The following is a 142,677-nucleotide window of genomic DNA, read 5'->3' as shown; positions in this document are numbered from 1 at the left end:
CACAGCTCCAGATAACTGAGTGTACCATGAAAAACAGGACATAAATGTTAAGTGTGTTTGTTTTTACACACGGATGCAAAAAAAAGATCAAAACATTACATGTTGATACACATGCTTGATTGGGCTGGCTAGACTTAAGTGTTTAATCTGCATGAAAAGCTTTGTACAGAAATGAGCTCCCTATTCCTAGAAGTTTATGGGCGGATCCTGTATACCAATGGGGTTTTTCCGCTGTGTTTCTTTAATCAGGTACCACAGCCAGGAACACTGAAATTGTCTCACGTTCAGGAAGGCGGGTATATTTTCCAGCTGACAGTGACAGACACTGCAGGTCAGCAGAGCTCTGACAACATCTCTGTGACCGTTCTGCCCATGGTTCATTCTGCAGCAGGTGAGAACATGACTCGAGCCATTGCCTGTGTGACACCCAGGGGGTGATATTCAGAGCAAGGGTCTTGATGGAGGCAGAAATCTTATTCTCCATTTCCAGTGTTTTATTTTGCCCTTATTCATTACATAATGACACGTCTTTCAGCTTTGAATTGCTGCTTCAAAGTGAGGAGGCAAGCGAGCATCACTTGTTTGTTAGAGCAGTAATACTTTCAGGCATTTAAATGTTCATCCTGTATTGCTAATAAGCACGCAGGGTTGGAAAAAATTAAATACTGCCGTATGTATCAGGCACATCATAATCGTTCGCTGTGTGGTCAGATGGTGCATGCAACATGACAAGGCTTGTGTTATACAGAAGACCCAGTTAAAATCAATTAGTAGTATGTGTGAAGCAGAGACTAATAATAATATTGACCTGCATCTGTGGTCTAAAAGATGGGATGATTTCTTGTTTTCATGCATTTAAGCTTTCCTGTGTAATGGTTGTTACCGAAGCCTTATGTTACTGGGGAAACTGAAACTGGAATTGACTCATCATTTTTAAACTCTGAGCTGAAGAAACATATAAGAAGCGTAAAAGGTAGAAAGTAAGTTAGATTTCAGTGGCTGTCAGTTCTGCACTCTTTAATGTAATGACTTCTAATGTGCTGCTCTGGCACAAAGTAAAAGTTAAGTAGCATTGTCGGTCCGTTCAGCTGAACCAGTGAAAACTTTGCTTTACACCAGTACAATATCTCTACGTGAGAGGGTAGTCCCTGCGGCAATAAATTGGTGTTACAAAAAAACAGTTATGAGTCTGCTTAATAATGCCTGTATTCCAGTAATGGATGATAGAGTTGTATCCATTAATGTTTAATTCAGCTAAAGCAGCCAGAGACGTTTGCTGGTTTATTTATTTGCTGCTGTGGGTATCTGTGGTATCTTTTGGATGGAGCACATAGAGGATTCGCTGTCTTTTTTCTTTTTCTAATTCCCCAAGTACACTTGCCATTCAGGTGCTACTGCTATAGTTAAACCGATGCCAGTGCCTTAAGGCATGCAAGACCTGTGCTATTGTTAGTGCTGAAGTTTAGGAGATGCATTTTCTGAGCATGATTTTAGGGGTTTTGTAGAGGCACCTGTGTTCCTGTCGTACTTTCCTTAGCATTGCGCAGCTTTTTGGTACACAGCAGGATAACAACCAAAGGCTGTGACTTCCTTATACGAATCGATTTGCTGTTACAACATTAACCAAACCCTGACTTCAATACTGCTTTAGAAAGCAATGAACTACACCACTATTGGAAAGACAAAAGCACGGATATAAACACCTGATAATTACAAAGTCAGAAAGGGTTTCAGGAGAGTTTTGAGTATGCAGAATGAAATGTCCAGGGGTGCTGTCCAGGGGAATCTCAATATTAAAGCAGGCAGCAATCACTTTTTTTCAGGTGAAGGTCACTTGTGAGACCGCCTGCTTAGTCCTGTTCTGGCATGTGCTGTACTGGGGTCAGTGGATTGCTGATGTGAATAAGTAACAAGCATTCTTTCAATATTTTAAGTAGGTTGCAGAAAACATGCCATAAAAGGCCCCACGTAGTCCATATGTGTTTATGTAAAATAACATACTGTCAGAAATACAGAATGGGCAAGTAGTAGGAATTATGTGTTGGAGAGACGCAGTTACAGCCATAGAGATTTCATTTATTTATTTTCAGGACTGCCCTTGGTCTTTTAAGCCTGGGAGGATCTCAGCTTAGGCCAGCAGAGTTTAAAGTGCTGGAGGCACGCTGCACAAGGTATAAGGTGTAACAGCCTCCAGGTTGAGTATTCCTGTAGTAAAGAGGTTGCCAGATTAGTGATGAGGGTGCCAGGAACAGCTATTACCTATCTTAGCTTCTGTGTCAATATAGCATCATATAGCTGAACCTGGCCTTTCTTCAACTTGCTGCCTTGTTTGTGGTCCTTCTTGACGTAGCGTGGTTTTGCTTTTTCCTTGGTGCTGCAGATTTTAGTCGTTGACTCAGTATTTACTGATGCTTGGATTTCTCTTTTGGTAATTTTGGAATTGCTTCTCAACAGCCTGTGTCGGGGTTTGCTCGCGCTACCAGTTTATCTGTGATGATGGCTGCTGCATTGACATCACGTTCGCTTGTGATGGTGTGAGACAGTGCCCTGATGGATCGGATGAAACTTTCTGCCAGAACTGTAAGTGCGCTGAGCCACAGTGTAGATTGTGAAAGTAACTGCAGCCTGAATGACCAAAGGGGAATGATGCCCCTTCTGTGGCCTCTCTCCCAGTGAGCAAGCAGCTTGCTCCCACCGTAGAGCCTTTCACTGGAAATAGGACATGGGAAGGTTTAATGTGCATATAACAGCTCAGAAATTAACTCCTGTTTCTTCAAAGCATATCAAAACTGTCAAATGTCCCCAAACAACAGATTTTGTGTTAAGAGTTCTCAACATTTAAAAGATCTGTTCTATACTTGCATGATGATTCTGGAAACAAGGGCCCTGGTCTTGATCTGAAAGGTTGTGTCAGAGGTACGCTTCAAAGTGCAGTTACACACCTTGCAAGAATCTGAAACGCTGGAAATGTGAGCACATAGGGGAGCCAGTTGATTCACCATCGCTCTGTTTGCTTTCATTTGTCATCCTCAATATGTGCCCACGCTCAGCTAAGTGAACACAAGTCATCAGAGGGTGAATTGGCACGATGGCTAACCACTTTCACTGATATTTCAGTTGCTGGATTTTGCTGTAGAGTTCATGAGTAGATTCTTGCTTAACAGCTGACAGCAGGCAATTGGTAACTTGCTGCATATCTGGAGCTCGCATTTCATCATATGTCTGAACATGAGGAAGTAGTTAACCTGCCTCGAGGCCCATATCAGAGCATCTTCCATCAGAACACTCCCATTCCCTTCAGTTCTGTACAAAAATTATGATTTTTGTTTCTGTTAACACAGTCAGCCCAGGTCGGAAGACGGTGACACATGCAGCTCTTGGCACTACCCAGCAAAGGACTGTAGGACTGACTGAAAACACAGAGGAGAACTTCTCTGCAGAAAACACCCTGAAAGCCACTGCCAGAAGTCAACCGCTTCTCTCAGTGGATGCAGACATGTCTAACCAATCGCTTTCTCAGGGACCAAAGAAACAAATCAGCGGATTTGTGCCAGGTAAGAATTGAAATGAATTGGTTTCAATAAATCATTCTCTTCAAAGAAAGAAAATGTCTTGGACCTTAAATTTATTTAAATTGTCTTTTGGTGCCTGGCTAAGAGTACAAATTTGCAAATGCAGAGAATACAAAAGAAGTTGTAATAATTAAGTTACAAGTAGCTGTTGCTTTATAATTGTCAAGTCTGATTCTTACCAGGTGTAGAAATAAAGTTAAAATGTAAGAAAGCTAGGAAAAGAGTACAGTCTAAGGAACAAAATGTGCAGTGAACTAAATACAAATTCTGCCACAGGTTCAGCTGTGTAAGCTTTAAATCTGTAGGGGAGTACCTTCAGGAGAACATAACAAAGTACTGTTCAACTTGGGTGAGAGTAATTGCTTTTCTCCTGGTACTAACTGGTGACTTCTTTTTTTTTTTTTTCCCGAAGTAATATCTTGATTATTATGGGCACTTTTTTCTGAAGTGTGTCTCCAGGTTCAGTCTTTGGTAACAAGCAGTCCCAGGTTCCCAGTAGTATTCTCTGTAGTGGCTGCAAGCCTGTGGTGAGTCAGTGCGTAGCGTTGTTACAGGCAGAGTTACCAACCCTTGCCTCGGTAAAGCTCCAAAAGCTGCAGTGAAATTGGTGTTTTAAGGTTCCTGCTGGTGAATTAAAATGACCTGAAATGGCAGCTGAATGAAAGCAAAACTGTGTGCACAGAGCCCAGGGTGAGTATTGAGTTGCTTTTATTTGTTCATGGTTTAGCCTGATTCTTGCTCCCCAAGATGCAGTTATTTATAAACAGCTTTATTTTCTTGTTACAACAGAGCAGTGCTCGGTACCCTCTGCTGCTGTCTCTTGTGAAGGGCACTTCCCTGCTTGGCACTTGGGTATTTCTTGAGATGCTTGTACTTTGTTTGTGGAGAACGCAAAGGGAGTGAAAACAATGTCCTTGAAGAATTTGACTGCCTCAGTGAATGTGTAGGAACTGATAGTAAAATCCTCTCTCAAATGTTTCCCCCTTTTCTGGCAGCGTAGATGACCTCGATGTTCCTTATAGGAATGACTTAAAATTCTGAAGTCTGCCCCAAACCCTTCTCGCTTGCATAGTCCTGAGTGACACCTGATACGGGGCCACCCAGACTAACCATCGAATTGCCAAAGGACATTGCAAACTCCAAGGGAGGTCTTGAAAACCATTTGGCTTGTGAATCCAGAAGTAAAACCAGAATTGAAGTCACCAACTTTGGCAACCTATAATCAGAGGTTATAATTGGAAGTGCATGTAAAAGCCTGGCACTTTTCCGTAGTCATTTTCCACAGTGACTTACTTGCACCAGTTTTGCTCTCAAGGTAGCCTTTTGCACAGCCCTAGACAATAAAAGAAAAAAATTATTACAAAACTTTAAAAATGTGATGGGGCTTCAGTGATGAGAGTACTACCAGAAGGTGTTGTAATCTTTTTTATTTTAAACAGGCAAGATTTCCAGCTGACCATGTTTGGTTTTAATTCTTGTGGTTTTAATATTGCTCTTTTGACAAGGCTCAGTCAGAATTTAATTTCAGTTCAATGGTACTTAAGGATTTCCTTGTAGAATAGAAGGGCCCTGGCCTTACTGACCCAGGAGCCCAATACTTTTAACCAAAAAAGCAGCAAACAGCTCAGCGAGTTTCTAAATCACCTACAGATCAGTTCCAAAGAGGGTGAATGTGGTGGGACACGAAGAGGCGCTAGGTTCCTGGCTCCAAAGGGCAACTGCCAAAATCGGCTCTGAGTTGCTGTCTTCTCATGCAGATGCTTAAACCCCATAGGAGTCACATGCTGTACGTTAATTATTACCAGAGGTCCGGAGAGGTTCAGGTCCTGCCCCGCTGGCAAGCACCACGGTCTTTATGGAGTTGGGGAGGCAGGCATCTAACCTATTCCTAACAATCCACCCAGATCCATTAATTAGATTTCTCTCCGTCACTGCCATCTCGAGGAGGTTACAGACCAAATCCAATAATGAGGTGCTACAAAAATGAGAGACACAGAAACACTGGAGCAGCTCCGTGAAGCCCATCTGGAAAAACGTTCAGGAGGGCAATAATTGCTAGATGCATTTTTGAGGAGAGGCAAGCAGCACTGAACAGAAATCGTAGCAGCAGCCTCAAAAGTTTAGCAATTCCACTGGCAGAAATGGTGTTTTGGGATAGACTGTCTCCTGAGACAGTGCCCGGCTCGCTGCTGGTGCCAAGGCAGAACCTGTGCCTCCGAGTCACACTGTAAAGGTCTTTGTTGGACCAAGACAACAATGTTGCTTGTTGGCCTAGAGTTGACTTGCAAGCATCCAGGCTCCCGATACACTGTTATAAATAAATTTCAAAAATAAGCTTTAGTGATTTTAATGTCAGCATGGTGAAAAGCTGTCCACTTAAGATACATATTAAGGAATACGGCTTTACCGCAGCAGCACAGGTTCGAGCTTTTCACTTGAGAGCGCTCCATTCAGGGCTACATTTGTCTTATTTCTTAGTTGACGTTTGCTGATTGTCATAGAAATACACACCAGGGAGGAAAACGTGGTGCTCTTAGATCCAGTGACTGCAAGGCAGAGCAAGAGAAGGCGTTAATTAAGGGTCATTTACCTACCAGAGACAGCATGTGGCACATTCTAGGTGGCTGCTAGACGTGTTGCTTGATACAGGAGCTTCCAGCTGACTTTTAAAGAACCGAAGTTTTTCCAAAGAAGTTGCAGGACTGAGGAGTCACTTTGTTTTCTTTTTCACATTTGTTTTTATTACAGTGGTGGTTGCAGTACCGATAAGGACAGGTCCCTTCTGCTGCTCACCTCCTCATAAGCAGCTTTCATGTCTGAGAATCCAATAAAGATGTCCAATAAAGGGACCTTCTTGTCAAGGACCACCATATTTATCTTTTCTCCATATTAAAAGGAGCTGGGCAAAGCTGTAATGTTTTGGGCCGTGGGATAGTTCCTCACAGCAGGAAGATGAGCTTTCTGCCTATAACTAATTACTAAGGGTAATTAGTCCCAGAATCCATTTTCTTCTGATAGTTTCTCTGTTCCAAATTTCCCTTAACCTGCTTGCTTTACTCCAGTAACCTCTCATGTTTGGCACTGACTTGATAAAAGGTTTTGAAGGCTTTATGCTTAAAGTATGAAAATGTGAAAATATGCAAGTCCAAGGTAAGGACTGTTTAAAACTCTGCCTGACCTAGCAGGGGATCTGGTCACAGTAAAGAGGGGAAAAAAATGGAGAAAAAAAAGTCCCAAAAGTCATTCATTGTTGACAGGTGAATCTTGTTCTGCACTCCCGCCTTTCTGGTGGGATTCCTCAACAGCAGGGTGACAACAGGAGAACACCAAGGCCAACTTAGAGATAACCTCCTCAGGCACTCAAGGCATGGAGCCTTCTGCAATAGACTCAGGGTTTACTTTTGCCCAGGCTGGACAGCCAAACATTTTCTTCTGTAGTTGGGACTGGTTGCAGGAAGAGGCATTTCATAGAATCATTTTGATTGGAAAAGACCTTTAAGATCATCAGGTGCACCCATTATCCTAACACTTACCAAGCCCACCACTAAACCGTGTCCCTAAGCACCACATCTATACGTCTTTCGAACACCTCCAGGGATGGTGAGTCCACCACCTCCCTGGGCAGCCTGTTCCAATGTCTAACCACTCCTTCAGTAAAGAAATTTTTCCTAACATCCAATCTAAATGTCAATAAAGGAGTCCTTTCCCTTTGCAGATGTATCTCCATAGCGAAGTAACCCAGATGGCATCTCCTCCAGCGGCCAGTGCGGCATTTCTGCATGGCTGCCCCTGAAGTGCTCTGGTGTCCTTTTCCAGGGACGCTTTCAAGCCCAGCTGCATATTCTGGCACTGCTGCACTTGTAAATGAATAAAGCAAAAATACAGTTGCAGGAAAGGACGCTGGAGCAAGCAACAGGCTGGTTTCTAAGCAGCAAGAGCCAGTCTAGCAAACATGGTCATGCAGACAGGTTGAATTCACAAGCAGCCTGAAGATTTGCGCTCCCCAGCGTAGCCAACTCGAGCGTATAAATCACCGTAACAGCTTTGCGTTCCCCTGGCACAGGGTCTCTGCCTCTCCCCAGGCTGCCCGCGCCAGCTGCTGCGCAGTACTGTCAGGGCTGGGATTACAACGTTTGACTGAGTGCCCAAGCCTTAGTCATGTTTTTTGCTGCGGAGGGATCGACAGCAGTAGCCATAACCTAAATCTCTAATTTCAGTAGCTGGAAAGGGCTATAAATTGCCATTTCCTAGGCATAGACTAGAAAACAAGGAGAAAGTGAAAACAAAATGAAACCCACATAACGTGCTTTATGTCAGGCTCCTAAACCTGTTTGGGGAAATCTCTCTCTGATTTCTATTTGATAAGAGATAAGATGTTGAGCAGTATTGACTCCGATAGCCCCTCCACTCCTGTAAGAACAGCCACAAGTCTTAACAAAACCCTGCAAGCTTTATTGGAAGGATTCTGTTACTCTTCTACCCTTCCAAAATTCTCCTGCTAAACTTCTCTCCATATTCAGATATATTTGCCAAATGTCTTTACAAGCAGTTGACTTAAAGACTCCTTTTACTCAAATGGCAGGAAAACAAATTTATAAAGCAGACATTCAGATCTAGCCTTGTCGTACAGGCTGGAGCAGCTCTAAGAAGAGCCAATGTCTTTTGGATATTTCCAAAATAAAGACAAATAGGCATTTAATTTAATTTAGGGAAGACAGAAGCCGAAAACAGCTGCCGGTTTTGCTCTCAGTTACATTCAGGTTATTTTGCACAGCTCTGATGCCGTACAGGTACCTCAAAGCCATTACAGTTTGCACTTAGGATTTCCCTGAGTCCCCTTTACAGGCCAGAACAACTTAAAGAGCCCGAATGAGGAGGGCGGCTGCGGCTTGTTTCTAAGGCATTTCCTAGCAGTCAAAGTCAGTGTTTGCGCCCCCCCCCAGCCATAATGGCAGGGCAATAAAGCCAGAGCCTGGGAGGCTGTGTCGTGCCTTCGAGTGGGGACATCAGCACTAACCTCATGCCAGTATCTACACAATTTTATGCCTTCATTAATGGTTGCCTGTATTTGCTGCTGCCACTGACAGGGACGTGTTCTGCAGCACGTCGGAGCTGTTGGGGGTGGGTGGGAGTTACACATGGTGCATGTTCCAAGCTAATTGACTTAAACACTTCCTTAACGCCCACCACTGTATGTAATTACAATTACAACATTTCACATTCCTGTTTTACAGATCGTGTAGCGTAGTACGTTTCCACTGGCGTTGTCACCGTTCCGGGGCTGCCGGCAAATACATCCCTGCACAAAGTGCCCTTCAATATTTATCAGTAAAAAACAAATATAGTCATTACATTTAAAAACACAGGCATATTTCTGATCTTTGCGAGAGCGCGTTTGGTGGATTAAGCTGTCGCTCATGAACAGAGTATCCCCGTAGCTATTGGTGTAGGACCTCAGTGGGAGGGCAGAAGGCAGGATGGAGTCCCCCGCTGAGTTACCCTTTGCTGTTGTGAAGCAGAACTGCAGCCGCCTGCACACCCCAGATGAACGCTTCTCGGCAGCAAACCACGCGTTGTCTCTTCTGGTGTAGTTACAATGCTCTGCTGTATCTTACGAACTACACAAAGCTGAAGTGACTCCGAGTCATCCTCTTTGAAATGTTTTCCCTACGTATTTTTATGTCTTCCGAGTACCTAAGTTCTGCATCTGTGTGTGTCAGGTAACAGGCAAAATTAAGGTAATTTGCACAGCCAACCTGTGCGTTTCCCACTTTAGAAGTTCCAAGGGTGGAGATCAACATGACTTGAAATGGTCTCATTTTCACCTATATATAACTGCTTTAGTAACATTTTAGCTCAGATTGGTCTATACATACCCCATTATGGAAGTTTGTACAAGAGAATTTATATTTGTCTTTTTTTTTCAGTGCAAAATGACCCACTTGGGTTTGGCTGAGGTGCGCTGTGGTTTGTGACACAGAATTGAACTTACATTTTAGCTTTAGTTTCACATAATTTCAAAAATTCAAGTTATACAACAGGAGTCACAAGTCTTAAACTGTTACGTTTTCTTCTAAATTTAAGCGCTTTCACAGTATTTAATTCTAGTGTCCTGTGGATAAGCCTTCCTAAGTCACTGAACTGCAATATTCATTTACCTTGCTTGGCTTTGTGCAGACAACAGTTCCTCAGGGAAAAGAACTGGTGATAAAAATGAGAACGGCATAATTGTGCCAAAGAGAGATCAGCTTGGAGGTGGTCGCCCAGTCCCAGAAACAGGTAAGACCAACCATGTGAATTCATTCTGAATTATGTTGGGTTTTCAGCCAGGTTAGATACTATACTAACTAGAGAGAGATACATAGATCCAGGTAGTATAGTCAAGAATGAAAAAATGTACTTCCATATTCTGAACGGTTCCTAGCCTGTATGACGATACAATTTAGTTTCTCAGTATGAGTTGCTCCAAATATCCTAAGCAACAGACTAGCTGTATTTTCAAAGAAAAACTTCAGGTTTTCTCTAGCAATTTCTCACTGTATTAAATAAAGTGTAATTTCTCATAACCTCGTTGCAGGTGCTGTGCTACCCTTAGCCTTAGGCTTGGCTATCACTGCTTTACTGCTGCTTATGGTTGCTTGCAGACTGCGTTTAGTGAGACAGAAGCTTAAAAAAGCTCGACCCATTACATCTGAAGAGTCCGATTACCTCATCAATGGGATGTACCTCTAAACATTGAATTTAGGTCAGTTGTTTTCTCCCCTTTCTCCTGTGTCCATGAACCTCCGCCTCTATAAAAGGACCAAAACCTTTACTAAAGTTTCAAGTGTAGAAGAAGCCTACAAGATGAGGAACATGTTCTTCCCCTTCACTGATGAAATAAAAAAGTGGGTAGATGCCCGTGCTCAGAAAATAATCATTCAGGCTCCACGAAGTAGCTCCAGTTTGCTCTCGTGCAGAAGACACTGCAAGGTGGAGACCCCCCCAAACTGGATGCAGGGTGCCCTTGCCCTCCCTGCAGCAGTTGGGGTGCCAGCCGTGGCAGAGCATGCTCCGGTGCCCTGGGCCAGCAGCCCCGGCCACGCTGGCTGGGGCGTGGAGGGGAGTCTGTGCCGCCCTGTTCTGCTCAGCGCTGCCACCGCTGCGCTCCGCTCTGGGGACCAGGATGCTCCGGACCAGCGTGTTACTTCATTGTCCAGCAGAGACTGATTTGTGTACTTTCCACCTGATGCACTGGGAGTATTTTCATTAAAGAGTTTGTCTTGCTTTGTTAATTAAAAGCAATTGCTATCTAAGCACCAGCTTTTGTAACGAAATTTGAGATTTAAGGAACGAAGCCTCTTTTCTTCATTTGTAGTTTAAAACCTCTGTGCAGCTAACAGAGAGTCATGCTTACTAAATGCTAAAATGAAAAAAAAATAAAAGTCCTCAGCAGATCAGTTTGGACGTAGCAGTGCTCAACAGCAGCCGTGTGCCATCCCAGAGCTACGTCTCTCCCCAGAGGTCAGGGCTTGTTCAGCCTTTTCCACCCCTAGCTCAACACCCTCCACGGCATGAGAGCAGCACGCAGCGGCTTTCACCAGAGACGCCAGAGTGTGGGATTCCTGCTGGTTATCCCATAGCTCCCTCCAAAGCTTGAAAGTTTCGATGACCTGCCCTCATCCCAGCAAAATTCTCATAGAATTAGAGAAAGTAATTGCTATGTGTGAGTGAACTTCAGATGTGTTAACGGTAAAATGTGTACAGTACCTGTTATATATACATATATATATATACACACACCCCCCCACTGTGCTGTCTATCATGTTTGACTGTCCAAGGATGTCTCCTTCATCATGGGTCCCAATAAAAACAGAGACAAATGAGGCATGCATCATTTTGTATGTCTTCTTTTGTACTTCAGTAACTTCAAGTCAGCAAGAATATTGCCATGGTATACAAATAGTTCTTCACGTTGCTCAGTCTTGAAAACTTTATGTAAAATAGTTCTAATAAACCTATTTTATTCTTACATTTCTTGCATTGCCTTTGTTTTCAGCTACCACCTAAATTTGGTGCTATGAGGCCATAGCATGAGAGCAGACAGAAGTACATTTCTCCTCTCTGAAACAGCCTTAAAAGAAGCTGGAATGTGTACGGTGAGGGGAGTTGTTGAGAAAGTTTGTTGTAGGAAGACTGAGAAGAACAGGGCGTCCACCTCCATGACTTCTCTCTCAAGCAGTACTTGAGCTGAGCAGGACAGCAGTCACAGAGCTGGCTGTGCCAACCTCTCAGGGAGCCCAGTTGCCAGTGCTCTTTGCTCGGAGCCCTCCTGCCACGTTAGGCAAAGTCTGGTTGCTCGTACTTCAGCGTTACATTGGGTCCAGGAGACCTTCTGCTGGTGCTGCCCATTTCTAACCTGCCTGTTCTTCCATCCCAGCCTACGGCAGGCATGGCATGCGGTGCGAGACCCAAAAGAGCACGTTTTAAATACAGCCTTCTAGGAAGGACGCACCGCCCATCTGGTTGGAGTGTTATTTCCCACCATTGAAAAATTGTTGCCTTGTTTTGTTTAGGGTTTTAATTAAACATCTAATTCTCCTTCACCATCTTACCACAGCAGCAAGCAAAGTAGTCTGTTCTCACTGTGCCCGTAGTGCTCCTATTACCGAAACCCGTTACTCTGGCATGCAGCCGGCAGGAGAACTTTTCAAAAGGTTTGGTTTTGTCCTTCGAGGCAGGACAACAGCGAGATCCCGCACAGAGCACAAGCCAGCCAGTACAGCTGTGGTGCGAGAAGCCACCCAGCCTTCCAGGCGCTTTACCTGACCGCAGGCTTTGTTGCAGCGCTGCTGCAAGCAGAATCAACCCTCGTGGATTTCATATATGACAGCCAAGAATAAACACCTCCAGCAGAGCTGCAGCGAGAGCAGCAGCCAGCAAGCGTAGCACAGGAGCCTGGCTATCGCTAGGTTAGAGTTGCAACGGTCTCCCCAGGGACTCTTTCTTTCTAGGAGAGGAGGTGGGGGCAGTTGCTGCTGTGCACAGCACCAGCCTGAGGCCTGTCACTTCTCAGGTAACTGCGAACTCCACAGCTGGACTGAAAGAACAAAAAAATGTTTGCATCTTACCGGAAAGCCTGGGCATCATCAGCTAGATGAAGAGCAAGACAAAGTCAGCAAAGTAACAGATAGGCTTGGCAGCTCCTGCAGTTAACACACAGGTCTCAATAATGGGTTTTCATTTAACAGCTTTCATGCTGTTTGACTTTAAATAAGTGATCCTGAACTACCAAGCCAGAGCCCATCTGGGCACCAGCAGACAAAGCTGTGGCAAGACACCCTTGTCAACGTGCTGGGGGTGCTGCTCTCTCCTCCCCAGGCTGCTCCCAGCTGTTGCCTCCCGCTGACACCACTCTGGTAGCCCCTTCCCAACCACCTCCAAAGCAAAGGAGCGCTCTGAGCAGGCACTGCTTGTACCCCAGCTCCATGGTTGCCTTGCTAGCTGCTTCCATGGCTTCTCAAGCAAACCTCAGGAGCTAGGGAGTTTTATACTGTGTTTATAACTGCACCAGAAGTCAGATATTCTGTGTGAAAATCATCGCTATTTGAGGTCTGTCAGATCTGGTTTTCCTGTCCTAAACGCTGACATGTGTCTGTCCACACATCTGGGAATATGCCCAGTCCACCTATTTTTACTACTGGCATGCTTCAGACAGATAAGCAGAGAGTATTGATTGCCCTGATATACCCGTGGATATTACTCCTCTGTGTATTAGAAGAGGCCATTACAATTTGTTTTGTCAGTGTATTTTAATGTTGATCAAGGTAGGTATTTCAGTCAGATTGCTTTTTATATTTTTGTTTTGCCCTTCAGACCAACTTCCGTACACTTAAGGGTACACATTATTTCAAAGTTATGAGTCAATACTTACCTGATTTTTATCTATAATTAGAAGTCAGCTTTTTTCCATAACGTGGGTTACTTGCTGCCCACTTTTGCAAGGGGTCCTAGACTGAATATCCCCGCTGCAGTCTTTCCATAGCACTGCAGGACTATAGCAGGGGCAGTTCCAAAAGCACATTTGCAAAACAAAAAGGCTGAAATAGGTCAGTGTGATGCTCCATTTGCTTTTTAAATCCTAGATAAAGCATAAGAGTTTCAATCCCAAACTCCACAGAGTGAGTCGAGTCAGCGGCATGAACCAATAGCAACACAAACACGCCACCCCAAAACAAAGAGAGCGCCTTTCTAGTAAGCCCCAACAGAATTCACAGTCATGCATCACTGAGGTCTGCACTTGCTGCTTTCATGAGCATCAGGAATTGGCATTTTTCGGTTTCTAACAGCAAAAGATGGAAGACTAAAAGGGAAAAGCTAGAAAAGATTCAGAGGCAGCTGATGGGCATAAAGACCAGGCAGAGGCAATAAACACGTAGTAACTGGTACAAAAGAAAAAAGCCCACGAAACAATTGGCATGACCCGAGTAAGAAAAGGAAAACATGCTGTAAAAAGGACAAAAAAAAAAGGGTAGAAGTACCTTTGCTATATATTTTTCAACTAATCGTTACCTAAGAGAAGTCAGAAAGTGAGAATGGAAGGCTACAAATACATTTGTAATGTAACAGAAACACTTGCTGAACATCGCATTCTGCACTGGAGCTCTGAAACACAAAGGGAAGTCTAGAAGAACTGAATCAGCACGAAAAGCCGGCTCAGAAACAAGTGTTTAAAGTGACCTGATAGAATTTTAATTTTGGCATTTGTAAGGCTCCTCGCTGACAGTTATGAGCCACTCATAAATCAACGAAAAGTGTATTTTGAGCAGGCTGAGAAACAACAGACAAGGCAGAAAGGGTCAGTGCTGTGAAGGCCTGAGAATCAGAGCTTGCAAGGATGTCCTCAGCTCTTTGGCCAACAGAAATGTTTAATCCCATGTTAAAGAGGGCAGAGCAAGACATTTCGGCATAGTTCTTCATGACTACCAGCTCCTGATGCACAAGAGGGACTCATTAAAGGTGCCTAAATTCAGAGCAAGTGACTGAATGACACAGATACAGAGGGAGCAGGAAACTTGAATGGGTGCAGGACTGGAAAGGACTTGAAAGCGGGCAGCACAATGAAAGCAGGCGTTATGGGGAAAGAATCCCTGAAGGCTGATTCTGTGCACAAGAGACGACCTTACTGAGGCTGCCTCTATAGCCAGAGGACAGCAGCTCCTCCAGAGCTCTGATCACAGCAGTAGCCTAGGCAGAGGCTCCGAATCGCTCATTTTTCTAATGGCCCAGAGGCCTTTGAGAGTGCCCTCCTAGTCCATAAGGCACCTGAAATAAACCTCACTGATTAACCTCAGATGCACCCTTCTCCATCATAGCAAAAAAAGGATTTGGCAGAACACAGCGAACAAGACACTTAACCTGTTTATAACAAAGACAAGTTCGTAAGATGCAAACATATGCCTAAATATGGCCGAAAAAAAGGACTTCAGCTTCTCAGTAGCATCAGGGAATGTTTTCAAGAGTATCTATCGGGTCAGTTCCTCAGAAGCATATGATGAAAATGGCTAGACTACAAAGAAACATTAAAATACGGAAGTGAGATCTCAGAGAAACTCCATCACCAGTCCTTATGAAAACAGTCTGTTGTTGCTAAAACAGAGTTTTGTTAAAAAGGCACAGGACAAGGTCTCTCAAGTTTTCAAGGTGTGATAAGATGCAAAGTGAGTTCTTTCCACTTCTCCTTCCTGAAGCTTTCAGGCAATTTTCAATGGGCAGCTGGATCTCCTCTGTACGTATTTCAGCAATAACTACGTCCATTCAATTCACAGTTTGAAGAAATATGATTTTAGTTCTGAGCCCATTCTGCTGAGCATCTCATTAGTACCCTGCCAAGAGCACGAGGGAACAATAACAGCTTTGCATAGGAAAATTCAGAATGCTTCAGCTGCATTACGAATTTGTGCTGCGTATAAAACTACCACTTGGAACAGAAAGCAGCGCTGTATGCCGAGGATGAAATGCGGGAGGTAAGCAGGTCAGGGAGAGGAAAGTTTATAGCACCTCTGGGTGCACAAGGCCAACTTTGAGCCCAAGCTGATTTCCTCAGACCCGGCTGAGGCACGGAAACCCAAGCCTTGCCAACGGGTGCTCTGAGCATACAAGTGCGTATCGATTACAGTAAAGGCAAAAGGGTTTATGGTACCTTAAGAGTGTCTGTGCACTTCCCACAAGTGGTCTTCAACCTTTCACAATTATAAGCAGATGGACAAAAATGCAAAGAGACCCAGCAAAGGTGAACTTTATGAAACCACAAAACCAACTTAAACCCCATGCTTGAACCAATCTGTTGGCTACCACGGCACTTAACTCTAACTCACACTTCCTGATGTGTAAAGTCTGGACATCCTGAAATGCAAAAGACCAATTTCGGACCTCATCATCTCTTGCATCCCCCTGCACATGATGCCTTTTGGGCAGCACTTCCCCTCTGTGTGTTTTTTTTGTTTCATTGCTGTTGTTTTGCTCTGCACAATGTGCTCGTACTACCTGATCATGCTAGGACTACTGCTCCTTCACTTCAGCAGAATACCTCCTCCACATTTAGGACAAACAAGGGTTCCATAAAGGTAATTAATATTATCTTCCTAACTGCATCGTAGTATGTTCAAAACCAGCAAAATGGAACGAGAGATACAAATCACGAGCTCGGTTTGCGTTACTCATCCTTTGCATCATGTCAAAATCCAGAAGAAATTGCAGTCATACCCTGCTCTGTGAGCTGCATTTAAATCAAATGCAGCACACCCTAGGGCCCATTAGGGAGTAAAAGGAAGAAAACCCTGCTGTTGTATAAATGAGTTAACACCCTTCTTCCTCACAGGGAGTTCAGAGCTTTCCTCTGGGCAGTGCAGTTTACCTCTTTGTGCTGATGGTTAATTCCACAGTCCTTCCACACTGGAAAAGCCCCGGAGCTTGCCACAAAAACACTGCACGCGCAGAGAGAACTGCTGCCAGCTGGACGCTCGGGAGGCTGCCACATAGAGCCCCCCTGCTCCAGGCGTTATTGCCTATTTCAAACTCTCTGACAACAAAGCATTTCAGGAACCATCCAGGTGGCCTCAGTCAGCAGCGCTGGTGCACACCCTCTGTGTGCTAGTTTCCCTACCAAAAAAAAAAAAAAAAATTCACGTAAACATCTCTATGCCCTCAAGTTACCTGGCTAGTTTGAATGGAAATAGTAAATAAGTAGGTAATTGTTGCTACGTAACCAGAAAGCATCCCTACAGCACACTAAACTGCTCTTCTCTGCAGAGCACCCACAATTGTTCAGGGGTTTTCAAGATACAGGTATGGGCTCTTGGTTCCTCTGCTCAAACTCTGGCGCTCTTCTACTGCCTGGTCCCTGCAAACAGCCGGACGAGCCACCACCTCTGGTTCAGCCAATCTGTTCTCCCAGGTTGCTCTGGCTTCGAGGTGATCGTAACAGTCCAGCGAAACATCACCGCACCTCTTATAAAAAGATAAACTTTAATCCTTGCAAAGTGGCAGACCACACACTCCTAGCTAGCTGGATTCAACCAGGGATGGCAGGCAGAATTCATACACTGCGCACGCAGCCTGGTCCCCAAACACACAGAACTAAAAAGAAATGAACTAAAAGCAATTCCAAACAGCCAAGCAAAACTCCACTTACATTCCATATGGTATTACCAAGCTTGGTAACTGCTGCAATACATTAATTAACTGAAAATGGACACATAGTTCTGGTCATTTAGTAAACCAGTATTTTTATACACGCTTGCTCTCTTTTTGGACATGTAAAGTCCTGTGAAGGTTAAAAAAAAAAAAAACAGCCAACCCAAAAACCCCACAAAACCAAACGGACACCTAGATACAGCTTCCTCTCAATTTGTTTTATTTGGCAAAGTAGCAATTCAGACAGTTCACACAGCATTTATTCAAGCTCTTCAAATTTTCTGCATTTCGACTTGTCCTCTTCTCCAAGAAGCTTTTACTTCAGAACCATTGCTCCATCATGGAGGGGGTTTCATCTTCCAACTCCTACATGCTACTCCTGGATACTCCTTCCTGTCTGAGCACCTTGACTATCACCAACCCCTTCGGTGGAATGGGTGCACTAATCCCAACAGCCTTGGTCCCTGAAGTCTTACACCTCCTGAAGTGGTTCTCCCCAAAAAAGTTGTTGCTGGGTCTCAGCTTTATCACCTCTTCCAAGTTAGGCTAGCTTATAACACTGTGTCCAGAGACAAGAATTTGGATACAGTTGAGCTCATATCTTTCATTTAACTGATTAAATTAGTGAGAAGATGTAAGTAAAGCTGAACTCAAATTGAATGATACAGTGACCAAAAGGTTGAACATCAGCATGCATCATTTAAGATATTTCACTTCAACACCAAGAACTAGATTCACAGTTGATTGTGGGTTAGTACAAATTTGTCAGACGCAAGTGGGTTTTTCTGAATTGTATTTTCTAGAATACATGCTATATTAATTCCTTTGTAAGATTAATCTTGTGCATGTGCTCCCAGGCTGCAGTCGGATGAGGAGGTGGTACATTAACTTTCCAACATCTAAATAAATTCGGTGATACATATCTTTTACACAGGAATAGGATGGGGCTGACCTTCAAAAGGAAGGTTATTTAAAGTGTTCCTCTCTCATATTCAGAGGCCTTTGAATTTTAACCTTTATGCTTTCAGGAAAATTGTTGCTGTTCCACCATAAAAAGCCAAATATGTTTTTGCAGTGATCACTATGGGTTGTTTTTCTGCAAGTTATTTTATTTTATAATTCTTTTTACCATAAAAAAGAAAATAACAATATCATGCTGTTTACTTAACTCCTGGTTGCTCAAATCTGAGCAAGACGACTCAATACATACTTCCCCCCTTTCTCCAAGCAGCCCACCTTACTGTACTGCTTTGCAACTTGCTGTTGATATTTTACAGTACCAAAAAAGAAAACTTGAGGCATAAAAAAAGATTTATAGCCTTCCAACTACTCTTCTATATGAGAACTGAACAACTGCATCTCTACCTGTACTCAGGAGTGCAGGAATCGTTACTCCTTCTGCATGTATCATGTTTTCCTTGTACATCAATTAAGAATTCACTCTTTCAGAATTTTTCCTGGGTGCCCACAATTAGAAAAATGAGAACGTTAATACAGCAAATGGCCTTGCCAAAAGCAACTTTCTTTTAGAACCAAACTGGATTTTTTTTTTTTTTTAATGAAGAATCTAGCAATCCACATCTCAGTAGTCTACTACATACTGATCCTCATCTTCCACACAAGCACACAACCCCCCTTTTGCTTTTAACTTTATTTGGCAAAGCATAAACTGCTCAGTGACTGGGACACACTTACACCGTAGTTACGGAGTTAAATCCACGTGCATCGCATCAGTAGTGAGCTGTAAACCAAATTTCAAGACTCCATTAATTAATTTTAGAAGAAAAGGGGAAATCACGTCTGTTATGTTCCACTTGAACAGCAATGTTTGATAAGAGTGGCCACCCACCTCTGATGTCTTGAAGTTTAATATATACAAATGCCTGGTTTTAAGGTAATAAAGCAGCTGATTGTATCTACTACATGCTAGTCTATGACACCATGTCAAAAGCTTAAAAAGGAATTTCATCTCCTTTTAGTAGCATCTAGCAGACATCGGAACACAGAAAACCTGGTATCACCTACGTAGTGTCATAAGGTGCACAGAAGCAGTTTTACCAAGGGACACAGGAGCCAAGAGAAGTGAGTGTTCAAGTACTCCCATCAAAATTAGAGTTCACAAGCTACAGGTCTTTATCTGCAGTTTTGCAGAAATTCACTTTGAACAGATGAAAGTAAAATAAAGGCATGTTAAATAAAACAGTGCCCACATAAAACTTTCCACCATTTCTTTATCAGATTTGCCTTGAGCATCTAAAAAAATAAAACAAACACCACGCTTTTCCATGCTGATAACAACAGTATAACAAAGTCCAAAACAAGCTGCAATGCTGTTGGTTTTCAAAAAGCTTTTAGAACTGGAGATGAGCAGTCCACTGTAACACTATGTTTGGGTCAAGATGATGGAGCTTTTACAATTCATCCCTGTAGAAAGAAAACACACACCGTTACGTTTATCCTCCCCTTGAAAATCATATTTTATAAGTTTTGATATTAAATCAGATTAAGTGCTCATGCACATCAGCAAAACTTCAGGAATCTCTTCAAGCATTTAAGAAAAAAAAAAAAACAAAACAAAGGATAAGGCAACAGTAATCCCGTATCATCTCATACTAGTATGTCATGTATCGTGAAATATGGGTCCCTCTATTTTACGTTTAATGAATCACTTGCTTTAATGAACATCCCCCGCACCGCACAGCTAGTTACACAGCTACCTGTCATCCAAACTGTCGGCTACATGCTGGCAAGACACTGAGCCAACTTACTAGACAGAGTACTGGCAGAACCCATGCCCTGTAGCTGCCAAGAAGGCAAGTTCAGCCTCAGCTGCAGTCTCTCAAGAAAGCTTGGAACACAATCTCACATCAGCGCCTCGCAGTTTGTCCCACCCATTTGAGTTCTCTGCAGAGGAGCTCCGTTCGCTCCTGAAGGAACTATGCTAAATCAGGACCAGGTTACGGAAACGGTGGGGCAGGGTGGGGGGCGTGTGTGCATGTTGAAAGGAGATTCAGATAGGGGAAAGGATGCATCAAGAAGTCTCTCTAAATCACTACAAGGAATCTAGAAAATGCAGGCTTCTGTTCCTGCAGGACATTTAAACCACATTGAAACAGGAAACCCATAGAACCCATATTCCAACAGTGACATTATCACCTGTTAGCAAATTGTTTAAGTATTTCTAAAGCATTAACTTTAATGCAAAATGTCAATCAAATCTGAAAGCTGTGCACTGCGCCGTTATGAATGTTGGAAAATTCAAACAGAAGTGTTTGCCTTTTTTCACACCCCCCCCCCCCCCCCCGGGCACAAGCGATCAATAAACTCACAATGAGTTCTCCGCAATTTTTCTTCTAGTAGGTGTGTCACCCTCATTAGCCAAAGCAAACACTGTCTGAATCAAGGAGAACTTCACTAATGTGATTGCTGGCTCAATACACAATAGTATTTCCAGCTATCATGCGAACTAACCCACAAAAATATAATGCTACATGCACAGAGGCAAAAGCTTTAAAGCTGAAGGCATTACCCTTCAGGAATCACATAGCATGGAATGACAGCATGCAAAACATTTTAAAAGCAACTGAAAAGGCTGTTGCAACCAGTGGTTAAATGACTAGTTTTGTAACACACCTGTTAGGGATGCAAACCTTGTCATTTGTTGGCAATAAATACTTGCATTCTTTGCACTTTGCACTGCCTTCTAATAGTGAGGTACTAATCATACAGCTTCAGAGTGTTGCAGTAATTACAGAAAGCAGAAAAAAGCAGAAGCAGGAAGAACACATCTTGGCAGGTGTAAAGAAAAATCTGTTCGTAGCCCAAGGTTTGGAAGGTCTCCATATTTGCCTGTTTCACAGAATGGGCATTTGCTTACTTTAAACAGATAAAAATAAACTAACATCTGATACTCAGTTTAAAATGCAGTGCCAGTGAATTTAGGACAAGTACTTCATTCATCCTTAATGCTTCCAGGAGCTGCATCCTCAGTTAATACGTACAACTTCAAAAAGCACACGTAAGTAACTACTACTGATATTGCTGGTTTAGTCTCATATGCCTAACTGCTGATGTGATTTTCATCCCGATTCCTATCATATAGTCTCACAGCTTTGTAAAAGCCTTGCCTTTTACTGTGACAAGTCAGTCTTAATCCTTTAAACCCAAGCAAGATCCTCAAGAAAATTTAAGCCTAAAAAAAAAAAAAATTAATCTTTACTTACTCTGAAACTATTAAACACGATAACTTTACTCAGCCTCAGATGATAGCGTTTTCTGCATACTGTTGCTAACACACTTAACATATTTGAAGCGTGGGTTGTTGGGTTTTTTTGCTTTTACAAAATGGTATTTGTACTTAGAATTCAAGTAAGCGATACTAACATGCCAATGTTTTAATTCTTGGTATTCTGCATTGCTTTAAGCTATTCCTGACCACATAATAATGTTCCCGTAAGTAAATCCTAGATGTCACTTTCAAAAATAAAGATGCTCATATTCTGTTTATCAGAACATTTACTGTATTAAGGGGATCAGCTTCCCTCAAGAGATTTTTTCACTTGCTTTTCACTACTCAATCTAACAGCATGCCAGCCCAAAACAATCCATCACGTATGTGTTAAAATTATGCAGCACTTATTTTCTACTGTTAATGAGAAGATGAGCTTATATGTGCACTAGTGGATTATTATATATGTTAGAAAGTTACAGAAAAATCTTAAATCATGAGGTAGGTAACACTTCTCAGCTTTCCACTTAATGTGAGCAGCCTGCAGGCTTAAATACCTATTGCAAGACGCCATCAGTTGATCCGAACTTCAGCTGTATGGATCAGAAGCTGCCAAGCTAAGAAGTCTACCAGGTTTCAACTACTGGTAAAAACCAGGATACTTGCCCGTCCTCCCAGTGGTAAAAGCTCTGTCCTGCTTTTACATGGCTTAAAAGCGAACTCAAGAGACAACTGCTGTTTCCTTGTTAAAATATCCTGTTGTCCTCCAGAGCCATAGGAAAGATCTACTAATTAATTTGTACTTTTGTCCCTTTTTCTGGCCAGGAGCATTTGCTGTGATTCTTATACAACTCACGTAATTTCCCTCCACCTCCATATGTGTACTCCTTCCAATCTGCTTACTAGTTCCTGCTTAGTAAGCAATGCATATATTTATAGTTTTTAAGTCATCACAATAGTCCTTCTCAGACCCTTGAAATCCTAGCAAGAGAATCACTCATCTAATATTGTCAATTGAGGCATCAAAGCAACTTTATAAACTCAAGTTAAAGCAAATTTCAGAAGCCGTTAGCTCAAAATTACCGTTCTAAAAATAAATTTAAGAAAGTTTGAAAAATTTTGGCTTACTAGAAGGGAAAACGTATACAGGAATATTCCGCACTTCCCGTTGGGAGTATCCAACAACAAACTAAGAAACATTCTCAGAAAAATCTAATCGGTAACATTCCAGATAAATGTCAGAGTTCTTTGTGGGGGAGGAAAAAAAAAAAAAAAAAAAAAATCACAAATCTTATCAACAATAGGAAATAACAGAGAAGTTTGGGATACAGGTAAGTTTTGTGATCTGTCTCTACCTCTTTGGTGGAAGACATTAAAATTAAATATTTGAACAAGCATTTACAAATTTGTCTGAAATCCGTAACTCACTTTTTGATCCACTTCAGTTTTCTTGTCATTAGGCAGCATTTGACTTTCCCTTTTTGATACATCATTCATCTATGAAAAATATGCTGTCATTACTACTAATACTGTATTTCCAATTCATATTAGGCTACACTCAACTTCAGTATCTACTCAATGTTTCAGAAGCCAATTATTTCTCCCTTTGTAACTTTAAAGGTAACTAGACAGAATATTTGGACTTGTAGCAGTTTACTCTGGAAAGGTGCTGTTATAAAGTTATTTATTATTTGTTGTGATTGATCGTCAACTCGAGAGAGCTGAAATGACAAAGAAAAATTTTCACTGCAACCTACTATATGGGTTACATCACATGCATTGTTACATAATACATACATTTAACCTAAAATATTTTGTGCAGAGATTCTTTTTGCCAAAGTAAAATAAAAACTTTAACCACAATCGCTACTCTGCATAGCCTAAGGAATTCTGGGCAAACAATTCCTGCTAATTTCAACTGAAATTAGATAACTAGCTTGTCAGGGGCATTTGAAACACTGAGTAAGAGTTTCTCAGCAGAAACATATTAAAATATTTCCCAATAAATACGTTTTCCAAAAGGGTGCTTAATCATGTTGTATGTATAGATAAGTCAAACAAAGTAACAGCCCCAGTCTCGCCACTGCATTTTTTTCAGAAAGGTTATACTGTCACTATAATTTTGTATTTTATCAGCAAATACGAATTTAGCATGACATTCGTAAGTAATTTCTACTAATGCAATATTTTCCGTTAAAAAAGTAGTTAACTTTTTAAAACAGATGCCTGTTTGGAAATAAAATCCAAGATTGCAACAGAGACACTTGCTAACTGTTCCTTACATTGTTATTCTCTTACTTCTCTTTGTATCAGAAATAGCATGACCAGCAGGAGTAGGGAAGGGATCGTGCCCCTGTACTTGGTACTGGTGAGGCTGCACCTCAAGTACTGGGTGCAGTTTTGGGCCCCTCACTACAAGAAAGACATTGAGGTGCTGGAGCGTGTCCAGAGAAGGGCAATGCAGCTGGTGAAGGGTCTGGAGAACAGGTCTTGTGAGGAGCGGCTGAGGGAACTGGGGCTGTTTAGTCTGGAGGAGAGGAGGCTGAGAGAGACCTTATCGCTCTCTACAGCTACCTGAGAGGAGGTTGTAGTGAGGTGGGTGTCAGCCTCTTCTCCCAAGTAACAAGCAACAGGACAAGAGGAAATGGCTTCAAGTTGCACCAGGGGAGGTTTAGATTGGACATGGGGAAAAAATTTCTTTACTGAAAGGGTTGTCAAGCATTGGAACAGGCTGCCCAGGGACGTGGTGACGTCACCATCCCTGGAGGTGTTCAAAAGAAGAGTTGATGTGGTGCTAGGGAACATGGTTTAGTGGTGGACTTGGCAGCGCTGGGTTAATGGTTGGACTTAATGATCTTAAAGGTCTTTTCCAATCTAAATGATTCTATGATTCTTTAAATTATCTGTCCATATAAGTAGTAAGTGAACTCTCAGAGAAGTAAACCCAGAGGTATCCTAATTCACACAAGAACTACCAATAAGGTAGCCAATAAGCTGTGTTCTCAACTGTGCAGCACAAGAGGTCTTTTCTCCTCGCTACTTATCAGTAAGAAGAAAACCCTATTAATAACTGCAAAGTTTTATGTGAAAGGATAAACATCCTTACCAGCACAACCACATAAGTGGGCAGCTACTGCTGGACCTCTGGTACACTAATGCATTTCATTTTGTACCAGAGAGAGGGTCCTGTGTATATTCTACTTCCAAATGTCCCATTGAGTCACATTTGAGAAGATTCCTACTAATATTTGGGGCTTAAAAATACTACCGCAGCTGACCCAAACTAGAAAATTATGGACTAAATTTAAAGAAATCAAATAATATTCACAAAATAAGATTCTTTATTTAGCACCACAACATCAATTTATCAAAATCCAAGGAGTATTTTCCTTCCAGCTAGTCCAGATTTTCTTTTGCTACAAGTTCCAGTTTTACATAGTGAAGAATGATGCAAAATGACTGAAGGTAGGTATGATCTCAAACACCGCTTGGAAATCTGTCGTGCTGCTCTGTACGGAGCATCTTGCACCCCTAGTATGGAACTGTGCTAACTTCTCCAACATGTGAATGGCTAAGCAAACATTCAAGTGGCTTCTTTCTTGCCAACTGGAAGGTCTGCTAGCCTAGGAAAATGCTGCTGGCCTACCGACTGTATTTCGTGAAGGAACACCAATTCTTAATGTGATGAACAGCTACCTGCATAAGAAATGAAATCGCATAACATAATATAAACTAAGAGAATGACAAGCTAAACACACAGAATTCTTGAGCTACTCAAAAAAAAAAAAAAGATTGTTGAATTAATTTTAGATTTACAATTAGAGTCTCTCACAGACTACCTCCTTACCTACAGAAAGACCTCAAGATGCTCTTTCAGAGGAGTCTCTAATTGATCTCTGCTCACAGGCCCCCAAAAATTTAGGTAAGATAAACTGAAATCTAGGACGTGCAGAAAAAAATACCTCTTTAATCTTTGATGCTAACATAGATAACAAATGCTGTTGCATAATTAGGAGTTTCCTTAGCAGCAGCTGCAAGCTATCCACTTGGGACTAACCAATAAGGAGAAACAACAAAAGAGACAGATGTGACCTACTGTAAGGTCAGCAGCGCACTGGCTGCTTGAGTTATCCTTGAGAAGGAAATAGAAATTGTCTTCAGAACTCAAAAGGGACAATTAAATAAAATACAAGCATCACAAGAAGTGGACTTCTGAGATTTCCTTTAACAGAGATTTCCAAGTCTGAACCAAACTTAACTGTACATAGCAAGAAAAAGCCTCTACGTCCCTGTAGTGATCAAGGTAACCCTTCAGGCTAAGCACTTGCCTTTTCTGATAACACCAGTGTATATACTTAACACTTAAATTAAAAAGAAATAAAAGTCAAGAAGTATTTCAGAAAAGAGCAAAAACCAGTAAGAAAAACCAGGGAAGAGAACCCCACCAAACTCATGGCCAAAGAAGGCCCAAAGACAATCTATTACTTCTTCCTGAGCTAGCAGAGAAAACAGAGTACAAAACTGCACAGGAAAGTGCAAAGACCTTAGAATTCTAATCCTTAAGACACTACACCACCTTCACTAGCAGAAGAGGACAACCACTGTCATTCCAGAAACCCTTCTTATAAACAGTGTTTATTGAACACACATTGCTCCTACGACAAAACCCCAATTGCTACTATAATCAGATCAGGTGGAAAGGCAGAAAAATGTCTAAAACCTCTCTGGAAAAAGGAAAGCTTAAGACAACTGCTTCTCTCTTCTAGAGTAAGCAGAGCACAGGCACCAAACTTGAATAAAGTCCACCACATTTGCCAGAGGAGGAAGTCGATGACAAAGCAAGACTTCCAAAGCCTTACAAGAGCCAGGAAACCCCTGAGTACCATGCTGAGGGAATATGGGCAATATTCGAGGACAAAATATTAATTTGCATAACAAATACAAAACATCTGAATAGCGAGCATGCTTCACAAGCTTTGAACTAAGTAGTAACTCATTAAAGTTGTTCTAAGAGTAATTTGTACACGTGGCTATACAGTAATCCAAGAAACACTGAAATGAGGTTTCAACAAGCGGCAGTAACGCAAACTGCTTTATTTGTACTTTTAATGGACATTTTGATAGCTTAAACTTCAAGTATTCATGCATCCAAATCACAGGCTATACTCCAGAATATCAAGGGAAAAAAAACAAAACCTCTAAATTTAGGAGATATAAAGCTCAAGAGTTGTTTTCAGAACTCAATATACATCTATGGACTTCAATTAACGCAGATAATACAATCACAAATGTTTTCTGCCAGGAAGCAAAACAGGACTGCTGCTTTGTTCATTCACATGCTAATGCCTAGCGTGGTTTAAGCTGACAGCTGTGTTATGTCTATGTTACTGGCTGTTCAATTCAGCAAATTGGAAGGTTTACTACCTCTAGAAAGGCCTTTGGAGTTTGCTGTGTTGGCGAACACAAATACATCCCCATCAGAGACTGTTGACAGACTTTTAATAACATGTCTGAGAATTTTCTGAACACTATTCAACTACTCTTACACTTTAGGGAAGAAAGGATTACCTTCTCCACTTTCTGCTACCTAGGGGCTGAGGAAAAAGTGCTCGCAAGATTCTCTGTGTTTCTCACACAGGATTTTACAAAGATTTTTCTTCATTTGTGATATTTCAGAAAAATAAAAAATGAACACCCAATTACCACTAAATTACAGGACAAAACAGTATTTATTCTTAAGTAGCATTTTACACTTTACCCTAATTACGGGGCACGCTAGTTAGAAAAAGTTCATTAGAAGGGAAGTTTAAATTTAGAAGATACTGTGTTCAAAACAACAAATAAGAAACTTCAACACACCAAGGCTAAAGAAAACATGTCCAAAACAGACAAAGTGCAACCCATGCAATATTTTCCTTCCACTTTTAAATTAATTCAAACTTAGCATAACCTCCTTTTGGTGATGTAGTAATGCAGACTGAGTCACATTTCATGGTATGGAGGAGCAGAAAGCAATGACAGCAGCAAAGGCAGGCCTTGCAGTCTATCTGCTTAAAATTCACACCCTTTCACCTTGCGTGTGTGTGGAAGAAGTAAGTGGAACAGAAAATCACTTCCACCTGGACCACTGCTTCTCTTTATCTGTTAAAGGCACATATATCACTCCCATCAGAGGCTTCATTTTGACACTGCCATCTTCTAGTTTGTCATACTGTTCAAGCATCTGGTTTCCCCCTGCAGGGCCAACTGGTAATATCAATCTTCCGCCAGGCTTTAACTGATCTATAAGCTAGAACACAACACAGAAATTAGAATGTAATCAGCCACTTCAGAGAAGCTGGAGTCAAAGTTTGTTACATGAGATTAATAGCTTTGCCACAATTTATCTATCTACTATTATGCAGTAGGTAACTGCTCCAATTAGGAAAAATAAAAAAATGCACTGAAAATGAAAAGTATCACAACAACATGGAATTACAGACATTCACAATAATTCCATACAATTAAAAAAAGGTAAATAGTAATTGGATTAACTGGGTTGGTTGCAGCTTTAGTTTCTACATAAGAGGGGAAAAGTATGTAGATCAAATTATTTTTACAGTAGGCTCAATCTTTTTAAACTCCCAGTTTTAACTGTTTGATACTTATTGTACATCAGTACAGGCCCATTGTCTAACATTCTTCGGGTAACTGATCTCCCGTTAAGCTCTCAGAATAAGATTTGAGATTTGTGACTTTTAAAAAAAAAAAAATTTATTTATCTTCCTGGAATAATTTTAAGTTGTCTACAATATACCTACTACCCAACAGCTCCTCTTCCATTCTGTGAATGGAAGAGCATTTTATGAAAGTAGTGTAAAACATATGAACAGTAAGATAAGTAACAGAGTATGCAAAAGAAATGCTTGGGTTTGGTTTTTTTTTTTTGCGTTTATAATTAAAGGCGGCAGCTAACTACCGTAGTCCCAAGGAAAATTCAGTACTTCCCAGACACCATGAAAAAAAAAACCCCTCAATCCCTGTTAACTAACAAAAGCTATAATTAAGAACTGTTTCATTCACTAATAAGCTTTAAATTACCTTTTAAATTGTCATCTGTCAAGAATTTGCTGGGAACACCCTCCAAACACACACCCCAAAGTAAAATTAAAAAAAAAAAAACAACAACCAAACAACAGCAAATGTCTGGAAATGTCTAACCTGTCTATAGCACCTCAAACCTCCAGTCCTTCACTACCCCTCAGTTAAGATTCAGATTTAAAAAAAACTTAATGGGTATCTAGCACATCAAAATCACGCTATACATTCCCATTTGCTTGATGAAAGGAAGAGCAAAAAAAAGAAATGTTATCTGCAATAACGGATTTCATGCGTGCACACTCTAAAGTCCCTAGTTACTCTTCAGCTTCTCTAGTAAGAACTGCCCTGGATCCACTCTGAAAGCTACAAACACATGTCATTGTTCATACTTCCAGCTGAGCATGTTACTTTTCCAACAGGCTCAACACCTTGGAGCCTGGGAAACAAATACTTATAATTTGTAACTCAATGTTTGATAAAACTAAATTAATTTATTAAATAAAATGCTCCAGTTCATTGTTGTAATAGAGGGTTGTGCACAAGTCATTTTAAAATATGTTTATTTAGAGAAGAGTTATTAGAACTTACAGCTTTTGCAAACCAAAAGGAAGCCCCGTTATAACAGAAACAAAAAAACCCATACCATACAGTAATACCACATTGCCCACCAAGACTCCCAGCAGTGCAAATCTATGAAGTATTTTACATATACAGGCACATAAAACATAAAGGCTTGCTTACTGCTTGGGGCACAACTGGTGCTGCAGCTCCTACATGAATCGCATCATAGGGAGCTTCTTCTGCATATCCCATTCTTCCATCGCCCACTGCAAGAAAACACTTTTTTTGTTTAAATTTTTTCAAAAGGAGTGAATTAACCAGCTGATCTGCCATATCTATAGGTAGATAAAAAGCTATGCTCAGATTTCAACTAAAATTCTGCTGAGCAGTAATAACGTGACGAAGTCAGTTTAAAAATATTAACACAGTTGTAAAATAGATGCAACAAAACACCGTCATACGTACATATACACACTTACAAGAGATACAAAATACTACTGAAGCACCTGAAATGATAAAGTGTGGCTTTACAATCAAAGTTCTTGGAAATATGTGGTCCACCTAGAAAAGATATTTAAGTACTTATGTGCCCTACCATTCCAATGCAGGTGACTTTTCCTCTCATTTACCCTCTTAGAACATATACTTTGCTTTCCCTTCACACACAACATTCCTTAAATATAATGCGAATCATAAGTCCAAAGCATTAAACCTCAGATGCACATACCAGATGACTCCAAAGGTGAAGAAAAGACAAAGCAAGTGTTCACACACCTATAACTGAACTGCCAGTTGAAATAAAAGTCCACACCTACTTTCTGCCTTCCAACAACTCACAAGGCAGGAAAAATACACGATGGCCATAGCAGGTTTCATTTTGACCTCAGTGATAGGGAGGGCCACCTGGATGGTAACACCACCCTTAAATACCCAAGAGTGCACAGGAAGATCTGGACAGCTCCTTGAAACAATCAAAACTGTGGAGTTTGTAATCTTTCATATTAGGTCCTGAAGCAAGACCTTTCAAGGACCTCCTACACCCAAAGCCTACGGACAGTAGCTGAGAAGCCGTTTATTTCCTCCTATCATCAATTCTGACCAGCGCAAGCTCCAACCAAAGGCCACAGGCAGAAGCTGCCAAACAAGACCTACCAGTGCTTCAAGAGAACTCATGCCTATCACCAACTCCACTAAGTCAGCTTTTATTACTGTTGCCAGTGATGAAAGTTACAGTATTTCCAGGGTTTAATATCTCTGACTCTGCAGAAGTCCGTTCTACTGGAACAACCACCCCAAAGCAGTTGAGTATATACTTTATATTTGCTTGTATCTTAGTAGCACTGCACACCTTCTCTGAAGAGGAAGCAGTGATGTGTTACTGTATCAAGCCACTGTTCCATCAGAGAAGGTAATGGAGAAAGACTTCTTTAGCTCAAACATACAAAGATACCGCTCTGAATGATGTTAACTACACAGTGAGACAGACCATTCCCTAAGATGTAGCAGTAGACATTAGAAGCAGTGATCTCCAGCACTGCTGGCAAAAGAAGAGATTGCTAAGTTGAAGAAACAGCTGTGAAAGAAACTGCTAAGTTGTCTTCTGAAGAAGAAAGTACGTATTCTGATACTTAAATGCACCTTGTGCACTGTATAGAGGAGTCTGAATCTGACTTCTGGACATCTCACCACTTCACCAACAGTGGTAAAAGAGACCCAAAACATCTAAACCCTTTGCTTGTAGAATCAACAGTTCAAACCAAAGCTACCATCTTCAGAATCAGCACACACGCACAAAAAAAAAATAAATCATGCTCCATGCTCCTACATAGGCATGAAGCACAGCGTGACTCTTCTCTTTTAAGATCCACAAAAATTCTCCTGGCTACAGCAGTCCGGTATATATCCATCCTCAATGGGAACACACTTTTGGATATCCAGAAGATTAAAAAAAATGTTAAGTAAAAGTTAAGTTTGCATTCATATATTCTGTGTTTTACAAATTATTATATTATTCAATGTCCAAGTGGAAACAGCAGCCCAAATTTTGAGCTTGTGCTTACATCCTGAATAACATCACCTACCCTACTCAGATGTCCAGCTACACACAGCCTGGTAGTGAAGTAATCATGGTGGCAGGTGGTGACAAGGGGAGAAGTAGCGTCAGGACTTTCTATCATAAAAGGGTTTTGTAACTTGTTTTTGAACCCAGACCTGATATGCTGATCATGGTACTTGAGCCTTCAGTGTCTTTATGCAGACCTGTTTCACACAGAGTTGCAGCATAAGCACAGAAACAGAAGAAAACTACTTCACTGTGGTTAGAATACCCTCATCCCCTCTGGCTATGTCTGCATCAGCAAATAGTGCAGTACAATAGAAGCAGATCTGTACAGCAAAATAGTTTTTGCTGAGAACTTGATGTCCATGCAACATATGCATTTCAGAATGATCGCTCTGGTCTAGTTCTAGTCTTATCGGCTTAATATCCATTAACGTATCAAACATATTTGGTTGCTTCTGAGAGCACATAATCCAGTCTAGATTCATCCAAAAGGAATCAAAGTTTATGCTTTCCAGGAGTATTCTCATGTGACCTAAACTGTGGTAAGTGGAAGCAGTTGAGAGATTCACCTCAAAGGCACTCTCCTGGTTTTAAGAAAAAACAAAGCAAGCCACACAAAAAAGGCAAAAACCACCACAAACTAATACAGACATACCCTAAACACACCTATCCAAGTTCTCAGTGCAGTTCTATTACTGAGGCAACCCAAAATAACAGATGCTTCTGAAATGCAGTTATGGCATATCCAAGGTGTGACAAAGCAACAGGGAATGTCTGAAGCAACTGACTTACCAAGTCTCAATTCATACAGTTCCCATCACCAATCAACCAGGGTTTTCAGGGGGGTTTTTGATTGTATGTTGGGGAGGGAAGTGTTTGGGGTTTTTCTGTTTTGTTTTTAAAAATAGCTCTGTCTGGATTCTAGCTCCAGATCAAAGAGCTTCCAGAAATCCAGCACAGTTGAAACATTCTTCTCCACCTAATTCACAGAAGCGCTACTTCTCCATCTGTACTTTTAAAAAATGTACCTCACAACAAAACTGTTCAGAAGTCTCTTGGTCATCCTGCTACACAGTCAAACATAACATAGATGATGATGTTTACTTAGAATTCCAGACTCCCAAGAGCATCGGAGTTTGTTTCAGGTGTAACCAGAAGCATAACTCCAAATGGCTCTTGTACAGCAACAATGGAATTATCCCTCCATTCCCCCTCTCCAGGCCCAACAGTCTTTTCCAAGAAAGTTTAAGGCATAAGTGTTCTCAGTGAGGGATACTGCATTTTATATACAAACACACGTGTTGATTGGCTTATTTAAAAGATTTAGAAGAGTCCCTCATTTACAAAAAAGAGATCAAGAATCAAAATGGTAATTAAGGCAAGAGCCAAACATCACATAATCATTTTCCCAAGTGATTTTGTAAGAAGACTCAAAATAATCCAGACCTTCAACTTCTTTTTATAAACTTAATAAACAGAATGATAACGAAGAGAACGCTTTCTTCCTGACAGCTTTCCATCATCTTTAAAAAAATAAAAGCAACTTTTTCTTTTTAGTAAAAAAAAATAAAATTAAACACTTCACTGTCCCTATATAATTTTAGCATTATTTCCTCTCAGTATCTCTGAATGAATTAGTTTGGTGTCAATTAATCACTTCCCTAAAACAAGTGAAAAACTTCAGTGATGCATACTGACAATCTAGTACTTTTTTCACTCAACTCTGAGTGCAGCCTTCTCAATTACTGTATCACAAGTATGAAGGCTTAGTTAAAACACTCAAATTTAGATGACAGGACATTTATTCAAGGAAAGTTGTGAATTCAACCCAATTTTAAATTACAAATTTAACATGACAGATCTTCAGCATGTACAGAATTTTCACCGGAAAACACTTCCCTGCTAAGCTTCTCTAACAGAAGGATTACATATTCTTTAAGAGTACCAGAAGCCATATTCTCAAAATTGTGTGAAGATGATATTTTTCAAAGGCCTAAAGACAACTTTAAAATTTTCATTTGGTTCTTCTTTCTTTGGTTTAACTTCTTGTATTAGAATTTTTAATCACATCCAATTCCAGTCATTTTCAACCAGCTGCTAGAAAGAATATCAGTTTAATTAGTAAGTATATCAGTCTGATGCTCACCAATCAGTTTCACTCTTCCTGAAGACAGCAATGTGGGATCATCTTTTTTGACATTATTTATTGAGTCATCTACTAGTTCTTTGATATGATCAATTCCTACAACTTGTCCTTTGGGACCAACCTGGAATAAAAATATACAGTTGAATAATTTCTGCTAGTTTTGATTTATTTATAGAATTACTATTTCTATCTCCTGAGCCCATTTCTCTAAAAATAAAAACAAAAACAGTGAAGTGGTACTATATTTTCACAATGTTATTAAAACTACTGCTTGGAATGACACATCCTGACTGCTAGAAGCAACTGGTAATTAAAGTTTGTCAGTACAGTCTTATAAATGCTTGTTATAGTCATCTTTTTGATATGCTGTTCAGTTAAGTTATACTATTAGTGGAGAGTTCTTTGAATTTTTAGACGTTAAATCTGATCATGAGTGTTTGCATTACCTGCAACGAAAGTAAGGACTTCCAGGGACAAACACTAGACCTAATCTCCTTTCATGTTGAATAAACTTAAAGATTAAGGTTTTTCTAGAGAAGACCTTACTTTAAGGAAAACAGTAAGTCATGCATTTTATTCTAAGTTATCTCAAGAGCCCTATTCTTTCAGAAGCAAATGCAGCCATTAACAGTCAGGGACAAACTACCTTCCACCTACCCCTGCATTCATGAATCTACTTTCACTTGTACAGCTCTCTTCCACAGGAAGAGTGGAACTTTTGAGAGCTCATAACTCACAAAAGGTCACAAAAGATCTGTGTATTCTAAGGGCAAAAAATGCCTACTAACAAAAACCTCTCCACTACAGGTATTTCTTCTGGAATTGTGTTTTTATTCCAGAGAAATTATTCCAACTTTAGAGAGAGGAGAAAAAGAATCCAAATCTTAAAATCCTATCATTTTTAACAGGATTCAACTCAAAGAACCCAACGGCAGAGTATGTCCTAGCAACCCATGTTGTCATACAACTTTGTCTTTGGACACATTTGAATGCATTGGTTATGTTTCAGTATCTTACATTTTAATGTTGCCAAAACACAGAAAATTAGTAACTGGTAATCGATATCACGAGGATTTTTTTTCTGTTTTACAGAAGTCTTATGTTAAAAACATCAAAAGAGCAGCATCATCTCTTGTTTTTCAAGTGGAAGACCACCAGCCTAGCCTTTGAAACAGAGCAAGACACATGGCAAGTTTTCACTATGACAACCACAGGTTGCTATTTGGAGGAATGCTGGCAGTAAGTTGTACCAGGAGCTGGCAAAAGATCCCGTGTAGTCCAAAGGGTAACATCATAGAAATTAAAATTTAGCAAAACAGTCATAGCATGAAATGGCCTGATATAAAGTAAAAGAGCCTCCTGCTGCATGTCACAGCTCATTACCCTATTTCTGAGTCCTCACCAATTACCTCTGTCTATTACCCTGGAACTTTGAAGCATGTGCCATCGAGACAATAGTAAAATGGCAGTTTTTGGCATCTCCATGCTCTGTTTGGGACAAAAATATACCCCACTTTCTGTAATTCCAGTACTTACAGGATGAAAACTAGCATTCATTTAGCTTGCCAGCAACATTTAATAGCGAATAAACTTAAGTTTGTATGCTGTGTAGGTAAGTTTACCACAGCAGTTTAGCATGGAAACCCAAACAAAAATCTTAAAGGTGCTTTACTAGTCTAAGTAAACATAAAGCTCTCACAGAAGTACTACAAATGTGATTATCATCTGAGGAGCAAAGCTGTCATGGCATCAGTGTGCACTCAGGTACTTGTGCCACAAATGCGAGCTACTCATTCTAGATCTCAAGTAGACCGAGAAGCCACACCCACATGATCCAGTAAGCACATCCCCAATTGAATTTTGATAGCAAAACAATTCACCATCATTCCGCATAATATACTGCTTTCAAGCTTTTATTTACTGTTAGAAAGAACTTTACAGAGAAAGTCAGAGCAGTAGTACTGTCTTATCTACATTCATTCAAGTGGATAAAGCAAGATCCATCTCGCACAGCAGTAACGCTATCAAACAGAACAAAAGCATTTATCCAATGTTTCACAAAACACATGTCTGTAAGGCATTCCACAGCATACCACCAAGGGGGATTCAGAAAAAGAACAAGACATTCATATGGCAATAAAAAGATAGTATGATTAACCCCAAAATTGGAAAGATAATTCCTTTTTGTGGTAACTTTGACTTCTCTGCAGATGTTTTCAGACTTCCTTTTACAGCTGTCTTAAATGGAAAAATTGCACAACCACACCTTAGCATGTCTTACCGAAAATGGCCATTCCTCTATGCATTGTAACTTTTCAGTGAGAAATACACAAAAATTTGTTTTAACTCTTGCAGGCTCAGAGTTCCTATGCCTGTTAATAGCGCTTGATTATTGACTACAAAGTGAGACTAAACATAACAGGTAGAAAGTTGAGTAGTGACGTTTTAAGATTTCCTTTAAACTGCAGTTTGGCTAACTTATTTCAATACAATTTTTTTTTTTAACTAACACTTAAAAAACCTAAGTACTTTTGCTAGTGCATTGCCCAGTCCCAAACATTCTTATCTAATTCTTAACACAGGAAACCAGAAGCGATAGCAAACTCAGTAGATCAGTGCTTGAAAACAGAAAACTAAGTAGCAAAAAACCCCCATATGAGAATATATCATATACATTACCATATTCCAAATTAACTTCTCAGAAAGACAGAAATTAATATCTACGTGGCAGTTTAATGAAGGTCTCTGCTAGTTACAAAGCAATGCTAAAGTACTAGAATGGAGAAGGAAGAACTGATTATATTCCACTACATCAATCACTAACAGTACTGTAGCTATATCCATCAAGACAAATTTTTTTCCTTTTTTTCCTGATATAAGATAGGGTGGAACACAGAGAATTCCTCACATACAGGTTGAACAACCCAGAGATTAAGTTACTTGGAGAATATATAAAAAGAATATAAACTAATATTTAACTTAGAAAAGACTAAATGGATACCTATAGTGATGCTCATGTAGTACAGTAACAAGGAAGTTAAATTCAAAGACAATTTATATACATACAATACATTTTCCTGCTGATATAGGATTCTCTTAGGTCTCACTAAGCTCTCGTCATAGCAGGAAGACATGACAATTGATGAGAATGAGAACATTCATAGCCACACAAGATAATGTAAAAATTGGGCTGGACAAGACAAACACCTCCTCCCTTCAAGCTGCAAAGCAACCACTAAAATGTAATCAGGAAAAAACTTCCCCTCTAGGCAGCTTCTTCACCATCACACAATTTACTGGACCCTTTAACTCAACCCTCTAGTATCAGCTGGGGTAAGAAATGGGTACTAATCACACCCAGGAGAGTAAATTATTTCCTGTATAATATACATGAGTCCACTGTATAAAGGATGCTTTCTTCTCCCCCCCCTTTAATTCTGAGTTACACTGCAGTTCAAGCAGTTCTGATGGTCAAGTGATTAAACTAAATATCTCACCATTCGTGAAAAGCATGCTGTAAGGATTCCACTTCCAGATCCTACATCAAGTGCTTTGGCTCCTTCATGTAACTGATCAGACAGAAGTTCAAGTGCATATGCATGCTAAGAGAAGACGACAGAGACAGAAAATATTTTAAGTGTCTATTTTACTCAATATATGCTCATTTCTTCAGAGATTTTGGGCAATGCACTGAGGATTCACGTAAAAAATTTCAGAATTATTTTCTATTACAAAAAAAAGCAGGAGAGGAGTTAACTACATGATATAATCGTTGTTATTTCATTGACTTCAACAAATTGTGAGTGTGCACATATTTATTTAATTCAGCATGTAGAGATACAAACTCATCCGAGCATTCAAGCTTCTAGCACACACTCAGTTTATATAGTTATTGGGAGAGAGACCATGAATCAATTTAACTCTCTTCAGGGCTCTTACTGTTCTGGCAGCATATGGCTCGAAAAATTTAGCTTATTATTACGCTATATACATTGGAATAGACTGGGACAGAGGCTAGCTGGGAAGGCAGCAGCCCTGGAGCATCAACGAAAATGGCTATCAAAACTGCCTCTTGTACTACCTGCACACTTGCTGAATCAAAAAGTAGGAAACAGAAGATGTCTCTGTTACAAGGGCAGGTAGCCAGGCTCATATATGAAATGCATTAGTCTACAGACATGCCTCATGAGTTTTGCTTTCCTGCATGGTGGACCAGTACGCAAACTAAGCTTAGGTCGCACACTAAAAAAAAAAAAACAACAATTCTTCCATTAACGTTTCAGAGAGAGACATTACCACACTCTTATGTCTTAACCCACCACACCCAGAAAACACAAACAGAACACTGATTGTTAACGTTTGCTTAGAGGATACATTTCCTTTTTGCCCTAACACTTCATCTACTACTGCTCAGCATAGGATAATTCAGAAATGACAACTTAGGTGAGTTAAAAATTTTGAAAAAATAATAATATTTATTTTCCCTAGCCACTGTACTTCTTTCTCTGTTTTCCCTTGAATAAAATCGTTAACATTTCTATACAAAATTCCTGAGTTTTTTTTTATATTGTTAACTAAGTAAATTCTAACAGAACCCAGTAGTTTTCAGTCAAGAGGAGCAGACTTTCACTATGTTTTGACACTTCTCAATCATTGCAAGGAGAAAATATACGCTTCTATTCATCCTTCACCTCAAATAAAGAAACACAGAAAAATTACATCTGTGCTGGATCTAGGTACTCTTAACACTCAGCCATGGATGCCCTGGTCCCAACCCCCCCGACAAAAACCTGCATCTCAGTGCAATGTGTTTTTTTTTTTTTCTATCCAAAGAATTAAAGGCATTACAGCAATATCATAGCACAGAAATCACCGTCATCCACCCCTGAATTCTTGTATTTTTATAAATTACTGAATCAGAGTAATTTTGGTTGGAAACTACCTCTGGAAATCCTGTGGTCCAACCCTCTTTCAACACAGAGGCAATTTAAATTAGGCTGCTTAGAGCCCTGTCCAGTCAGCTTCTTTGTATATAAAAGAACAGAATTTCCACAATCTGCGAAACCTGTTCCAGTGCTTAACTACCCTCAATGGGATTTTTTTTCCCACGCTAGAAATTAATCAGCATTTCCCATGTTGCATTTTTTTGTCCTCCATCCCTCATCCTTTCACTGTACATCTCTAAGAACAGCCTGGCTCAATCTTCTCTGTGCCCTCCCACTAGGCATTTCACAACAGCATCACTGCAATCAAGTGTTCATTAAATTTGCTAGGATAAGTACTTTATTTCAGAAGCATTTGGAAGTTTATAAAATCATCTATAGTAATCACATAAGTTTAAAGCTTACCATATGTGGAGCACTGATTGTTGCTTGGAAACCTGTAAAACAAGAAAATGGAAGAACATGTTTGTTGTTCAGACAGCAACCTTGCAATCTTTATCACCTCGACTGTAAAATGCAGTAACTCATCTGTCGCCCCCATTCAGGGTACTATGCATGTGCACAGTTACGTAGGTACGTTACTTCAGAAGTGAGTTAAGGTACATCATCTGAAAGCTAAGCCACATCAACTCTGGACAGGGGGGAAAAAAAAGGTTCTATCCTTGATCTCATTTACAATCTCCATTTTGTCACTATATTGCCTTAGCTTGATCAAGTATGTTGAATTCGGAGAAGTGATGTCTCTCAGAACAACGTAATGCCTTTTTCCACTCAGTCCCCATGTAAAAACCTGAATTTGTTACTTTGAGTTTGATGTGGTGGGGACCATAAAACTTTGAATTTTCCTACATAACTAATAAAATGCTAATACAAATCATAATTCTCACCACTCACTATTAAAGAAAAAAAATCAAGAATTTTCCCATACGAATAATGAAATCCTATTACAATCCATAGTTTTCACCACCCACTATTTAAGAGGAAAAAAAAAATCAAGAAAAAATAAATAAGTACATTCTTATTTCATATTTTCATAATATGAAAATATTATGAACTTCATATAAGTTCATTCTTATAATCAATTCTCCTGGCTTGGAAAGATAAAACTGGGATCTGGATGGGAAACAACTGTCCTATCAATAGATCTTCCCATTCAAAGCCTATTTTTATATTTAAAAAAAAACCAAACCACACTGATCTCAACCAACTAATTTCTGTAGAGAGAGACTGTTTCCAACATAAAAATCATTTGTATCCAGTTTAAGTATTTAAACATCAGCTGCACCACCACAAATTGCTGTGGTTTAAAAAATAAATACATATTTACACATATTAATATTGACTAAAAACCATCTATCTACCTGATGTATCCAAACTGCATTCCATAACAAGTTGAAACTTAGCTAAAAGGTATGGAATAAACTGATACAGAACTAAAGCTTCCAAATTTAAAATTTTAAAAATTGAGTCCACGTTCTTAACATACATGTGACAAAGGCAGTCACAGCTACGTAAACTAGACTACTTCAATAATTTTTAAAACTTGCTCTTACCTATAGACTGTGGAGAATCCATGTAAGGGTTGTATTTTGCATAGTGGCAACGGTCTGTAGCCAGCATTACTTCAAACACCTTGTCTGACTTGATGATTCCATTTTCTATAATTAAACAAATAAATAAAATTGAAGGCATTCTTTCTCTTCTGCATAGCAAGAGCATGTGCAATACGTGAATATATTCCTAATATTGTGAGAAATCAAGCTACCTTACCCTCTCTAACACTCTAACCGTCATCATACTAGAATTTAAGCTGTGGCCCATAGCTGTGGCCAGCAACCTTTGAACAAGACCCTCCCAGCAGTTACAGATGCTTTTCTGAAACAGTAGAGACCATTTGCAAGGATCTATCCCCTAGAAAAACTCAATTTTATGCACACGGTTGATACTCCTGAAAACATCCTCAGTAAGGAACTGCTATTACTGTACACACCAAACAAGATCTATTTCCTATTTCTAAGAAGCTATACAAGTGAGTAATTATTGAAAAATACACAAAAGCAGGTTGGAAATGTGAAGCTGCAGCATCCTTGCTCCGTATCTTATTTTCAAGACCTGTTCCTCTTTTGTGTTGGCCAAAGAAAAAGGTCATTTTATAAAGAAACTCCTAAAGCATCAGAATTCTTACGCTGGGGCAGACTGAGGCCAAAGAGTTTTCATATCAAAACACTTTGAATCTTTGTTCACTTTTCAAAATAAAATGTAAATGCACACGCATGTAAAATGGCAGGAGCACTGTGCAGTGCAGCCATTTTTCCTTGTAATTTTATTGAAGTTTTTTCTAACATTGATAATTTTTTTTAAAGTTCTGAAGAGACATTTATGAGTAACAGAAAACTTTAGAAAACAACTGAAATAAATTAATTAGTCACTTGCATTAAAAGACAGTATAAACTACAAATACCTGAAATTTCAACAACGGATTGCTTCATTGAACTACTTACTTAAAACAAGGAAAATTTATTTGGAAAATTATACTTAAAAAGAAAAAAAAAGATAATTTGAGTACCTTTACAATCTAACCCACAATGCAGTAACATCAGTTTGCAGTAACAAATCAGATTAAGGAGCTTTTGTAAGACTGTCCTAACTGAAGTCACACCAGTGGTTGTTTTAAAGTACTACCAACACTAACACACCTGTCCCCAGGCCCTTCTGCAGAGGCTCCCCTGACTGTTTAGTGTGCTCCCAATTACCGTTATCAATCATGCGATTTTCTTTTGGGTTTTTTTTTTTTTCTGATCTACTACCTGCGTCCAGGATTTACTTATCCTATACAACAGAAGCTTGAATTCAAAGAGCAAAATGACCCCCATAAAACATTTTGCTTTTTGGTCTGAAGACAAAGTACTAAACAGAACTGCAACAGGAATATACTTCCAAATTAAGGAAAAGAACAATTAGTCTAAAAAAATACTTTTTATAATTATTTCTATATCTGATAAATCCCAGAAAAAGCATATAGTACCCTCACAGACCATATACATTACACATTCTGTGCTTTGACTTAATTTAGAACTGTATACTACAGTTCCAGTTAGAGGAAACTCCTCATTTCAATGCAAGTTTTTTAATCTGAGACAGCAAGCTTTTTAATCAGTCTATTTACTGAGCAAAATTGTACCCCAAAAGAAAACAAACAAATCAATCTATTAACACACTGGCATTGATAATACAAGATAGCAAGAAAAAAAAAAATTGTTTTCCCCTGACCACTTGGAATTACTTCTTTATCAGTTTTGAGAAAAAAAGCACAGAAGCAAAACCAAACCAAACAAGCCAACAAATCAAAATTTTACTGTTAGATTCTCATTAGGTATCACCAAGAAATCATTCTCTCTAAAATAAATGCACTTAAAAAAAAAAAAAAAAAAAAAAAAAAAAAGAACAAAAGAAAGAGGCAGGAGAATAACCAAAGCCGATTATAACAGGAGTGAAGGGAGAAAGGTTCTGGGGGGCAGAACGGAGGTCAAAAAGCAGCAGTTGAGAAACACTTCGCAAAGGTTGTGTATTGTGCAGACAGACACACGCTGGAAGCTGTATGTAGCCATCTGCTCTTTCCTTTTGTGCCTTGGGGAAAAAAGCCACGCAAAGAATACACAGATCAAGCTTCCAGCTTGGAAGAGGAACTGCAGGGCCCTACAGTAAGGCTAAGAACTCCTGCTAGTTTTCAGAGGACCCTCTCTGTAGTGTTGTGACCACAAGCTGCTTCTGAACCTCTTCTTTCACACTACCCATAATCCGCCTCCCCTTTTTACAAAAGCCCATGCCTGCCACCTCTCTCATTTACTCCTGTCCTCTTCCTACTTAAGAGCATCAGTAAGTAAATTCATCTCTCAGCATTTACAAATTTTATTCTGCCTCCATTCATTCTATCACTTTACTTATATATTTTACCCATTCTTTCCCCAACTTGTTTAATCAGAGCACAAGAGCTCTATGGCAGAGATTGTCTGCGGATGTCTGTGCAAAACAAAGCACAAAACTTTGTTGCAGCCAAAGTACATTTAACTTCTATCAAGTGTTATGCTTATACTGACAGGCAAATGACAAAAAAAAAAAAAAAATAAAAGGAAACCAGTAGCTACTAACATTCTAGAAGTTCTGAGCATTCAGGATGCTCTCATTCAGCAAACACTCCCAAGATTCGCTGACTGTTGGACTGTCTTTGATCAGTGTCATCTTCTTCATCAGTAAATAAGAACTTAAGCAAGTTAACTGTACTCAGAGTCCCCAGCAGAACCAGTGGGAGAAGCTGGATCTCATGCCTCAGCCATGTACTTCAACTATTGAATAATGCTCCCTCTTCATAAAAAATACACCCTCTCAGCTATGAGCGTAGAATTACAGGACATCACATTATCCCCTCATACATTAATTCTGCTTTTCAAAATTGCTTATTATACAATGCAGACAACTAGAAGTTTTAGGTGGGAATTATGAAAAGTCATCAAGCCCTGAAGAGTAAAGTCACTATTGACTTCATAGAAATTTCTACTGTGTTGCTAAGGAAAAGGATTTTTCTTAGTCTCATGGTTGAATACAGAGAAACACAGCAACTGCAAGGTATGGATCTTCAAGTCCTTTCCTTCCTGCAGCAGTCAGCCGCAAGATGACCAGCTGCCAGGATCTTAGTCCTGTCTGGAACAAATCTCTATCAGATTTTGAATTAAGTCCAGAAAACAAGCATATAACTTAAAAAAGCCAACAATAAAAGTTTATACTGCAAAGAAGACATTCTAATTTCATGACATCTCTTAAGCGCCAAAAAAAAGGCAAGACAATCAACAGTAAATTATTTATTAACAAAATGCAGATGCAAAACATTTTCTAAATCTTAAAAGGAAGCTATCTATTGCAGAAAAATAATTTGCAATATATACAGGTTGATTATCCTTTACAATGATAACGTGCACAGAAGACTCTCCTTGAGGAGACTGCTGGGTTTCAAGACTCTGATAATCAGTACTGCAAAGAAATCTGATATTAAATTATAAAGTGTTTACAAGCAAAGGCCAATACACAAACGCACTAACTTACAGCTTAAAATCAAAAGTAAATTACCCTGTTCATTAGAGCTGTATCAGCACAACTCCTAGGCTTCAAAGGGCTGCAGCCGAAAACTAACCGCTTAAGAACGGAGCACGGCCTGCAGAGTTCAAGAGTTACTCTGTGCAGGGGCTGCGGCAATGACAACTTGACATAATTGGAGCGTGTTTTGAAAACGCACTCCGGTCTGCTTCTTTTCCACAAATAACACCATGAAAACAGGAAGAAAGCCCACAGGGCAGTCCTTGGATTTGAAGGTGGAAATATACCACTGTTGAACGTAACCTGGGAAACCGGGCACTTGGTTGTCAGAGAGCAAGTTAAAAAGAGCTAAAGTCTGAAAAGACACCATGGACTTGCAACAAGTAAACAACCTGTCTTTTCATTTAGCAATAAATGCATTACCGAAGTGCTTATCTTTCAAAGACCTGCCTGCATCACTGATGGTATCCTGACTGTTGATCAAACAAGTTTCCAGCCAAACCACAAAATACTAGCAGTCAACATTTACACCAATACTAGCTTCCAGATCAGAAAAAGGATGTCTCATTGCCACATGATCAAATCCAGCACACAAGCTTACTACACAAACTATAAACAGCTACTCAAACACCTCCTGTTGCTGGCTTTACATAAACAAAATGCTCATGCAGATCCCAAAACCATTCACTGTGGGACTATTTCAGCATCCACATAGTTCAGTTTCTCCCCAGATCGCTTTCTCCATAACTACTGCACAGTAGTTCAGTTGCAAAGATGACTTTTCAGCAAAACAGTGACATTTTTAAATCATACAGAGGTCTTAAAGCATGACGCAAAGCACACACAGCTCTATATTACAAAAGATTAAATCAAGTAGATTAAAATTACTCAAGTGACAACAGTTTTCAGATGTCTCCATCTGACCCACGCAAACCAGCTAGCAGCTTTCAAGAGGGAAGTGGGCTGGAGCAGAACCACATCTTGATTTTCAAGCAATGTGAAGTTAGTTGGTTTTAAGCAGCTGACCAACCAATGTTTTTAAGGTCGGGGTCTTTTTGTGTGGGGAGAGGAAAGAAAAATATGGGAAAGAACACAATTCAGTTAACAGAGTTTTATTTAAGCATCGAGCACAGGAAGATTTCACTGTAAAACACGAACACAAAGAAAGCACTTTCAACAAGAAGCGATGGATCAGCACCCCAACACCCGATAAAGGACACTGACCCCAAAACATACAAAGCTCTTTGTGCTAAAGAAACTGAAAGTAGGTGTTTGCAAACAAGTGTTTTTTAAACCACTCATACATACAAACCTCTTGTGTTTTGCTGATAATTTAAGAGTATCTGCCTCAAACACTGAGCTGCATGTCTGTTATCACTCGGATTTGGATTCACAATAATGCATTATTCAAACAGAATGATGCCTATGACTAACTGGAAGGAATCAGTTGAGATGCTATCATTCAGAGACACAAAGACAGAAAGATTGAGGAAAGTAAGGGTCCATCAGAACTAATCTTAAGAGTCCAGAAATTGAACACAAAGATCAAATCCCATGAAAATCCCAAAGAGCCAGAAATTAAAAATAAAAAATAAATTAAAAATAAATTAAATGAGCATCTAAAATGCTACTCAAAACATGCAGAGGTAAAACCACATGGGAACAAAAAGCTAGGTTCAACACAACTCAAGATTCAGTCAAATACAAACTTACCCTCCAAAATTTCACCTCTACTTTATGGAAGTACTCCCTCCCTATTTAATAACAATCACCTTTAAAAACAACCTGTCCACTCCAGTATAACAGATAAGAGCTCTCTATCCATTTTCATGGACCTGAAAGTCCGCAGATCACTAATTTAGACATATTTAATCACAGCTCTGTTGCTCCCTCATACTGTAGGCCAATGCTGCAAAGTTGATATTAACCATTTTCTTCTCTGGGAGTGGAGAAAGGCTCACTAGCTCTTTGCTCAAAGCCCTACAGTGCATATCTTTATCACAAAAGCCATCCATAATACGTACTCACATTTATCAAAATGGTTGATTTCGTCTAAGTCTCTATCAGCAGCTGAGCGAAGAAACTTTTGGGAGTATATGAGAGAACAAAGTGATTTTAAAGCTGGGTTTAGGCCACAAGAGCACAGAACTGAACTTTCCAATAAACTTTAACGCCTGTACGCAGATGAGGGAGACTTCACCTCTGAGCACACCTTGATCCCTCTGCATTTGAGGGCTGAACTTCACTTACAAATCATGTGGAATGTCAAAACTGAAGAGTTCAATACAAACCAGCAACCACCACCAATAATAACAAAAAACTGTTGCAGAAGTTAAGATAAAGTTAAGTTAGCTGGATAGGACAGCTACGTAAGAAACTCTCCTCACATTTAGGCTTGAGGCAAGACTACTTCAATAGCTTTAGTAGATCTTTAAAGAAAGGCAGATGCTGCACATCTTACACCTTACTGAGCAGACTCTATGCAACCACTTTGATCCATTTTCAGAAAAGCAAATACTGTCAAGACCAGCAGCCAGACCACATGAACAGTCTGTTTCTATGAAGGTGGTTTCATTAAAACAGCCACTAGTACTATGCAAAAGCCAAGGAATATCAAAGATCAGTGAAACATGACCCCGACTCTCAGGACAAAATGACACAGAGCTGTCATACCAGCAGAAATAATGAAGAATTTTATATATCCTTTAGAATTCGACAGTGCAAGCATTTAAAACTATTTTGTAATCACATCCAATGTTGCAGAATTCATGTTCTGAAGTCTTAAAACATACCTCACAAGTTGACCAGTCCAGGAGACATGTCATTCCACAAATTTACTCGTTTCAAGCTCTGAAAGAGTTTACTCTGGTTTTGCCAAGATTTGGTAACTTAAATCAAAATTAAAAACATTAATAAAATTAACCTCATCTTGTAACAGTCTTCAGAAAAATTTTTGCTTAAAGTGTCATCGTAACACTAACAAATGTGACTTTGAGGTATTAGATTCACGGAAACAATAATTCAAAAGAACATGAACATTCTACATTTCTTTCCAATCTTGCCAATAGCTCTTAGTGAGCTCTTAATACTACATCAGGATGAAGGAAACAGTAGCATTAGAAGAAAAGCTTGAAGTTATACTAAAACTAAAACATCCAAGACTCCCTCTTGCAATGGTAATCACCTGTAAGGGGCAAATTCGCAAAATTATTTCAATTTTATTAGGCAGCTTCAGACTTCATTGCACTGAATTTTGGGGTGGTTGTGGGAAAGAATGGGGATTTTTTAGCATTACATCAACAGCTTACTTAACGTTAAGGGGAAAAAAAAAACGCCAACAACAAAGAACCATTTAAGGACACAATCCTATCACAGATAACATGTGATGAATGTTTTCAAAACTACTTTTCCTTCCTGTTAACATTTCTTATTTCCTGGATGTTAAGTTGTCTTGATTTACTTGAAAGCCTCCTACTTAAAAGGGCAAGGGTGTAGAAATTCCTTCAAAACATTTCATTAACATGGGCAAATCACTAGCAAATACTTAAATCACTAATAAAAAAAGTCTTGTGGCAACTTTTATGCAATTATTCAAATTACTTGCTAACAAAATGAAAAAACACTCAAAGCTTCCAAAAAATAGCATCACAGATTTCAACTCTATGCCACCCAAGACATTAACTAAATTTAAGAAATTTTAGATATTCTTAAAATAACATATCAGTGGATGTGTTAATTTTTAATTTAAAACAATAGCTGAATTTTCAACTGTTTCATCATCTGGCCAGGAGTCACAATGCTTAGTCACTCAAGCCTCAATACAACCTATATGTTGAAGGAAAACGTGTTCACTGAACGCACACAACAGGCAGCATAATTGCTTGCCCAGTGGAGGTATTAAATTTGGGATAAGTGGGTATTATTGGTCTAATTTTCCATTGCTATTTCCCTTCATGTTCATGCAAGTTACATTACTCCTCCTTGAGCAAAATAGAAAGATGTAGGAGAGATTTGGATAAACTAAGCGAAGTGACACGACAGTGGGAAAAACAAAACCAACGTTTAGTTCTTGCTGAACCTAACTTGGGTTTAGTAATGCCATATTCAATGCCTTCATATTCATGGCAGTTCCCAAAGTGATTTGTCCTCAGCAATAAGAAACCTGCAACTAAGCTGCAGATTCACTGTAGACAAGCCTTCACTATGATGAAACTTGCCAAGACATCATTTTTAATTATTTAACATCTAAATAATGAAATGCTCAGAGAACTATCTTTAGCATGTCTAAGAACAGAATCTGCAAAGCCTGACAATATTTGAATATATACTGACTGGAAACACCATTCACCCTGAAAAATTAGGAATCTGGTCTCACGTGAGCACAAAATTCTGTGGAATTTGTGGTATCTCACAAATTATAGTTGCTCACTTTTGTGATACAAATTTATTAGATGAGGAAGAGAAAAGAGTGTAGCAGGAAACAAGCCCACAGGTGGTTAACAACATTACACAGCACTTTAGCCACAGTCAAGTTAATTCACCTTCACTTTCACCTGGAAATGTGGATTCAAAAGCATGTATATGTGGGTACAACTTGATTGTCACAACATAATCACAACAACAAGCAAAGAAAAATTGTCCTATGGCAGCATACCATATTGATTGTAGGAGAGAGAGAGAGAAGGGTGCAGTAAGGAAACTTAATTAACTTTGATGGATTGTGAGTTGGACAGGGACCAATTTTTCAGTTCTGCAGGTGGGGAAGAAAAGTGGATTTCTAAGATGCTGGCATGTAAAGTAACAGGACTTGGCAAAAGACCAAGTATGAAAGACAGAAAAGAGAGAGAGTGTGCAAAATGACCCAATAGCGAGACAAGAGAACAGTGGCTAACTTAACAAAATGAGAGGAGGGGAAAAAATACAGATTTAAAACCCAGATATCTTCAACCAAGCCAGATAACAGTAAGTCACCAATTACCCAGTCTTCTCCTGCTTTCTCAGCATCCATATACGGTAGGTCCATTACAAAAAGAAACTCCATTCAGTTATGTATGTAAACACAGTCAATTATTTTTACATCTAGTATGATTTCTAACCCTACAGTAACCTGCATTTAGACAGTTTCCTAGAACTGCCATCTGCTAGAAGATCTTAATTTAAATATTTTAGGGGGAAACTTCACTCAAGTTCGAAGACACATGTTCAACTAGTTGCAGTCAAGAAGAAGCAAAGATCGAAATAATCACTCTGTAAAGGTGAAAAAAATATTTTCAAACAGCTCTAACACTGGAAGAATCAAACATTCAGACAAAAAAAGCATTTTTTTAAAAATGAGAAGCAGCTTCGAGAATCACTGGAAAACAAAGCAGTTGAACACGTTGTGGAAACAGCACATTCACAGACAGCACTTTTGTTGTGAAGAAAAGAGTGCACGTTAAGCAAGTTTATTTTGTGTGTGTCAAATTGTGCAGCTATGTTGCCTCAAATTAACAGTGCGAGAATGTTTACAATGCAACAAACAGCTAAAAAACCAAAAAGTCACGCAACATTTTTCAGTCACTTGTCTGTAAACATGTACTGAAAAATATGCAGAGTTCCCAGGCCCATTAGTTTGTCCCAAACTTTCAAGACATGAAAGCAAAGATAAGGCTTGTGAACAACACTTGCCTAAATCTGCATGTAAATACACAAAAGCCCTTACCACTACTCCAACACAATGACCGTTACCGTTACAGAAAAATTAGTTCTATAGTTAAGGCAACAGTGAAATGAGCATACATTAAAACAGTTTCATTAAATTTGAGCACTTTATTGCCACAACATAGAAGCCTCAGTAACTGTCAATAACAACTCGTAATGAAGAGTAATCTTTACAGCTGTTTTAAAGGACAAGAATATGTAGCCTACAGGAGTTTCTCATTTATGTTTTTATTTGGAAACAAAACCAGTTCAAGAAGTTCCCATTTTCCCCAGCCCACTTACCCATAGCAAAGTTCACTGCTTCTCTAACCGTAATAGTACAACAGCATACGGATGTTGAGGAGTTTAGACCCCAAGGTTTCACAAGGGGAGTAATGAGAAAGTGAACCAGTCTTAACAACACAGCCTCCCTCACAAGCAGTTCTATACGCACAGTGAAGAGAAGACTTGGGGCGCAAAGGCAGGAGAAAGAACCTCTCAACCAGGCTTTGCTGCAGAAGAAATACTGTGTCACTACAACCCACATTATTTCCTTTAAATTATGCAAATTACATACTAAATTACACACTCAGTTACTAAGTTACAAGATAAACAGACATCAAAATTAACCTCATCTGCCTTGCATTCTTTCTTCTAGTATAAAAATGCTAGAAATGCAATGCTACTTAGCTGATTTTTAGAGGAAAACAAAGTTAAATACATTGAGGGATCTACTACGCAACAGGAATTCTCTAGAATATTTTAGTCTTTCTTTACCTACTAATTTTAAATTTGTTAAAAACATGTCTGAGAGAATTACATATCATATAAACCATTACTTTCTTCTAAATTTGTTCCCAACTTTAGCAACCTGGAGAACTCTTAAAAGTTGTGGTCTTAATCCTCCAACTGCTCTGCACTGATAAAGCCTCCCACTGAGGTCAACAACACAATCTTGCTGTAAGATCAAAAGCCTCTGTGCCTCCGCAACATTTTATTTCCGATTCACTGTTTAACATCCCTTAAAATATCTTGGGATACATATGCAAAATAGAGAGGGGGAAAATACAGACTGCAATTTTCCAGGTAATTACCATCACTGCATATTTTGATACTACAATATTAAACACTTATAGTTTACTTTCCTCTTCCTATACTACTATTGTTGTGCACTAACTAGAATGGCTTTCAGCTTTTTCATTATTATTGTTTGCAAAGCCCTAAACAGTTTCCATGTGTTGGAAAACACTGTAATTGTTTTCTTCAACAAAGAAATCAGTTTTGCCTTCAGGTTCTCAGGGCCAATTCTGACAATAACCACTTCTCAGATATATTTGAGCTTGACACTCATTTTTACATCAGAAAGTTTTCCCCTGCCATGTAAGGGAAGAGAATTTCACTAAAACAGTATGTCTAGCCCTTACAGTTGCAAAACAAAACAAAACAGATGCACTCCAACTCTAGTAACTAGAGAAGTTATCTATCTGTTAAACAGGCAGTTTTTACAGTGAAACTGAAAGTCACTTCAGCATATAGTGCTCTACTGGATGGAAGAGTTCTCAAAAGGGCAACCAAGAAAATACTGGAAAAGACCACAGGATCAGAGGACTGGATCCAGAGCAGACTGGAGAAAACAAAGATGATTCTCCTATGTCTTCACAATAATGACGAAGCCAAAGATGTGAAGTTGACTATGGTCTTACAGCATCACTAAAATACGAGACCATTGCCATAATACATGCTCCAAATCTACATCCTTTTATGTCTAGGACATGGACTTGAGGAGAGGCAGGGAAAGACCAGAGTAAAGAAAATAGACACTACAAGTGTATGTAACACAGATTAATCCGAGGCTAATATGAAAAATGAAAGCTCTGAACAAAGAAGAGGTTATCCTGTCACTCTGCCCTCAGCCTGGATCACAGGTAAAAGACCCTGCAGGCTTCAGGGCGTACCGAAGGACGTCAGTGAGGAGCACCTGCATCCAACACCTCCCACGTTCAGCACGGGGACAGCACAAGCCTTCGGTAAGAACATGGAACGCCAAGCCCCGGGCAGTCACCGGGAAGCTGGGCGACAGCACGACTCTGTAACCTCCACAGCTGCTCTCCCCTCCCAGCGGTCCTGGCCCACCTCTTCGAACGGAGCAACTCGGGGCTGGGGCCCAGAGCGAGCGTTTCGGACCCCACGACTGGACTGCTGCCGCACGCCCCCTTTCACCCAACAAAAACAACCTCGGCCTCTTCGGCCCCTTTCCCAAACCCGGGCAGCTCCCTCCCACTGCGCTTAGCCGGGGCCTGAAAGGCCGAAGGAGGGCCGCCGTGCGCCCGCCGACGCCACAGTTCCCTCGCCCGCCCTGTGAGGGGCCCCGGGGCGCCGCTCCCCCCACCCGGCGGGCGTGCTGACCCGGCAGAGACAGCCGGAGCGAAGCCAGAGGGACGCCGAGCCCGCTGCGTGCGGAGGATCACAGGCCCTCCAGAGCTGCCGCCACGGCCCCGCCTCAAGAGCGTTACGGGCAGACGGGGACGAGGCGGCGGGAACGGGGCCGGGCAGGGAGGCGGGGGGAGAGCGGCGGGCTGACAACAGCCGCGGCCGCCGCGCAGCGCTTCCCCTTCGGGACCGCCATCGGCGCCGCCCCTCCCGCCGCATCTCCTCCCGCAACAGCAGCCCGGGCCCGCCCTGCGCCAGCGGCCGCCGCCCTCCGCCCGGCTGCGGGACCGCGGCGGCGCTCGCCGCGCCCTCCCGGGAGGGACCCAGCCGGACACCCAGACACACACCCCCCGGCTGGGCGCCGCCTTCGCCTCCTCCCCCCGCCGGCGCTGTTCCTTGACAGTTGGCGGCGGGGCGGGCACCGCGGGAATGCGAAGTGCGTGCGGCCGAGCGGCCGGTAACGGTGACCCCCGCGGCTGAGGCGAGAGGGGCCCCGCGGCCGCGGCCCCGGACTCACTGCGAAGGTTGTGGATGAGCTCGGAGTGGCTGGCGCCTCCCGACTTCCAGGCCATCGCTAGACACACTCTGCGGAGCAGGTACAGAGCCGCCTTCAGCGCCGCGACTGCGCACAGCAGCTTCCCCAGGAAGGACACAACCTCCAGCGCCGACACAGGCGCCGCCTCCTCGCCTCCTCCCCCCCCCGCCGCCGCCGCCGCTGCGGCTGCCGCGCGCCCGCCGAGGGGAGGGGCCACGCGCCCACCGCCCCGCGCGCCCGACATTCTCCGGCCGCCGCCGCCGCCGCTCCGCCGGCCCGCGCTGGGCCCTGCGCATGCGCGACCGTCCCGTCGCCGTCGGCCCCCCCCCCCCCCCCGGGGGGCACGCGTGTGGGGAGATCCCCGCGCGCGGGGGGTTTGCCCTGCAGCCGCCCGTCACGGGCCGGTCCCCTCCCGCCCTGCTGGTGTCCGGAGGGGAGCGCGGTCGGGCCGCCGCTGCTCCGGCGGCCTGTTCGGGGCAGCCGGCCTCCCGCACCCCCCCGTGGCCGCAGTGCCACCGTGAGCACTCGGTAACACACCAGCGCGCTTACCGCCGCAGCGCGCCGTGGCCGCTCGCACGGCGCTGGGGGTGCGGAGCGGCGGCGAGACGCGCCCGCGATGGCGAAGCACACGGGTGGCCCAAGACCCGGTGCCGGTAGCACCCTCCCGCCCAGGGCCACGAGCCCGCCCCCCCCCACAGCCGCAGCCTGCGGCAGCAGTCGGGCGCGCTCCCAGCGGCTGCTGCTCCCGGTCCGCGGGTTTCGTTTGAGAGGCCGCGGCCCTGCTCTCGCCCCGGGAAGAGGCGGGCGCGGGCTTGTAAGCTGAGGAGCTCCGTTAATGAATGAGCTAGCGAACCGGCACGTCGCTACGGCTTTGGCCTCTGTCGTGAAAGGAGCCGGCACTCGCCGCGTACCGAGGACGGGGGGCAGTGGGGGGGGGGTGTGCCCTCCCCGGCCTGCCGGTCACGGCGGCGCCGCCGGCCCCCGGCAGCGGCGCAGCACGCGCCTCGCCGCCCTTGCGACGGAGCCAATTATCGCCGTCCGGCGGCGCGGTGTTTTGCATGGAGCGCGCCTATTGGCCGCGGCCAGCCCGCGCGGGCCAGGCCTACGTGTTGGAGGCTACCATTGGTCAGTTCGCGCGGTCCCGGGCGGGGCGGGAGCTGCCCCGGCGGGGGCGGTGGCCGAAGCCGGGGCTGGATGGCGGTGAGGTGCCGGGGGAAAGCGGGTGCGACCGAGGCCCCGGCAAACAACGCAAAAAATGGGGAGGGGTGGAAGGTTGTGAGGGTTGGCACCGGCGCGTGCGGCTGAACGGTGCCCGCGGTTGCAACAGCAGCTGCCAGTGCGGTGCTGCTGTCGGGCAACGTTGCAAATTAAAATTCCTTTTAAAAGGAGGTGCCTAGGTCACAAGGTCAGTAACTCGGAATTTGATAAACTGATGCTGCCGGTGTGGCCCTTACTCTGTCCCCAGCGCTGGCACGCGGTGAAGTAGCAACGTTAAGGGAAAAGCAGCACCGCCGGGTCCTCCCGCAGCCCGTAGCGTAATGCAGAAACCCATGGGGCTGACTGCCTGCAGTCACGTGGTGGTGCTCCTGGGGGCTCCTAAACCCCGCAACGACGGCTTTTGCCACCAATCTTCGCTTGCCACCTGTTGTTTACATGCGTTTCTACTGGTTTTAAGGGAAAATAAACTCCGTTATTGCAGACTGTTTCGGAGAACCTGCTGCCAGCGCCGTGGCTTTTGCAGTCGTGCCCCCTTCTGGTCCCTGAGGCTGCAATTCGGCAGCGCTTCCTCTCTTAACCAGGCGCAACAGCGCAGGTGTGTCACCTGCTTGGTACCAGCCAGCGCCGTCCTCAGTTCTTTGCTTTTGAAACATGGGAACAGTGATACCTAACTACGAACAGGTAGGCCCTATCAACAGTACGTGGTATAAACATTAGGGAAAATAAGGGATCATCCAGCAGATACAATTTCAAATATCATATTGTTTCGTAAAAGCATTCCTGGTAACGAGGGCACGCACAGCCTAACGTACCACCATGGGAGACACAAGGTAACGTGTCTTCTGTGCGAGAACCCATCCTAGGAGGGATGAGCCTGTTCCAGCTCCACACAACACACATAATCCATCCCATCATTGCTGGTTCAGGTGAAGAAAATGAGGTGAAAGTGGGAATCTGCTTTTCTGGCTAGCAGGCAGTCCAGGGCAAATCTGGCAGTTGCCCAATGCACACACCAGGTCCTATCCATAGACTTCGCAGACCTTTCCCATCTGGTTCTTTTAATCCTGGAGACAGATCCACTGCTTCATTCCATATTCTCCATCCAACTTCTCCTGAGCATGACCTGGCAACTGCTCTACAGCCCAAGGGAGACTCCCAGCCTGCCCCAGAATATGAAAGGTCTCCCTGTTACATCCAGTGGGCTGGGAGAGAAGGAAAGAAGCCATGGACTTAGAGGAATTCCCAAAGGGCAGCAAGTACAGAGAACAGACAGACATTGTAAAAATACACACACAAAAATGCTTCATTGTTTTAAATGCAAAAGACATTTTCTGTTGTCAGATGGAAGCAAACTGCATTGCTCTCACATGGAGAGGTTGTTGGCAAGAAACTAGCTGGCCCATGTTTAAAAGCATTCCAGGGATACCTACCCCCTTGGGAGACCAGAAACACAAGAGAAACTATTTACATACAAACTGACTCTGCTTACCAGGACCAGCTTGAATTAGGGTTAAGCTTGCTACAGAGCACAGGAAAGAGCCCACCTTTATCTCCTAGGAACTTGCCCGGGTGCTTTTGGGCTGAATGTACCTGCTGGCCATCCCTTGGTTGTACTCTTGGCGTGACTATTCAGAGAATAACAACATAAGTGTTGTGGGAAATATTAATGTTGTTTTTGCACTATAGAGCTGATGTGGCAGGAATTAAAACAAAGAGCCTCAGCATTAAAAATAGTGATAATTGGCCTTGTAGTCAATGATTAGGATGAACTGCTGAGTAGCTGCCGAGTAGGGTTGAAATTTTAGCATAGAAGGGAACAAACAAATAAAGGGGGTTGGGAGGTAACAATAGAATAGTGGGAGATGTAGACAGGGGTAGAACTTTACCTAAGCTGATTAGGCGATTTGGATAGACTGTGAACCCTGGAGTACCTAATCCGTAGGGGAAACAAGGGAAGGGACCTCATGGACGGGAATAGGGAATAAAAAGCTGAATTTTGTTTTCATCAGGTGTGCCTGCTAGCTAGGACACCCACTCTTGCAAGAACGCTGAATAAAGTGCTTCACTGCAGAGTCTGACCTGAGTCTTTCATGGGACACATTGTTTTGTATTTCCCACAGTGTGAGCCTTCCTAAGTGATATCTGGGGCGTCTTGGATGGATACCAGGCACGTGCGAAGGAAACAGCATTTGGTTCTGCAGGTTTCCAGGAGATTTAGGACAAGCCAGGTTGCCTCAGAGAGGGCCTGAGAAACTAACACGCACCCATAGCGGCACTCATTTGTGCGGTAAACAAACAGGAGGGTCCCTGGCTCGTTCTGCTCTATAACCATTTTTTAAACTTACTACAGGCATATCTGTTAAGATAAAACTAAGAGGAACATAGACGTTCTACACTAGAGTAAAACACAAGCAGAAATAATTAAAAAAATGTTTTCTGGCCATCAGCATTCATGTGGAACCTCTCCATCTGCTCTGACACTCAGCATTCCTGTGTCCTCTTCCCCCTTACTTGTCCAAACCAGTGTGAGCACCTTGGTCCCTGGATGCCCACTGTCAGTTGCAGGCGCCTCCATCTTCCACGGGTACAGGCGTCTCCCTAGGCTCTCCAGGGAGCTGGTGCATGGGTGGCCCTGTTAGGGAAGAGGCACGGGAATGCCAGCAGCCGGAGTGGGCCGTCACTTGATTGCTCTGACATGGAGATCCCACTAATTGCAAGCACTTTGGATCTCTCTCCTTTTCCACACGTTCACCCACATCCCAGTCCCTTAGCTGTACTTACATACATTTTTATATAAACCCCTCTGTGCTACTATTTCTGTTTCATCCCTTCCCTCCCACCTCATGAACCCATTAGCTTCTTCTAAATTCTTTGAATTTAAAAAGCATGTAAGAAGTTGATCATCACTGTCTGATCCCATCTGCTTCTGCATATACATACCACAAGGAGAAATTTCCTTGTGAAATTTCCTTGCTGAACATTTCCGCAGTTATGTCCCAAACCCCACGCTAATTGGCTTCTACACCTACACTCACTCCTCTCCCTGCCTCCGTTCTGTTTTTAACTTAATCACTCTCCATCTCATCTCTTTCACTGTAACCTCAAGCCAGTTTCGTGTGTACCTTTATTTTGTATCTCTGTTTTGGAATTTTACATTATTTTGAACTCAGCATCCCTCTTTTCCCAGCCCTGCACTGAAAGAGGAGGTGAGAAGGACCCAGGCACGTCAGCGACTTTCTGCACTAGGGAGCAGGAGGACTGGGACCCCTCTGTGAGGGAAGGTGAGCCTGGAGCCAGGGATGACAACCACACAGCGGGACACCATCCCACAGTGTCGGAGCGAGGCAAGCAGAGCAAGGCTGGGGGCAGTAATGGTTTTGCCGTCAAGCAAAAGCAAAGTGACAAGTCAGGACCCAAGTCAAGCCAGTCACCAAGTCAGGGACATGGCTGGACACAGGCCCTCCTGCATCACAGCTCAGGCCAGGAGCGGGTGCCCCAGCCCAGGTGGGACCCCCGGTGAGGGCAAGTAAGGCCGATGAATGCACCCAGGGCCCTGGCACTCTCCCCTTGTATCTGCTCTGCAGCACCCTGCGTAGAGACTGTGCTTGTTCGAGGGATCGAACTGGGCACAATTCCAGGAGTTAGGACCGATATTATTTTGGCATCTCCAAATAACTTTCTTAAAATCTAGTTGAATGGTAATTGGAGGAAAGCGGATTATAAGCAAATAAGAGTTCAGAATTAGCTTTATCCTGCCCTAGTACATCCACTGATCTAGAATGTGGCTTCATTCCCAGGCCCCCTAACCTCTGGCAGAGAGACAAGCATGCTTTCAGTTTTCTTCCCTTTCACTCACACTCCTGGCTTTAGCCACGTTTAAAGATAATCCATAGATGCTCCTTCTTGTCTCAGCTAATATGTTTACACCCAGTGCCCAGAGTCGGCTTAGTCTAGACTTCATGTCCTCTTTGACAACCTCAGAAATATTTGATGAGGCATATTTTCTCCCGGTGTTTGTTTCCTCCTTTTATTTGTTTATTTAAATCTGCTATTACACTGAAACAACATGCTGACACAGCACACATCTTTCATAGTGATCAAACACAGAGAATATATTTGAAGGTTTACAGAGCCACCCTAAATCCATCACAGCTCTCACCTCCATCGCATAACCTGCCGCCAATATTTTCTTAAAGAAAATGTAAGACAGGGAAGAAAAACTGTGATTCCTCTTTCCCTCTTAATGAAAATAAGCCTTTATGTCTAACCTATTCCCTGTAATACTTCCGAAATGCTTTTGAACAAGCAATCCTGAGCAAAGAAAGAAACCATTCAAGAACACAAGATAAAAAATACACACAGAAATTACAAAGTAACCAACAATCGCCTAATAAAGCCTTTCAGTAATCACAAAGTGTTATCTCTTCCACTTTTAGCTATCCGGTCTGTGCTGTATTCAGAGGCTGCCTATTGACGTTTCTCACAAGTGTTACGAAAATTAGCTGAAGATACCCTGGGAGTTGATGGTGACTTGCAGGATTGCTGCTGTTAGCAGCTGAATAGCAGGGTGCCAGAGGTATTGGCTCCTGTAGGATGATGGTGCTACTGCGGCGTGCAACAAAGCCGTGCTAAGGCTCACGGTATGGCAGACTACAATAGCATCCAGCTTTTTGAATATGTTCAGTGTTGGATTCTGCTGTACATAATTATATGAAAAAAAAACGCTCCTCACAACTGAAGTTCGAATGATGCATAAAGCATATAAAATATCGCTGATTTGGTATCACATCTGAAGGATTACAAAACGGCATAGCAGACTTGATGAGGAACTCAAGAATGCTGTATAGCAAAAAAAATCTGCCAGATGGCTTTATCAGGCAAACTGCAACAACACAAGTGGAAGTCTGACCAAGCCACTGCTGCTGATGCTGCAAGTCCGCCTGACAGACCCTCAGAGAGCTGGCAGCGTCAGCTTTGGAAACAATGCAGCAGAAAATGAGGTTGCAAAAGTAGCAAGGTGCTTGTGAGAAAGTCCCTGACTGTGCTGCAGGGACTGGACAGACGGTCCCATCCTCTGAAATGACAACGCAGCTATGTCAGCCTTCAGCTCGTTTTACAACCAACCTCTGAACTTTTCATTGCGCAGTTGTTTGGGTCTCAAGCGAAATACGATAGAAGAAGTATGTGCGTGCTCCTGCTTGATTTAACACGCTGTTTGGGACAAAAGAATTGTTGTTGTAATTCTGACAGGTGGGAACCTGACAGAGGGAGAAGAGTATCACTCGCAGGTATTTAAAAGCAAATCTAGACCAGAGACGATTAGTTGGTGTAAAAGTCATTCATTTTGCGAAAATCAAAGTCGGTGACCTTGGTACGACGACACACAGGCGCAGCGTTCTGGCGGGAGCGGCCTCGCCGAGCAGGCGGGTCACAACGCGGGCGCGTTCGTCTCTGTGGTCCTTCCTCTCCCGGACCCGAGTCTGCAAATAGCGCCCGGCTGGCTGTGCTGGCGAGGCCCGAGCCCGCAGGACCGGAGCGCGGCAGGGCAGGGCAGGGCAGGGCAGGGCAGGGCACCCCCCCTGCCGACCCCCCGGCCCCTGCAGGGCGCCGCGCCGTTACCACAGGGCTGGGATGCAGCCCCTGCCCCCGCTTCCATCGGCTGCCCGTTAGCGATCGGCCGGAGCTGGTGGGCGCGGCCCGCCCCGGCCTGTCCATCTCGGTAAACGTCGGCAGCTGGCGCCGTGCGGCTGCTACATACGGCGGGGCCGAGGGGGCCGGCTCCCCGCTCGCCCGCCATGGCTAGCGCTAGCCCCGGCCCCTGCCCGCCCGGGCGCGCCCGCCGCCGCGCCCCAAGCCTGTCCCTCCGCGCTCGCCGTCGCGCCGCAGCCAATCAGGAGGCGCGCGGCGGGGCGGGCGGGAGCCGGCTCGCGGCGGGGGCGGCCATGGAGGACGTGTGCGCCAAGTTCGTGTCGCAGAAGATCAGCAAGACGCGCTGGCGGCCGCTGCCCCCCGCCGCGCTCCAGCCCCCCGACCTCTTCGCCACCGGCTCCTGGGACAACGAGGTAGCGGGCGGGCGGGCGGGCCCCGAGGCGCGGCGCGTCCTTCCCGCCGGGGCGTGGGACCGGCGGCGGCGCCCCCTGCCCCCGCGGCCCCCTGAGTTTCCGCCGCGGCGGCGGGCGAGCGGGGCCGGAGCCTGCCGTGAGCGCTGCTCGCCCCGGCGTCACCTTGGCGGCGCCGTGCCCGCACCCCGAAGGGAGCCCGGGGCCACCCCGCTGCTCGGCGGGGTTGTCCCGCCGGGCGAGCGGGTTCCCTCCGGCCGGCGGCGGCCTCCCGAGGAGCGGTGCGGCCTGCAGCTGCTGCCTTCCCTGGCTGTAGCGAGGAGGCCGTGACGTGTTAGATAAACTTTCAAAAGCATTTTCGGGTCAAACTGGTGGTGTCATTTCCGTACAGGATAACAGGCTCTCCATTTGGTCTGTTGGAGATCTTGGAAATGCGGGCCTCAGTGGTGAATATCAAGGAGAACCTCAACTGCTGTGTGACATCAGGCACAATGGGGACGTTATGGACATGCAGGTAGAGTAGCCGTGCTGAACAAATCCGTGTTTTTTAAGGGCTTGTTACTTAGGAGAAATTAAGGGATAGTGAGCTGTCAGAATGCTGAGATTCACAAAAAAAAAATCTTAGGAAGGAGATGGGCAAAACCGAGCAGTATCAGTTTGTGGATTTGTTTGGTTTGGTTTTGTTGTTGTTTTTTTTTACCCTTTATCTACCAGTAATTTGGGTTACTCTAAAATCAAAATTATCATCTTGGTATTGACATCAACTAATAGCATGTTTATTATCTCCCTTTAGTTTTTGGATCAAGAGAGAATCGTGGTTGCCTCATCAACAGGAACTGTAACTGTATTCCGTCATCATCAAAATAACCAGGTAAGTAACTTGTACTGGATGTAAGCTGCTATTCTGCATAATACAGGTCACTTTGATCTTAGCATAAGATCTCTCAAAACTACTAGAGCAAGAAACATCTGCACACCAGAATCAATTTTTCGAAGTCTGTTAGAAAAAGCTTTGGCTTTATACATACAAGGAAATAAAAAAGCATTTTGCATACACACCACATAAATTAGATTCCAGAGCCAGATAGACTTGGGTGTCTGCTAGTATATATATATCTGTAACCAAACGGTGCATTCACTGAAAACACGCTTTGAAGAGTTTAGATTGTTTGGGGGGAGGGCGTATTAATGGGCTTGTACCTGCTTTATTAGAGTTTTTGCGTTCTTGAACTAAATGACTCATGTTGAATTTCTTCTCACAAGTGTCATGTGAGGGAAGACAGATAAACTCCGTTGTCTTTCACTTTGATTATAAATCACTGAAAATAAATGCGTAATGACTTTTATATATTCACAATGACACGATAAAGACCAACATCTATTAATAGTTTGATGTGGTACCTAAAATAAACTAAATTCCTTGCAATCAAAATCTAAATCTGACCGCATATTTCATAAAGGCTGCAGCTCTTTTCCCTTGGAAAGCCTGAAAGGGATAAGTCTCGCAAAAGACATTTCACAGTTCATAAATAGATTGTGTTCTTTCTGATTTCTAGCTCCTGTGAAAAAGGGGGTTCAGAGAAGAAATAACCAGTGTTTCATTGAAGGGTTGTGTGAGGAAAATTTAGATCTCCTGATTCTTATTTGTACAGGAGATTCTCATTCCTGTGAGGTAGTGTGGCTTTCCTGGAGTTTGTTTCTGGTTTCGTGAGTATTCTGGAAGCTTTGGTCTATCAGGATCATTATTTAACAGCAGAATTTCATGTCTGGTTACTCCTTAGACTTTATCTGCCAACCAGCGGTGGGAGAAAGCCCATTATCATGTGGATCAAGACACGTCTTGTGGTGGAGCAGCGTGTACCGGAGTCATCTGCAACAAGCCAGAAATTGTCACTGTTGGAGAAGATGGTAGAATAAATCTCTTCAGAGCTGACCAAAAGGATGCAGTAAGAACTATAGGTATGTAAAATAACTGCTCAAATTAGTTTGAAGTGGTTTGTTTGGGTTTTAGCTTCCTAAATAACAACAACCAAAAAATCATCAGTTGAGAATTGAATTAAATATTCCAAGTTGACTGTGTTTGCTCCGAGTTATGCCTGTATTCCTCCAGACTTCACATACTTGAAGCATATTTCAGATGTGTTTCTATATTCATTCAGATATTTGCAAGTCAGTGTTTTAACTGGTGGAGAAGTTTCAAGCCTATATTTTCTGTAGGCTTCTGATTCACCTAGAATTGTTAAATGCTATAACAGTATGCATGAAATATGGTTAAGTTTGAAGAAGTCCTGTGTCCCAAGTTCCTCACAACTGGAGGTCAGTGAAATAGTTATTTCAGTTTGCTGTTTGTACTAAGGTTAATCCTCATGGTGTTCGTATACAAAACTATCTATTTCTCTGTGTCTAAAGGAACACCAAGAATCAGAAGCCACTGTTTGTACCCTGTTCTGCCAGATATCGTGGCTCACATTTCTCCAGTAGTGAAAAAGCTCCATATTTCCTAGAGTAACAGATTATGTGATAGAGGAAGATGTTTGTGAAAGGTGTCAAAACTTGGTTACTCCCAACTCTTCTATCATGCTCGTCTCTATTTTGTTTCATCTGTTGGAAATAAAACTTAGAAGCAGAAATAATTTAAAGGACAGTAACGCCATGTTTGATAGTCACATTGTTAAACCAGGACTTTCTCCCTGAAACTCGCTGGACACAGCATCTGTGTTTCTCCTCAAGCAAAATCTTTCCTCCAACAGATGAAGGAATTCACACCGTGATAAGCCAATTAAGGAAGGAAGTGCTCTGGGATTTCTAGAGCGGGTACTTGTGTGTGCATGGCTGTATGTACACACACCAGATAAATCCTATTAATTGCATACAGCCCTTTACTGAAGCTCCTTGAGAATTCCTGTAGGAAACCTTTCTATGCTTTTTTATTAAAAAAACAAACAAACAAAACAAAAAAAAACCCACAAACCCAAAACCAAAAAACGTAGCGGCGCATGAGGCAGATCTTATTAGCACATGCACACAAAACACAGTAACTTTGCCTTTGAGGTGCAAGAACATTAACTAGTTTAAAAGGATTATTTTATTTTAAATTTTTACTTATGTACAGATACTAACAGAGTGCTCTGGTACAAGTTTGTTAATAATAGGGTAGGATGTTTTGCTGACTCACAGGAAGCAGATGTCCACAAAACCCCCCTATATTCTTCTCTGGGCAATTGCTCAGACGCTTACATACAGATTTAATAATGTGCAGGATGCAAGTTGTTAGTTTTCTCGGTGCTCACTTATTTGCAAATCAAAAGTACTATGTAAAAATGCTTGCTTTGTAGTGGTAGTATCAGCCAGTGTTATGCTGCAGTAGGACTTTGCACTGAGATTTGCTGGCACATAAACATTTAAGAAATATGTGAATTAATTGAGAAATTTCCTTTTGGAAATGGAAAGGGAAATGTTAAAATAGGAATGGTCCATAAATAAGTCAGTCATACCTATGACCTGGTAAGTGAAGCTTACCTGGAGTTATGTGGAAGGGACTAGCACACTCATTAAATAGAGATTGTTTTACAGTAAAAGTTGGAGAGGGAGGAGAGAACATCTTGGAAGATGCTTTCAAGACCTTCGGGAGGGAGTTCCATAGTGCAAGCAATCCTTTGTACTGGTTCCCAATTCAGTGATATCTTGATGTTTCCCAGGTGCTGAGGTGAACCCTCAACATGTTTTAACATGAAAACAGAACTCTTGTACCTCAAGAATTATTTGCTATTTTTGTTACTGTTTAATGGACTTGAGAGTATAATATAAAGTTGACATGTTTATAGTCCACTGTGGTAGGGGAAAAAAAAATCTCCAAAGTTAAGAGATGATGTAAAAATCTTCTGGAGCCATAAAGATAACATCATTGCTAAATCACTTACAGTTATTCTGTCACAAAACTTTAAATCCTTCAGAACTTCAGTGTTCAGTAACTTAACATTTCTTTTTAAAGGTGTTTTGGTGGGTTTTTTTATCCCCTTCTGCTTTCATTTAAATAGTAGGCAGAAAAGAAAGCTCATACAGATATCTGTAACCAGGCATCAGTGTAACTCATCCATCTCAATATCAGAAAAGGGTTCCATCTTATGCAGCAAAATTCGCCTATAATTTCAGTACGGTCTTACAGAAAGGACTTTAAAATACTTCAGGTGAAAGTAGACTTAATGATGTTACCTCATCATAATCAAGATGAAAAGTTGATATATAATAACAGAATGAAAATATAAGAAAATGTCTATGTCTCTCCTAAAGCCTCAAAAGTTTCACCTCAATGCTGTGACATGTTTGACATTGTAAATTATTGTGACCAAAAGAAGCACTGGAGAAAAGGACCTGAAGAAAGAGCTTTGCCATTTAATTAACAGTAGCACAGCATAATTCTGGCTTGGCTTTAGGGACAGGGGTGGATATCACATTGACAGGTCTTGGAAAAGGCCTAAAGAAAGGTGGTGAAGTGTTTCTACATACAGCTGCTTAATGTTCTCAGCCAGAGTTACTGTTCCTTGTGTTCAAAAGGACTGCATTACGGAAAGCTCCATAGCTTGCCTCCTGTCAGAAGATGCAGAGCATCTAAAGAAAACTTGCCTGAAAACCATGGACTTGGCTAAATTGATTCCTCCTCTTAGGAACTATAGAAAGAAATCTTTGGGATCAACAAGTAGCCCTGTAAGCACCACAGCTAATTAAATGTAGCTTCTTAGAGATTTGTCTCAGTAGTGTTTGATATAGGAAGCAAGGGCTCCTTTTTCAGAGGGCACCCTTGCAAGACTTAAAATTCACATGACACTGGTCTGTCTCTGCCCCTGAAAATGCAGAGAGGTTGTAACCATGTTTAGGCAGCTGTGTTCTGTTCTCTAAAGAGAGTTATTTTTTGTAATTAAATGGAGACTAGCATTCCATAAGTTTACCTGAATGCTTTCCTCCCCTCTCTTGCAGATAATGCAGACAGCAGTACGCTCCATGCAGTGACTTTCCTTCGCACAACTGAGATCTTGACAGTAAATTCAATTGGACAGTTAAAAATATGGGACCTCAGACAGCAAAGAAATGAGCCATCTCAAATATTTTCTTTGTAAGACCTTCTTTTTCTTTTTTTTTTTTTTTACATGTTTACTGAGAAGCACATGCTACTTTATATAATCTGATTTAAATCTTTCCTGATAGCTTCTTGGGGATGGGATGATAAATGACTAATGTTTTTGAAAAGGTTTTTAACTACTTTGGTATTTAAATAATCAAAAGCAGACTCTGCTTAATGGCTGAATTACTGTTGTGGCTATTGCACCTGTACACTTGTTCTTTTTTAAGGAAAAAAACCAAACCACCACCAACCCTCAACCTAAAACTCTTTCTCTTTCCCCAATTAAATATACTTTACATCTGTTTTTCTCCGCAGGCCTAATATAAAGTTTCTGGCATTTGAAATGTATTTGAATGATAACTTTGTGTCTTTTAAGGTATTGTGAGAAAACAAACCGAGCTAGATTCAAATCCTCTTGTTGTCTGTGGAATAATTCCTATTGCTGTTAATAGGCTGTGGTTTAGGTACCTGGTTTTCTTAGTGCCCAGTCTCCCTTTGTAACTCTTAGTATATGTTGAAACTGTCATTATAACATGAATTTCAGAGTAACCTCCTTATTACTGTAGGTATACTTAGAGTATTATCTATATGCAAGGTTTTCTCACTCCTGTGAAGCTGTCAGGTTGTGTAGATGCCTGTATACCATAGGGCAGAGAACCTGATGCTCATCCAGTTGTAGCTTCCTGTTCTTGCCATACCTCTAATTCCCAGTAGATGTCATGCGGCTTCAGCCTGTAGTGACCAGATGCTACAGGAATCGAAGCAGCAGTTGATACTGTTACGTTGTTCGTCAGTGCTTCTAGAGATTAAGAAGGAGAAAACAGAAGCTGAATAAAGAATTCATGTTTGGGTTGGTGTGTTTTTTTCCTTCTCCTTTGCAGGACAGGTGACAGAGTTCCACTGCACTGTGTGGACAGGCATCCCAACCAGCAGCATATTGTGGCCACAGGGGGCCAGGATGGGATGCTGAGTATATGGGACATCCGGCAGGGTACTATGCCAGTGTCCCTGCTAAATGCTCATGAAGCGGAAAGTAAGTATCAAATGGAGGGGGGAGAAGAAGGTGGCATTTTAGAAAAGTTTCTTATTTCTGTAAAAAAATTAGCTGTTGTAGCTGTGCTAGAAAACAATCGCGTAGTTGCTACTTAATGTGTTTTCATCCAATTGGCTTCAGTTTCTTCCTTCTCTGTATGCAAGGCTGTTCTTATCTAAAAGCCAACTATCTAAACTAAGACTAGACTTGGTAAGTAGCTCTTCAGTGAGTCATTAGATGCACTTAACCAGAATGGCTGTGTTTTCTAGGAGGGTAGGTATATAGTCATAGAAATTGATGCTGTGGGATGCAGGTATAGTAAAGCAAGAATGGCTACTAACAAACTGAAGATAGAACAGATCCATTTGGTACCTCCACAATGCTACAACAGCTCACTTTCCTGGTAACTATATCAACAATATAGCAATTCACTTAGTCTTGAAAGTTTCTTGACTTTGATGCCACAATTATATTTAAGGAGTAAAAATATTTCTTGATGTTAAGTTTTACTGACTTATTTATCTTTTCCACAGTTATGGTATTTAGACACAAAATAATAACATGTGGGCTGGGAACAAATACATGCTGTGTGCGAATTTAAACTTATTAGTAGGGAAGACGACATGATAAATTATTCAGAATGTTGAAATTCAGATAAGATTTTAGACTTTAACCATTTTCACAGTACTGAAAAGGCAACAAAATAGAGTCTGTCTTTTCTTTTTTCCTTTCTCTCCCAAGAGAGGGGAAACTGCAGTAAATAACTAAGGATGGGGTTTTGGGTCTCCTTCCCACACACACTTGAGAATGGAAGGTTTCGGCGGGGACCTGGGTTCTTTTTAGGTGCATGTCCACATCATATAGGCAGAGTGCACTGAGTGAAGTACTTGATACTTATTCTGAAGTTGTTTTGTTTGATTTTGGTTTGGTACTTCCAGTGTGGGAAGTTCACTTCCATCCATCCAACCCCGAGCACTTATTTACATGTTCTGAAGATGGATCTCTTTGGCACTGGGATACTTCCACAGATGTATCTGAAAAACCGTCTTTCCTTCATCAAGGTAAGGATGTTTGAAGTCAACTTGCACTGAATTGGTCAGTTGGCAACATAATTAAAGTCAATGTTCTCACGTGGCCCAATTAATAACACAATCCTAATATGGAAAACTAAAAGCTGGTTTCTTTTCTTAGTAGTTTTCCTGAAGTGCCCATAAGGCTAACAGTTGTGTGAGTTGTTTGTGGTCTGTTGCTGTTTGTTTGTTTTTATCTGCTGTACTCTGTGCCACCTCTAGTATTTCAAAGATAGATCATGTTCATTTAATCATCTGTCTATAGAAAAGAAATGAAGGCAGCCTAAATGATACGTTACTGTCTGAGTCTGAGGGAGATACACAAAACTTTATAACACCAAAATAATTGATATGTTAATAGGATAGTGGAATTACAAATTTACTATTCAAGGTCATAGTTGGAATTTCCAATGAATGAAACTGGATCCCCTAATATCATGGCAGGATTTTAACTAAAGATCTGATACTGACTTAATATAAGCATTTATTTTCACATCCTAGTCACAAAGACTGCTTAATGTCTTGCCACTTCAGTCTGTAAACAGTGGGGAAACTTTCAGATGTCATCTGCTCCCTTTGGCCTCAAAGTTGCCATTCAAAGCTCAGTTCTATGTAGGGAAACAATAAGATAACAGATTTGAGTTGCACTCTGCATGTTTTCAGGTATATTGAATATAAACCCTTTAACAACTGGCTGAAGTGGTGCTAACTTTATGCTGAATGATAGTTCTCAAACTGTGAGACTTCAGTCTGAATGTAAAATGTGTGGAAAAAAACTAAAGTCAAATCTAGGTATGTCACTTACTGCTGAGTAAGTAGTGAGAAGGGACGGTAAGGAATAAGTGTTGTTAAAGCAAAGCTGATGCCCCAGATATAGCAAGACACTGTTTATACAGACTTTTGTTTATAGGTCTGTCCTTGCTTTAGTCTCAGTTTAGAAAAACTTGTAGATAGTTACACTTGTTCAGCGACATGAGTTCATAGCTGTTCTGACCTATTTGTCTTAACTGAGGGCAGAGCTGCTAGCAGTTTCTGTAATCACTTCAAGTACTTGATTTTTTTCAAGTGTTTTTCCCCTCCATTAACCAAAGAGATGACATCTGTTAACTAATCTGAAAACTGACTTAAATGTAAAATGATATTCCCATTATGTCTGTCCCATAGCTACTATGTTTCTCCAAATTCTGAGAATAATATAAATTCAATTGGAACTTGTTTCCCTCTCTTCCTCTTTTCCCTCTCCTTCTTTTAGGAGGAAGAAGTACTACCTATTTTTCCCACAATACCATTAACCAGTCTGTAGTAAGTGCCTGGCTAAGCAACGATCCTACCAAAGACCGCATGGAAATCACCAACTTAATTCCAAATCAGACTTTGTCTGTGAATAGTTTAGATATTTTGGGACCATGCCTAGTATATGGTACTGATGCAGAGGCTATTTATGTGAACAGACAACTTTTTGCATGAAACGACTCCAGTATCCCTTTGAAGTACTGAACACCTTGAACTACTGGGAAATGCCAGGTTCATTCTTAATGATACTCATTAGTCTGTTATCAGCATGTGGGAGATGCCTACAGCTCGGTCCTGGTGCTGCAGAAGAAATTTAAGGTACCTCAGATTCTGACAGCTGTCACTGTTACTGATGTCCAAGATGGGTAACTTCCCTGGTGCCTGTTTGGTTTTGGTAAGCAGGAAGATAGTCACTAGGGCAAGGTATTTTCATGTTAATTGATGTCCATAATACACACATGCATACAAAGTGAAGAAAAGGTAAATTACTAATTTTTATTTTTTTCCCTGTAAAGATATTTTTCAGGTATTAATTCTAAGACCAAACTATGGGGTTCTTTGAAATTCTTTTTATGTCACCTGAGATGGGGTTTTTCATATATTTAGAGAAACAATTTTTTATGTTAGTTCATGAGAACTGGAAAGGAAAACTCTTAAAGCTATGAAATGTGAAAGGTTCTATAGGAATCTTAGCATTTTAGTAACATTTTGGATTATTTACAGATTCATCGTGGATGCTGCATGTTAAAACTTGATAATGTGCTGGTAACTCAACAGAAGAGTGGGGTTTTTATAGTTAAGAGGTCATAATTAACAGATGTGTTGGCTGTGTTTTCAGGTTTGAGAATAAGACTTTCTGAACTTGAGACATAGCCTTTGTCACAATCAAAATTAGTCCTTGAAAAGTTAATTTTATGATTAGTGTTGTACCTACCTTTTGTTGCAGAGAACCCTTGCTTTTTTTAATAAAACGATTTGCACAAGAATTCTGGTCTGACTTACTATATTAGTTCAAACAGATTTAGTTATCTTTACAGGAAGGTAAATAACCAAAAGTTATTTGGACTGATCCTGGGGATACAATCTGAAGGATGGAGGGAAATCCCTCAGGATTTGGGCAGCAGCAGATTAAGTTACAAGATTTTACCTGGCATTTTCCATCAAAACGGCTTTAGAGCATACTTTACTTCCCCATCGGCAAGAACAGCCGCCTTGATCTGTTGTGATAAGAATACCTTACCTGAACCGAATTTCTTGTGTGATGGGCTGGAGGAGGTGGATGGTGCGCTGGGACCGGGCTGTCCTCCCTCCGTACAGGAATGGATGGAGTTGCCAAGGGGCTCGTTAAGGCGTCTTAAATTTTGCTTCCCGAGTTGTCAGAAATGCAACGCTGCCTGGAAGGAAACGGCGGCGATGGAGGCGTCTCTGGGGGTAACTGATGGGTTTCCTTTCCTGGCGATTTACGCGCGTTGGTCCGTAACGAGTCCTTCGGTCGGGCAGTGACTGGGCCGTGGAGGCTCGGCAAAACTTTTTCCCTATTAAAAAAATCCCTATTTATCCATCGAGCTCGGTCCTGCCACGGAGAAAAGCAGCAGTGCCCAGGACCTGGCAGCGGCGGGGCGTGTGTGTGTCTCTGGGTTTTGTGGTGTCCCCCCGCTCCCCCGAGCAGGCCTGCCCAGGCCAGCAGCGCGCTGCTGTTCCCGGGGCAGGGGGCGGCCGCCTGAGCCACCTCCCGGGACGGGGGCGGGTGGCGGCGGCGGCCCGGCTCCATCCGGGTCGGGGCTGCGGGGGGAGCGCCGGGCGCGCAGGGCAGGCCGGGAGCTGCTCATATCCGGGAAGCCCTCCGCAGCGGAGACACCGACAAAATGGCGGCGCCGAACTGAGAGGCCCGTGGCGGCAGCGGCGGGCGCTGGCGGAAGGACCGAGGAGCCGCTGCCGGCATCGCGGAGGGCCGCGGCGGTCGTCGCCGCGCGGGCGGGGCGGGCTGGGCTGGGCCGGGCCGAGGTCACTGCGCCCACGCCCGGGCCCGGGGGCGCTGCTGCCGCCGCCGCTGTATTCTCACCGCAGGTAGGTCCGCTGTGCCGCGGTGGCGGAGGGGGGGCGGGAGCGGCCGCGGGTCGAGGGCGGGAGGCAGAGGCGCGGCCGCAGTGCAGGGGCGATAACGAGTTCTCTCCGGCAGGGCCGACCGGGGGGGGGGGGGTCTGGGCCCTTTTGGCCCCTCTGGGAGCGGGCGGGACGTGGCCGCGGGTGACGGTGCTGTCTCCGGTTCCTCCGCCCGGGGATTGGCGCCTCCGAAGGTGGCTTCTCGCTCGCCGGGGAACGGCTCCTCGGGAGGGGCGGCAGGGCCCATGCCACCCGCTGCCCCGGCGCGGCCGGTTGGGCCCTTGTGCCGCCGCCGGGCGAGGGTCCCGCCGCCCCCGCCGTAGTGCTCGGCCGCGCTCGTCCCGCCGGGGCGGAGAGACCAGCGCCGCACCAGCGGCCCGGGCGACAGAAGCGCAGGTGTCCCAGCGCCGTGGGACAGAGTTGGGACAGTCGTGATTGCCGTAAGCCCAGCACCCATCCCGGCGCTGAAACCCTCCTGGTCTGAGTGGTCCTCGAAGCGCTGGGCCCTGCCGAGCTGTGGGAGTTACCTTGGTACCTGCCCGTGCCAAGGCAGCTCCCACTGCGGTCCTCAGCGGCTGTCCTGCTGCTAGCCGTGAGGATCACCCACCCGTGGTGCGCTGGAAATGACCCCTGCTGCGGCCGGGGGTGGCTAAGAATGCATCTGTGCGCCAGGAGAGCTGTGTCCTGTGAAAGGAGAGAGCAGAGCGCGAGGATGGAAACGAGCAGAGCGAACGCACGATGTTCCCGGTGTTCAGCTAACCCCTCTGGTCATTTGCAGGTCGGTCTCCCCTGACCGTATGTAGTTGTGTTTATTTACTATTTTCAGGGTTCAGTTTTATCCTCGTCTTAGGAAACTTTTAACATTGGAAATGCATCCTTTGGCAAATTGCTTTGTGGCTCAATGTTATCTGAAGAACAGCTTCCTTTTGTTGTTTCAAACCCAAGCCCCTCCGAACTTAATTTTATGTCTCCCAAATTACTGATTTTTTTTTTCCTAGCAAGAAAGTGTTGTGATTATGTATCAAATAAGATAGTAGAAAAGGTACACGAGGGAGGGAACCAAAATAGATTAATATGTGGTGTACAATACTTCATTGGAAATACGAGTACTTAAAACTATGTTCAAAACTTTTGGAGATAGGAAGTGTTACATATCTATTACAAAACTGTTTATTTTTTTCCCCAGAAAAACTTGGATGTTATTGACAGTTGCATGCAGCCATTCTGTTTTTTCATTCAGATGCCTGTTTTTAAGTTCAGTCTTTCATGATTATACTGTAAAAAGACAAGTGGGGGTTTTTTCCTTACAGTTTGACCTGTAAAAGAAAATATTTTGAAAATTTTTTTTTTGTAACTCCTTTAGGGAAGTGGAGAACTTCATCAGTGGAAACAGCTGCATTAACAGATTTATCATTTACATTTAATGACCCAAAGTTGCAAGGAGGAATAGATGTCAGTTCCGTTGCATACAGTTTGTGTTTACTAGTTAGAAATACAAAATTGAGATATGTTTCTTACTGAACAGTCAAAAATTCTTTTGCTTTAAAATGTGTGCAAATGTCTATAAGAGGTGACTTCTGAATTTTGAGGTTCATTTGTAAAGGAAGGTGCACTGTAGTAATGCTTTCTTGTACTTCATTAAACTGGAGAACCAATTTAATTTGGTTTCTGGGCAATTAAGACTGTAGTTTCACATACACATCAAACTGTTATTACCTATCACTACTGCCAAAAGTAACAACCCACCAAAAAAAAAGTTACTATTTATCTGGGTAAGTTCCTTAGCTTGATTCACTGTGTGTGGCCTTACAGTTAAGCTGGCGCTGCTAAGTGGTGGGAGATTAAGTGGACTGGCTGGTTTACACTGCTAAAGCTCTGCTTCTGCTAAAAAATTATGTGAAAGTGCAGCTTTATTTTCCAAGACTGCTCAGTCCATATCCTGTTATGCTGCAGTTTCCAGCAAAATAATAGCTATCAAATACTTACAGCATCCCTTGTCTTAAAGTTTTCAAAGCACTTTAGAAAGAAATACAAGTCTCTCAGATTTGCACCTAAAGAAATCAGAGCACAAGCTGATTTCCCCCCCCCCCCCCCCCCCCCCCTTAGGTGGTAGACTCTAGGTCTCCTGATTCGTGGTTTAAGTGTCCTGTTAATTTAACCTTGATTTCTCTTAGAGGTGTTACATTTGTTTATCTCAGCTACCTGTGGTGTGACCATAAAGTGGATGTTCAAATACCAGATGAAATTACAGTAAAATACATAGGTGCAAAACCCGTTTTCTCCTGAATTCCAGGCCTTTGGAACTTGTTAAAAGGAGTAACTCATATACGGACTTTTTTTTCTTCTCTCATTGGTGTATGTGTGACACAAGATCAATACCAACTGTGTTATTTAGATTGCCCTGCTAATGGTGAACAGTCGTTACTCCTAATTTTGGCTGAATTAGAACAAGTAATCTGGATTACTAAAATTCTAATATATTTAGCCATGTTGTCCTATGTTTTAGGATGAGTTTATGCCAGAGGTTTCACTTTTCTGGAGGTGGTGATTCGTTCAAGTGTTATTAACCTATGTCCTTGTACTTGGGTATCCAACATGTGTCTTTTGAAGCAGGTCTCTTGGAAAGAAAAGGAACGTCCGTAGCAAAACTAGTAAAATGGTCTAAATATAGTTACTACATTTTCTTTGGAAAAAAGTATCTTTGACGAAGATATTTAATGTGGTCTTAAATATGGTGTGTTTTGAAAATGATTTTGAAAGAGGCCAAAATTAGATCACATTTTGATTGCTGTCATGCCGAATGTCATTACGCTGAATCTAGATTTTTTAATACTTTGAGCAAAACTTCACTATTTATTATTAAAATTCACTTAAATGTCTGATGATCTTTTCCTTATTCAGTGAGCACTGAAGAATTGTATGCTACCAGACTGCAGGAAAAAGCTTTACTGTAACTGCTAAATTACATTTATTTAAGGTTTCAAACCTATCACAGGGCAAAGAAAACTTGTGAGTGCAGTTATAGCACATAAGATTTAGATAGTTTCATTAGAGAAATGATATTAGTTCTTAAGTGGTTCTCCAAGGACAATGGGGTTAAGTATGTCCCCTGTGTTTCTTTTTGCAGTCCTTATTTATGTATTGCTTCAAGCTTTCAGGTTTTATTCATATATGGGTCTCGTGTATGTAATTAATGTAATTTGCATGAGTATTACAGGGTTCTTTTTCCTGTTAACTTCTTGTCATGTTCTTCCTCAGTCACTGAATCATTAATTCATTTATGGCAGTGCAAGTATTGTAGAAGTGAAACCTGGATGAAGGAGGAGTGAGTTTTGTGTAGACTGTGTAAACCTTGGACACCTGTTAATTCACGTCTAGTATGAGAAACACTTACCTACACACTACTTCTATAAGAGACAAAAGATGCTTGCAGACATCTGAATCCTCATAATCCTTCAGAAAGCTGGGAATGCAACGGCTGTGTAACTTATTCAGTGTTTCACCTTAGTTGCTCTATCCTTTGGCATACCAGTTACAGTGTTACTAGTGCACAACGCAGATGCAGAGATTTGAGTTCTCTGCAGGCACAGGGTTCTTTCCCTGATGAGTCAGCGCCTTCAAAATGCAAATGGTTTTTATTTGTTTTTGGCAGAAAGTTCTATTTCCCTTACCAAATGTCACAGCTATGCTTTCAGTGAATTTGATGCTTGAGTTGTTTAACAATTTTACAGGAAAAAAGTTTTATTACATTTTCTATGTTTCCTTTTCCCCCCTGCTCTCATCTTCACTTACATAAGATAAGTTTTAAAATAACTATTGGCAAAGACAGGTTCGAGGAGACTTGAGCTGAGAGACTGTCACAGACTGCCGTACAAAACTGAACCCTTAAACAGGTTTAAATGGCAGATGGTCTAAGAAATTATAAAGTTGTGTGCAATGACCTAGGCAAATGTTTACTTTTTAAATATGTGACTGCTAAAGAATGCATAAAATCATGGTAATTGTATGCTCTTACTGGTGTGCTTTGTACTTCTTACTTCCATCTATTTGTGGAGCTTTATGTCGGCTGGGGTGTTTGGCCCATATCCTGGCTAACTGGGTAGTAGAGTTGGCACCTTGAGCTATAAAAGTGTTGATGGAAAGAACATGGTGATGAGCGGAGACAGCACCTGGCAGAGAGGGAAGGCAAAGAAGCAGTGGTGGGGCAGTGCACGCAGCGGTTCATATCTGCTCTTGAAAGCTTTGTCCACCACACTGAGTTCTTTACTCTGCCCGTATCCTTTGCAAACTGTTTGGACTTGAGGCACCTAAACTACCTTTTTGTTAACGGGCTGTTGGAAGCCCAGCACAGTTTGTAATTTAGGTTGAGTAAAGACTGCCTGAAGAAATTGCTTAGCGCGCCTTTAACAGCTGTGATGGCAGTGCTGCGCATGAACATTTCACTGCCACCAATGCCACGTTGTGAACTTTTTCACTGCTGTATGTATAATGGGATTTTTTGTTTGTTTTAATAACAGGAGAGCAGTTTTGGGTTGTGACAAACCCCAGCACTACAGGAACCATGGTTTCACAGTGAAGAGCCACTGCTTCCACAAGTTCTGAAACTACCAGCCAGTCTTCCCTGAACTTTGGTGTATGCGAGTCCTTGGTGGAGGTTGCATATATACATGTTTTCATGAAGAGAAGCGAGAAGCCAGAAGGTTATAGACAAATGAGGCCTAAGACTTTTCCTGCCAGTAACTATACTGGCAGCAGCCAGCAGATGCTACAGGAAATACGAGAGAGCCTCAGGAATTTACCTAAACCCTCAGATGCTGCTAAAGTTGAGCACAGCATGGGCAAAATGTTATCTGAAGATCCTAGACAAGGCCGAAATCCCCCCAAATTTGTAACATACCATAAAGTTTTACAGGAGATAAGAAACTCACTTCTACCTTTTGCAAACGAAACAACCTCAGCTGTCAAAGGAACATCAGAAGTTAATCGACAAATGCTGCAAGACTTGCAAGCTGCTGGCTTTGATGAGGTGAAATGTTTTATTTTCAAGGTTTGGTGTTCTGCTAACTATAAACTATTAGGACATGTCGGAGGGGGTGTTGATCATGGAATGTTTGAACAGCATATGATAAGCAAAATAGCATCTTCAAAATCTGGTAGGTTTCTAATTAGGATGGAGTGAAACTGGTAGTAATGGGGGATGAAGAAGAGGAGTAGAAGGACTTAGGCTTGGGTTGTTGTGTTTTTTTTTTCTTGTTTTTTAAACATCTTGTTCAGTTTGTTCTTTGTGGTAGAGGTAGGTTGTTTTATTTATATCATTCTAGGTGGAGAGAACTGGACTCTTTAGAACATGGATTTTGCCTTTGATACTCAACAGAATTTTGGATTGTGCTTTGTTAAAATATGTTAATAACATGGCTATTCTAAATTGAAAGGCAGTACCAAATATTTCAGAAATTAATTTTAATGAGCTTTTTGAGATCTGTGGCTTATAGAAGCTCAAACTTTGTGGAGAAAGGGATTTGGCCATCCTTCCTTTATGCACATTGTCAGATACAGATAAAATAACAAGGTACATGACAAAACCAGTTGCGAAGTGTCTTCTCTGTGGTATACTCGCAATACAAAAATGTCGAGTCTCTTGAAAATCTTGGACATAAGTAATTGTTCTGCTGCTATTTTCAGTATAAGAACAGGGAACTAAATAATTGTTCGGTGGGTTTTTTTTTAAAGTATTGACTAAATTTATTTCCATTCATTCATTTTAATAAATGAAAGGAATCTGAAAAGTGATTTCCAGGAATAAAAAATTAATACACTCACAGCTCCTGTATTTTTGCTGGAACCTGCACATCAAAGCAAATCTGAAATTCATGCCTTCTCTGTAAACCTGAGTACAAAAGCAGGGTTTTTTTTTTAAAAAAAAAAAACACCTAGCAAACCACTCCTCTTTCCAAAGGAAAAAGCCACAGTACCACAACAGGGATTGCCTTTACAGGAGCGCACTGCTTGTGGTAGGAGCCAGCTCAAGTGTTCCACTGGCTGTGATGCTTTGGTATTTACAGAGAGATCTACCTCTACCAAGAGCAAGCTTCTCCAGAACTGTCAACTGGCTTTTCCTCAACCACGTCCCTGTGTCAAGTGCTGGTAGTGGTTTTTCATGTTCCTTTCACTTGCTGAGTTACGTAGTCCAGGCTGTGTTTTCAGTAAGAATAGAAGGATTTTATAATGATAAATGATTTTGTAATAATTTTTTCCTCCTGTGTGGTTTGTTACTGAGGTTGGGTTTGGTTTTTGGTTTGGGCAGGGTGGGTGGGTTGTTTTTGTGTTTGTTTTTTTTTCTTTTTTAAAGTAGGTCAGTTCTCAGATACATTTTTACGGATTAAACCTGCAGTCGTTTTTGCAAACTGAAGAATGGTATGTGGCTGGATAATAAACTAGAAGGTTATCTTACGTTGGTATTTTTGTTGGATCCTTTGTATCTTGAAGCCTTTTGCTCCTACCCTTTGTTCTTGGATACAACTGATAATTCCCAGGTCACTTGTGCTTATATGGACCTTTTTTCAGGCACAGTGCCACCATAAGCTGTTTCTGCTGTGTGTTAACCCACAGTTGTGTGCCACGGTAGTCCATATGGCACTGGCCCGTGAACAACACTGAGGACAGGTACAGCTGAAGTACGAAAGCATTTTTCTTGCTGGGGGTATTTGAGACAGCCAGTAGGAATGAAAAGAGAATGGATTTTGAGCTGGGATTGTTTTATGGTTTTATGGACTGGATTGTAGCTGGAGTCTGTTGGCCAGCTGTAATCAGCTGATTTATACTTTTTTTTTTATATATATATATATGTATGGAGTGTCACAAATGTTCTGGTTATTCCTCCCCCTCCCTCAAGTAGTAGGTAGTATTCAGGATTAAAGCTGAACCGATAGATAGATACCTATCAGTATCGGGTGTGTGTGTATATGTATATATATTTTGTGTGTATGTAGGTAGTAATATATATGTGCATAGAAGTTATGGGAGAATAAAGTTCATTGTGTTTTGTTTGGTTTTGTTTTTAAAAAACCACTCTAAATAGCTTGCAGAAAATCTGTCTTGCTTATTAGGATTCAAGTGCAGTCCTCATATGTTCTGTATAAGCTGATGTTCTTCAAGAATTGAATACTTCATGGCACATAGGTGACCAAGGTTTTTGTTCTTCAGCTAGACGGGAGAGAGATCCTTTGGCTCTTGTTCAGGTCCTCTGCTTAGTGGAAAGGGAACTAAATTGTGTCTCTTAAAATATTGCAGGTTCTGTACTTTGAAATTCTATATTTCTTATGGCTTGGTGATGTGAACTTGTAGGTTTAGGTTTCTATATTGTAGAATTACTTGGCTAAAAAGACCATAAATTTGGATTTGAAACTGATAAAGGAGAGAATTAAAGCTGATAGGTAGAAATGAATGATGGGTCTTATAAAAGTATATTCAAATTGGAAATTAAATACTCTGGACAACTTAACTCTGTGTTTGCACAATGATCGAGTAACATACTGGTGCGGGAAATGTACTTTTCTGCAACAGGTCAGTCTTACCTGTAATAGTAGAAGTGTTGGGGACATAACTGCCTTGAGAAGGAGCTATGAGTTCAAAAGTCATATCTGCTTTTCCAACAATGTCAGCTGGTTTGTAAACATTGTAACAACTTATTACATGTATTTTTTTTAATTTTAAAATCCTTTTTTAAGGTTCTGCTTTGTTCAGTGAATTTGATTATTGTTTCTGAAGGCTGTATGTAATTTTATATGTTTGTAGTGTTAAAAATGTACACAGGCATGGTGAAAGTATAAACGTGTGTTTGAATTTGAAGTTGATACTGACTACTTCCCTTCCGAGCCCTCTTTGATTTCCCATTGATTTTAGTAGGAGGTGAATGCTGTCATATGTAGGTAACCTGTTCAAACACAATGTGAACTAAAATGATAGCTTCAATATGACAAAGTATGGCCATAAAAAAATCACTGAAGACAGTGTGCTTCGTTATAGGGAGTTATGCTGTGGATTTGTTTCAGACTGAGTCAGCTGCAGGAATCCCGTGCAATACAAGTGGGAGAGCAGGGCCTGACTTTTAACCATCTCTGAAATTCTGCCTCTGTTGCTTGACCTTGATCTTATTCAAGTCAGTGGAAAAATCGCTGGTCCATAATACGTTTTCCATTGACAGGACTGGGATTGGCCATGAGATCAAAACTGGTGTTTGGATCCCTAAGAAGACAGGGCCTAAATCTACCACAAAAATAATAGATTTTCTGCCGATAACGTTGTTTTCATCAGGAAGAATTCTTAGGGAGAAACCGATGGATATTTGTTGCCAAAAAGTCATGCTGAATTGGAGGAAAATAAGCAAATAGCAACGTTCTGAATTTCACATTAGTGTATCTTTCATATAATAACTTAGCTTGGAAGGGACCTCTGGTCATCATGTAACTAGCTATTACCTGGGTAGTGTGTATCAGTGTGTATAAGCAAACTGTACAAAGAGCAAAGTGACATGATTTACATCAAAACTTCAGTGCTTCAACAAGTTAACTTTTTCCTGAAGATCCAGACTGTATTGGTGTTTTGGAGGATGTGTTGTGGAGAAAAAGTTTTAAAATTAGTTTTAAATCGATGGAGAGAAATCAATTATGTGCTTTACTTTCTGGAATTATATATATAAATATAAAAAATTACTGGAGGATATTTTGGAAAATAACCATGATTTTTGGTGGTTTTGCCATTTATTGTAATTTATTTTTTTTTCTATAATTTTGTCTTTAGGATATGGTTATACAAGCTCTTAGACAAACTAACAACCGTAGTATAGAAGCTGCCATTGAATTTATAAGTAAAATGAGCTACCAGGATCCTCGTCGGGAGCAGATGGTTGCAGCAGCAGCAAGACCTCTAAACACAGGTATGAAACCACCAGGTAGGTGTGTTCATGGTAACTCAGTAACTCACTGAGCGTATTCTTATAGCCGAAAAATACAAGCGGGCAAATTCCTCCTTCATATGCTCACAATGGAACAGAGGAGATGTTGAGATACAGTTTTTTGCTTTTAGAAATAGCGTGTGAAATATATAATGTAATTCTTCCGAAAGATGGGTGCATTTGACATGAATTTCTTAAACATTTCTTTTTATAACTGCATGATTTTAGTATTGTATGTAAGTGTTTTATACAAGGAATGGCATTCAGGTCTCATTTTAGTAGTTTTTGTCCCTCATTGATGTGATGCCAATATTTTGTTCTTAGTGTCAAGTGCTGTGTAGAAGCACTGAATTCTTAATTTTTTGTCTCTCTCTTCACACACTCGCCCACACAGCAGTACTACGTATGTATATTTTTGTGTATCTGTATTATTTGTGTGTGTATATATTTGTATACTATACAGCTACAATATTTGTATTTTAGGATGTCCTGTTTCCAGATTCCCCTCTCTGCTTAATTTTCTGCTTGGTTCCAGATTTTGTTTGTGTGGTTTTTAAGGCAGACTTCATGTTTTTACAGAAGTTAGGGGACAGACTAGGGCGTTAGTAGCAACAGAGTCAGAATTTTGCTACTTATTATTGCTCTCTTAACACATGCAAGCACGTTTTTAATAGATCCTGATGCAGCAGAAATTCTGAACTTCTGTTTGACCGAAGTTGTGCTGAGCTGCTCGCTCTGTAAAGTTACATTTTAAGTCGACCATATAGGTATGAAGAAAAACTAGTAGTCAAGAGTAGCAAGCTACTGCAATATTTTTTACTCTGTGAAGCAGGATTAGTCGGTGCTTGTATGCAGCTGCTAGCTAAACGCCACCATTTAGCCATGTTTGTTACTTGCAAAGGTACAGTAAATAACACATCCTTTTACTGGCGATACAGTGACTTTTAGTGGTTACAGAACTGTATGTGTTTACAGATATCGCAGTAGTAACATTGTAAAAAGCACAGTAAGACTGCATGCACTATCGATTCCTTGCGTATTACTTTGTTTATATGATGCGGAATAACATCTGAAAAGTAAATATATTGTAGGGTTTGGTTCTGTAAGTTTTGCTTTCATATAGTTTTAATTCTTGCCTCTATACAACACTTTTACCCAGGAAGACATAACTTTTAAAATTAAAATACTTAATCAAATTTCACGTAACGATTTTGGATGAACTGTATGCATACAAGAGTGTAAGCGAGCTGTTTGATTTTTACAGCATTCGGTTAAATTTCAGTTTAAGAACATTTCACTTGCAATAAGTGTTAAACTGGAATAAATAGCGACATGACTAAACCTATTTTTCCATGCTATTGCTTTTTTGCGCTTGTACCGAACATCCCTTCTGAGAGTTGCTTGTATGCATGATTAAAAATACATAGCACGCCTGATAATTTTGCATATTACCATTTTTTTCCAATTAACAATTGAGCGTATCTGGAAAGGAAGCAAAATGCACCTTCAGAAAAGTGATTTCTAAAAACTCTGGTACTATGGTTTCATTGCATTTTGTTACTCTTACACTGTGTACTGAGCATATTACCATAGCATGCTGTGTATTACTAGATAGAGGTAAATTTTTCATGTGACGTACAGTGGATTACCCTGTGTCAGAGAATTCCCATCCTGTTTTGGTAGTAATTAATGCAGAAGAATAAAATATTCAAAGCAGGAAATAGAAATAATTTCTAATAATATAAATGCTGTGTTTTCTTCTTGTAAAAGCAGGGACTGTACAGCAGTCGGTTAACCGCAAGCAGAGCTGGAAGGGTTCTAAGGAGTCCTTGGTTCCTCAGCGGCATGGCCCTTCCCTGGGAGATGGCGTAGTTTATCGCTCAGAAAGTCCCAGCTCGCAGCCTGATGTAGGAAGGCCGTTATCTGGATCTGGCATTGCAGCATTTGCTCAGGCTCATCCTGGCAATGGACAAAGAGTAAATCCCCCGCCTCTACCACAGATAAGGAGTGTCACTCCTCCTCCTCCGCCTCCTCGAGGACAGACACCCCCTCCAAGGGGAACTACCCCTCCACCTCCTTCCTGGGAACCAAACTCTCAAACAAAGCGTTACTCTGGAAACATGGAATATGTGATCTCCCGTATTTCTCCAGTGCCACCAGGAGCGTGGCAGGATGGTTATCCACCTCCTCCTATGAATCCTCCACCCATAAGTTCTTCCACGCAGGGTCAGAGAGGCATGAGTGCTGTCCCCATTGGCAGGCAACCAATAATCATGCAGAGTTCTGCCAACAGCAAATTCAGTTTTCCCTCAGGAAGAGCTGGAATACAAAACGGCAATTGTCAGGCGGAATTCATAGTTCACCAGAATGTGGTGCCTGGGAACTCGGTGAGTCGCCAGCCCCCTCCATACCCCATGAATCCAACTAACAGGCAAAGTCCCACAGCACTACAGATGCAGGCGGGAGGATCTGCTCCTCCTTCAGCGTACACCAATGGGAACCTTCCTCAGGCAATGATGGTGCCAAACAGAAATAGTCACAACATGGAACTTTATAATACAACGGTAGCTGGAATACCTGCGTCCTGGTCACAGCCTTCCCCCGTGCCACCGCAGTCATCCCCTGGCAATGGGCATGACCTGCCTACATGGCAACCCAATGTTCCCGTACGGTCAAATTCTTTCAACAACCATCATGGAAACAGGCAGAGTCACTCTAGTGGCTCTCAGCCTTCGGCCACAACAGTGACAGCTATAACGCCAGCTCCCATTCAGCAACCGGTAAAAAGTATGCGTGTGTTGAAACCAGAGCTACAGACTGCCTTAGCGCCCACTCACCCTTCCTGGATGCCACAGCCAGTGCAAACCGTTCAGACCATTCCCTTCTCCGAGAGTCCGTCTACGAATATGGCAGTTATGTCTCCTGTTGTAGAGGCTCCGAATTACCAGGGTCCCCCACCACCTTACCCAAAACACTTGTTACATCAGAATCCCTCTGTCAATCTGTACGAGACAGGACCCAAGCTCAACAAGGAGGAACTGCCTATTTTATCCAAGGAGGATGAGAATGAAAAGAATTATGAATGTGTTGATTCAACAGATAAAGAAAAGAAACAGATTACAACATCACCCGTTCCCGTTAGAAAAAACAAGAAAGATGAAGAAAGAAGAGAGTCTCGCATTCAAAGCTATTCCCCTCAAGCCTTTAAATTCTTCATGGAGCAGCACGTGGAGAATATACTGAAGTCACATCAGCAGCGTTTGCATCGGAAAAAACAACTAGAGAATGAAATGATGCGGGTAAACTCTTTCTCCTTTCTAAATCTACAATGTATTAATTTTGAGAAATATGTCTTGATTGGAGAACGTTTAAATAGTACAGATAAACAGAACGTTATGGTATATCATGGTATTGAGTCTGTTTTTAGTTTTGGTGTTTGAGATGTGGTAAGTCCTTCATTGCTTTGTTTATGTACTTCATTGTTGTCTTGGAAGTTAATTGTTTAAAGTAAGATTTTTGCATGTCTAAATGTAGTTCATCTGGCTTATGGTAAGGCAGGATAAGCAAAATCATTGTTACGTGAACTGAGATTTAACTATGTGGCTCAGCTTTTTGTTGTCGATTCTATTTAATCCTGATTTTTGAGAGCGTTATATGCAATATTTTAATGACACTTAAAATATTTTTATTTTTTTAAAACACTACAGGTACAAACAAAGCAGGGGCAAGTGGTAGGCTGGTTAGTACATTTATATAGTCACCTGAACAGTGATACCTTTTTATGTTCTGCAGTTTGTTTCCAGTAGTGATAGGGTTTTCTAAGTTCAAATCAAAAAAATCAATATTTAAATGTTAGACTGGTAGAATGAGAGACATGGTACCTTTTGCCCAAGTATTTTATAATCCAGGCTGTAAGGGTATCTGTTTAAACAAGGGGTAGTCGAATGGGGTAATAAAAACCAGACGTCAACAAAACCATGTAAAACCAACTTCTTTGTGCCTACATGAAGTCAGTCTGGGATTTCACTGTTCAACTAAACCATATCAAAAGGGTAAAAACTGGAGGTGTATACATATGTTATTTCAAAAAAGAAAATAGTGAGAAGTAGTGAAAAAAAAGATTTGCAGAAATGGAAATTTGAGATGTATTGCTTATATATATTTCTTAACGATTGCAGTTGAAAATTTGACGTGTGATGTGCCTTTTAGTTTATTCTATGAAAGAATGTATTTGGCTTCTGCCACTTTCTTGAAGTGCTGTTTTTTAAATCCATGTTTTCTTACGCTTTGAAAATTCTTACTGTAAGCTGTAGTGTTTTGTAAGTGTTTGCTTAATCACGAATATGTAAATGTTAGCAAGATTTTTTCCTGGAATTCTTTCTAGATCTTTATTCTTAGTCTTCTCTCTTTCCTTTTCACTTCCACTAACAGCTGATTTAAACTGTTAAGGTGTGGGAAGCTTTCCTGAACTCTGTAGCCTCCATCCCTGTGTAGACAAGTAAGATTTTGGAGCAACAGTATTTATTAAGAATAGCATGATCCTTTTTAGAGGGCTTTGCATGCAATCCTGCATCGAAATTAAGCATGAATTTATTTTGACCATTTCTGAGTACTTAAATGTAAGGTTATAGTTAATACTGATTTGCAAATGTCACTTTCCCTTCTTACTGTGTTGTGTTCCATGGTATTGCAAGCATTAAGTATTACTTATATGAAAGCACTGATGTAACTTTTCTTGATATTTTTCTTGTGCATTTAAAGCACCCTAGTAAATGTCTTGTCCTATATGAAATGCAATTTCTAATATTTAGACTGGATTTAAAGCTGGGATGTTTAATTACAGGCTGAAGTGTGGAAAATAGGGTATTATGCGGCAGCAGACCTCTGCTTTTTCATCAGAGTATAGGAGAGGAATCCCACAATAGTGAAGTATATTTTGTGTCTTCATGAGGAGGAGAAAGAGAAACTAGCTCATTACTTGTTTTCAGGAAGTTCAAGAGTATTAAACAAGTATTGAATCCCTTATTTTTTTCCCCCTTTGGTAGGAATTTTGAAAGGGAAAAAAAAAAATCTGAATGCATCTCTACAGAAATACCTACCTTCACAGGATGATGTATGTCTAGCATAGGTGACATATTTTTATGCTGTCAGCTTTCCTAGGGAATAGAGTGAAGCTGTAACTGTCTTCAAAATATTTAGTTTAGATGTGTGAGTTTGGCTGAGAACTATGCTAGGTGTCTTTGCTGCAAAGAGAAACTTAAGTCATGATTTAAGGCACAGCAAGATGAGAAGGGAGCAAAATGAGAGCGAATTGTGTGATAATCATAGAGCAATTCGGGAAGCTCTCGTGTTTTGTCATTGACTAGAAATAATTGGAGGTGTGTGTGCATGAGCGTTTGTGCAGCTGACAAAGTTGGTTAATTTTTGGTAAATGCTGTAGCTGAGGAGACTTCTAGGGAAAATACAGCAATGCAGAGAGCAATCAGTTTGAGATTAACATTTGTTTTAGTGGATGGCATAGGAAAAAGTGAAGATGGGTTGAGGGGAGAGGTGACAAATTGTGGGACATGGGCTGTTCTTTACAACAAAACTGTTAGGATGCAACAGCTAGAAAGCGGGTACTAGAAGGTAAAGGTACAAGGTTTTTGGAGACTCTTAATTGTGTGTCTTGCAGTGATTAATCACTGCATTTGGTCTCACCTCTTCTAGGGTTTTGTTGACATCTAGATTATATTCTTTGCCAGTTTTCTAACTGATCAGTGGAGTCCAGTTTGTGTGCAAGTGGGGCTGTACTGAAGCAGACTTCATGGTTCAGATGGGACTTGAGAAGGTGGCCCACTCTTGTCTGAACTTAACAGGGTCAGGTCTTCAAATGTTGTGTTGACATTTGTAAGTCTTCAAAAAATCCCTCCTTCTGTGTTGAAGTGTGCCCTAAGCATGTTCATTCACAGAAAACTTGAGTTGTTTGTGTCATGGAAGACAGTGCCTGGGTATTCCTGCAGTAGTGTGTTGATTCAGAGTAGGGAGCTGAACCTATTTCTCACATCCAGCCTTGAAACTACTGCTACCCAGTCCTAACTACTGCCTGTCTGATGTCGACAAAAAGTTTTGTCTTCAATTTGAGACAGCCTTCCCCATTTAAATCTTAATGAATTGATACTCCTTGTGAAGTTTATTTGGGTAGACAAGCATTTTGTATGCGTTTTCCTAATTGCATTTCCTTTGGGTTCATTTTTGTCATGATGCCTGTAAGAAATTTTCTGTGTTCTAACAGTATTTTCTTTAATAGGTGACATACAGTGTCGTGAAAGCATTTTTAAGATGCTGAATGATGCCTAATTGATCTTTTATCTCGCCTTTTTTCTCAGTCATGTCTATTATATTTTGTTTCAAGTTATATTGCAAGTTAGGCAAAGTAGAAGTCATCTATTAACGTGCAATGTATATAGGCCTAGGCTAGTGGTTAGCTAACCCTGATGATGGTCCTGAGTACTGTTATGCAGGCAGTATCTTTAACATTTGAAATATTAAGGAGATGGAAGCAGCAAGATTTAGTATCAAGAATTGATAAGATGTGACAATAAGAAATTGGAAACTTCTAGAATAGTGCTTGAGTGATGTTTGCAGGGATTCAGTTTGGCCATGTTCAATTTGATGATCAGAATGTCCAGGAAGAAAATAAGGGAGTGTACTGTAGGTTGAACTTGGAAATCATTGCTGTAGGATGGTGATTTCAAGCCAGGTAGGCAAATAAGATAATTGAGATGCTATGAAAAAGGGAGCAGATCTTGAAAATGCTGTCAGAAAATGAAGGAATGAACATCAAGCTGTATGGGGGTAGTGTCACAGAGAAAAGACTATTAAAAAATTGAAGAAAGAGTCTCCTTACATCAAAACAACATACAGAAAAAAAAAAAAAAAAAAAAAGATATTCTGCTTCCAGGGCCTGAAATTTGCCAAGAAGAATGGCACTGGAATTGAATGGCCCTTTAAAGGAATTGAAGCCAGCAAAAATATACTAGGAGGATCCCAGGTTGGGATATGACAAGAATGCTCAGCGTGGTTCTTGTAGATAAGGGTTTCCACACTGTAGGTGATGAGTTACTGTGGCCTGTGAGTGTTTCAGCTGTCAGAATGTTAGTGGTGTTGGCCAGAATACCAGGGATGTTTGTTCAAGATAAGGGTATGTACACAGATGGAAGCCAAGAACTGATACCATGAGGAGGAGTGAGCCACTTCAAAGAAATTGCTCTGCTCAACTGGTTGGTGTGTAGAGTGGAGAGAGTGTGACTGGAGTCATGTTAGTGAGGTGGGTTATGTGATAAGAGGGAAGATCAGGTCTTGGCTTGTGGCAGAGGCATGTGCTTCGTGTGGGTGGACAGTAGGAAATGGTGCCATGTGGATCTGGTTTGTGTAGCTACACAGGGAAGCAGGAGAGTGAGAGAGTCACTCCCTCCTGCAACTGGAATTCCACTGATATGGTCAGAAGTTTAGTGACTTCTGCTTTAGTACTCTAGAGAGTGGCAGCCTTTCCCCCAGCAGCTCCTTGGTAGCCCTCAGCGACTTACTGCTCCTAGGCACGTCTTGGCTGCTCTTAGCTCTGCGCAGAGAATCAGGGAGGCAGTTGATGCACGCTGTTACTCGGATAAGTATTATTTGCAGTGGTTTTTATCAGTAGTTTGTAAATTACCCTTTATCTCCTTGAGAACGTACTCCCTTGTCAAGAACCTTCTGGTGCATGGCACCTCGTGCATTTTGCTGTTGAAAGTGATCACGTTTTGTATCACTTCTATATGTTTTCATAGAATCCTAATGTGTAAATTAAAACAAAAGCCCTTTAAGTATTATTTTCCATGCTTTATATAAATATTTGGTTTGCTTTGCCTAAGCCTTGTAGTTATAAGAAAGCCACTAAGAATTAAGAGTACTGTTCACTCTTCAGATTTAATTCTGTTTGCTGCACAGGTTGGATTGTCACCGGAAGCCCGAGATCAAATGAGGAAAATGCTGTGCCAGAAAGAATCTAATTATATTCGGCTAAGAAGAGCTAAAATGGACAAGTCGATGTTTGTAAAAATTAAAACTCTGGGAGTTGGTGCATTTGGAGAAGTTTGCCTAGCAAGAAAAGTGGATACTAATGCTTTATATGCAACAAAAACTCTGAGGAAAAAAGATGTCTTGCTTAGAAATCAAGTTGCTCATGTTAAAGCTGAGCGGGATATCCTTGCAGAAGCTGATAATGAATGGGTGGTTCGCCTGTACTATTCATTCCAAGATAAGGACAATTTGTACTTTGTAATGGACTACATTCCAGGAGGCGATATGATGAGTCTCCTAATTAGAATGGGTGTCTTTCCAGAAAATCTGGCACGGTTCTACACAGCAGAACTGACCTGCGCAGTTGAAAGTGTTCATAAAATGGGCTTCATCCACAGAGATATTAAACCTGATAATATCTTGATAGACCGCGATGGTCATATTAAATTGACTGACTTCGGGCTCTGTACAGGTTTTCGATGGACCCACGATTCAAAATACTACCAGAGTGGTAAGAGAAATATAAAAGGTTTCTTTGTTATTTTGTTGACGTGTTACTCGTTGCAGGGAATTAAATAATAAATGGGTAGAAAGATGACTGTGCTGTTTCCTTTCTGAATAATAATGCACCTAACAATATGTCTACACACCAGTCGAATTATGGAAAGCAGTGTTTAGTTGGGGTGAGTTTGTAGGTGTGAGCATTGATTCCTTAAGGGAGAAGGAATGAGCTGTGCTGCTGTAAGTTTGTCCCATTAGTGGCTTCTGAAATTAGGAGAGAGAAAATCACAGCAGTAGCAAGATAATCACATAGACAACAGCCCTAACTCTGTTTTGAGGATGGGACTGATGTTTTGAATGTGTGTGTTCTTGAAAACCTTGCCCCCGGGTTTGGTGTGTCTTGTGTACTTCCTTTTAGTGTAACCTATTGATTTCTGAGAAAGTTTTAAGTAGGTGTTTAAAGATCCTGCTTGATTACTTAAAACAACAGCTAAAAAACGGTTAGAGCAAAAAAAAATTTCACAGTTCTAAGCGTGGTAAAATACAGATTTTTGTAATAACCTATTTTTAATTTTCAAAAATAAACATACCTTCAAAAACAATTTTTAAATTACTTTTGACTTGTTTTTTTTTTTTTTTTCAAAATATCATGTATCTTGGGCTAGACTGTTGCACAGTCTCTAGAGGGAAGTTGAAGAATTACAATCTGATTTTATTTTTTGATGCTTTAAATATTGGGGATTTTTTGTTTACATAGAAGCAAGAAAAATATACACCCTGTACCCCAATGTGGTTATGTTAAGGAAAAACTGAGAAAAGCTAAAACGCAATACTTTCTTACAGTTGTGTCAAAAATTAACTTAAAAACCCTGTGTCCTCAAAAGCTGGTATTTTGTATCATAAGCAAAAAGTCAACATCCTGATGTTGGTGATAGTTTTAGCTCTCAAATTGAGTGTTGAAACAGATTCTATTGTATAACAAGAAATGTTAAGAGAGAAAGAAAGTGTCATCCTAGATAAGAACTAATTAATCATCCTCAGTGTTGGCATCTTTCTCGCTCCACTATAGGTGATCACGCACGTCAAGACAGTATGGATTTCAGCAATGAATGGGGTGACCCAGCAAATTGCAGGTGCGGAGATCGGCTGAAGCCGCTTGAGCGTCGGGCTGCACGCCAGCATCAGCGCTGTCTGGCCCATTCCCTGGTTGGCACACCCAATTACATTGCGCCAGAAGTATTGTTACGAACAGGTAACGCATTTTTGCACTGTAATCTTGCTGCAAAGTAACTGGTACTCGGGTAGCTTGTTTCACCTTTCTTACGCTGCCGCTTTTCCCAAGTATGTAATATTTTGACAAAAAATAAGTAGTTGTTAGTATGGACATCTTAAATATTGAATAGAATTCTCTTGTGAACCTTTTTTATTCCTAGAAATAAAAGATTAAAATTATACTGAGGCTTTGACTACCTTGTTTTGACTTAATTTCAGGTTATACACAGTTGTGTGACTGGTGGAGCGTTGGAGTAATTCTCTTTGAAATGTTAGTGGGGCAGCCTCCTTTCCTGGCACAAACACCACTGGAAACACAAATGAAGGTAATTTTAAAAGTCTGGTATTAACAGCCTTAAAAAGGAGGCTTGAAATTTACATAGTCTTTCTAATTTGTAGTGGAATCAAAGGTGATTTTTGAGAGTGCTGCTCCATCCGAGCATGTTATAAACTAACAAGCTTTTAAACTTTACTGTGGTGGTGCACTTAATTTGTAAAGAGACTTCAAGGATCATGGTCAGATCTTTTATCTGGTCATGCCAACTAAGAATCACATTTCAGATCTCAGTTCCAGTTGTTATTTCCGCTTCCCTTTCTTCTCCTGTTCCAGCATCTGAGTGTTCTTTTCCTGCCCCTCGGCTTCATGCCCACTTACCTGCAGAGTATGTCCTTTGGTGATGTATCTGCAGGTGCTCAGCATGCAAAGGTTGAGGAGCAGCAGATGACCGTGGCTGCTCAGGGTTACTGACAGCTCAGAGCCATCAGTCGCTTCCTTCCTGAGCCCCAGCTGTTCAGAGAAGCCGCCAGGGCAACCTTCTGCAGGTGCCGTTTCTGCAAGACTGCGTTCGGCTCGCAAGATACTACTAGTTGGCTCAAATGTAATGCAGTATTGGTTTGGGAGTTTTAACTTTAAATCTGTTTGTCTTTCCAGTGTGCACCAAATAAATTAAAATTGGTTTGCCTCAACTTTTTTTTTTTAGGATTGTAAGCCACGTGCCTAATCTTAGGTTCCAGGTGCTGGATTTTGTGGTATCTTTTTCGTTTATAACAGGGGTATTCCAAGACAGACTCCAGTTTAAATTTAGAATGTGAATAAACTTTACCTGGAGTTTACCAGATTTCCAGAGGAAATGTTCCTTGTGTTTTTGAAAGAGCAGCTTTACGTTTTCCCCTCTGTAGTGTGAAAACACTTACACGTGTTCAATGATTGCTTTGTGGCTGTTTGTTGTTTTGTTTTAATTTTCACTGTGTCTTTTCCTTTTTATGGAATTGTAAATCAAATAACACCTCTTTTTGCTTTAAAGGTTATCAACTGGCAAACTGCACTTCATATTCCACCTCAAGCTAAATTGACTCCAGAGGCCTCCGACCTTATTATTAAACTCTGCCGAGGGCCAGAAGATCGTTTAGGCAAAAACGGTGCAGATGAAATAAAAGCTCATCCATTTTTTAAAACAATTGATTTTTCAAGCGATCTACGGCGACAGTCTGCTTTCTACATTCCCAAAATTGCTCATCCTACGGACACATCAAACTTTGATCCAGTGGATCCAGATAAACTGTGGAGTGACGATGATAAAGAAGGGAACAGAAATGATACACTTAATGGGTGGTACAAAAATGGAAAACATCCTGAACATGCTTTTTATGAGTTCACGTTCCGCAGGTTTTTTGATGACAATGGCTACCCATACAACAATCCAAAGCCTATTGAATATGAGTATGGTAGTTCCCAAAACTCAGAACAGCAGTCAGATGATGATGATGATGATGATGATGAACAGGCAGGTAGAGGAGTTCAAAACCGTGACCTGGTTTATGTTTAGTAGAGGAATGAAGATTAAAAACTAACTAAACTTATTTTGCAGCTGCAATTTTTTAAAGGTCTCATAAGAGAATTGAGATAAGATTGCTAGGGTAAAGACATGCATGCTTTTTATTTTTTTTTTTTTTAAACACTAAAAATTTGTGTCTCCCCCCCCCCCCCCAGACATTTTGTTTCCCCAGAGTACAGGGAAATCCTTTTCAAATATTAATTTATTCTAGCATTGTTAATTGTTTAATTTAGAAGAAATTTGATGTTAGGTAGAAAAAAGAAGTATCACTTGAATTTTATTGATTCTCTGTACTGTAAGTACTCAAAATAGGAAATAGTGATTTTTTATTTTTTTTTTTTTCCTAAGATGATACCTGGTATCTATTTGTACATATACTGGATAATTTTAGAAAACAAATCTCTGCTTCAGAATTTTTAATGACAGTTTTTCCTTGCGTTGACCAAATATAAAACGTACTTTACACTAATAAAGCGCTCTGATACATTTCTGAAGAGGGGAAGAAAAAAAAAAAAAGGCTGCTGTACCCTCACTTCTCACTATATTTAGCCTAATTTTCACAGCGTTGTAAAAACTGAGCCATCTATCTGGTGAAATGTTTGCAGCTGCTGTGGTAGTGGCATAGTTCTCAGCTTTGGAACAAGAAAGTGTCAATCTTGGCTATAGTATGATTGTAAAGTGATAAAGCATTAGAACTAGTATTTTATTAAATAGTAATTGAATTTGACATTAGTAACACTATGGCTTTGAGACTGGTACTCTCAAAGCAGAAGGACTGCTCCCTCAGAAACAACTTGTCTCTTGTCATCAGTTCTATAATTATGAGAAGAAAAGAAGCTTTAGGAAAAACATTTTCTTAAATCTAGCTTAATTTTCTGACTACAACCAAACTGTAAAGCATGTACAATTCTGCTTTAGGTGGAAGTTTTAGTTTGGAAAATAAATTTTAGAATAGTTTCTTTATTATGTGTTTGAGATAGTAATGGGGAAAGATTATAAATTATGGCTTTTGAGACTTGTTGTGGATGCTAGTATCACTTGGCTTTAATAGTTTTCCTCGTAGTTACACGGCCTGAGGAGAAATGTCGTGCACCAGTCGATCTGAGCCGTCAGTACAGGGTCAGTGGTCCGTCTTTCCCAGCCCAGTCCAGAACAGAGTTAGGAACTTACGTCTGTGTCTGCCGCCTTCTGCATTACTGTTCTCATAACTTCCTGCAGCAGTGAGCAGGCATCCCCTTGGGTCTCGTGGTGGGAGGGTGCTGAGCCCGTTGAGGTTGCTGGGAGCAGGGAGGGGGGCAGCCCTCTAAGCTTCCTTGAGACAAGACCAGGAGTTACAGGTGAGAGGCAGAAAGAATTATGGTGCGCTCTCTCTCCCCACCCCCCCCTTTCTCCTGAAGCTAACAGAGTGGTAAAGAAAATGCACTATTTTTAGTAAACTTCATGTTTTCTAGAATGTTTCTTCCTTGGAATTGAATTCCAATGAGTAATCTAATAATGTGCCTGTAAGCATTACTGCTTTCTTAAATTATTATTTGTGCCATTGCAGTGGCATTGTGACTATCTCAAGATCATCCAGATGATGACATGTAGATGATCTTTGAGGTCCTTTCCAACCCAAACCATTCTATGATTCTGTGATCGTGAAATGGGTGTTCATAGCGTGCAGCAAGCGCAGGTTACTAGTTTACTTTTCTCACCAAGCCGGTTTAAGAATTTCTAGTGTGCTTCCGGCCATTCATTCCCTCTCTGTGCTCCAGTTCAGCGTCTCTCTCTGTGCAGTGCAACTGTCTGCAGTACTGTGCTAAATACGGGGTCAGTGAAAAAACTGCTTGGTGTTTGGAGGTTTCTTTCTTGTAAGCGTTTTCGTTGGAGTGATCTGGTTTCCAGTGTGATCAGAAAAATTGTTTCTATCAGGATAACTGAGGAAGTAGTAAACTGCCGTAAAGAGGGTTGGCAGCGGGGAAGCTTCTTAAATGGACTTGGTCACAGGAGAAAACGTTTGTGGAAGTTCACCCATCTGCTGTGAAGTTGTTTGTCATGGTTAGAAGATGGTTATGAAACATTGTTTTCTTTTCTCAAGCAGGTAGTTACTTAATGTAATGAAAATGGGTTTGTAGCTTAATAAAACAGTACATCTTCTGTCTGCCTGTTCCACAGCTGTTGAAATAGAATAGCTTTTAAGATTGATTTCATTTAGCTTAAATATTATAAAATGGCTGCAGTGTATAACTACTCCATTTTATATATGATGTAAAAAAGATTGTTTTCCGTGTAAATAAACTTTAAAGATTATCCTCCTTCATAGTAAGTATCCCAGTAAAACTGGTCTACTTGTCTTGGAGTAAAGTATAATATATTACTGGTTAAAGGTAATTTAATCAAGCCTGCCTTACCATTTGTGAAGTGTGCAGAGAAAACAATGTCAATTCTTCATTAAATTGACTGTTAAAATTGCCTTTTTACCTGAGTGTATTTCTCCTCTGCCTGCATTGTATCATGGTATATTCCTGCGTAGTGGTCTGTAGCCAATGCGTTTAAAAAAAAAAAAAAAAAAATAGTAGGGGGAAAAAAAGAAGTCCTGTAAAGGCACCACAGTTCTATACAAGCAAAACCAATTGCTTTTCATAAAGGAAATGTGCAAGTACTGAAATATTAAATATTATTTTACCATTTTAAAACAAATACAGGAAATGCTCACGTCATTAGAATTTGGTAGATGCTTCTGGCATTTTCTGTTATCTTATGTTAGAAGTTGTAACATACCTTGTTTTATTTTTGCCACCTATGTGCTGCAGTATTATGTATTTCCTTGCAAACATGCAGTGTGTTACAGTCCAAGTTCTCTGTTACGCCTAAGTGTCACAACTCTCTGACTTGCTATGTCTTACCCGTGTTTTGAAACTTCACGTTTCATATGTCGATTCAGAGTCTGTTGAGATTCCTCATAGCCGCTGCTTAAAACATGGGTGTTTTGCTGGTGACCTGTGGTGGGGATTGGTTTGTACAGGCAGTTGAGAAGAAAGGCTCCTAACCAGCAGCTGTGGAATTCTGCAGTAAGTTTTAGTTCAGATTACTTTCACTTTGTAAAGCATGAAAACAAAATTCTCTTATGTGCCCTTGTATACATATTAATTGTATTTATAAATTTTCTATAATCCTATGACTGTACTGTAAATACTATTTGATATTCAGTGGCATTCTATGCTAGGGCAGGCCCTCTTGCTGTATCTTTTCTATCTTTGGCTTGTAATAGAATCTGTAGAATACATGGCTAGAAAGTCTCTTTGAGACTGATATATCTTCTGCTGTTGCAAAGCTGTGAGTGGGAATGGTTTATTTAGACTCCTTTTAATATTATTCAGCTAATAGGCAGTGCAGTGGGTGGGTTCTCGGATGATGCTGCTGTCACCCAAGATACTATTAGGGTTTGGTTTCAGATGTCTTTGGTGTTTCAGATCAGACCTTTAATCTGTTTGCTTTAATTCAGCCAAAGCAAAAAGGTAATGAATTGGGTCAATGCCGTAGTAAAATGTTTGAATGCCTTAAGATGCTCTTGATAAAGGCACTATTCAAGTTTACTGATTCATATATATCTATATAGATATATATAGATATATTCCATGTGTGTATATGTGTATATATAATATCTTTTTTGTATTATAAATATCCTTCTGACTGTTAGTTCTTTTGGATCCTCCAATTAAATACATAGACCACCACACAATTCTGCTTACGCAAATTATTCATTTATTGTGTGTCTAATTAGTAAACTTAACTATCTTGCATGATCTCACAGCCATAGTAAGCTACTCGCTGGTCTTCTGAGTACTCTGTACTTGTCTCTGTCACGACATGGGCGTCACCTTTTGCAAGATCTCTGCATACCTGTAGTCCAGCTACGTGTGTGCTGTGTGATCTCTGAACACTTACTGATACGTTTGGGTTTTATAGGGTTATGTGGTGGTGGCTTGGACCATAATTTCCCCTGACGTTTGTGTGAAAAGAACGTGCATCCTTTTATGCTGACTTTTCCAGTTGGTGCCCTGGAGCGTCAGTCCCCTTCGTGTAGGAGCGCTGTATTTCCTGTTTGTGCCTGATAGTCGAGGAGCGGAGGTTTCCTTGCCCCCACTGACTGGACTGTTAGCACAGCGTGTGTGTTTGACCTGGGGGACGTGAGGGGATGGTTGCATTAACGCTTATTTAAAAGTTACTTCAGAACAAGAGAAACAATTCCAGCACTTGTGAACAGCTTAACTGAATTATTCAGCTGCTAGTAATGAGCGACATTCCTGAGTTTTAGAAACTGTTTCTTTTTTCTCAGAATCAGTTTCTGTAGTGTAATACCTGCTGGGGTAATAAAAATTATGATGATTCTTTCTAAGAAGTGAAAAGCAAATTCTTGTTTTGGCTAATCAAATACGAAATGTAAACATTAGTTGCCCAAATGCATTTATTTTTCTTTCCTTCTCCTTCACACCCCTCTCCCCTGAGTCCCCTTTATGCTGCAACAGTTCTACTGATTAACAAAAAATTTGCGTATGTTTAATAGCAGAAATGTTATTGTTCTTAGCTGTCATCTCATGTTTGTAACCTGTTCTCAAAAGTATACATTTTGATGTTCAAGAGTTTGATTTGTCGGTGCTCTTTCCCTGTTCTCTGTTGCCTCTTTCATAAAAATAATTAAATCATAGTTATTTATTATGCATACATAATGTATAATGAAGCTATTCCTTTTCTTGAGAGATATGACAACGTATCACAGCTTTTGTGTTTAGTAGGAGGGAAAATTGTCTTTGCCAAAGTCCACTTCTTTAAGCGCACAGGTCAAACTGCTGACGCAAAAAACAGTGTCTTGTTGTAGAGACTATGTTATATCCTAATTCTTTTACCTTTTGGTGTGTGTGGGGGGTGGGTGTGGAAGTACAGCACCATTTTTCATTCGTTAGCCACCTGCAAAGGGCAGAAGGGTAATCGCTCCAGCTGTCATCAACCAAGTGATGTGACAGAGCAACGCTTTGAGTTTTAGAAGCTCATGAACAGTTTCCTTTGTGTTATAGTAAGGTAGATAGGGTTGTTTTAAATTCAGACACTCGTTAAAGGGATAGACCAAAATCGTAAATGTGAAGGTGTTAAACAGGTGAAAGCAAAAGGGTAAGAACAGGTGTGATAAGCTTTATTAAAACGCTGCGTAATGCTGCAGGTCTTCTGAGTTTACCCTCACGGACTATCCTAAACCTGCTCCGCTGTACCCAGCCTTTAGGCCCGCTGGCCGTCATGGCGACTCCCCTCAACCGCCGCCGCGGGCTTTCAAACGGTCGCGGCGGGGCGGGACCGCCCCGCCGCGACCGTTTGAAAACCCGCGGCGGCGCAGGCGCAGTCCACTTTTGTCGCCTTCCACTGGCGGAGGCGGGAAACTTTCCTCGTTGTCAGCATTGGTGGTTCAGTGGTAGAATTCTCGCCTGCCACGCGGGGGGCCCGGGTTCGATTCCCGGCCAATGCATTTTCGATTTCATCCCCTCCGCTTTGTCTTTTACTTTTTCTTAAATAATAATAATAATAAAGCTGGCCGCTGTCCATAGTAATGCTAAACCAGACACCAACGTGCTGTTGGCTCCGTTGGGCGGACCTTCACCCCCACCACACGCACAGCCACCTCGTCGTGCTGGAAGTGACGCAGCCGGATTTGGCTTTAAACTGCCGGCGGCGGCGGGAGTGGAGGCGGGCAAAGCCGGGGGGTGGGGCTAGCGCTGCTGGAGGAGGAGGAGGAGGGGGAGGAACGGGGAGGAGGAGGAAGGGGGAGGAAGAAGCTGAGGGGTCGCGGCTGCTGGGAGCTGCTGCTGCGGCGGGGCCGAGGAGCGGAGTAAGTGAGTGAGAGAGACCCGCGGTATCTCCCCTCCTGGCGGCGGCCGGGCTGCCCGCCCCGCCCCCGCGGCGGCCGTGCGCTGCCCCTGCTCGCCCTGAGGGGAGGCGGGGAGCGGCCGCCCTGAGGGGACGCGGGCAGCTCTCCGCCCGGGGGGGGGGGGGGAGGAGGGTTTCGGCTCGTCTCTCCCGCGGCCTGGGCGCTGCTTTGGAGAGTGTGTCGCCGTAGTCGTTGCTGTCGTCATACCCGTGACCATTACACCGTGCTCGTCGGTCTTACGTCAATGCTGTAGCTTACGCGTGCTCGCAGGCGCGCGGGGCATCGCCGTGGCGTCCCTTAAGTCATCGAGAGGCGACTGCCTGCAGGTGTGTGGGTGCCCAGCACCCTGCCCCGGGAGGGCTGCTGCCTTACGGCACCGGTTCCAGCGCTGAACCTTGGCTCGAACTTCTCCCTCCCCCCCCGCGCCCCGCCTATTTTTTTTTTTTTTAAATGAAGTAAAGTTTTTTGCAGTTATGCTGTTTTTTTCCACAGAGGGAGGCAGTAGGCATCAATTCTAGGTACACATTCTGCTGCAGACCTTTCTAAATTTTCTGAGAAATTTGTTGATTTAACATCGACCATCTAAAAGAATGCCAGCCCCTGTGAGATGGGGAATAAGTAACATGATTTTTTTAAAGTCTTTTGAAAGGCTTAGCCTTGAAAACATAAAATCATCTGTCAACAATGTATCTCTATCTAATGATTTTGGGTTTTTTTTGCATGAACAGCTATGTATGCATATGTTCATGGTTGCTGGTGGTTTTTCTTTCAATACCGTTACTATTAAATACAATAAGAGGATGAGAACCAGTTTGTTTAGTATCCAGTAAGTCTGACAACTTTTCTATTTCCCAAGTAATTAACACGATTGCTTGTTGATACCGAGTGTTGCTAGGAGTGGATGTTGTGAAGAAGAGTTTTAAAGCTGGCAGGGAACTTGGAGGTGATACAGGCCACTATGTCATTAGTAAAAATTGATTCCTGAAAGCTGTTACTTCAGGGTTTTTTTTCTCTTCTGGCTTGCAGAGAGAACTTTCCAAATTTTACATGGTTGCTTTGATGTCAGAGCCTGTATAGCAGGTTGAAATAATGGAAACATGTACACTCTGCCAAAATTCAGGCTCTGGCTTAGTCCAAACATTCAGGTCGGACTGAAGGACTCTTTGGAAATGTTTTCCTTGTATGGCTTGTGCTGTTCTCTGAGTCAGCAGAGTAGCTGATGGGTCCCCTGTAGTAACTGATAAACCCTGACTTTAATCTTCCCTCCCAACATCTGCGTATCAACCTCTTGTTTTTTAAAGTTGTGGGGGATTTCTTTGTGAAATGGGATTGATACTGCATTCAGTTGCGGCTTCGCAAATTCTAATGTATGAATGCGAGCAGAAATTACAGTTATTGCTTACGATAAGTCCTTAAAGTCACTATGGAAAACATGGTGTATCTATCCCCAGTGATTTTTTGATAGTGGTCAGGCTGTTATGTTTAAAATAAAATATAAAAATAAATTCTAAAGCCTCATTCTCAAAAGCTGTAGGTATCCTGAACTTTTGTTAGGTTTCGATCCCTGTCGCTCTGGGCTATTTTAAACTCTAGAAGTATTTTAGGTGCTTGGAGCATATGATAACATGTATTCTGTTACCAGAGATGGGCTAATTTGGTGGGTTTCTATTGTGTTAATTTCAGGGAACCATATATACTCACAGCTTGTGTCTTTGTACACAGTGTAGAGTTAAACTTGCAAGACAAACTGTTGACGCTATTTTCCTTATATCCTGTTTGCCATAAACTTTACAAGCTCATTACTATTTCAGTTGCTGTTGGAAAATAGATAACTTCGCTGGGCATGATTCACGGAAAGGTCATCGGTGATAAGTGCAGCCTTGCTGCTTTGACATCCTGTTACGTGACAGTACTAGGTATTTGTAAATACTTTAAAAATTATTAAGTGGTGCAGGATTAGTTCTGTGGGGTTTTAATTCCCTCAGGTCTGGTTTAACTCTGGATTGGTGTGTACTGATGCCTCTCCCACATATCTTGCACCCTGCTCTGAGCTGCCACAGTCTACTATGACTTCCTACTGCAAACTTTAATCTGGTTTCAGATTATACTCCTTTCCCCACCCTGGTCTTAGAACTGCCTCAGCATCTTACTACCTACAGGTGCAGTAAACCTGTAGGCTCACATAGTGTGTCAGCTCTGACACTGCCAGTATTCGAGTGGCAGCAGCAGTGGCATGTCCAGACGTAAGCAGAGCCAGCAGCTTTTTCTGCCCCACTTGTGTGCGAGAGTCTTGTATTTGGAAGCCACCTCAAGCTTTTCTGCTCTTATGACTCAAGACGGAGCAACAAATTAAATAGGCTTTCTAGTGTAAACTAAATTCTCTTGCATTTTCGGTATCACTGATGAAATGGATAGATTCCTGGGTTTTTGTTGGAATTACTACTTTTGGTTATGTTGGAAGCATTATAAACTTAAGTGAGCACCTTCTCCATAACCCCCCCCCCCCCATCCCCCAGATGTTAGCTCATTCTTTTGACGTGTCTGTTTCTCCTTTGTGTCCTTCCTTTCTCTGTCTTATCTCACCTGAAAAATCACATTTACTGTTTTGTTATGTTGCAATACTGTAATTTTGGTCCCAAGCTTTTGTATCTTTCTGACTTAGACTCATATAATTTATTTTTTTTTCATTCTTGCTACTTTCACATTTCCAGATGAAAGCTACTCTTACAAGCTGGTTTTTTTTTCTTTCTGGGTATTAAAATAGAATTACTGTTCTGCTTGGTTTGCTCTACAGCATTCAGTGTAAAAAAAGTTATCTATGACTTCTGTCTTTGAAACTCTAGTTTGACTTCAGTAACTTGCTATTACTTGATTTTTAAAATGTTTATTAGCATCTTGCTCAACTTGTGATTTCAATAGTGTTAGTCATCAGTTTGAATTCTCAGGACAGGCAAACAGGTGTATCTGGTAGGATGAGCAGGAGTGGAAAAGCTTGCTCCTAAATATAGCAGGGAAAACTTCGGTAACATCTGTGTGATGATCCATACAGCAGTTGACAAACATCTTCAGGCTCTTTCTCCTGAAGTAAAAACCAACAAAACTCCCAAGTCAAACTGTCTCTCCAAAGCCTGATTAGCCTGGGATATGGTAGTGCTTGTGGTTGCTGGTCACATAAACTCTATCAGCTTGTAGACACGGCCAGCTCAGCAAGTCTCTGGCCAGAGTGAGATTATATAGTGTAGGTTCTTAAGATAGCAGGTTTTCAGACTCAGCCTCAGGGGTCCCTTCTGTGTAGATGGGTGTGGGCTGTCAGAGGCCTGTCTTCAGTTCCTCTGCTGCTAGGGTTCTGCTGTTCAGGCTGAAACTTTTCACAGCAGCTGTCTGCTTCAAGGGAAGCTGGGGAAGGAAGCAAAAACAAGAGGATGTCAGCTCAGGGGTGGGTCAGATATGTGTCCATGCATAGAGCTACTTGGGAAAGGGACAGAAGAAAAGGAATGGGAGTGTTAAAATGTTTGATTTGTACTTAGCAGCCCCTCTTTACAATGGGGAGATTATCCTTTAGCAATAGCTTGTCTGATGTGTGCAAAGTGTGGCTTCTGAAACCTCTGCTAGTGTGTCCGAATTTGACCCTGACCTGGTCTTGCAATGTGTTCAGTCTTAAGTCTGTCTGTTGCGCATGTGAGTTTAGTACCTCTTACATTCTTTAAATAGTTGATCTGTATCAAGTATGCTTCATCCCAGGGCTTAGCCATAATTGCTTGTCTGCGGTCGCTTCTTACTGGTACTGGGTACAGGTACCGAAACGAGAGCAAGACGACTCTCTTGCAGGCATGTTTATTTGCTTATTTTAATGTTTTCTGTGCTTGGTTCTAGGAAATTAGGAGAAAAGTGGGGAATTCTTGGTGTGCAAGAGGCAGGAAAAGTGGACGCAGTGCAGGTATTTAGAGAAGGAGGGGATGGGATGTGTAAGTAATGGATAAGAACATAGGATGACTGCTCCATGTACAGTGGTGACTGTAAAGATTAAGTCTACTGCTTCTACTTATTACTGTATTTGTATAAATAATAATTCTGTGCTGTTCTAATCTAAAAGCGTGGATTCTGCTAATGCTACAAAGTGGAAGTGGTCACAGCCCATGATGTTTGCTCAAAAGAAAAAAAAAAAAAAACCAACCCAAACACCCACCAGTGGGGAAAAGTAGTGTGGTTTGAACAATATGTTAAATAAAGTGGGTAGCTACACACTAGATGTTTAATTGTGGCCTTTCCTTACCTCTCAGTGATAACTTAGCAGCCTCAACATTTTTCAAGAGTTTCTTTTTAAGTGTGAAAATGAAGGTCATGGGAAGGAGCAAGCTGGGCATGGAAGGTGGATATTTGTTTCAAAGAAATGTTAAATAAAACTGCAGAATTGTAATGTAAAATCAAACAAATGGAAAAATAGTGTTCTCCACAAGGCAAGATCAGACTGTTAAACTTATATGCGTGGAATGTTAAGGCAAAAAAATTAACAGAATTTCATGCATCTGGAAGAAGGGCTTTGGTCTATTGTTTGTTGGGTTTTTTTGAACCACAGGCCATTGTAGTATGGTTGTAGTGCTAACACAGTAGAATACAGAGGGAAGGAGAGAATGCAATTGTGGCTTGCAATGTTGCATTTAAATCTGCATATCTTGTATAAGCTTTTCAACAGAATCTTCGTTGCATGAAACAATTCTATGAAGTTAAGTTTTGTTTCTAGGAATAGGGAAACAATCATGTTTTTGTATGGATGACGTTCTTTCTAGGACCTTTTTCTAACCAGTATATTTCCAGCTTCTATATTTTGATATGCCAAATGAGGTAAAGAGCATATGAAAATAGTTGCAAAAATTTGTTCTGCTCCTGGGATTATCTTTTTTTCCTTAATCTTTCCTATTTTTTCAGCTTCATGTTGAGCATGAGCCTTGTTATGATCAGTGAGAATGTAAAGCTGGCCCGTGAATATGCCTTACTGGGAAATTATGACTCTGCGATGGTCTACTACCAGGGAGTTCTTGACCAAATGAATAAGTACCTCTACTCTGTCAGAGACACCTATCTGCAACAGAAATGGCAACAGGTAAATAGTACTTTTCTGGGACACTGAGAGAGAAAAGCATTCAAGTAACAAAAATTGCCTATCTTATGGTAAGCAAAAGTATAAAAATACGCTATTCTCTGATAAACTAGTCCTGTTATAGGCTTTTTTCTTATTATATGGACTTCTTGCTCTGGCAAAACAGGCAATCGAACACATCCCTGGGGAGCCAGTGTACTGTTTGGCTTGTCAGCTTCTTGCTGATGAGTCCCCCTGCGATGCTGAAGTTTTTTAGGCTGCTACCATTTTGAATAGTCTTATTTCCCTCTCAGTGTTTTGGCAGTGTGACTTAGCTCCTTAACAGAAACTGAGTTGTGGCTACCATGTCAATTTACTGTTAACGCAAACCATCTTTTTTTTTTTTTTTTCTTTGACATTCAGTCTATTAGGTTGCACTCTTTTCTATCATATTTGTTTAATATGCAAAATTTGTCAAAAGTGTCTTCAGTGTTAAATACAAAATCTATTTGTTTATTCTTTAAATGTGCTGAGGAACGCAGAAAAACTGTTTTAATATCTAATGTGCGTTATTCTTATCTGTTGAAGCAGGTAGCTTGTGAAACCTTGTGAAATCCATCCAGGCATTACGTGGGCTTGAACAGAGGACTGTTACAAACTTATTTGCAATGTGCTTAATCTACTTTTTTTTTCTTTTTTTTTAATCAGGTTTGGCAGGAGATAAGCGTGGAAGCTAAGCATGTGAAAGACATAATGAAAACATTAGAGAGTTTTAAACTAGACAGTACTCCATTGAAAGCTTCACAACAAGAATTACCGGCTCATGATGCAGAAGTCTGGTCTTTGCCAGTACCTGCTGAACGTAGGTAAGAAGCCTGAAGGCTTAAATTAGCGTTTATCAGGGCGAAGCGTGCTCTGACTTCAGCCTGTTCCTGTGTGATTTTAGTTCTAGAACTTAGATGTGTGACACTTAGCACCAGCAGCTTGCCACTGTTTGTGGGGAAGGAGATGCCATTTTGAGGCAGCCTACTTCAGAATGTTTTGGGGCTTTTTAATCTTATATCTTATGTATCTTATCTTATATAGGCTTGACTAATGTCAAGCTTCTTTTTCTTTTTTTTCTTTTTTTTTTTTTTTTCCCCCCGACTTAAGATAAACTTGTCATTCTGTGGAAGCCTCTATTCTTGAATTGCCCTTGTCATCAATTTTATAATGATCCTGCATGTAGGTGATATGAAAAGGATGAAGATGTGTTATCGGAGTAACAGTAAAATCTAGAAGTGTCCAAGCTCAGTTCCTATTGTGTAGCAAGGTGGTTCCCTGATCTCCTTCATGAACTGGTCAGCTAGCCTACTGTAAGCTCAAGAGAAGGGATGGGAACAAGCAGCTGCAGGCAAGCCTGCTTATTTCAGAAGTAATTTTGAATTATGCTGGGTTAGTTTCTGTGAAACCAAGGCCTTGCAGTGTGGTTTGACAATGTAGCTGCTGCTGAAAGGAGTCCTACACCCCACAGTTGCCTGAGGTTTTTTTTTCACTTTGGTCTTTGTTGGCATTGATTAGCTGGTTCAGGATGCTAAAGTGGCAAAAAAGACTTGTGAAGCTAGTGCTTTTTTCCCTTGGCCTTTGTTTGTTTGGGGTTTGTTTTTTTTTTTTCCTGAGATTAGCTATCTGAACTGGTTAATTGGAGATTTTAACACATACCAGTGGTAGCATGAAGGAGGGAACAGGAGTGTGCGTGCAAAGCAGACACGGGACTGTGCATTTTGGCAGAAAGTGGCTATTGGATCAGCTTAGCTGTACTGTCAAACTGTTCTTTGAGGCTCCTCGCAGATGGATAACTTCAGTCTTTTTGGGTACATGGGGTTTTTTTTAATTGGTTTATTTTAAGCCTGCCTTCTGAAAGAAATGGGACTTGTGTGATCACACTTTCTGTTTATCTCATTTAGTAACTTTGGAACACTGCTAGCCAATTTCATTCAAATGTTCTGGAACAATACTCTGGGAGGTAGAACTTTCCTAATGTTTTGAAGCTTTCTAGAGAAGAGATGCACAAATTCATGTTTCTAAAAAGGGAAAGACTTAAGAGAACTTTTTCTGTTCCATTTGTCTTACCAGCTGGTGAAGTATTGAGTTGTGGTAATATGAAAAAGCCACAGTAAAAACTTGGGCCATGTTGCGTTGGAATAACCATAGTAAATTCCTGCACTGAGATAGCAGAGCTCACAAATTTAGGTGGAAATTAGGTGTGTAATCACACTATTCTTTTATTTTGAGCTTTGGGGTGGAGTTCAGAGGTGGCTAGGTGTTCATAAATAAAAGTATAGGTTGGCAGGTACTTCCTTTGGAGAGTGAAGACTTTAACACTTATGATCTTACCATTAGCATATTCATGTTGCCTAATATGCATTTCGCCTGAAGGGATATGTACAGTTCTGACAAACCTGCTGCTGAGAATCAGTTAAAGACAACGTTTATGAAGGTACTGGATCCTGTTACATCTTGAGTGATATGTCAAAACACATCTTCTAGTTCAAGTAAATGCTCTCCAGGGTCTTCCATTTTCTGTTCTCTAGAAATATCCCTGAACTTAAACTTGACTGTTGGCTTATTAATGCTGGAATTTTAGGAAGCCCCATGAAAACAGTGTATCTGTGAGAGTAATGGATTTGTATGGGGAAGAAACAGAATTTTAAAAAAGAAATCCATAATACCAGTCATGTTACTGGTTTATTCATATGTGCTTCCAAAAGTAGTCTAGTTTCAAACAACTGGAGGCCCCACATACACCTTTTCTTTCCCAGGAAGTGAAAATAAAACTGTCATTCCCAAGAAACCTTTACATTTCTTTGAGTAGGAGAGTGAGGGCCATTGTGATAAGGAGAAAATATATTGGGGTGTGGTGTTTGTTTGTTTGTTTTTCTAAGCTCCACGCTATGAGGATTCATTTTATTTATGAAATATACAAAGCAAGGAGCTTGTTTTAAGCAAATGAGCCCTGAGCTTGTGGCAAAGGGAAAATGGATTTTTAGTGGCTGTCTAAAAATATCTGTCTTGATTCTGATGTGCAGATTTTTATCTTGAGCAAAATGTGTTTTCAGTTTGTAACCACTTGATTTGGTTATGTAGTGTTCACCAGTGACTTTACACTGAGGCTTTTTGCATATGTTACAACTAATTAGATCTTCGCCAGGACCCAGAAAACGTCAGTCTGCTCAGTGCAGTGATTGCAGAGGTCATAATAATCGTATAAGTGCAGCTGTCAGAGGCCCTCACCGTCCATCCTCTCGAAATCCCAATGATAAAGGGAAGGCGGTCCGCAGCCGGGAAAAAAAGGATCAGCAAAATAAAGGAAAAGAGGAAAAGGTAAACTTGCAAATAACTTCATGAAGTTGAGAAACTCAGTCTTGCTTTCTTTATATTGAGAGTATTGTAAGTTTAGATGCCTATAAAATGTTTCTTCTGTTCAAGTTAGCGTGCTGATTTGAATCTCATCTTGTAAGGTATCTTTGCTTTATGGACAGTCTTCGTTACAGATTAATTAAAAAAAAACCACCCAAAAAAACAAACCAAATGAAAAGAAACCCTCATCTGGAGGAAGTGATCTGCTGAATGTGGGTTTGTTTACTGCAACTTGGAGACAGTTGTTTAAAATTATACTGCTGAATTACTGAAACTGAGCCTGATGGAGCTAATTGAAATGGGATGCCCTTGTGAGTTCTTTAATTGTTTTTGTGTATTTTAGACTGAGATTGACTCACCTGTTCCAAAGTGTTTCAAGATTTATTTAATCTTAAAGGAAGACCTTTACTTATTTTTTTTTTTTGTTGAGATCTGGTATTAGCTCCAGACTTCAGTTTGAAACAAACAAAAACCCAATATACTTCATGAGAGAGAATGGTCTCTCACCTATTTCTTTGCAATCAGAGTGCTTTAATTTTTGTTTGTGCTTTGGTCTTCATAAATATAGCTGCTGACCACAGTAAGAGATCATACCTGAAGACACTAAATTAGTAGTTTTCCAGTGTCTGAATAGATCAAATATCCGTGTAATAGTTTGTTAGCTTCAGCAATCTTATGTTGTGGCAAGGTGTCATGGCCTGTGGAAACAGTATAAACTACAAGGATGGAATTGTTTTCCTATGTAAGCTACCACTTTTATTAGGAGCTAAATTACATTGTCTTTCAGTGATAATCCTCTCTCACTAAGGATATACACACACAGAGACAGGATAGGTCTTTTTTTTTTTCTTTTTTACAGTTCTGTCATCACCAGTGCTTGCTGTTAAGTGTATAAAAAAAAAACCCAAACAAACAAACGGGGTATGTGTAGTGCATTTTATTTCCTTTCAGTTGCATGGTCTCTGCTGTTTGAGCTCTTTCAGCTGTGTAGCTTCTTTGCATCTGCTCCACTGCAGAGCTGCTTCTCTGCAGTTCTTATCCATGCTTCTGTACCAGCCAGTTAGCTCTTTTTTTATTTCTGTGGTCTTTCCGCAGATCACCTTTGCTCATCCCACACGTGGAAGTCCTGCTTAATTCTTTTTGTGTCCCGTATATATGGCACATTTCTGACACTTACAGGATTTGAGATACTCTAGCTCAGTGACACTTTCTGATCCAATCTCATGGATAATTCCTCCTACCCAGCTACTGTCTCAAATAGTTTTTAATTTCTCTGGGAGAAGAGGCAAGCACTGTTATACTGGGATAGATGTATGCAGTTTTGATTACCTACCAGAAGAAACTGCATGAGTACAATCTACTGACTTTGGGGAGAAGGAAGTGGGACCAGGGCAGTACAGAAGTCTGGGTGAACCACGTAGATCCTGCAGTGCAGCAGTAACATGGCTGCTTCATAATTTTCATGCTGGTTTATGTTGCAACCTTCTAGAAATATGATGCTGTTGTAAACTTGTTATAAAAATCCATTAGTAGCATAACCATTGTTATATATTTACCTTGTTATATCCTTTATATGTAGAACAAATCCACATCTGAGATTTCAGAGTCTGAACCAAAGAAATTTGATAGTACTGGATATGATAAAGATTTAGTAGAAGCTTTGGAAAGAGATATAATTTCTCAGAATCCCAACATTCGATGGTAAGTTTGAATACTGCTGCCAGTCTTTCTGAGTAGTTATTTCTTTTTCCTCTTATACAGTATGACAAGAATTAAGTATTTTAGCATATGCTTACACATAAAAAGTAACTAGAGGTTTTCTTTGCTCTTTAAATAGGCAACTAAACTTCTTGTGTAGTTGAATATTTTTAAAACTTTTTTTCTACCCATAGATTCATAGAATATTTTGGGTTGGAAGGGACCTTTAAAGATCAGCTAGTACAGCTCCCTGCCATGGGCAGGGACATCTTTCCCTAGGTCAGTTTGCTCAAAGCCTGGTCCAACCTGACCATACAAAGCTTCTCGTACTTTTCTAAGTGTCCTGAAATCATTTTTTGAGATACTTTTTTGCAATGTGTAAGACCCTAGTGTCTGACAGTATCTCTTAATTTAAAAAAATCTGTATTGCCACCCAGGGGTGCACCAAGATAGAAAACCAATTAACAAAGAAGTTACGTCAATATACAAACCCTTTGAAATCTTGCTGGATGTGATGTGACCTCCAGTATAAAATACCACCATGCGCCAGTACCTTTACCTAAATGTGTTAAATATTAAACCTTATACAAAGGTTGTTTTGTGTTCCAAATGTTTCCCATCTTAGGTGCTTTTGTGAGGATTAAATGACCAAAAATCCTCTGGCAGATAGACTTTAAAGAAAACCTGAACAGCTTTCCTACAAACAACTTTGTACGCATGTAATTGTCATGTATTTCAGTTTAATATGTAAATATATGTTTCAGTTTTTATACGGAATCTTAAATTACAACTTCAGATTTGAAACTAATTCTCCATATAGATATGTTTTGAAACCAAATTATTACTTGGGCACAGGCCAAGTGGAATGCCCTGAGAGTTACCCTGAAGAACATAAGACCAGCCTATAAGGTATCTAAGAATTAATACAGTTATAACTCTGAAAAAGAATTCTAAAAATTCTTTTTAGTTCAGCTCTATTTACTAGTCTTCGCTAAATTGTTCTCATAACAATGAAAGATGGTGTTGAAGTTTCAGGGACAGCCAACCTCTCAGCAAAAGAAGAAAGCATCATCTGTGACTAGCATAAGTTTAACCAGCTTGCCTCATTCTGCTTATTCTTTCTGTGAATAAGAACAGCGATGCTCTGGTGAAATAGTTAATGTGTCTCTTTGCTTTTGCACCCAGCGGGAGTCTACAAGCCAGATGTCAACTGTGGTGGTTGTAGGCTTTTGCCGCTAGAACATAAATAAATCCAACTCGTTTTCCTGAGTTATGGAAGAGCCATTACATAACAATAAGTTTAGTTGCATGTTGTTTTGAGCTGTGGGCTGATTCTTTTGTAGCCTGTCTGAATCTGTCAAACAACTTATTTTTCTCGCCAGGGATGACATTGCTGATTTAGTAGAAGCCAAAAAGCTGCTTAAGGAAGCTGTAGTTTTACCGATGTGGATGCCGGAGTTTTTTAAGGGAATTAGAAGACCATGGAAGGTATGAAAAAAAATCTAATCCTGCGGTCATAATTAGGATTCTGAGATTTGATCTTAGCAGAACAGAAAATTTCAGGTGTTTTATAGTTTATATAAATTCTTTCCACTTTTTAGTACCAAAATTTATGGTAAATGGTACTAACAAAATAAAGATGTCAGCCAGATAAATACTGTCTTCAGCTATATTGTTGCAAGTAAGCAATAGTAATTAATTACTTACCTTTGAATAACTTTCCAGTTTACATCTAGTATTTTAATATTACACTGTTAAACAAGCTGTGAAATGGTCTGTGTTTTGATTCTTGTCCTAAAAGTGGTTCTTTTTCATTTTAATAGGGTGTGCTGATGGTTGGTCCTCCTGGTACTGGAAAGACCCTTTTGGCAAAAGCTGTAGCCACTGAATGCAAGACTACTTTTTTCAATGTTTCTTCTTCCACACTTACCTCAAAATACAGAGGAGAATCAGAGAAACTTGTTCGTCTACTGTTTGAAATGGTGATTGAAGTTTCTGAACATAAATTGTGAGATAATGAAGTAGAATTACCTCTGGAATAGTGAAACCTTGCCAAGGTTTAGAACTCATAGTGTACATGAACAGCTCTCCAAGCTTCAAACACTTTTGGACCTTCTGGTTTGGCCATGTACATTCAAGATCTGGTTATTCCTAAATAGCTTTATAAAAACTGAAAAATTAGGTCATCTTTATTTTCGGGTTAGCTTAATACATTAGAGGTAGCTCACTATAAGCTGATCAGTGCTGTAGATCATACTTGAATGTAAAACTGGAGATGGAATCTAATTGCTATCTGGGTGAGAACCCTACTTGGACTGTGTGTGTTTTGTTGTTCTTGTGGGTGGTTTTTTTGTTTGTGCTTAAAATAAGTGGACTTCCAAACTGTAGTTGGCTTCAGAGCACGTAACACTTGAAATTGGCTCAGAATATGTAGCCTTTTTTTTTTTTTCATGTGTTACTGGGTTTGCATGCAGTATTTACTGGGGTGCCCAATACTGAAGGGGGCAGCAGAGTTGCAATTACAGTAGTCAGAAAAGTCAGGAAATAAAAGATCTTTTGCGATGTAGTTGGATCATATGAAATGAGTTGATATTATCAAAAATGCATATATACATTGGACAGCATCTCATCTGCTGAGGACAATAGCTTTCATTATCAGAAATCCTTGTATTGTTTTCAGAAAGGTTATTTTGCAGTTGACCTGTCTTTTGGACAGGTTCCATATCGTGGTGTCCTAGCTTTAACTGAGCTCTTATTCAAGCATTTTGTGATGACTTCACAGTTATAAATGTTAGTCCTAATGTGTAAAACTGCCTTTAGCTTGTTAAACATTTGTTTGTAGCCCCAACAGTTATCGGACTTTGCCAAAAACTGTTCTGCTCAAATGTCACTAATGAATGCACAGCTGCTGTGTAGTTGTGTGCAATGGTGAAAGAGGGGGAAGGTTAGATAGTGTTTGATACTTACCAGCCGATTCGTTTGGGTAAACGTGTCATTCATTACTCAGCTCTACATATGTTGCTGTTTCTTAAATGTGAGTAGACTGCCATTTCAGTTTCTGCTTTGTCTTTTGCTTTCTTTAGGCACGATTTTATGCCCCGACAACTATATTTATTGATGAGATAGACTCTATCTGTAGTCGCAGGGGGACGTCAGAGGAGCATGAAGCTAGCCGGCGTGTGAAGGCAGAACTGCTGGTTCAAATGGATGGTAAATAACCTGATCTCTGGGAAGTGCTGGGCAGCAGGAAACTTGAGGGAGGGGAGGAAAAAAAAAAAAATCAAAACTTTATTCTTCAGAAGCAATTTGCTTGAAAACCTTACGTGAAATTTGGATTAAAAAAATACAAGTGCACTATTCCAGCTGTCAGTGTGGAAGGACGAAAGATACCAGTTATTTAACAGTCATTTAGCATCTGAGCAATGACCTTATATTACTGATCCAGAATAATGAAGATTCAGTGGAAAATACAAGATTTCAAAGCTGCAGAAGAAAAAAAAGTATTAATAGCTCCTCTCAGTCTTTACCTAGCATATCACTTCTCCAAAGTGAAGTAAAAAGTGGTTCAAAAGTACTGTCATCTGTTCCAAATTAAACTTCAAAGGCAATTAGCTTCTTTGGGATCTCTTTTTTTTTTCTCCTAAAGATATAAATAAAAAATTATGGCTTTTTTATAGAAGTGATTGGAAGAGTTTTCTTTTTAAACCGCTGAGTTCATTACAGCTATTTGGTTCATATTTCACAGATCAACAAAGTTTAAAAGTAGGCGACACTGTGCAAAGTCGCTATAGAGGCATCATCCTTTTTATACTCTGGTAAGCAGGAAGAAGGAAAGGAGCAACTGAAAAGTGCTGATCTGTGGAGTAATTTGTGATAGAATTCCATGAGTCAGAAGATTTGTATATTTCTGGTTCTCTGATGTTGATACCCTTTTATGTTTGACTTTAAGTAGCAGCAGAGTTGTAATACTGTTCTCATAACTCAAGTATGTACATAATCTAATTTTATTAGTAACAACTATTTGGAGTCCTTTTACTTGAACTTTCATAAGTGGTGTTTTATATGCAAATTTTCAGGCAGACTAGTTACAATGGCTATTCCACAGCCCAGTCCTATGATTATAAGCAAAAACAGTAAATGCAGAGTGTAGCAAGTTTAATGAAATGAACTTCTTCAGACTGCAGCAGTTTCACAGTACTTTAGCGAATGAGGTGCTCTCTCTGCTTCTGAGAAGCTGTGATTCAGTCCACTGAATGTAAACATTAGCTTCAGCAGTTTGTAAGGACCCGCCTGCGCATGTGAAACATTTGGCCTGAATTAAGAAGTGAAGAAACTTCGTAGGGGAATAATGCTGCTTCTGTGTGGCTGTTAGTGAACACTGTTGGGGAGGGGTGTCTGGTTTTTGGTGTGGTGATGGTTTTGAGTTTTGGGAGTTTGTTTTGTTTTGCCTCACGTGCCGTTACAGGACGTTGATGTGAAAATTCAAACACACTAATGGCAGAAATACAAATGACTCTGCTGTAGAACCATGTTCCAGCCATGATAGAGAGGAACTTCCTGATCTGAGCAGTGGCCTATGCCACTGCTTCTAATTAAAACCAGTCTCCATTTTTGCTTGCAGGCTGTCATACAGATGAAAAACTGGACTCTGTTGCACTTAGTGATTCTAATCCACTTGGACTCACAGAAATGCAATAGAGTAGCTGCTTTAATATTATAGAATTGTGGATATGTTCTCTCTGTACATGAAATTTCACAAAATATATGTACGTTTTACTTTTCTCCAACGCAGGTGTTGGAGGGGCAACTGAAAATGATGATCCTTCCAAGATGGTCATGGTACTTGCTGCTACTAATTTTCCTTGGGATATTGATGAAGCCCTAAGACGAAGACTAGAAAAGAGAATTTACATTCCTTTACCATCAGGTATGAAGACTTGGGGAGAGGAGTGTCTGAAAAGTCTAAAATCTCAACTTTATCAATATTCCTTTAACTTTGATCACCTAGTTTAAAAATCTAGTTGCTACATGTATGAAAATTCACTTATTAATTTAGGACCAGGTTAAATCTAAACTGAACGTTTACCTTTGTAGCAAGTACAGTGTCCTTTTTCTTATTCTTCCCTCTTCTCCCCCTTCAATTCATTATCTCTAGAAGGCAAATTGTATAGACTCAATTTTCTGTTCTTTGATTAGCAAAAGGTAGAGAAGAACTGCTAAAAATAAATCTGCGAGAGCTGGAACTGGCTGATGATGTTGACCTTGCAAATATAGCTGAGAAAATGGAGGGTTATTCAGGTGCAGACATTACCAACGTATGCAGGTATGTTAACATTGCATCATTTGTGTTACTACTCTATGAACTCTGAGAAAACTGTTTGTAAAGTAACTAATTTACATGATTAAAGTCGTTGGATAAAAACAGACTGTAACTTGTCTTTTATGTATGGCTAAAAGGTGAAATACTGCATTAATATTTATCTAGATTTCCATTTGATATTTTCATATAGTGATGATGAAGAGCAGTTGCAACATAGTAATCTAAACAAGGTATGATTTAGGTAAAATTCTGTGTTCTTTTCCTGTACACCAAATTCCTTGTGTGAGGACTAGCCACAGGATGTAGACCTTAACTTCCAGAGTTGCAGTCATTCCACTGAGGTTACACTACTTCAGCAAAACATCCGTGTGTAAGAGGCAATAATGGCAGAGGCCAGAATAACTGAAGTAAACATGTGGAGTGTTTTTCCTTTGTGACACAGAAAAGGTATACCAACCATATTGTGTGACAGTACAAGAGCTGTGTACTTGGCACATTCGCTTTCGTGATGAGGCTGACTTAAGTTTTCTTCTACCTCCTCCGTCTCCCCTTCTCCTCAATGCTGTTTGCATACAGTCATTTGTAGGCCTATTCTATAACCTAGATTCCTGAAATAAGTGACTAAAAATACCTCCTAACCCTTCCCCCAATCTTTTATTTTCTTTCAAAAACTGAAGAGAGAAGGAGAGGTCTGATCTTTTAAGAGACTGATGTCATTCATCTGGCTTATATCTGAAGATTTGCACTGGCACAATTGCAGCAGTGGCAAATTATGGAATCAGCAGTAAGGGACAAAGAACTGAAGCTTCTTAAGATGCTGTAGTCATCTAATAAGCGCCTGTGTAATTATGTTTTCAGGCTTTGGAGGTAGCACTGAAGCGTGGCAGTGCAAGGCTTGAGCTCCTGGTTGACCCAGCGCAACTGTCGTGGGGCTGTGCTTTGAATAGGACAAGAGAACTGTTCTGGGTTAGAAACGCGTCCTCATTGCTTTCCTCAAACGCCGGTCCGTTTCTTGCCTTGATTCCTAATGCAGCTCTGCAAACGCTTGTCAGCACAGCTGAGAGGACGAGACGCTGTGCTGCAGGGGTGAATGCGAGTAGCCTGTCTGCAGAACTGCCACCAAAGGCTCTGCCAGCAGGGTGCTTAAGGCTGAACTAAGAGTTTGGAGCCTCAGTACTATTTCCTGAACAAACCTTACACAGTGTCTGGGGAAAGAATGGTGTGTTAGTTGCTCTGAATCAACGTCGTGCAGATTTGTTTCATTTGTAGGTTTGTGCAATGAATTTGCAGTGTTCTTTTGCTCAGTCTTGGTGTTGGTTGTGCTTTGAAAGGAGTTTGTGCTAATAGGTTCATGCTATATGAAAGGGAGCTTATTTGGCCTGCTGCTTTGTGTGGTTTAGCTGCAGTTTGTCTGCTCTGGTCTGTTCAGCGTGCGTTGTTTGTAATTAATGTTATACTGGATACCAGTACGCTTGCTTAAAAGTCAGAATACTTGTATATAGACTCATATGCACGCTTTGCTTTTTATTTTTTTCAAAGTCCATTTGTACAAGTACTACTCAAAAAAAAAGAAAAAGCAAACAAGGGAAAAAAACCAACAACAAAAAAACACCTGAGTCTTTCATTTGTGGCTGTCTTTTTTAGAGATGACTGAGGTGGCAGCAACCAGAAATCCAGACAAACTGGGCTTTGTATGTGCATGATTTGGCCTTTGACATCGTCCTCCACAACATCCTTTTCTCTAAATTGGAGAGAGATGCATTTGATGGGTGGGCTGTTTGGTGGGTGAGGAGTTGGCTGGAAGGTTGCATCCAGAGGGTAGTGGTCAACAGCTCGATGTCCCTGATGGTGGAGATCAGTGACCAGTGGTGTCCCTCAGGGGTCCGTACTGGGGACCAGTGCTGACGACCAGTGTCTTCAATGACGTAGATGGTGGGATCAAGTGCACCCTCAGCAAGTTTGCAGGTGACACCAAGCTGAGTGGTGCAGTTGACATGCCTGAGGGATGGGATGCCATCCAGAGGGACTTTGACAGGCTTGAGAAGTGGGTCCATGTTGAACCTCATGAGGTTCATTTGCACTGAGACAGAAAGACATATGGCTGATTTGAAAGTGCTTTTCTGTGGTTCAGACTCACAGTATATGAGTACAGTAAAGTTCAAACTTGTAGACTATCACAGTCCTCGCTAGTGACACAAGCAAAACTTAAGAAAAAGTGAACCAAGAGTTCTAGTTTGCTCAAATTATTCTCCTACCTTAAAGAATCTGAGGTGAAAGCCAAATTTTCCTGAGCCAGAGTGAAAAAAAACAGTCAGAGATAACAGTACAGTTCCTGCCAGTCAGCATATAACCACGGACAATGAAGGTGAAAATTTATTTTAAGATGACATTCAGGAAATATAAAATGTGTCTAAATTGCATATTAGATGTGAGTATGAACTGACTTGGAATTGTTGTCTTGAGTGGACTGCGAAGGTTGAAAGGCCTTTGGAACGGAACTGACCCCTGCTGCGGTTCCAGTGGGTGGCAGCTTATTTTTTGAATAGAGCTTTGGTGCGTCTCCAGGCACCGAGTGTGTTTGAGAAAGCCCTGAGAGCTGATGGTGGAGTGACCGTCAGTAAAATGAATTTACAGAAGAAAGTGGTGGCAGCCACGCTTGAATTTTGTGGGTGTGTTGAAGTACGGTGGGGTTTTTTTGGTTGGTGGGTTGGTTTGGTTTGGGGGCAGGGTGTGTGTTTGTTTTTTTGGGGGGTTTTTGTCTTTTGTTTTTGGTTTGGGTTTTTTTTGTTGTTGTTAGTAAAGTGCTGTCTGGAGGCAAATTGGATGCATGGGATGCTCCCCTGCCCCATTATGTAACACTGGGTTTTAGTTCACAAATGAGGATGTAATAGCAAAGCATGGTGATACTTGACTAAGATGGAGTTCAACAAGGCAACTTTTTTGGGTTGTTCTGAAATTCTAGTTATTGTATTATGCATTCTGATTGCTACAATTATTTAGTAAATCCATCAAGTCTGTCAGTTATGGTTTCCTTTAGGGGGAGAGGCTGAGACTGAAACAAAACAAGACTTGAAACTGTCTTTCTAAATCCTCCTAGAAGACAACGTGTTAGTTTTTCTCTCATTGGATTCTCACCTACTAGTATGGTATGATATACATTGTTGTGATATTGCCAGGATTACCCTGCCACTTTTTTTACTGCTAGACAAAATAAGTAGCACTTTCTTGTTCTTATAAGCTGTATAACAATGAATTAGTAGGGCGTTTAGTCTTTCAGGGTTACCCATTTATCACCTCACCAGCTCATCACCTGCTGCTACTGGTATTACTGTTCGTAATCCAAACGCGGTCAAACTTCATGCAGCAAGAAAATGACACACTTGTAAAGACACTTAATGCTTATTGAGGCCAGAAGTTTGAGGAGCTACAGGCTGAAGGGATTCTGTAGTCTAACATTTCGCTGTGAAGGTATAGGTTGGAGGTAGATACTATTGGCCCCTCTGTCTTCGAAGTGGGATTCCTATTTGGACCAGGAAACATTCAAAACATTCCAGCTGTTTCTGTATGTAGGAGTGAAACCGTTACTTTGCCTTGTTCCTGTTCAAAAATACGATGAACAGCAGCTACATCATAGGCGTGCAGAGGCAGCAGTCTTTACCTCTCTTGCCTAGCCTGTGAGTAGTAGCTATTCAAAGATCCAGTGAGGATGAACCCATGTTTGAAAAACATGGGCAGCGTGGTATCGTAGGTTGTACAAGCACTTGGAGATTTTCTGTAAAAGTTTACAATTCTTTATTGTATCTTTTGGAATGCAACGGCTTAACTGGACTGTCTTATGTTGAGCCTTCCCAACAACTGAACTCACCATACTGTATTGAGCAACTTTTTTTTTTCCTTTTTGCATCCTTAACAGAGATGCATCGTTGATGGCTATGAGAAGGCGTATTGAAGGCTTGACACCAGAAGAAATAAGAAATCTTTCCCGAGACGAAATGCACATGCCAACAACTATGGAAGACTTTGAAATAGCTTTGAAGAAGGTTTCTAAATCTGTATCTGCTGCGGACATTGAGAAATACGAGAAATGGATAGTCGAATTTGGATCGTGCTGAGTTGTCTTATCTTGAAGAAGCCACCTTACGTCTTAAAACAGCTTTAGAAGTAATAAGTAGCGTGTCAGTGCACTGCATGCTCTTTTTAACTTTTGTAATTTAAGAGCAACAGATGTCTAAATAAATCCTTTTTTAAAATGCAAATTCTGTCCAGCTGTCTTTGAACTAGCTCAAAAGTTACCGATTTTTCTCAAATACGAAAGATACTGATGGGAACTGCTTTAATCTCCAAGATTGTAAAATTGGAAGGAGTCCAGTAAGGGGCCACTTAGACTGAAAGAATGATGTATTTTGAGAGCTTCTAAAGTAAACCTCGTTTTAAAAGCAGTAGTTCAGTTCTACAGCTCAACCAGCCCTGTTTGCTCTAAATTAACACCTGTGTAATAAATACATGGTAGAGGGGGAAAAAAAGTGCTAGATGCTGAATTCATATCTCAGAGGTTCATTTTGTTTTGGAACACAGAACAGGACGATGCCAACCCCTCTGGTGGAGCTCCTGCATGGAGGGAAGGGCCAGCTCTGCTTAGTTACCTGTGTGTAGAAGGCAGAGGGACACTCCGAGGGTGAGACAGAACCAGAAGGGCTGCAGCGAGAGCCACAGCTCGTGAGGAGGTACGAGATGTTGCCTTCCCTAAAAACCTACCGCCATCCTACAGAGTGGGTGGTTTTGGGTAGTTGGATTTTTAGAATTATCCTTTTTAGTGTTCTCCACCCCCATTTCTTTCCCCCCAGCTGGCACACCTATCCTTGTCAGCTCCTGTCTTGGGAAAAAGACCTACCACGACTGGCATGCTTGCCCTATCCTAACTGTGTTAGTTGTGGTAAGGAGGTTTTAAACCGGTTTACGAAATGGTTCAGAGTGGTCCCAGCCTGAAGCAGCACTCCTCTGAAAGGCATGAGAATTTTATGACTCAGGAAAACCATGTGCCTGCTAAAGCAGAACACTAGTGCTTCAACTTTTTTTAAGACTTGATAGCTCCAGCTCCATAGCACAGCAATGTTGTCTGGCAATTACTGTGTTCAAGATTTGCACTATTTTTTAAATATAATTTCGTTAACCTGATGGTAGTATTACTTCCCTTGTGCTTTGTAGCTCTGTGGAACACAATACAGAAGAGGATTACTTAGCTCATGGTAATCGGTCAAATTGTGAAGCAGTACCAACGCTTTTTCAGGCTTAACCACTTGTCAGTGTTGCAGCTGTTTAGAATAGACTTAAATCTCCTTGTCGCTGTGCAGGTGCTTGGTTTAGAGTTTCATAAGTAGGGATGCGAACAGCACATGCTAACAGCTGCTGGATTTCCATCTGCAGTGCAGTTCATGCTGCACTTGTACAGTAAGGATGAACGGTTGTGTTCCGTGTCCATCCTACTCTTTCTTTTTTTTTTCCCCTCTCCAAAGCAGCTAAACTTCAGCCTTATACATCACTTCTATTTGAACCACGTTAATGAAGAGGCCAGGGCTATGTCCGTAAAGTGGCAAGAACCTTAATTTTCACAGTTCCCCGTTCAGCCACAGATGACGACGACCCCTCTGTCGTGTGTTTCCTTCCGCTAAATTGCATTCTCAATTCAGGTGCCTCCGTAGCTCTAGCGTCACCTCTTACACAGTTATGTTGTCATTCTGGTAGCTGTCTCGTGGTACGGTCCTGGAGAGCACTGCTTGGGGCTCCAGGGGTCTCAGTCACTGCTGCTCGTGCCCTGCTCGAGCGTTTCGTGGCTCCGTGCCTGCCCGAAGCACCCAGCCAGCTGTGCCATCCCCCGCTTTATCATCCTTACTCAGCTGGATAGCTGGCAAATGTTTGGGATCCTACGCTCCAATGACACTGAGCCTGAGGAAGTAAATGCAAAGTACAAACCCACAAGGTACTAGAACAAAAAATAAAATTAAAATAAAAAAGGGACGTTTGAGCAGTGTCCCTGTTATCTCAGGCTGATGTACATACACCACACTGTGCTGCTGGGGGGTGGGGTTTGTTTTGGTGGTTTTGCAAGGCAAGCCCGTGTTAGAAATGTTTCCGGTACCACTGCAGTGCTGTCAGTTTAGTGAGACAACTTGAGTTGTTCCTGTCACGGACCAGCTGTAAGGACAAGTGCCTGAATACCTCAGAGATCTCATTAACTTATGATACAATCTTTCCTTGGAGGGAGGGGGAGGCAGGGAATCCTAGCTTTTTGCCCTCACTATAACAACTTAAGATGGACATGGATAATTCTGATCACCCAAATGATAACTGTACTTGGTCTACTCCCTAGTCATTCTTCTGACAAACAATTTTTGTAAATAAGAACAATGAAAAGCTAAAAACCAAATGGTACCCTGCATCTAATGCATTTGGCAAACGGCTGTTTTATGTAACTAAATATAGATGCACACACGAACACAGCCTAATAAAACAATTTAAATGTTTATTTGAAAAACGTTAACAGTACAAATCGGCACGGGCAGACTGAGCCCACTCACCATAGCAAGCCAGTACTTTCGTGGGATTTTTGTAGACTTTTTTCTTTTGAGATTTCACATAGTACTGCTGTCACAGATACAAGTAACACATTGTTTACAAGTGCTAACAATTTTTATGAGTGGAAGGGGCCATAAAAGTGTAAAGTGCTTGAACTATAAATCTGCCTTTTTAATTTTTGTTTTGCATATATAGAATGTCAAATTACTTGAGTAACGCAAATGTTTGGTAGTAGTATTTTCCTTGCAAGGCACACACAACCCTAAGAGACCTGAAACCAGGTTGGGCAGCTTCATTTAGGCTTGCAGGCACAGCTGATGTTTGCGATACTCTTTCGTCCTTTTCTGAAGAATGCTATCTGGAGACTTCAGGGCACGCTGAATTTCACCATCTCGCTCTTCAGGACAGCTGACCTTGTTTATCTATGGGCACGAAGGCAGCCAGCATCCTGTCCAAGGTGTGGAAAAGTGACTTCACAGAAGTTAAAACCAATGGTAGCCCTCAGGGTGGAAAGCTGTTTTACTCTGAAGCTTCTGAAAAGGCTGCATGTTTACGGAGAGGCACAGGGAAGTCAGCTTTGGGCCTCAGCCTGAGTGTCCCTTTACCAATTAATCAACTGACTTAGTTTTCTTAGTAGGAAACAAACAAGGTATTAAGATCAAGTGCCAAATTTCACGTCAACTAAAAATTTGGTTTTAAAAAAACAGTAACCCCAAAGTAAACACAGTATTAAGTGCATGCTTTCTCATCTAAATTATTTTTCCTGTCTGGAAGATCTGAAGGCAAGCTGATGGTAATCACAGGTACAAAGCTGACTTGATCCAGGAGAAGGATGCCTCTGAAAGGTAAGATTACCTGGCATTAGAAAACAATGCACAAAACAATTCCGTGTTCTAAAAATTAGATTTATTCTTAGCCTCCCCAAACAGTTTAAATCAATGCATCAAGTATTACCCTCATAATACCTCTTTTATGAAGCTAGAATGAAAACTTGATGGAAAACCGTTTCCAAAATGTACCAGCTGTGGTTTCGGAGGGCTCCCTTCACCCAGTTTCTACATCTGACATACCAGCAGTGTAGGCTCTCACGTGCTCCATGTCATAGTAGCCTAAAACTGTGCTGTCAGGAGCTACTTTGTCAAGCTCTTGCACCTAGTTCTCTGAGACTGGCTAAAGCCTGTAGTTTTATCAGTGTACTGTAGAATGGCATTGAAAGACTTGGTTCGAGGTCCTGACTCACATCTGCAACGGGGTCGTTCACCAAGTGAGACCCTTCTACTCATTCTTACTGGTTTACAATCACAGATTAAACCTTTACCATTTTTTACAGCACCGCTTTATACAGGTAGCAAGAAAATGACTGTGTGGTTTTGGTTTCTTTTTCTGTTTTTTGTTTTTAAAAAGTGGGGGAGGACCATCCTTACGGTGTTGCCATTTCTTGAAATGCTCGGACAAGCCATGCACAAACCCATGTTCTCCACTTGGAAGAGCACTTACTGCAGGCTGGTTCCTCTGCTCTGTACTGACCTCTGCCATGGACAGGCCATCAGACGCTTCGCTGAACAGTTTATGGGGATTAGAATTTTCTTCCTAATTCTTCTCAGCTCAAGGTTTCACATGAGGCAGCATTAAGCTACTTACTGCTGGCGGGGGTGTGTGTACAAAGTGTGTCTTTGCTTTTTCTGCTCTAACAAGTTGGTTACAAGAAGTGGTCCCATCGGACAGTGTGCTTTGTGAAATGTCAGCGGGAAGCATGGTCTCTCTTGTCACTGCAGCTTCCAACCTTCCTGATTTTCCAACCCTCCATTTTCCCAGCTCTGTCAGACAGACTAAGACCACTCGTATCCCTGGGTGGACCCGTAAATTAACTGCACTCAGGGCCATTCAGAAGCATAGCTGGTCAGTTGCATTTGAAGACCAGCTGTGCTTGTGGGTGATGCAGTGTGCTACACTGCCAGTTACTTCTCCTGAAGCGACGTATGGTTCCAAGGGTGAGGTCTTCCAAAACTGATTTGGGTTGCTTTAAAATGTACACGTTTGCCCATTCCAGCACTAAATCTATACTGATTTCTTAGCTGCAGTTACTAATTCATCTTTCCACCCCTTGTTTTGAGAGCTTGCTTCTCTGAAAAATATTAGTGTTGCTGGTAACACACCGAGTGAATAAAGCCATCTGTTGTCAATCCGTCAGCTTTATTTATGACCTTTTGCCACCAATGGTAGCACCAATCGCTATGGCTTGTAAGCTGCCTACATAGATAGCGCCTCCTTGGAGAAGTCTGATACAAATTTGCAAAGCTGAATTTGAGGCCTTTCATAACGACTACAATAACTCCAACACAGTAGGGGTATGAAAAGATTTAGAGTCGTTGGAATTATTTAGCTCCAGCTTCTACCCTCCGCTCTTGGAGCTACGCTAATGGTGTCTCACAATGTGTTCCTTAGAAGACTTGATAAAAATGCAGCAGTATGACAGCTAAGCTAAAGACATTTCCAATGAAAGATTTTTCCCATGTTCCTCTGAAATGGCTATGTGTCAAAAGGTCACTTGGAATGGAAAGTTACTGGCAGCCTTTTCACTGAATTATTGCCACCATCTTCCTACAGAATGGGACTGCTCCTTGAAACGTTTTATTTTTTTAGTTAATGTTGTGCCTTCATCAGAGAAACAAAATAGCAAAAAATACTTACTTGTTTTCACAGGAAGGGAAAATCACCTTTAAGACTTTGAGAATAAGAGCTGCTCCAACAACTCCAACTACAATGACTTCCATCAAACTAAAGAAGATAGGTAAAGATCGAAACCAGAATCTGCACAACCTTTTTCTCAAGTCTTCCACCCACTGGCACATCACCTACAACCAAACAGGTAAAAAGATAGGTTGCAAAACATAGCAAGTGCAGTTTTTGTAGCTATTGGTGAATCGCGTTACCTGCTGATAGTTTAAATAAGACTTATGAACGCTTAAACATACATAAAAGCAGGATGGAATTGACTGGTGACTCAGACCTCTTCTCTTCTACAAAGTTTGGAACAGGTGAAGGTTTAATTCTCTGCTCATCCTAGCAGAGTTCCCTGAAAGGAAAGGCCACTTTAAAAAATAAAGGACACTTGAACAGAGCAGGTGAAGGGTGAGCTATTTGGCCTAGGCGTAGAGAAATTATGAGACCACGGCAGTGTACAGCAGGAAAAGGGTTACTGACAGCCCAGGAGCCAGGCAGCACCTTCTCTAGCCTACCCATAACTTTCAGCCTACTATTTCAGCTCTCCTGTCTCAGCAGCAGATTATAAAGGGTTTCTTTCAGCCACAGAGGGGCCATCAAGTCCACACTGACCTAATCTGGAACTGAAACTTCTCAAGCTATTGCTGTCTTTCTTACAGCGGGTGAGACCAAAGGCCCATCTCCCAGAGGGGTAAGCACTCAAGCAGAGTCAGAAAAAAACTGGTGTAATTTAAGGCTAAATGGTATTTGAAATTGTTGTAAATGCTTAGCTTGGTATAATGTAAATATCACAACTCACTGTCATGAAGTATCTGTGAGGTCAGAACATTGCAGGATTTAGAAACCCATTTGATTCCTACTGGAGTTAAAAAAAAAAACAACAACGATTTCTCACTGCTAAGGGGTAATTTAGGAAGGTTTTTTTACATTTACGAGAGTATGTCTGTAAAAGTCCGTTCTGCTTAGCGGTTGGCTATGGAGATTTCTCAGACTTATGTGGAAGTCAGTTACTGTCAGATACCTCACACAATAGAAAATCCTGGTCTTTAACAACAAATATAAAACAGCGAGACAGTACTCTGAGAAGCCAATAATAGGTTAAGTAGGAATGGCAATTCTCTCTTCCAGATATGAGTTATTACATACCATGTTACTTTTTTTCAAATTAAAAATAAAGGACCAAAGACAAAGGCCTAGGAATGTTATATACCTTTTCCATCTTTAAATGGATGTTGTGTTTGGTCTTTACGTGAGGAAAACCCACTATCTGAATCCTAACAATGCTGGCTTTGTTTGTTTTGTTCTGTAAACATCCACAAAGGAGAAAAACATAATAGTTGTATGTGTTTCTGTAGACAACACTAAAAATGGGGAAGGAAGTTTATTCCCACAAACTGTAATACTGAACAACATTCAGCTCTACCTGCGGCACGTTACTACAACTTTTCCTCCTAGAAATGTCACCAAGCTGTATGCATTTCATCTCTGGGGAAAAAAAACAAATGGGGGGAAAAAAACTTCCTCCTCCTTTTTAGACCAGTCTTTAAAGATGTACATACTAATAATTAAAACAAACAACAAAATTACCTTGTAAGAAGATGGAGGCTCTATCCTAAGAGGGGTCTCTGGTAACTTGCCAGGTAACGTCTCTTCATCTACTGTAGTTTCTGCTTGCTGGATGAGGTACTGACTGGTAGTTTGCAGTGGATCTTGAATATCTGAAGAAGAAAAGCTAGATTTAGGGGGGGACTAGCTTTTTATTTGACTCACTATTCAGGAAAACAAAGACATACTGCATCTCTATACTTATGGTACAGTTCTCACACACAGCGAGAACACAGAGGGCTGACTTTTTTTTTTTTTTGACTTGAGTAGTGAACTTGATAAGAAGCAGAAGCAGTGTTACAGTGCAGCCTTTAGCTGTGAGTTTCAGCTGTTGCCAGATAAAAGGTGATGAACTACATCAAAATATTAATCTCCTATTAAATCCTTGAGAGTTTTTAATTAAACAAAACTGAAATAAGATTAAGGCATCAAATAACTTATCTTGCTTTTAAGTTATGCAAGTTTAATGACATAAAAGTATTCTCTGGTTTGGAAGTGACCCAGACAGGTATTTCCTCTCCACAGTTTTCTCTTTCATTCTCAGCAAAAAGGGGGTTTTACAGAAACTTCCAACATAGAGAGAAATGTATTCCTGGGAGATGTCTGGATCTCAGATTAACAAGTACCAAGTGCTTCAAAGGAGAACAGATTTGAAAACAAACAAACAAAATACCTAGAATGTAGAAGAGTTGAATTTATGTGTTTAAAAAAAAACCAAAACACAAACCACATAAACAAAACACTTCCCTGTTAATGAAGAAACTGTTTCACTATGTAAAACATGGGAATAATTATGTTCTTTCACCCTTGTAAAGCAATACATCAACTGTGGATAAAAGTATTTTGTAACAGCTAAGAGAGATACCTTTTCCTGAGAGGCTGGGAAGTGTAAATAACATGTCGTTGTCCCTTGGGATGGAATACAGCATGCTCTCTTTCAAAGGGACAGTGTAGTTTGAATGTCTAAGTACTCTGAAGTCCTTTACTAAAATATCTATTTCTGTTACTTCTTCCTGCCGAACCTACAAGAGATGCAAACATGTTGATATTACTGAGTTTAGAGTGAAGTAGGCTGGCAGAGAAAACCAATACACCACAGAAAACTCCAAGCCATTAAGATTTAGACATAGGGATGTTACAACATGAATCAGTACTCTTTGTTTTTACCTACCACGATTCTATAGACCATACCACGTTAGAAAACACGCTGAACGGGCTGGGTGTCTCTCTCTCTCCCTGCAAAAGCACATGGTAGTCACTCCATGGGCTTTTAACCACGTCTCCCATAGCTCATTACGATCCTCTCTCAGGGAGCCGTTTTAGGGCATGGAAAAATCAAGTATGTAGTGAAAGAGCACTTGCAAACATTGAAAGTGTCGCTGAGGCAAGACTGGCACTTCTGCTTTTGCAGTAATGTTGCTTTTTGCCAACAACTGAAAGAATAGTTTTCTTCCTCCTCTTTTCCAGTGATGCACTGGACCCATTTCACTTAATAATCTCTGTGAGCATCGCTTATATAGAACACATTCACCGTAACTCCTACTAACATCAATAACTGCATTGTGAGGCCAAGGACTGACAGAAATCCAGAGCGTTTGTGACCATAATTATAACTGCTACATAGAAATATAACTAACAAAAGAGGAATGCAGCATGTGGGACAGTTTCACTTGTGCTTTCAGAGCCACAGGCCACCCAACTGCCTCCTTTTGCTTTGAACATGCGTAGAACAAAGCAATGAAACAGATGATAGTTACTGTCAGCTGATAACTAATGAGAAAGATTTAAAGCTTTTGACTTAAAGGGGCAATTAAGGAAACAGCATTAGCTTTCTGGTTGTTCTTACCAGGTCCCTGTAAAAATCTGAAATGCGTTTTAATGTCTAGTTTGAAATCTGAAATACAACAGTACTGTATAACAACTGAATCAAACCAAGATATATTAGCCTCCTAACAGTGGGATAAACACCTCATTAGAAAAGCTTCAGACCTCTCAGTGGGAATTTTCATTAACAGAGTAAAATTTTGACATGATGCAGATCCCTGTAAAAAAATACTACACGCTGAGTATGCAATTAATTAAGGATCAATGGCATTATAGTCATTCTCCTTTAAAAAAAGAAGTAGCAGAACATAAGCCAGCTTCAAAAGAGCCTGGCCACATATAAGATGCAGACATGTACAGAAAGAAAAATTTGACACTTTTGCTGGCTTCAGCAGCTGTATCATCTCTCCAGAACCTCTGACTGGAAAAATAACTCTACCTGATAGGTAATTTTGAGAACTCAGTTCTGCACATTTCAGTCTCCACTAGAATCGTAACCCCTCACATTCACTGGTATTTGTGCAAATACAGTTAGAATTTTTTTTTTCTGTTCATCTCAAAATCCATGTTCATTATCACGATTTTTATTCAAATGAATTAATTATCTTACATGCAAAATATTCTAAGGCTAAGTTCTTAGGTGTTGTGGGCTTTCACAACAAGCCCACCTGCTGTAAGAGTTTGCTGCTGCAAGCTGTTCCCCACACTTGAAACGTTTTGTTAGCTTGGAATAAACAATGAGGAAAACCTCAGGACTAGGAACAAGCCCATGCCTCTTTTATTTATTTTGTACATTATTTTGTAAATGAAGTATTGCTTCTGAGTCTGACTTTTGTTTGCATAAATGCATGTGTTGAAAGAGCATGTGACAGAGTTAATGATATTCTAACAAGCTTAAGGGAAAGTCATCCAACACTTCGTCATTAAAATAAGAATAGAAGCATTAAAACTTCAAGTCTCCTCATGAAACACACCCACTACTACACTCAACTACACCCACACCCTATACAGGCAATTTAGGTTGGTATTATCTCCCTCAGTACTGTGCCAGCTAACATTAGATTATATACTTTATGCTCTAACCACCAGCCAGACACATGTAAACCTTTTAATCCTTGGTAACTACTTGCCTCCCCTAAATTAAAAACAAGCAGAGTGGTTGTTTGGGTTTTTTACCTGTTTTCCATCAATTTCTGTCACTTCTTCCTGAATAACAATCAGCTGCAAATCAGAACTGGATGCCAAAGGCCACTCATGAACCATGATGCGAACACTGACAGTTCCCAGGTGCTGCTGGTCTGGTAAGTTATCCAAGTTTCCGTTCTCCACTGTCAACACACAACGTCACAGTGCTCAAAGAGAAGCCACCCCAACCAGAAAGCAGTATACAACCATGGGGCAGACAGCTTCGACTCTGACACAGAAGCCTTTGCACACGTAGCAGCTGAATGGAAAAGTCATTACAGCTACAGAGGACCACCAGCAACAAACCAGAGATGCCTGAACAGTTGTACAGCAGTCTGTGCTACGCTGACGTCCTTAACGCTTCCAGTAACCGCTGTTATAAGCGGTAGTAATCTGGGCAACAGGTAGAACAGGTACCATGGTATATCACTAAATCAAACTCGGAGCAGGTGTCATGATACAACACAGCAGACAATAGCAGCGCTGCACAATCCCCAGATTGATGGAGCTTGCAAACAATGTCACAGCCCTGCCTCTGAGGTTTGCGTTGAAGCACTCCGAGCAGCACTCTTTGGCTTCGTTAGTGCAGCATTCTTATTATAGTTGTCCAAAGGAGTTTGTAAGAGTAATGCCACAGCCCAGCCAGCCAACTGTGTAAACATCTTGATTCGCACAACATTCCCCTTCCTCTCAATACAAAACCAAACACGCTCTTTTCCACGCACGCTCAAGATGAGCGTCAGTTCCCCCATACATTATTTTTTCTGTCCCCCCACCCCGTTTTCATATGTGACTGGTGACACTTCAAACTCCCTACCCAAAAGCTTTCAGCTATTTCAACAATGTAATATTCCACAAGCACTCAGAGAACTGCCTTTCTGCCCTCGCTGTTTCTGCGTAGACTTGGTATCCTTCTCCCAGCTACCGTGCCTCTGCTACAGATGAGGGCGCGCTAGAACTGAAGTGCTGCAGAAGAGTGGAGGTGACTGATCTCTCCAGCATGCAGACGGCAAGGTACGTGAACTGAGACCGAACTGGCCCCTGTTTCAAAGTGCTGTGTGTCACTTGCAGTGCTGAACCCAAGAGGCAACGTGGGGGAAAGCTGGACTAGCATCTCTCAGTTACACAGTGACAACTCGGTGTGTTCATTACTTTTATGCTATGATCCCTTTCCTCATAAAGCTATTTTGCTTATTTTAAATATAGAAAAATACTTTTGGGTATTTTTCCATTGCAAAAATAAGATGCAGAAGGAGAGGAAGAGGTTAAAGAGAAAGAGAAAGGTTCCCTCTAGGTGTGAGCCAGAGCACTGACCTGGTTGCTGAATGTTTTCTGACTTACAGCAGCAAGCATACATTGAAGGACCAAAGCCTCTAAGACGCCAAGTAGCTGAAGCTCCCTGTGGTCCCAACCTTTCATGTCTCGGGCTGCTCCATCTCCACTACATTGAACAGGAGTAAAAGCCACGCTTCCAAAACTGACAGTTTTGGGAACTTCAAGTGGGGATATAGGTGCCAGGCACAATCTAACAAGTGTCAGGACCATGCCATTGAGGAGACTTGGCCTCTACTCTAATACTCAAAAGCATGAATATTTGGCTCAAGTTTGGTTTTTATATACATTCGGGAGTATTTTTCCCCTCTGTTAACAGGTAACAAGTAGCTCAATATTCCTTTAGCATTTTACAAACATTATCTGAACCTATGGTCGAGGATTTAGTAAGTAAATGGTATAAACATTACTTCACAGAGAACAGAGAGAGGTACTGTGCTGAGGACTCAAACCCAAACACAGAGATAGAGAGGCCTCTCTATCCTCCCTCAGGTTCCTAGCTCCCAGGTCAAATCAGGATTTTTCTTACTGTTTCAGATTCACGTACATGATTGTAGTCACTACAAGCTATAAAACTATGATTTGGGAAATTAATAGGAACTACAGTGGAGTGCTCGGTATCTCTCAGAATTAGTAAATAAAATTGTATCTATTTTTCTGGTGTCAGTTATCTTGCAGGTAAGTGACATTTTGCCATGTTTTTCTACCCTAGGATAGAAAAAAATAGAAGCAATAGGAACATAACTATCCCAGAAAAAAAGATAAATTAATTGCTGCTCTCCCTCTCCAGAAAAGAAATAATGTCAAATTAATAATTGATCATGCTTGGGAAGGAAGGGTTCAAGAAACAAGGTCATTGCTAGAGAAGCAATTTAGAAAAAGCATTAGTAGTCTCTAAGTAAATGTCTGATTGTAAGGAGAGGATGACTTCAGAAACCAAACAAGAGACTAACTGCACCTGATCCATCAAGAGATCATTCTGAATACAACAGAAGCTTAAATGAAATGAACATAATGGTCCTTGTTTCATTAATTATACAGTATGCTCTGTATATCTCAGAAAAAGAAACCAAAACACAGCACTTTCTGGTCTTTCACAAAAGGTGTAGCATTGAATGAGTGGAAAAAAATAGCAGTTTCAAGATAATTTGAATTCATTGATCACTGCAGGACACTAGCAAAACTGCAGTATTTGTCCTACAATATCCTATCCAGCAAAAACTTGTTTGTCCAGTAGACACAGAAATGAGATAATTAAAAGATCTTCCTAACAATAATTCATACTTCTGTTATTGAATCTCCTTTTGGATATATGCCAGCCAACCCAGGGACACAGCCATTAGCAGGGTGGAGTTGCATCCTTCTGTTTACATTGTCTAGCTTGTAGTGCAAAACATTCTTTTGAAAAGACAGGCAGAGTCTGGATTTCAGATTAGACCATGTACATACAAGCATGTGAATGAGACTTGAGAACAAGACAGTAAGATCTTTTTCTACCCCTTTTAGTAGCAAAATTATCCTGCCTTGGGAAATTATTTGCTTCTACAATGCTCAAGTGTGCCAAGTAGGAGAACATGTAGTCATTGTAAGCTTTGGTTACTAGATAACAGGGAAGCCAAATACCCCCAGGGGGAAGGAAAAAAAAAAAAAAAAAAGAGCGAATACTCACATATTACTGTTTGACATGTTATGTGGGCAACCCCGCTTTTCATAGGAAAATCATTTAGATATACCTGTCCATTAACATAGGTGATATTAAAAACAACCTGAAAGAAAGACAGACAGAATGAGTGGATGGCTCCTGGCACTATGCTACTCATCTGTTCTGAGGAACACGCTTCCTACTGACTCATGTCAGACACGACAATATGTTACATCCACACGCAAACTTTATTTAACTGCATATTAATTCCACGAATAAACAGAAAAACTGCACAAACCTGTCCTTTCTCAAATTCTCCATTGGTTTTCAACATCATAACATTGACTCGGATTGTTTCCTGGAAAATAACAGTGAGAAGAGATGTAAGTTTCTGAGGAAACACATAAGCCACTGCAGGCCACAGGCAACTTTCACGCACTGCCCTGGCAGAATGACAATGTACAATGACCAGAGCATATTCCCAGGATTTCTATCCAGCAAAGAGAAGAGGAATATGCTTACTTGTTTCATGTAAGTGTTGGTTTGGGGTTTTTCCCCTCTTTTGAATAAAGAAGATTGATGAGAAAGAATGACAGCTGCATCCCCTTATGTATAGGGGTTTTTTTAAATAAAAGATAATAATAGTCAAGCTAAATTCTCAGCAGAACTTGTTTCACATGGATATAATGGAAAAGAAGTCATACTAGCTGAAAAATAACAGGCAATAAAAGGTAAAAATCAGATTCTCTGTGAAAGTTTTTTAAGCACTCAGTCTTCAGGGTGAAGTGTAATTTAATACATGTTAGTCTATACTAAAGAACACGCAGTCTTGTCAGTGCCAGCAGTAATCCTGTTTCTTTGGTTATGATTCCCAAATTAGGCCACACGAGACACCTCCAAACTCACAGCTAATGAGGATTTGCTTCTTTCTTTCAAACCCTAATTGCTGTAATTTATCAACTCACTCATTCTGTCCTCACATTTCCCCCTTGTAATTTTAGGGGCTGTTTTGCAGATGGGGCCCTAAATCTCCCAGGCCTGCCCCTGACAAAACCTACACACAAAAGCTGTATCTCTCATGGACACAGCCAAAAGTAATGATTGCCACCCTGCTTTCCTGAGCCACCTCTTCAAAAATAATGTTAAACTCCCTGTTAGCCTTTTGGGAGCCTTAATCTGATTACGTTTCATTTTTCTCTGGTAAACTTTTCCACGCCTTCAGCATCTCCTTTAGCTCTGTGTTTGAGGCATGGTTTCACAATTAACAGCTAAAAAGTAAGTCATATCTCAATAAAAAGTTTAACTTGCTCAGAATTTAAAAAAAAAAAAAAAATTAGAAAATTTGAATACATTAAAAGGATTTTCATTTGGGAATTTTATAAAACACTAAGTTTTCAGCCAGGAAATGCTTGAAATATACAGTACCTAGCATAATACAGTCCCAATTCATGAACAGAGAAGTGCGACTATGATGTAAAAAAATCCTTAAAACAACAGGTGTTAATCGACATACACAGCTGCCAAAAACTGAAAAACAACATCTAAATCTGATTTCAGCAGAAATCTCGCATCATGAGAATCATGATTCAAAATCTAACACAGATAACCTTTCAGTGGGAAATCACTTGTCATTGATGCTTCAGATGCATTTGTCAAATCAGTAGGAAAACTCTCTGGCCACTGAGACCAAAGAGAAATCTCTTTCTCAGTGCCCCTTCTAGGAAACAGGTGTTTCTACTGACTTTTCTTCAAAACTTAAATCCTAGCTATTCAAAGTAAATTAAAATTACTGATTTACTTAGAAAACTGGAAGTCTAGAACTGAAAATATAAAGCAGATTAACAATATAATCATAGGATGTAATCCAGCCTGTCATCCTGTAATTTCCTCGAACCACTTATTTTCTTCTCGTGTTTTAAGAATTCTGTGTATCAAAAATAAAAAAAAATCCACCGAACTTTTAGCTCTTCCAGCTCTAGCATCCAGAGCTGTACATCTTTTACACCCTCAAGATGTTTAACAGATTACCAAAACCTTGTGTAATTACTTCCTAGGTTTTTCTGTTTTCTGGGAATTCAAAGGGCACAAAGGATGGATTTTCCAGGCAGTCTTAATAGTCCTTCAGTTTTCAAGCCTCAAAGGAAATTTGTGTTCTTTTACACAGAAAGTATTTTGCAACACCTTTTTTCAACATCTACAAAGTGACTCACTGAGATTACAAGAAAGAGGAAATGACTGATAGCCTGTAACTGCTGAAAAAAGAGGAAAATCCCCCCTACTCTTTTGGTTTTGGTTTGGTTTGGTTTTAATCAAATACTTTACTTGAAAATGAAGGGCATGGGGCAAGATAAATATACTCAATAGTTGAGCATTAAATGTATAAAGTGAGCTATATACACAACGATTATTTTTCCTCAAAAGGGCTGTCAATTCCGTTGACGTAGTATCCGCAAGCACCGTCATGAATTCTGGAACATACTTAAAACTTGCTCTCGGAGAGCACATTGCATGTTTAAGAAATGAAAATAGTTCAGTGGATCACTTCCATGCTGTCAAAGTTACAAAAAATAGATCATAGCGGGCAGACAAATAAAACAGGTTAACTGCTTGCTGCCCCTGCCACTAAAAGTGAGACTGTAGATCTCTCTGCACATCATCCTTCCCTCTCCTTTATGCCCCGTCAGTGAGCCAATTTAGCGCATTACATTGGCAAGAAAACTTCCCCTCTTTTTGCCAGGCTATTTTTCTGCCAGTTGAACAAGCAGGGAAGAACCAGACAAGCACAGAAGACGCAAGAACGCAGCTGGGAGGAGGGAGCTGGGCTACTGTTCTGATGGCCACAGGCTGTTGCATTGGCTCTGCTGCATGGTCTGCCTGCCCTTGCAGCATCTCCTTAGGAGAGATGCACCATCATCTCGGGAGATGGTGCGGCATCTCCTGAACAGCACAGGTTCATAAAGCTACTCAATAACTTAAAGCAACGATTAATACTCCACTACAGCGGCTACACCATGACCCTTGCAATTTTGTGTTCACAAGCAATGTTGCCATTCCTGTGACCAATTTGTTCACATCCAGATCCAACAAATGCTACTGGTAACTTCCCAAATTCTGTACATCCATTCTCCTGAGTTGTCATAGTTCTTGTTTTGCCTCTTCACTAAGCAGACGCACAAGACTTGATGCCAGTCTTGCTAAAAAACATTTCAAATAGATCACAAAAGTTTTGGTGCTAAAAAATAATCAGTTTTCAATTGTTCTTGCTCCAAATGTTCCTGAACTGATACAGAAGCATCTCAAGGACCAGAAGAAGACCGGCTTCTCCAGAGGCAGAATCAACTATATTGATGTAATTCCTGACAGACTTACTCTTAAAGCTCTCCAGTGACGTCCAAAAATTTCACACTCTCCTCAACTATTTAGTACTCAGCTACCTTTAATAATAAAAGTTTTCATAATGTCTAACCTGAAGCTCCCTTGCTGCAATTTATGAACAGGTAGTTCATTACTCTTCATAATATCTTCCCATGGAAAATAACAGTCCTCCAACCCAGTCTTCCTGATTCTATGCTAATGCTCTCAGCTCACTTCACCCTTCCTTGGAGGCGAGTCCCTCACTGCAATCTTCCCGTGGCTTCCCACTGGTCTTTCCTGCAGTGCTGCACCCAAAAATCAACGGGTCCTGCTGTGGCAAATCCTCCTGACCCTACACACCCCATACCAAAATCTACATGAGGACAAGAACCACAAGATGCATGCCAAGCACCGTGAAAAGCTGGGCAGGAGGGCTGGGGGGAAGAGGAAGGGACTGTTGCAAGCAGCTCACAGGAGAGCAGAGTGCCATCCCAGCTGACCCACTGTCGCCCACAGCAGGGAATGGGTGATGCACAGCATTCCCACTGTTAACCTGGTGGGTATCCCCTTGATATCTGCTTGTGAATAAGTGCTCAAGAGCCAGACTTTCTTTATGCTTGCTAAACTTGGCAGGCCAGTAGCTCTTGTACCATGCTTTCATGATGAAATGCCTGGCCTGACAAGCCATACTGGCTAGAAAGCGCTCCGGTGATAACTCAAATCCTAGGGCTGAAGACTCACAGACTTATGAAACATCCTTTAATTTCAACATATAAAATACTTTTTTATGTTACTATAATAAAACACTGCTTAGGAAAAAAAAGTGTTTTATAGATGTGTCTTGTAGCTATGTACTTCAGTACTAAGAAAAGTAAATAACTCTGCATCACTTATTTTGTGTATCAAAAGCCTAGTAAGCCAATGCTGTAGTAACAAAGTCACTGACAGCAGGACACGCGCCCTCTGCAGTAACCCATAAAATTGCACTGTCAAGTTCTGGAGAACCCTTTCAGGTTTCTCCAGAACTCCATAGTTTTTACTATGAGTGTAAAACTTTATAATACACTTTCCAGTATTAACAATATCATGAAAGTTCACGTAAATTTCAGACAGTCCTGTAATTTAAAAGGTCATGAATTCATTGGAATATCTGAGAAAGCTGCACTTTCGACAGAGTCAGAATCAAAAGACAGCCCCAAGAAGCAATTCAGGTCCTGAGGAATCAGGTTGTGTTTTCAGCTTACCATTGACACCCATTACATCATTCACAGCACCTTATCTTTGCCTGTGCTGATGAACGCCTTCACACAAAAGTCTCCAATTTACACTAAAAATGGCCCTACCATTCTTAATGCTGTTACAGGATGTAGATGTCTCTCCTCAGTTTTCCTATGATTTCTCATCACTGTTTTAGTGCTTTGCATTGGGTTTGACTGGCAAGATTTTTGGTAGCAGGGGGACTATAGAGGTAGCTTCTGTAAGAAGCTGCTAGAAGCTTCCCCCATGTCCGATAGAGCCAACCAGCCAGCTCCAAGACAGACCCACTGCTGGCCATGGCCGAGCCCACCAACAATGGTGGTAGCACCTCTGGGACAAAGTATCTAAGAAAGAGAAAAAAGTTACTGCAGGATAAAAAGGAATTGCAGCCAGAGAGAGGAGTGAGAATACGTGAGGGAAACAGCTCTGCAGACACCAAGGTCAGTGAAGAAGGAAGGGGAGGAGATGCTCCAGGCACCAGAGCAGAGATTCCCCTGCGGCCTGGGGTGAAGACCATGGTGAGGCAGGCTGTCCCCCTGCAGCCCATGGAGGTCCACGGTGGAGCAGATTTCTGCCTACACCCCATGGAGAACCCCATGTCGGAGCACATGGATGCACCCAAAGGAGGCTGTGACCCCATGGGAAGCCTGTGCTGGAGCAGGCTCCTGACAGGACCTGTGGACTCGCGGAGAGAGGAGCCCACACTGGACCAGTCGTTTCCTGAAGGACTGCACCCCATGAAGGAGACCCACGCTGGAGCAGTTCTTGAAGAACTGTAGCCTGTGGGAAGGACTCACATTGGAGAAGTTGTAGAGGGCTGTGGGAGGGATGCCACACTGGAGCAGGGGAAGGGTGTAAGGAGTCCTCCCCCTGAGGAGGAAGGAGCAGCAGAGACAACGTGTGATGAACTGATCACAACACCCATTCCCTGTCCCCCTGCGCTGCTGGTAGGGAGGAGGTAGAGATAATCAGGAGTAAAGTTAAGCCCAAGAAGAAGGAAAGGGTGGGGGGAAGGTGTTTTTAAGATCTGGGTTTACTTCTCATTATCCTACTCCAGTTTGATTGGTAATAAATTAAATTTATTTTTTCCCCAAGTTGAGTCTGTTTTGCCGGTGACAGCAACGGGTGAGTGATCTCTCCCTGTCCTTATCGCAACCCATGAGCTTTTTGTTACATTTTTTCTCTCCCCTGTCCAGCTAAGGAAGGGGAGCGATAGAGCGGCTTTGGTGGGCACCTGGCATCCAGCCAGGGTTAACCACCCACTCCAGCAGTGATATTTACTGTGGCAACGGCCACAGTACCTGTAAAGAGGACAGCACTTCTACCACAAACATATGTCATTCTGTTCTAGGACAGCGAGGCAACAGCAGTACAGTGTGGCAGCATACATTACAGTGAACTAGTGAATTTTTGTGAACTTGGATCAACAGAGAAAAGCAGGTAGTGATCGTTTTCTAATCCTTTCTCTTTCACCAAGTGCTGCCACAGAACCCAGGAGTGTTAACTAGGGCAGCATAATCGCAGTAGTAGCAGGAGAGCAAGATGGGGAAAAGATGGCAGCAAAGAATATAAAGCATCTGGCATAAGTTAAAAGGGAATACTCATTAATACTTAAAGACTCCCCATAGCAACGTCACACAAATCTACCGAGAACATTTCACCTAATCTTAGCCTTTTATGAAAAACGCTGCACAAGACAAAGCTGTTGGGTCTAATCACGCAGGAACTTCAGACAGATCTGATTACAGAATCACAGAAAAACTTCTTCCGCGGGCAGCGGGTACCTGAGACAGGGTGCACCGTACAGTTTCTCCCAGTACAGGGTAACTGTCAAGTCCTACACAACTGCATTAGTCACATAATCCCCATCTCGATTCAGCCGCTAGCAGCCAGCCCACTTAAAGCACAGCTGTTCTCTGTTCTCCGAACAAGGCTCTTTCTGCACCAGAAGGCCTGTGGGAAGCGGAGCGGGCAGCACTAGGAACAGATGGCATAGTGCCTCGCAAGACGGCCAGCTGTACAGGGACTTGAAAGACAGACAATCCCCTCGCGGCGATTATGCAGGCACTATTGGAATATCCTGTTCGCGATACAGGAAAATAGAAAGTCCAATGAAGGCTGCCAAACAGATAAGAAACAGACAAAACAAGTAACTTGTTTCTAAATTTGAAAAGAGATTATAGGGAAAAGAAAGTGTTCAAACAGACAAACAAAACGACCACCCGAACTCACACCATTGGAGTCCTGGCACTCACATGGACAACTGGTGCCAACTGGTGTAACTGTGTATTTGCAATCCAGGGCTCTGTGATCTATGCTTCTCATAATTCTTTCATCAGACTCAAAACAGAACCATGTTGTAGGATGAGTCGTAACTGCAGTCAGGCACAACTGAGTCAAGAAATTATCACGGCACAAGTCTGACACGAGAAGTTTGTCTTGACAAGTCTGCAGGATGATAATGAGTCCCTCACATTTATACACAGTTTTAGTACAAAATCTTCTCCAATAAGGTTTGGCATTATTAAACTGAATGACAATATTTAGGGTAAGATGACGAAATCCAGTATTTGTTTAAACAGCTAAAGCTGAACTATCTTTGTTAATATAAAAATCTAACATGATGCTTTCACCTAACTTTCCTTTTCTGAACAAGCACACATATTCCTTCCTTGCTTTAAGATGATTCTTGGATAATATTGCTTATCCTCTTCTTTGCCCTCCATATGTTGCTAGAATTAACCACCTTTGCTTTCTCCCTATTAAATCAACTCATACTATGGATATTTTACCAGAATTGTTAAAGGTGAATACTTGGTCTCACATCACTGGGACATGGTTGCATCATACTGCTTTAATTTAATTAAATATACATGGACATACGATGTCAGATCTTTTAGGCATAAAGTTCAGAACGTGCCAGGCTGTTAACAGAGAAACTGGCACAAAGCCATGAAAGAAACATTTCAGCATGTCACTATTGACAAGTTTCTTCTTCGATTAAAATACATTACACTCACTGCATAAGTACTCAAATGGTTGATGTAGTAAAAGATTACTTTGGTCTGTTGTGAAATAATCCACCCACACAGAGGTTTCTTGCAGCCAACAAATAATCCAAAAACAATGATTTTCAGGCAACTAAACTAAAAAAAAAAAAAAAAAAGTCTGGTAGGCAAATACGGCATTTGGGAAGAACACTGCTAAACCTAAATTACCGAGAGGCAAACAGAGTAAGCAAACAACACAGCATTAGCATTCAGCCCACTGTGCTTTTAGCCAGTTCCTATCAGCATATTAAAAAAATACTCTAAAACACAAAACCTAATTCCTGACCTTGCACCAGAAAAACACGTTACTTTAACGTGAAGGTCAGTTGCCTTATTGTATCACTCCCTGCCTTTTTTATTTTAAAAAAACCCTCGTCTAACATCAATCAATCTATAATGCAGTTTTGCTTATCCAAATTTCAGGAGGAGAAAGAAAAATCACAAAGCATATGCTAATGTTTTAAAAAAAAATAGTCCAGATTTCAAAACAGCGTATTTAAGAAATGACAAGTATTGCACAACAACGGAGGCATTCACATTCCGGAGCTGAACAAAAGCGTTTCAGCCTTACAAAACATTATTTAAACGTTTCAAGGTTTTTTCCTCAGTCCTTCCACTATGTAACATCATGGCCACCAACTTGGAGGTAAACTTTAACACCATGTACAAGAATTACAAAATGTGAAGCTATCAGCAGTGTGCTGCCAGTGGGCTCACAGGATTGTAGAAGGCACAGTTGCGGTATCAGTCAAAGAAAAGCTGAACACGTTGATGCTGCCTGCTCCCAATCAGTCTGCAGTCCCAAGCCATTCTGAAGACAGACCATCATTATTCTTACCCCATCGCCCACTGTTGTCATTAAGCTCGCGACTTCTGAAGGCAACCTGACAGCATCGCATTCCCGCTCTACCTATTCCCGCTGCCCAGGCACTTGCGTTCCTACCAGGACACCATAAACCAGCTCACGCTCAAAACCCAGCAATTCTTCTACTCAAAACTTTCTCAAGTTGCACTGTGTCTTCTACACCAAAAATGACCCTGTATGTACAACAAGGAATAGCGCAGGAGGAAACACAAGTTCTTACTTTTTTAAGTTTGAGATTTAAAAATAAAAAACACTAAAGTAAAAATGTGTACCTTCCCTTTCTGACTGTTAAAAGAGCTTTTCTGCATATACTTATGCCACCACACCAGTACCAAGCGCAGACGCTTCCAACCAGCAAAACTTCTGAGCTGACAGACCACCTAAGCAGTACGGCACAAAAGGACAAACTCAGCCCCACAAACAGCACAGTTATGCCCATAAGGCATTACAGCCCTGTTAATTAGTCAAGCCCTTATTAGCACTCTAAAACATACCTATTCTATTTCTGACCCCAAGCTGGCTTCCACGGGGCTGCTCCCTGGCACCCCTGTGCCGTGCTCACTCACGCTTCCAAATCCAAACACAGCATGCGCAGATGTGACTCCACACCTTGTGTAACTGCCAGCTGCGACACACAACTTTACTGCTATTAAGTTGGAGTTTTGGTGTGAAAGTGTAACAGTTTCTGGGTAGAAGGTAAGCAAGGGCACAGGTCTATTGTCACCTCACGTGTCTTTTGGCAAATTCAAGCTAGCACTCCTTTTCTCAGAGGGATAAGCAAAGTACCCGAGGACTGAGCTCTCTCTGCTCTCTTCAGTGCACCTGACTTCAAGCACTCATAAACTTTTACAGGTATCTGAAGATCTAGGTCCCCATTTTGAAATCAGAGCTAAGCACTTCTCTCTTAAAATGTTCATAAAGAGAAGCAGAAACCAGGAAGTAAGCCCAGGAATCCTGCTTTGCAATGCAGGATGTGCCAGTGCAGGGCCTCTGTCAAGCTTTCTTGGAAATGTTTTACTTAAATTGAAGAAAAAAAAAAAAAAAAACAGAACAATAAACTTTGAAGGAAAAAAAGACATAATAAATTTACTGACATGACAGAAACTTCACATTGGCTAGACAAGAGACTACAAACCCAATGCAGCTCTCCTCTGCGATCTCACACTTTGGAGTTCACAATTAAAACAATTAGAGGATGTATTTAGTCATGATTCAAGTGCAGGCAGAAGTACCCAGCTCTCTTCTGTAATTCTAGAGGTCAAAGCTCACCGGTGCCACGGCACACCTTTTTATTCCCACACAGATCTCCAAAGTAGTACCCAAGAAATTCCTTCCACTCTTTAAAAAGCCACCAAATTTAATTTTAAACTACTCTTACCAAGATACAGCATAGGGAGTAGAGCGGAAAACCAGATAGCACAATGCCCCATAATATACCGACACATCAAAACCCTTTTCTCGGTTCATTTCAAGAGTACATAAACCACTAGGAGCAAGTGCAGACCTAACGCACTGCGTACTTCTGTAGCCCTGAACCACCAAGATGTGGGCAGACAAGCATAAAAACACTATACAAACACATCTAGACGGCACAGAAGGAACCGTCTCCCCCTCAACCTGTCAGATCCTTATTTCAGCGTGTCACACCCTATATAAACGAATCATTAAAGGGCGGGGGGAAACACGACGCGCACGGTAACCAAGTTTGTGGCAGATGCGTAATTTTGTCCTTCCGTGCCGTTTTTGTGCACTGTAGACCGAAATGCACTCGAGCAGCAGGTCAAGCAGGGGTAATGCACCTTAGGCTGCCCAGCACTACAGCCGGAAAAAAAAACTCATCCCCGGCACATTCCCGCCCTCCGGTGCCACCGGCTTCGCCCGCTCCCTGCAGCCGCAACAGCTGTCCCCGCCGGCGGTGCCGCCCGGCCGTGCCAGCCCGCGGCCGAGCCGATCGCGGCCGCCCCGCCGCCGCCCAGCGCCCCGGCAGGGTCCGGCTTACCCCTCGGAGGGACAAGGACAGGGGCTGCCCGCCCACCCACCCCCCACGCCCCGGCCGCCCCGGCCCCGTCGGTACCTGGCCCAGCTGCAGCGGCGCGGCCGGGCCCAGCAGCGCGGCGGCCAGCGGCAGCAGCAGCAGCAGCAGCAGCTCTCGCCCTCCCAGCGCCGCCTCCATCTTGCGACCCGGGAATTAAACAAAGTGAAACATCAACAAGCGGCGGCAGCGGCAGGGTGGAGGCGGGGCCGGGCCGGGCCGGGAGGAAGCGAGGGAGGCGGCGGGAGGGGACCGGGCCGGGCCGGGCCGGGGAGCCCGGGAGCCCCGGCGCCCTGCGCCAAGTCGCCGCCTCTCTTCGTCCCTCCCCGCCGGCGGGCGGGGCGCAGCCCCCAGGCCGCGGCACCAGCTTTTTCCTCTGAGCCACGCCGCCCTGCCAGCTCCCCGCTGGGGGCGGGTGTCCCCTCGGGAATGACCTTTTTTTTTTTTTTTTTGGAAGAGGGGCAAAAGTTTATCGAGAACAACAGCTGAAGTCTTGCCCCCTCGGGGCGGAGGGGGGTGGGGGGCGGCGGGGCTGGCCCGGCCCCGGCGGAAGAGCCCGCATGAGGCACGGCAGGGGCATTGCCCACCTCGCCCCAACGCTCCTAATTGCTGCTGTTTAGGAAACGGCCGAGGTTCGCCCGCCGGCTTCCCCCGCGCCCGCCGGGCACCCGCGATCGCCCACCTGCCCTGCGTGCAGAGGCGAGGGTTGCCCGGCCGGAGCCGTGCGGGGCTGAACGCTGGGCGCCACATGGCCGGGAGGGCGAGCGAAGCAGGCGGGGTAGGCCGGGAGAGAGCAGAAAGAGTCACCAGAAAAGAAGAAAGCGCAGGAGAAAAGTTTTAAAAGGCCAGAGGTCCGCAGCCTGGAGAAGGGAAAAGGGAGGGAAACTTAACAGCGGCGGTCAAAACCTCGGAAGGCTCAGGCAAAGGGAAAAGCAACCTGGAGCTCCATGTCCTCGATGGGTATGGTGATAAAAAGTGCTTTATTTGCAATAGAAAAAAAATGTGGTTATCTGTTCGCAAAAACCTTTCTGACGGTGAGGGTGGCAAACAGCGACTTGTCTAGGGAGGTTTTAATGTAGCCAGGGCAGGGCAGTAAGTCCTGTTGAGACAATCCATGGCCTGATTTTATATTGCTCTGTGACTCCCACTTGGTTGATAGTGAACGTAAATCATAAAACCCACAGAAACTTAGTATTTAGTTTGCATTCGTGAAACACTGGTATAAACATCTGGTACAAGGTACAAGGCATTGGAAAATGAAGCCTAAGAGAGTCATATATTGTGAAGTCTATTTCATACACAGTACGTGAAAACCTCAACTATTTCATCCCTAAGCACATTTATTATCAGTAGTTAGTTCTATTTTAGAGATTAGAAAAAATAAAGCTGATTAACTGCCTTCTCTGCAATCACACAAGTCAGTAACGGAGGAAAGGATAAAAACTCTGACATCTTATTTTCCACCACCTCTCTTTACCATCACCTAGTTTACCTCATTTCTCTTAGACCTGTCATTAAGATTTGTTTACTCCATTGTGTTTGGTAAAGTGAAAGAAATAGGTGAAGGGTCTGTTCGCCGTGCAGTCTCATCAGGCAGACAGCTACGTGGTATGTCAGCTCCCCAACAAGACGTTTTACTGAATCTCATACGGGCTGTGTAAGAGTCTTCGGGGCTAGGGTGGCAGCTACAAGAATGCAGCTCTTGTTGGCACTTGCAGTCATTTGCATGTGCTGGTGGGAGGAAGTTTAAATTACCTAAATTCCTAACTGTGAGTTGCACGCTGTGTGTAAATTAGAGCGGGGGTTACCTCCCAACAGGGCTGGTGACTCCTAGGTGAGCAAAAGCAAGCTGCAGCACTACCGTGCTTTGTGCATTAGATTCATGGTTAGAGGTGCAATAATTAATGGTATCAGAGTATATAAAAATACAGGGCAGCAAGGACCGCTGACCTGCAGAGTTTATAGGTTCAGCAAAGTTCAGGCTGGGTTCCCAGCTGACCTCGAGGAATTTGGTCTCACTGAAATGGAGTAGGAGGTGAATGCCTGTTCCTTTTCTCTACAGTCTCCTTTTGCAAGTTTCCATGTAAACCGCCTCTCAACTCATGCTTTCCTTCCGTTCTTGTTTCCATCATTCTTTTTTCTCCCCATCTTTTGCACCCCCTTTTCTTCAACCCTCTTCCTTCCTTTCTTGTTATTCTCCTGGAACTTAATTAAAACTGCAAAAATTATGCACTAAAAACACTTTCAGCATACTTCTGTTTGCCCCAAATTTCAAAGCTTTCATGACTCTCACAGCACAAAAGAGTCACAACAATTTTGTTTAATGTAAATGGTAAAATTCCTCGCCGTAACTAAGTAAGTTGTGCTCAGTTTCACAAGTGATCTGCCCTTGGGTGGTTCAGTAACTACTCGGTGCTGGGACGGACTGGGAGCATAGGAGGGCTTTCCCTTTGGGCTCAGCCGCACGCTCTTAGGCTCCTCTAGGCTACTGGGGAGTGTGTCCTGACATTTGTCACTATTAAAATACATAACGTTTTTAAGTATTTTGTACTGAGACTGACTACTGCTTGAGCTGCTAAGTGTGCCAGAAGTGCTGTATTTCAGGGTTTTAAGCTGGAAGGGGTGTTTCTGCCTTTTTAAAGTGATCATGAAAAGCCATTTTTTCTTTGAACCTTCATTATAGGCATGGGATATTAGAAGGCAAAAGCCAGCAGAAAGAATAAAGAAGTTATAATTTAATTTCTTTTATGGCTAAAAAGGGTGATAAAAGCCTGGCTTAAGGTAGTAGTATGCTTTCTTACTGAAGTGCAAAGTAAGAGTCCTTAAAGTAGCAAGCAAATAGTTAAACTTCAGTCAGCACAGGCTTGCATAAAACGGATGTACTCTTTACATCCCTCTTAGTTTCAGAGTAATAAATGTAATGTGTGCTACAGTGCTTTCTTCTATCGATTACTGCCATACAGGATGGCTTCAAACCAGCCTTGACTCCATTCAGGGTTGATGTACAGACTGGGAATAAGCTCACAAAAACAACACAACACTGCAAACCACTTGATGATAGCACGAGGAGCTTTGGGAACTAGCACACTACGGGGGGCAGAACGCAGCTCCCTGCAGTGCAGACCTTGGTCCCAGAACCAGCCCACTGTGTCTCCAGGACCATGACACAGCAGGACAGCGATGAAAAGTGGGTAAATTCTCTGCTTGGCTATTTATAAAGGTGCTGTTATATAATGTGGTGATCTGACATTACTTTTATTGCTACTTAAAGAGGAGATCCTGCTTTTACCAACCTACATGCACCTCTGTACTCCCAGCTGTGTGTTCCATGAGTGGCTGGAAAGCTGCCT

General features: G+C 41.5%; 6 protein-coding genes and 1 non-coding gene across 16 annotated transcripts in view; 5 read left to right on the top strand and 2 right to left on the bottom strand.

The window, feature by feature from the left end:
- The window catches only part of LRP11 (LDL receptor related protein 11), a 19,858-nt gene extending 9,554 nt beyond the window's left edge, over window positions 1-10,304 (top strand). For both annotated transcript variants that reach the window (XM_086461094.1, XM_086461095.1), the window contains exons 3-7: window positions 250-391; window positions 2,455-2,580; window positions 3,342-3,554; window positions 9,750-9,851; window positions 10,150-10,304. In XM_086461094.1, coding sequence (XP_086317220.1) covers window positions 250-391; window positions 2,455-2,580; window positions 3,342-3,554; window positions 9,750-9,851; window positions 10,150-10,304 — 738 coding nt within the window. The remainder of the gene's footprint in view (window positions 1-249; window positions 392-2,454; window positions 2,581-3,341; window positions 3,555-9,749; window positions 9,852-10,149) is intronic.
- A 7,139-nt stretch (window positions 10,305-17,443) lies between these two features.
- On the bottom strand, window positions 17,444-52,242 carry PCMT1 (protein-L-isoaspartate (D-aspartate) O-methyltransferase). Of its 5 annotated transcripts, none has more exons than XM_086482394.1 (8): window positions 51,981-52,242; window positions 39,820-39,924; window positions 38,672-38,703; window positions 36,821-36,925; window positions 33,324-33,444; window positions 29,296-29,381; window positions 27,547-27,763; window positions 17,444-19,670 (listed from the first exon to the last, which is right to left on the bottom strand). In XM_086482394.1, the coding sequence occupies exons 1-7, from the start codon at window positions 52,240-52,242 to the stop codon at window positions 27,584-27,586; spliced, it is 891 nt and encodes a 296-aa protein (XP_086338520.1). In that variant the 3' UTR covers window positions 17,444-19,670; window positions 27,547-27,583. The 5 variants fall into 5 exon arrangements, with proteins under 5 accessions (XP_086338520.1, XP_086338518.1, XP_086338519.1 ...); XM_086482392.1 differs by having other exon boundaries at window positions 27,594-27,763; XM_086482393.1 differs by lacking the exon at window positions 17,444-19,670 and having other exon boundaries at window positions 27,185-27,763.
- Window positions 52,243-59,143: 6,901 nt separating this feature from the next.
- On the top strand, window positions 59,144-68,099 carry NUP43 (nucleoporin 43). The gene is made up of 8 exons (XM_086482391.1): window positions 59,144-59,278; window positions 59,667-59,789; window positions 60,069-60,146; window positions 61,057-61,234; window positions 64,250-64,385; window positions 65,276-65,427; window positions 66,366-66,488; window positions 67,750-68,099. The coding sequence occupies exons 1-8, from the start codon at window positions 59,159-59,161 to the stop codon at window positions 67,962-67,964; spliced, it is 1,125 nt and encodes a 374-aa protein (XP_086338517.1). The 5' UTR covers window positions 59,144-59,158; the 3' UTR covers window positions 67,965-68,099.
- Window positions 68,100-70,399: 2,300 nt separating this feature from the next.
- LATS1 (large tumor suppressor kinase 1) lies at window positions 70,400-90,639 on the top strand. 3 transcript variants are annotated; one of them, XM_086482390.1, is made up of 8 exons: window positions 70,400-70,671; window positions 74,411-74,919; window positions 78,693-78,828; window positions 80,620-82,145; window positions 86,812-87,394; window positions 88,454-88,636; window positions 88,876-88,982; window positions 89,961-90,639. In XM_086482390.1, the coding sequence occupies exons 2-8, from the start codon at window positions 74,569-74,571 to the stop codon at window positions 90,480-90,482; spliced, it is 3,408 nt and encodes a 1,135-aa protein (XP_086338516.1). In that variant the 5' UTR covers window positions 70,400-70,671; window positions 74,411-74,568; the 3' UTR covers window positions 90,483-90,639. The 3 variants fall into 3 exon arrangements, with proteins under 3 accessions (XP_086338516.1, XP_086338515.1, XP_009944509.1); XM_086482389.1 differs by having other exon boundaries at window positions 80,617-82,145; XM_009946207.2 differs by having other exon boundaries at window positions 78,693-78,843.
- A 5,281-nt stretch (window positions 90,640-95,920) lies between these two features.
- On the top strand, window positions 95,921-95,991 carry TRNAG-GCC (transfer RNA glycine (anticodon GCC)). Its single transcript has one exon. It is a non-coding gene; the product is annotated as a tRNA-Gly (tRNA).
- A 306-nt stretch (window positions 95,992-96,297) lies between these two features.
- Window positions 96,298-116,140, top strand: KATNA1 (katanin catalytic subunit A1). Of its 3 annotated transcripts, none has more exons than XM_086482386.1 (11): window positions 96,298-96,351; window positions 101,317-101,491; window positions 102,176-102,333; window positions 104,647-104,830; window positions 106,446-106,567; window positions 107,947-108,052; window positions 108,388-108,546; window positions 109,648-109,774; window positions 111,357-111,491; window positions 111,761-111,887; window positions 115,798-116,140. In XM_086482386.1, exons 2-11 carry the CDS (start codon window positions 101,321-101,323, stop codon window positions 115,994-115,996), a joined length of 1,488 nt encoding a protein of 495 aa, XP_086338512.1. In that variant the 5' UTR covers window positions 96,298-96,351; window positions 101,317-101,320; the 3' UTR covers window positions 115,997-116,140. The 3 variants fall into 3 exon arrangements, with proteins under 3 accessions (XP_086338512.1, XP_086338513.1, XP_086338514.1); XM_086482387.1 differs by having other exon boundaries at window positions 96,298-96,355; XM_086482388.1 differs by lacking the exon at window positions 96,298-96,351 and adding an exon at window positions 100,285-100,327.
- Window positions 116,141-118,387: 2,247 nt separating this feature from the next.
- GINM1 (glycosylated integral membrane protein 1) lies at window positions 118,388-139,468 on the bottom strand. The gene is made up of 8 exons (XM_086460413.1): window positions 139,370-139,468; window positions 129,068-129,127; window positions 128,797-128,893; window positions 125,787-125,938; window positions 123,652-123,808; window positions 122,769-122,899; window positions 121,149-121,312; window positions 118,388-119,295 (listed from the first exon to the last, which is right to left on the bottom strand). Exons 1-8 carry the CDS (start codon window positions 139,466-139,468, stop codon window positions 119,187-119,189), a joined length of 969 nt encoding a protein of 322 aa, XP_086316539.1. The 3' UTR covers window positions 118,388-119,186.
- Window positions 139,469-142,677: the final 3,209 nt, after the last annotated feature.

This window comes from Leptosomus discolor, chromosome 2 (genome assembly GCF_034619465.1).
Source record: "Leptosomus discolor isolate bLepDis1 chromosome 2, bLepDis1.hap2, whole genome shotgun sequence".
Lineage (NCBI taxonomy): Eukaryota > Metazoa > Chordata > Aves > Leptosomiformes > Leptosomidae > Leptosomus > Leptosomus discolor.
This window is presented reverse-complemented; position numbering and strand designations above follow the sequence as displayed.

Coding starts and splice junctions, on each gene's coding strand:
- NUP43 (XM_086482391.1), top strand. CDS start 59,159: ATGGAGGACGTGTGCGCCAAGTTCGTGTCGCAGAAGATCAGCAAGACG. Junction 59,279..59,666: donor CCGGCTCCTGGGACAACGAG/GTAGCGGGCGGG, acceptor ATTTCCGTACAG/GATAACAGGCTCTCCATTTG. Junction 60,147..61,056: donor GTCATCATCAAAATAACCAG/GTAAGTAACTTG, acceptor GTTACTCCTTAG/ACTTTATCTGCCAACCAGCG.
- LATS1 (XM_009946207.2), top strand. CDS start 74,569: ATGAAGAGAAGCGAGAAGCCAGAAGGTTATAGACAAATGAGGCCTAAG. Junction 74,920..78,692: donor AAGCTGCTGGCTTTGATGAG/GTGAAATGTTTT, acceptor TTTTGTCTTTAG/GATATGGTTATACAAGCTCT. Junction 87,395..88,453: donor TTCAAAATACTACCAGAGTG/GTAAGAGAAATA, acceptor GCTCCACTATAG/GTGATCACGCACGTCAAGAC.
- GINM1 (XM_086460413.1), bottom strand. CDS start 139,468: ATGGAGGCGGCGCTGGGAGGGCGAGAGCTGCTGCTGCTGCTGCTGCTG. Junction 125,939..128,796: donor AACATGTCAAACAGTAATAT/GTGAGTATTCGC, acceptor GTGTGTTGACAG/TGGAGAACGGAAACTTGGAT. Junction 119,296..121,148: donor TTCCCTTCCTGTGAAAACAA/GTAAGTATTTTT, acceptor CTTACCTTTCAG/AGGCATCCTTCTCCTGGATC.
- KATNA1 (XM_086482386.1), top strand. CDS start 101,321: ATGTTGAGCATGAGCCTTGTTATGATCAGTGAGAATGTAAAGCTGGCC. Junction 102,334..104,646: donor CCAGTACCTGCTGAACGTAG/GTAAGAAGCCTG, acceptor ACAACTAATTAG/ATCTTCGCCAGGACCCAGAA. Junction 109,775..111,356: donor ACTGCTGGTTCAAATGGATG/GTAAATAACCTG, acceptor TCTCCAACGCAG/GTGTTGGAGGGGCAACTGAA.
- PCMT1 (XM_086482392.1), bottom strand. CDS start 52,242: ATGTCGGGCGCGCGGGGCGGTGGGCGCGTGGCCCCTCCCCTCGGCGGG. Junction 38,704..39,819: donor GGATTCTCCACAGTCTATAG/GTAAGAGCAAGT, acceptor CTTGTTTTACAG/GTTTCCAAGCAACAATCAGT. Junction 29,382..33,323: donor AGGAAGAGTGAAACTGATTG/GTGAGCATCAGA, acceptor GTTTTCTTGCAG/TGGGCGATGGAAGAATGGGA.